The sequence below is a fragment of the Heptranchias perlo genome, chromosome 22 (genome assembly GCF_035084215.1).
Source record: "Heptranchias perlo isolate sHepPer1 chromosome 22, sHepPer1.hap1, whole genome shotgun sequence".
In the NCBI taxonomy this organism is placed as follows: Eukaryota; Metazoa; Chordata; class Chondrichthyes; order Hexanchiformes; family Hexanchidae; genus Heptranchias; species Heptranchias perlo.
This window is the reverse complement of record NC_090346.1, coordinates 34,836,010-34,937,308: the sequence shown is the minus strand read 5'-3', so window position 1 is coordinate 34,937,308 and position 101,299 is coordinate 34,836,010. Positions and strand designations below refer to the sequence as shown.

The 101,299-nt window shown below is 43.4% G+C and overlaps 1 protein-coding gene across 3 annotated transcripts; it reads left to right on the top strand.

Annotated features, from left to right (window-relative positions):
* Nucleotides 1-317: 317 nt before the first annotated feature.
* On the top strand, nucleotides 318-90,666 carry bmerb1 (bMERB domain containing 1). 3 transcript variants are annotated; one of them, XM_068003245.1, is made up of 7 exons: nucleotides 318-377; nucleotides 1,388-1,417; nucleotides 42,903-43,026; nucleotides 62,200-62,273; nucleotides 81,267-81,381; nucleotides 84,347-84,429; nucleotides 89,044-90,666. In XM_068003245.1, the coding sequence occupies exons 3-7, from the start codon at nucleotides 42,923-42,925 to the stop codon at nucleotides 89,160-89,162; spliced, it is 495 nt and encodes a 164-aa protein (XP_067859346.1). In that variant the 5' UTR covers nucleotides 318-377; nucleotides 1,388-1,417; nucleotides 42,903-42,922; the 3' UTR covers nucleotides 89,163-90,666. The 3 variants fall into 3 exon arrangements, with proteins under 3 accessions (XP_067859346.1, XP_067859345.1, XP_067859347.1); XM_068003244.1 differs by lacking the exons at nucleotides 318-377; nucleotides 1,388-1,417 and adding an exon at nucleotides 30,701-31,784; XM_068003246.1 differs by lacking the exons at nucleotides 318-377; nucleotides 1,388-1,417 and adding an exon at nucleotides 39,440-39,625.
* The last annotated feature ends 10,633 nt before the right edge of the window (nucleotides 90,667-101,299 follow it).

Sequence of the window (101,299 nt, the reverse complement as noted above, 5' to 3'; positions counted from 1 at the left end):
CTGAAATAGGTTCGTATTACTCAGCATTTTGTCACTACGAAAAAGCAATAGAAAGCTGAACTTGTCAATCATTTAATTGGCTGTTAATATTAATACTAGAGGTAGAGCAGTAGACACAAATACACTCGAACACAAAGTGTACCCAATGTTTATGATCGTGACTGAGGCAAGCCTCAAGGTTATGTAACTGGATGCACCAGAATAACACAAATCATAGTTGGGAATATTTCCAAAGTAATGTAGGAGGGTACTACGTTCTATCTATGGGGTGGCCCTTTATTCTTTTCCAACTACAATTTTGTTTAGGTATGAGTGCGATGGAAGGGAAACAAGATATCTTTGCAGTCTGGAAAGAAAAATTCTGGAACACATATAAGGTAAGAAAAAAAACTGAAGGTTACGCATGGTGTATTTGTCAGTTAAACTGAGCTCTATAAGTATCTTTCCCCTGCTATTCAAATGCTATTGTAATATATTTTGGATGGTAATTGAGGCAGCAAGGCCAACACTTAAATAAAATTAGAGTGTAAGGCCATTGTGGAATTATTTCAAAAAACTGATGTTACGTTTGGCCTAATTTGGATATCAAATAAATTTTTGATTCCATCATCTCTTTTATGACACTTTCCTACTTCCCATTTTACTAACTGACTTTACTTTTCTTCTTTCCTGAGGCCTCCCCACACCACATGTCATTGCCACCATCTGAGACAATAAAATAGGTAGGCAACCTGTTTCTAGGGGACTACCAATACCAACTGTAATTTTGCAACTATAACAGGAATGACTGGTCAATTCATGTTTCCCCCCCTCCCTGCAGGGAGCACCTTTCTGTGAAGTCACTGCTGAGATTTGGAACTCACTGTGTGGAGAATCAAAAATGGAATACATTTCAATTCATTCTGAAACATATTGTACTGCAGTATAATAACACTGTCAAATTCTGCAAGATTAGTTTCTGTCATTTTTTTAAAATGCCGTATTCTTCAGCCTCCACATTTCATCAGAAACAATCTCCTCTGACTTTTTCCCACTGTCTCACCCTTTTTTAAAGTGAGAAATGGTTCAACAAACACTATAGGGCCAATATTACCTACACGCTACGGGCAGAAAATCGAATCTGTTGGCTGCACAATCAGGAAATTGCGGGTGCATTGCCCATGATTTTCCCTCTTTTAATTTTAAAAACCGTCCATTCATAAAATCAGCCCTTCTGAGTTTAATCTGACTTGGAATTAAGGAATCAGAGGAGGCATAGTCATTTTCAAAAAGAACTGTCTATCAATTGCCACTAATTCAAGTCTACTGGTGAAATCTGAAAATGTGTTCACTACAGATGTAAACTGCCATTTATTAATTCGTATATCAACCTGTGTTTTGTTTTTAGGCTGCTTTGATATATTGGCCTATGGTTCAGGTATGTTTTTGTTTCAACCAAGTGTTTGATATTTATTTTCCATTTTCTGCTAATTTACATAGCTGTAATGAATTTATGTCTCCTTACAGATAATCAACTATAGCCTTGTACCTGTATTCTTCAAGATGGCCTATTTTAGCTTCTGGTGCTTTGTATGGATCATTTTCATTTCCCATTTACGGCAGAATGGAAATGGCATTGCAAGATCTAAATTTTAATTGTTCTTCAAATTATTTAGTATAAACAAGAAATCATAGTCTGAGAATATATGGGATAACTTTTTAATTCATTTTTTTTAAATAGTTGGGCTGATATTCTGCCTTGCACTAATTTAAATGCCAATTTGTTACCATGTGTAAAGTGACAGTTTAGGTGTAATAATGCATTTGGATGTTAGTTACACCGGTTCACAAGTTCCAACAAGTGTTTAACAGGGAATTAAGGGCTTTACACTGATGGACTAAAACAGCCATTAACCAATTATTTGAGTGCAGATCTAATTGGCTTTAGGCATGCTGGAGTTTCTGAATAGTTATGTAGCATATTCATTTAGTAATCAAAAGTCACACTTGGGCCAAGCTGGTGGAGTAAAAGATTCCTGACAAGAGAGCAAATATTTGCACTAATCACAGCAGCCATTCTTATTTCCAATGAGGAACCGGATGAAAGGCATACAAAGGGATAAAGGAAGATGACAGGAGGAATCCTTTGAGCAAAGATCTTTGGGTCCAAATATTTTACCTAGACTTAAGAGAAGAGCAATGTATTCAAAGGTTCAAGCTATCTGTGGAGCCTTTGATGGAGGTATGTGCAATGACAAAAAATGTTTATAGTGTTCATCGGTGATCCCAATTGCTTTGGCTGCAGTTATACAGATGTCATTAGCCGTTAACCTTCTGACTATAGGGTTATTTCAAATATTAGGAGGGGATTTCTGGGGATTAAACAGGGCATTACATCCACCTGTATTCAAAAGGTGACTGTTCCAGATGCACTATTCCATTTCTGCAAAAATTTGGAGGTATTTTATTCTGAAAGTATGGCCTGTGACTGCAGTACACAACTCAGTAACACCAGCAGGACATAGTCATAATCAAGTGCAGTCTGATCATTCGTAGCGCAGATGTTCAGTGTTTTCAACAGCAATTTTGATTACCTCAATCGCTGAAGGAGAACATTGCATTATAAGCCAGCCTATGTCTACATACATTTTATGGTGTGCTGCAATGCTGCACAACCTGGCCATTCATGCGGATATTCACTGATGAACGGACCCATGCCATGGCGCTGGAAGAACTCCAGCAGCATGTGCCAGCAGAGAAAGTAGCAGTTTTGGCACAAAAGAGTCCAGAAAATCTCATGTTCACAATTAAGAGTATCATCAGATTCCAAGTCAAGCTGTAGTAAAGATCCATCTGTGTAGAGATTGGAAAAACAGATGTATTGCACAGATTGAATGCCTTAATAAATTTCATACAGTGTTGCCTCACTAATGGTAAGGCAGAATACATGTATAGTATTCATGCCGAATTCCTAAAAGCTGCTCTGGGCAAGAGACTGTGAAACCGGTCTTGAAGACCAACATCAGGAATTTGCAACTCATCTTGGAGCTGTCCTTCTAAGGCTGGCAAATAAGATTCCAGTTGAGGCATGAATTGCCAATTTGTTCTAGAGCATGGTTGTGGTTTCTGACCCCAAGAAGATGGAATCCTAATCAACCTGAAAACTCATTAGGGAAGCCTGCTGTTATCAGTGGCTCTTAAGATGGTTCTTTGGGTTGTTGTTACATGCATATTGGATGCTTTGATGGCCCACAAAGTAATCAGAAAGGAACAGGTTGGATTTTGTTCTCCTGAAAAATCTGTAGGGCAAGTTGTGGCTTTATACAAGATCTTGGGCTATTGTATGAGTCAGGGAAACCCACTTACTTTCCTTTCATCGACTTTCATTATGCTGTCCATCTAGTGCCTCTCACGGTCCTCATGAAGAAGCTGAAAGCAATGGGAGTACATGGTTAAATCAATTACATCTGAAATAATGTATATAAAATGCTCATCTACAGCACTTTGTGCATAGTTACCTTGAGGACGAAAACAAGAAACATCAAGGGCTCGATTTTAGGGTTGGGTTTCCTGCGGGTTTCCAGCGGGGGGGCCCCGAAAATCCCGATATGAGGTCACGTGACCGGATCGCGCCGCGATCCCGACCACTTCCGGGTTCCCCGATGACGTGCGGGGCTGCGTGCGTGGCCCCCGCTGGTGGGAATCCCGCAGGCAATTAAAGCCAGCGGGGTTCCGCTTGAGAGTACTTACCTTGCTTGTTGAGGTCAGTTAATGAGCTGAATCAGCTGTCAAAAGAGGAAGTGTGGGATTTTACCTGCATCGCAGACTGTTTCACACACTGGGGGAAACAGTCTCTCTCCAACCAGGTGTGTTGCAGCCAGCAGCCTGTGGCAGCTGCCAAGGTGCACTCCACGGGGGAGAGCCCTCACCCACGCAGGAGGCCACCGCGTCACATAGGGCAACCCCTGCCCCCCACCACCCCCCGCCAAGCCAGAGGACAGACCGACACGAAACCGCAGCCCCAGTCCGAGGAACCACCCACCTACCCTGCACAACCCCTCAGACCAACACCTGCCAGATGGGTGGTGCGTGGACACCCTCGGAGGACGAACAGCATGACCAGCCCCAGCAGCCTCGCAGTCCACGCGGTCCGCCGCAGAGACGTGGAGCCCCCCAACACGGTGTTGTTTCACGCCCACCTGCACAGCAGGAGGGAGGGCTACCGCAGAGAGAGACGCATCGCAGAGGGCACTACCCTCGCCACATGGTCCACAGACCGAGGCGAAGCTCCCCGGACCTCTCCGAGCAGCAGTGCACACGGAGGCGCAGATTCGCTCGACATGTAGTCGTGGAGATCTGCAGGCTCTTTCATGCCGAGCTGCTCCTGGCTGGCCCCAGCACCAAGTGCTTACCTGTTGCTGCCAAAGTCACCACTGCCCTCCACAACTTCTCCTCCGCATCCTTCCAGGGTGCAGCCGGCTACACCGCCGATGTCTCTCAGTGGTCTGCGCGGAAGAGCCCTGCAAATACACCTGCACCTACTCTGCAGTAACACGATGGGTGGCATCAGTGGTGGGTCCTCATAGTGATACCCAGGAGCGGGCATTATTGGACACAACAGACAGGATTCGCGGAGACATGGCAGTGGTGGTGCCAATATAATGTGTGCTGTTTGTTGCTCTGAAATTCAATATAGGTAACACCCATGGCAAACCCTCCGACACCCTTGTGCACCCCCTTCATGCTCACGAAACATTTGCCTTACGCTGCCTACTGCACATATGTGATGCATGCCCTGTGGCTGCAGCACAGGTGGTGGCAGGTTGATTGAGGCTGGCCATGAGGGAGATGCACGAGAGGGTGAGTATGGGATAGAGCCATGAGATTGTATGAGGATTGGGTCACGTGTTAGTGGCAGGATGAGTACTGGCGAGGTGAGTAGGTGGAGGTAAGATGAGGATGGGGTTTGAGTGGGTATGAGGGGTGATGTGACAGAGTAGTGTTGGCGGTGCCGAAGGAGATGTGGGGTTGGGGCAGTGTTGTGGCAGATGGAGTGTAGGGGAAAGACTTCGTGTTCTCACTGTGGCTGACCTACTGAGGTCATTGCAGCGCCTCCTGCACTGTATGCAGCTGGGCGATATGTTGGTTGCGCAGGTGACCCCCTCTGCCACCTCGAGCCAGGCCTTCTTGGTGGCAGAGGCTGGCCGCTTCCTCCCGCCCGCCGGGTGGAAGATCTCTCTCTTCGCCCTCCTCCTCACCCCATCTGATGATACCTGGGGTGAGGCATCATTAAACTGGGAGCAGCCTTCCCCCTGGGCTGCTCCATGCTGTAATGTGTTCTATTGGTTGCAGCATCTGTCAGTGGAGGACTGCCCCTTTAACTAGAGAGCCTCCAGCTGACAGATCGTACTGCGCATGCGCAGCCCGCCTGACGCGCAGACCAGCAGCGCGGACCCCGGAGGAGCAGGTAATTGGCTCCAATTAGTGTGTTGCCTGCTACGATCGCGCGGGCAACCCACTAATTTCACCGAGCGTGTTGACCACGCTCCCGAAACCCAACCCGCCGGAAACCCGCAGACCTGGTAACATCGAGCCCCAACTGTTTTGTATTTTGAATCACTTTTTAAAAAAAATTGCTGTAATACTTGGAACTTTGCTTGTCGATTTTGTAGACACCACCTTTAAAAGAACCTTGAACTGACAAATTTCCACAGCATGAAAATGTTTGTAGGAGCATATCTGTAAAATAAAATCCTTGCTGTTTCAACCTCCAAGATCCCCATTTCAAGAAATACGAATTACATTGACATTCCTCCACATAAGCATTATGATGTTCTTTGGTAAAGTACATACGTTTCCTACATTACAACAGTGTCTACACTTCAAAAGTACTTCATTGGCTGAAAAGCACTTTGGGACGTCCTGAGGTCATGAAAGGCACTATATAAATGCATGTCTCTTTCTTTATCTTTCTTCCAGCAGGCCATGATTTATTATAGGTATATTAAAATAACAAAGTATCTGAACACCAATACTTATGCAGTTGCCTTTGTAAAGACTTGTCTTTAAAAATCATACAATAAACTTGTAAGCAAGACAGAACATGTTCAAAACCTAAGGAACTTTTTTGCTACAATGGCAAGTTGGAATTCAAGCTTGTGAGTATGGCATACAAGACAGAATACCAAAATCCCAGATTTTGTAATTTGTTCAAATGTATCAAAATGAGCGATGTCATGCCATTTGTACTTTACAATAATGTTGCTAACAGCAATATGTAAATACTACGTGTAGAAATGAACTTGTAATACAGTAGGTTAACATAACATTATTTGAACCTCTTTATGAAACTTTCATATTGAAATGCTACTTTGCCACAACCTACTTTTGGAAAAATACATTAATAAAACTTGTTTTATCTGCACTGAAATTTAATGTGGCCAAACTGAATTACATTTAATGTAAATAAAGTTGTATACATTTTTGACATGAAATCTTTTTAAAATTATTCTTACATGGTGCAGTGTTCATTTATCTACATGGAATGTACAGGAGCATAAATCTTTTATATTTATAAAGGATACATACTTATATACACTCAATGTCCTGAGAGCATTTGCCTTCTTGGGCTGGAACTTGCTGTCCTCTCCTCATTCTCTATACCCAGTGCCCCTGCAACATTTTTCTTGTCCTGCTGCTCTAGTATTTAGATTGAATGTTTCTGCCTCAGTGTAAGATTGAATGGGGCAGATTTTCAACTTGCTGCCTGGGCGTAAAACTGGCGTTGTGGATCGGCTGTCCATTATAGACGCTGCCCGAGTTTCATTTCAATTGAAATAAATCAAAATAAAAATTAGGTAGTTTCTATAACACGCGTTGATCCACAATGCCAGTTTTACACCCGAACGGCAAGTTAAAGCTTACAGCCAATATACAATAAACTAAAAAATAAAAGAGCAAACAGTTTAAACCAGCCCACAATAAATATCAGTGTTCATTCCTGTATTATCTATTCCACACCTGGCTTGATCCTGACCTATATCCAAATAAACTGGATGGCAGAGGTGGCTAATCACATTAATAATTTTGGTCTTTCTTAGCTATCTGATTTATGTAAATGTTTGAACTTTTGTTTGATGCACTAACACATTAGAGTCAATTTCCATCTGTTGCAAAGCAATAACAGTTCAAGATGTCCTAGCAGTTCTCCAATAACATTTGAACCTGAGTCTATGATTAAAAGCTTTATAAATGACATTTTCTTCATCGAGCCACTTTTAACCTTCAACTTTTATAATGGTACAACAAAATAGGAACTAAAGACACCAGCCTAGTTATATGTTCCCTTTTTCTTTGAAGTTCAAGCTGGTACAATGGAAGATAAAAAGATATTCACAATAAATCAAAATCCGCTTTGAATTACTTCTTACAATGACAAACCAGAGACAAAAGGAACTATTGATGTAACAACTTCAACAAACACAGCCTAGCTCTGATTCTTTCTTGCTGTAGCAAATTTGCACACATTGTCCGAGTAAACCAATCTTTTTGCCATGATGGGGAAACGGAGCAATCAATGTAAACAGCTGTGAGTCATTTCTCTGAAGCTAGCACCTAAACTCTAGACAAGGTTTGTGTATTTCTCACCTCTGCTACACACAAACAAATGCTGCTAACAGAAGATCAGTAAAAAAAAATTACACTACTTGGCCTACCTGCAATTTCATGTAAAAGATAACATTTTGAATTTCTTATGAATTGAAAACTGACAGTCCGAGGGTCTGTAACTCGTGGGTCACAGAATGTTTGTGGATCTAGTACAATGCACTTTTCTACAAACGGGCAATTAGAGAAATTATGTTGCTAAGTAATGCAATGTGTTTCAAAGAAAGGCTACACATTCTGTAGGCAGAGGATTTAATTTCCATGCAAGGCTCAGCAACTTGACAGCTGATCGTGCACCTTCTATAAGCAACTCTTTTATTGGCCATGAGCAATGTAACAATATATACAGGGTATAAGATATATTTTTAATGAAGAAGCACTGCTCCACTTCTAGGTGAAGGTTAATGTACCACTGAAAAAAGTGTAGATAAAATAACATTGGTGAGATTAGCTTTACCATATTAATGCTGGCTTACCAGCCCTTCCTCTTTGCATGGTAGCATAGTTTAGGAAAGAAATCCTGTGCTACAAAGAATGGAGTGATTAAAATCTAATGCTCTATTTTCAGGCTGTGATGTATAATTAGCCTGTGGCATTGTAGCACTAACTCCATTTTACAGCAGTACAATGGTGCTAAAATGTTGCCTATTAACACAGTAAGCCAACAGTAAATTGGAGCACCAACATGGCAAGTCACAGAACGGGAGGAGGGAGGGTGCAGGATCAATTTATTACTTTATTCAGTTCCTGATTTGAGTTGCATTTCAAACGGAGGAGGTAAAAATAAAAGAAAGAAAGACTTGCATTTATAGAGCACCTTTTGTTGGAAATATGTTATTATTTAATGCTGTCAAGGGTTGTTAATCCTTCTTAATAATAACTTCCATGGTGATTCGGGCACGAGTGTGCCTGAACAGGCAAGCTTTATTATAGACACAAGAACAACGTTCTAATGCAGTTATACCAAACAACAAATATTTATATAACAACATTCTAATACAGTTATATCAAATAAACAAGGATTTTACAACCTGCTTGTCCCTAGGAGATGTCAGGCTGATCAGACCTGGTTCTTAGGGTATATGGACCTCCGCCATCCCGAGAAGCTGCTTCTAACTTTTAGTGGGACAGTGCCCCAGTTCTTACATCTTTCTGAAGCATATTTGCTTCTATTAGCTTAACGACATTAGCCTCATGATGTCATCTGTCCCAGACATCTTCCCCCCAGGGTGCCCATTGCTCCAGACTTCTTTCAGATATCCATTCTATGGTGTTAACTGTTTGTTAGACATCTTTTCCACGGAGTTAACTGTTGTCAATTCTATCTAGATTATGGGGGAAAGACATGTCCTTATCTTTCTGTGTAGGCATGTCCACAATCTTAATTTGGATTGTTTGGTTGCAGACATTTAAGATGTTTCATCCTGTGCATGCCAATCACGAAGGTTACCTAATTATCTGAACAAAGCTCCTGCAATTAACACAACAGTATTAGTCTGTGTCGATATTCTGAGCCTTTGATTATGCCTTGGGACTTCTTGTTATCTGTTTCTGACAAATGGTCTTCAATGTTTCTGTTTCACACTTCTATTGTCTCTGCAATCTTCCCAATCACTTTGCCTGATGTCAAACTTATCATTTCCTGTGGAATGTTAGCTCCCTTTGTCTTACAGACACAGGGTGCATTGCTTTTTAGCCAAGTGCCTGAAGCTTTGCATAGCATGATTATGATTTGGTATAGAAATCGTATTTCTTACACCTTTCATGATCTCAGGACGTCCCAAAGCCCTTTTCAGCCAATGAAGTACTTTTGAAGTGTAGTCACTGTTGTAATGTAGAAAACATGGCAGCCAATTTGCGCACAGCAAGGTCCCACAAACAGCAATGAAATAATGACCAGATCATCAGTTTTTAGTAGTTGGTTGAGGAATAAATATTGGCCAGGGCACTGGGCAAAACTCCCCTCCTCTTCTTCAAAAATTGCCATGGGATCTTTTGCACCACCTGAGAGGGTGGAGGGGGCCTCGGATTAACATCTTATCCGAAAGACGGCACTGTCAACAGTGTAACACTCCCTCAGTACTGCACTGGAGTGACAGCCTAGATTTTGCATTCAAGTCCCTGGAGTGGGACTTGAACCCACAACCTTCTGACATCAAGGGCTCGATTTTGCGATCGCGTTTCCGGCGGGTTTCCAGCGGGTTGGCCCCGAAAATCCCAATATCCGGTCACGTGACCGGATCGCGACAAAATCCCGGCCACTTCCGGGTACCGCGCTGACGTGCGGGGCTGCGCGCGCAAGCCCCGCTGGTGGGAATCCCGCAGGCAATTAAAGCCAGCGGGGTTCCACTTGAGAGTACTTAACTTGCTCGTTGTGGTCAGTTAATGAGCTGAAGCAGCTGTCAAAAGAGGAAGTGTGGGATTTTAGGTTCAACGCAGTCAGTTTCCCACACTGGGGGAAACAGTACCTTTCAAACCAGGCGTGTTGCAGCCAGCAGCCTTTGGCAGGTGCCAAGGTGCGCTCCACGGGGGAGAGCCCTCACCCACGCAGGAGGCCACCGCGTCACATAGGGCAACCCCTGCCCTCCACCACCCCCCGCCAAGCCAGAGGACAGACCGACACGAAACCGCAGCCCCAGTCCGAGGACCCACCCACCTACCCTGCACAACCCCTCAGACCAACACCTGCCAGATGGGTGGTGCGTTGACATCGTCGGAGGACGAACAGGATGACCAGCCCCAGCAGCCTCGCAGTCCACGCCGTCCGCCTCGGAGAGGTGGGGCCCCCCAACACGGTGCTGCGGCACACCCACCTGCACAGCAGGAGGGAGGGCAACCGCAGAGAGAGATGCGTCGCAGGAGGCACTACCCTCCGCACAGGGTGTACAGAGCGAGGCTCAGCTTCATGGACCTCTCCGAGGAGCAGTGCATACGGAGGCTCAGAGTCAATCGCCAGGTAGTCGCCGACATCTGCAGCCTCCTTAACGACGAGCTGCTCCCTGATGGACCAAGCACCATCTTCTTACCTGTTGCCGTCAAAGTCACCACTGCCCTCAACTTCTTCGCATCCGGTTCCTTCCAGGGTGCCACCGGGGACATCACCGGGGTCTGTCAGTCCTCTGCACACAAGTGCATAAGGCAGGTCACCGATGGGTTGTTCCGCAGGGCCTCCCACTACATCAACTTCGCCATGGACGAGCGCAGCCAGATGGAGAGGGCGGTTGGATTCCATGCCATGGCCGGCTTCCCACGGGTGCAGGGTGTAATCGACTGCACCCACATCGCAATACGGGCACCTCCGCATGAGCCAGGGCTGTTCATCAACAGGAAGGGGTATCACTCCATGAACGCCCAGCTCATCTGTGACCACCGCCAGAGATTCCTACACGTGTGCGCCAGATACCCCGGCAGCTGCCACGATGCCTTCGTCCTCAGGGAGTCCGCCGTCCCGCCCATCCTGCAGGCACCAAACGCCGGCAACGGCTGGCTCCTCGGCGACAAGGGGTATCCCCTCCACACGTGGCTCATGACACCTCTGAGGAACCCCATCACTGAGCCAGAGCGTCGGTACAATGACAGCCACACTGCTACCAGGTCTACAATTGAGCAGACCATAGGGCTTCTCAAGATGCGCTTCAGGTGCCTTGATCGTTCTGGGGGAGCGCTGCAATACACACCATTCAGAGTGGGACGAATCATAGTTGTCTGCTGTGCCCTGCACAACATGGCCCAACAGAGAGGGGTGCCGCTGGAGGAGGCCCCATCCACACCCGCCACCCACATTGAGGAAGGTGAGGGCGAGGAGGAGGAGGAGGAGGAGGAGGCGGAGGAGGAGGAGGTGGAGGAGGAGGACGCGCCAGAGGATGTTGGACGACCCATGCGCCGAGCCGCGACTCACCGGGATGGTCGCCGGGCCAGGGAGGCACTCATACGTCAACGGTTCTCCTAGAGTCAGACACTGCGAGGCGCTCGCATCTCCTCACCTGCACATGCGAGCGGCCATACCAGCCCCCTCCACTGAAGAGTGCTGCCAGTAATCCTGCACCCACAGCAGTGTGCCCAATGGGTGGCAGCAGGTGTTCGCCGTCATGATGGCCTCCACGGAACGCAACTATTGCACAAGCCGCGGAAGAATGGACGAGAGGTGGCAGGAGTGGTGAGAATAGACTATTTAATATCTCGAATGTGACATTATATAAGAAAAAAAGTACAAAATAATAAACACCCTGGTGTATTCCCTTTGTGATTATAAGGCCTTTGCAATTCTTTTCCGGGAACCCCTACGTGGTGCTACCCCTGTGGCTCCAGCAGAGGTAGTGGCAGGTTGCTCGTCTTCTTGCCTTGACCGGGTAGATGCTTTTGGCGGACGGCCCCTGGGTTTCGGTGCCCGTGACGGGACCTCCACAGACTGCTCCTCCTGCACCGGGGCAGGGGCAGACTCGGCCACCTGGAGAGGAGGCACCATTGCGGGTACTGGTTGAGAGGTGGGCGACGGGTGGGACGTGGGGACGCCTTGAGAGGCGTCCCCGCTTCCATGTCCCCGGTCACCATCATCCCTCTCTTGGCCTCGGCCCACATCACCCCTTCCACCCTGCTGGACGGCAGTTTGGATGGCATGTGTGAGGCCTTGCAAGGCCACCCCTAGTGTATCCCTCAGCCTGTTGGTGGCGTCGGAATGTTGCTCACCCTGAATCCGTACAGACGTTGTCAGGGCCTGCATGGACTCGATCTGGAGCTGTGCGTGACGCTCGAGGGAGGCCAGCCTGTCCTCCACCGCAGACAGTCCCGCACCTACCTGCGACACTGTGTCGCCGGTACCCTCCTGTGCCTGCGCCACCAATGCCCTCATGCAGGAGGTGGACTCCTCCATCGCCTGCGCTATTATGGACAATGCGCGCGGCACCTCTGCCAGTACCTCAGCAATTAGCTGGTGGCCCTCGACGACTCTCCTTTTCACTGGTGGCCCCCTGGGTTCAGCATCTGGGTCCGGCTGAGCAGAGCCTGGAGATGAGTGCTCCCTCCGTCGCGGACCCTCCGCGGCTGCCCCTGCCACCAGGGTCTGCTCATGCTCACTCGTGCGCGGTGACTCACCAAGTGCTACCCCAACTAGTTGGCGAGGGGGACCCACCGAGGTGCGTGTCTCTGCGCTGGTGGATGGTTGGCTCTGATGTGACGATGCACCCTCAGAGACCGCCATGTCCTCTGAGGAATCGCCCTCCATGATCGCTTCACCCAAAGACGGACCTGCAAGAGAACAGAGGGCACTTTGAGGCATGTGGACCAACTTGACAGTGCGCCTGATGGCAGGTGATGAGACGGTAACTCGCGATCATGGGTGTTGAGTGTCAGCTTTCCCTTACCGGCCGTTTCGGCAGCGACACACCCGCCATCGGCCACCGACAGGCAATGTCGCGTGCGGGCGAGGTCGAGCGCCTCCACCTCTGCGTCGGTGAGCTCCACCACTTGCGGCGGCCCACCTCCGGTGCGTGCCCTTTCCCTATTGTTCTTGCTTCTCTTCTCCTGTGAAGGCAAAACACAGATGTGTGAGTGGGTGCGTCTTGCATCGTGAGACGCATCGAGCATCGGTGTGGTTGGGTTGAGCGTGGCGCGGAACGGATGGGAAGAAGCGTCGGCCACGTGCCCATCCCATTGCATGGGGATTGGGGTGTGTGGTAGTGTTCGGGTGGGGTCAGGGACGGTGGGTACTTGCGTGCACGGCGAGGATGGTGAATGAGTGGCTGTGAGGATTGCTGATGGAGCGCAGTGGTGGCTGTGCAGGAGGGGGTTGTGATCTGCTTGGCGTGATGGTGGGGACGGGATGTGGGAGGGTGCGTTGGTGTACTCACCTTGCCAGACCTAGTCAGGTCATTGAAGCGCTTGCGGCACTGCTCCCAAGTCCTTGGGGTGTTGCCCCTGCTGCTCACCTCCGCCGCCACCTCTGCCCATGCCTTCCTGGTTGCGGCGGCAGGGAACTTGCGTCCATCTTCTGGGAAGAGTGTTTCCCTCCTCCTCCTCACGCCCTCCAGCATCAGCTGCAGTGCCAGATCTGAAAAACGGGGCGCAGCCTTTCCCCTTTGCTGAGCCATCGTCTCAAACCGCTTGCTTGTAGCAGGAGGGGCTTTGGGAGACTGCCCCTTTAACTGGAGCTCCTACATCGCGTCGACGGTACTGCGCATGCGCAGCCGGCCGGCACGCAGCTGGGGAGCGCAGAACCCGGAAGCAGGGCTTAATCGGTCCAATTATCCCGCGATCGCGTGGGGGACGCACACGATTAGCCGTCCGCGTTTTCCACGCTCCCGGAGGACCACCCGCTGGGAACCCGCAGGCCTGCTAAATTCGAGCCCCAAGAGTTGAGACTGCTGCCCACTGAGCCACAGCTGTTACACACCTGCAATGACTTACTATGCCTTACAAAGGGAGTCATTTTAAAATATTTTTAAAAATAATTTCTAAATCATCAGAGGTCCAAACCATGATCCTGACTTGAACCTCCACGTGGTCCCCACATCTGCCCCTGTCACATGGTATGCCTAGTCTCACCAGTCATACCTGTGGCATCCATACGTTGGTTCCCAATGAAGTTTAAACTTCCCGTCCCTGGTTCCACCACCCCTTTTATCAGTGGCATGTATAGGCTGGATGGCTTTATTCTAAATTAGCTTTTTGCACGAGAATGGACTTGAATTTATATAGCATCTTTCACGTCCTCAGGTGAATCAAACTGTTTTGCAGCAAATACTTTTGAAGAGTAGTCACTGTTGTTATGTAGGCAAAGGTAGCAGACTATCTGCACAACATCAAGGCCCCACAAGCAGCAGTGAGATAAATGACCAGTTAATCTGTTTTTGGAAGTGTTACTTAAGGATGAATATTGGCTGGGACATCAGGAGAACTCCCAGCTCTTCTTCAGAGAGTGCTATGGGATCTTTTACATCTACAAGAACTTACATGGTTTAACGTCTTAGCTGAAAGATGCCACCTCTAACAATACAGCATGCCCTCAATACTGCACTGAAGTGTCAGCCTGGATTTTGTGCTTAAGTCCCTGGAGTGAGGCTTGTACCTGCAACTTTTGGCATTATTCGAAAAAGAGCAGGCGAGCTCTCCCGATGTTCTGGTCAACATTTATCCCTCAACCAACACCTTACAAATAAATGATCCAGTCATTTATTCATTGCTGTTTGTGGGGCCTTGCTGTGCGCAAATTGCCTCCTTTGTTTGCCTACATCACAACAGTGACTGCAGGTCAAAAGTACTTCATTAGTTGTAAAGCGCTATGGGATGTCCTGAGGTCGTGAAAGGCACTATATAAATGCAAGCTCTTTCTTCCTTCCCCCAAGGAAACTGGCGTGGAAGGCTGGGGCCCAGCATATCTGGATTCCAGCTTAATTCCCAGCCCCTTCTCTGCACTCTCACTGGACGTATGATGGGAGTGTCCTGGAAGAGGCATGGATTTTTGCTGCCGTGCCCTCTAGTTACCTTGCTGATCAATCAAAATAGCTTTTCCCAATTTACTTTATCAGAACCTCTCATAATTTTGAGCACCTGAATCAGATCTCCTCTTAACGCTTTGTTCCAATGAAAAGGGCCCCAATTTCTCTGGATTTTCTCAAATCTACAGTCTCTCAACCCTAGTATTACCTCAGTGATTGTTTTTGTACGCTCTTCATGACCTTGATATGCTTTCTAAAGTAAGACGCCCAAAACTGGACACAATATTCTAACTGCGGCCTAACCATTAATTATTCTCTGAATGGAAATAGGCTCAGTAGTGTGAAACAGCAAAGGGATTTGGGGGTACAGGTTGACAGCACATTAAAGGATGCACCTCGGGTTGATAAGGCCATTAAAAAGCTAATGGAATTCTAGGTTTTATCACAAGATCTTTGGAATATAAAAGCCAAGAGGTATTGATGAATAAGACCTGAGTTAGTATAGTATTGCGCTCCACACTATAGAAAGGATAATAGACTTTAATGAGAAGTCAAACAGATTCACTAGGATAATGCGTGATGTGAGGAAATACAATTATGAAGAAAGATTTGAATATTTGGGTCCTTTTCTGTTAGAACATCACAGATTACGGAGCGATATGATAGAACTTCTTTACACAGAGACTTGTGAGGCTGTGAAATTCATTTCCAGGATTAGTGATTGAGGAAGATTAGTGTAAGAGGAGATCTGATACAGGTGCTCAAAATTATGAGAGGCACTGATAAAGTAAATTGGGAAAAACTATTTTGATTGATCAGCAAGGTAACTAGAGGGCACGGCAGCAAAAATCCATGGCTCTTCCGGGACATTCCCACCATAAGTCCAGTGGGAGTGCAGAGGAGGGGCTGGGAATTAGGCTGGAATCCGGATATGCTGGGTCTCAGCCTTACACGCCAGAAATAAATGTTCTTCAATTTAGAAATTTCTGACTAAATTTTAAAAACCATGCAAAACATTACATAATAGATACTAATTATGTTTCAATATTTATGAATTATTTTTGGAAAATACATTCAGGAAATAACTGGTGTTTAAAGGATTTGTTAAAATATCAAACAATAAGAAGTAATGACTGTACTTCTTGATGGGCATGAAAGTATGGATAGAGGTTAATATTGTTCTGGTTTGGCATGACAAATAGACTTACAGAATATACTTAGCTGGCAGATAACTGGAGGTTTCAGTGTCTCTGCCTCAGTGGTGCCACTTGTTACACAGGGATGATAAGGTGACCAATCATCTGGAATAGAAAGGAAAACAGCACATAGAAAAAAAAAACTGGGTTTTCTGCTCAATTTAATGTACTGATGAAATCAATAAGTACATTAATACAGTATAAAGTCTCAGGAGGTTAAATTGATAATAAAAAAGTAGAAGTGTAAGTAAACAGTTCTTTGAATTGTTGAGCTTTGATGTGGTTTATTTGAACTTAACAGTATCAATTGAACATATACCTATTACTGTGCCACATCATAGAATCATAGAATGATACAGCACAGAAGGTGGCTATTCGGCCCTTCGTACCTGCGCCAGCTCTTTGAAAGAGCAATATAATTAGTCCCACTCCCCTGCTTTATCCCCATAGCCCTGCAAATTTTTCCCCTTCAAATATTTGTCAAATTCCCTTTTGAAAATAATTATTGAATCTGCTTCCACCACCCTTCAGGCAGTGCAGTCCAGATCACAACAAGCCCACGTGATCCAAGGAAGAGTGGCAAGTTGGATCCAAGATTAGCTCAGTGGCAGGAAGCAAAGGTCGCCGGGTGTTTTTATGACTGGAAGACTGTTTCCAGTGGGGTTCCACAGGGCTCAGTACTAGGTCCCTTGCTTTTTGTGATATATATTAATTATTTGGACTTAATTGCATGATTAAGAAGTTTGCAGATGATACAAAAATTGGCAATGTGGTTAATAGTGAGGAGGAAAGCTGTAGACTGCAGGAAGATATCAATGGACTGGTCAGGTGGGCAGAAAAGTGGCAGATGGAATTCAGTGGAGAAGTTTGAGGTAATGCATTTGGTGAGGGCAAACAAGGCAAGGGAGTACACAATAAATGAAAGGATACTGAAAGGTGTAGAGGAAGTGAGGGACCTTGGAGTGCATGTCCACAGATCCCTGAAGGTAGCAGGACAGGTAGATAAGGTGGTTAAGAAGGCATATGGAATACTTTCCTTTATTAGCTGAGGCATAGAATATAAGAGCAGGGAGGTTATGCTGGAACTGTATAAGACACTGGTTAGGCCACAGCTTGAGTACTGTGTACAGTTCTGGTCACCACATTACAGGAAGGATGTAATTGCACTAGAGAGGGTACAGAGGAGATTTACGAGGATGTTGCCAGGACTGGAGAATTTTAGCTATGAGAAAAGATTGGATAGGCTAGGGTTGTTCGCTTTGGAATAGAGGAGGCTGAGGGGTGATTTAATTGAGGTGTACAAAATTATGAGGCACCTAGATAGAGTGGATAGGAAGGACCTATTTCCCTTAGCAGAGAGGTCAATAACCAGGGGGCATAGACTTAAAGTGATTGGTAGAAGAATTAGAGCGGAGTTGAGGAAGGTTTTTTCACCCAGAGAGTGGTATGGGTCTGGAACTCACTGCCTGAAAGGGTGGTAGAGGCAGAAACCCTCAACTCATTTAAAAAGTACCTGGATGTGCATCTGAAGTGCCATGACCTACAAGGCTACGGACCAAGTGCTGGAAAGTGGGATTAGGCTGGGTGGCTCATTTTCGGCCGGCCTGGACACGATGGGCTGAATGGCCTCCTTCTGTGCCGTAAATTTGCTATGATTCTAACTCGCTGTGTAAAATTTTTTTCCTCATGTCGCCTCTGCTTCTTTTGCCAATTACTTTAAATCTGGGTTCCCTGGTTACTGACCCTTCTGCCACTGGAAACAGTTTTTCCTTATTTACTCTGTCAAAAACCTTCATGATTTTGAACACCTCTATCAAATCTCCCCTTAACCTTCTCTGCTCTAAGGAGAACAAATCCAGTTTCTCTAGTCTCTCCACGTAACTGAAGTCTTTCATCCCTGGTAACTTTCTAGTAAATCTCCTCTCACCTTCTCTAAGGCCTTGACATCCTTTCTAAAGTGAGGTGCCCAGAATTGGCCACAGTATTCTAGCTGGGGCCTAACCAGTGTTTTATAAAGGTTTAGCACAACTTCCTTGCTTTTGCCCTCTATGCGTCTATTTATAAAGCCAACGATCTTCTCAACTTGTCCTGCCACCTTCAAAGACTTGTGTACATATACCCCAAGGTCTCCCTGTTCCTGCACCCTTTTAAAATTGTACCATTCAGTTTATATTGCCTCTCCTCATTCTTCCTACCAAAGCAAATCACTTCACACTTCTCTGCGTTAAATTTCATCTGCCATATGTCTGCCCATTTCACCAGTCTGTCTAAGTACTCCTAGGGCTCAATTAAAGTCGGCGGGACGATATTTAAACAGCAAATGTACCTCGTACTTAAGGTACGTTATTTCTTACATATTAGCCACTTAAAACGATTTTAAACTTACCTGGGCGGCTTTCTCACAGCTTCCGATTCACGCCTGGTAAAACCAGGCATGAAGGGCTGGCTTTATAAAAAATAAAGTAAATAAAAAAAACACTTCACAATGTAAAAAAATAAATAAACCTACCTTTCAAATGATGTCACCTGCACCCCCATGCTCCAATGTCCGAATTCTCTCCGATGTCCCCCCTCCACAACGATGTCTCTCCGATGTTCCCCCCACCCCCAATCTTTTTCTCTCCCCCTCCCACTCTCTCTTGCAATGGCTGATGAGGGATCTATCTCTCTTTCTCCCCCCCCCACCCCGGAGTTGCAGCTCTTGTCGGCAGCCGCCTATAAATCAGGCTGGTCTGCCGGGTGCCCAACCCGGAAGAGACTTCATTTGGCCTCATTCGGGTTGTGATCCAACCCATCTACTTGCCTTCTGTGTTTGGCGTCCGCAAATCACCCCACCCCCACCACTGCCATCCCACCGTCCTTTGAAAATTGACCCCCTGACGTCTGTTACTATCCTCCCCACTGTTTGCTACTTTTCCGAGTTTCATGTCATCTGCAAACTTTGAAATTATGCCCTGTAGGCCTAAGTCCAGGTCATTAATATATATCAAAAGGTGTCCCCAGTGGCCACAACACAAAAACAACCATTCAGCACAACTCTCTGCTTTCTGTTCCTTCGCCAATTTCATATCTACCCAGCCACTGCCCCTTTAATCCCATGGGCTTCAATTTTGCTAACAAGTGGTACTTTATCAAACGTCGTTCGAAAGTCAATATACACAACATCAACTGCACTACCCTCATTAACCCTCACCATTACTTCACCAAAGAGCTCAATCTGTTAGTCAAATGAGATTTGCCTTTAACAAATCTGTGCTGGCTTTCATTTATTAACCCATATTTTTCCAAGTGCCAATTAATTTTGTCCCAGATTATTGTCTCTAAAAGATCTCCCACCACCCCCTTCAGGCTGACTGGCCTGTAGTTGCCGGATTTATCCCTTTCCCCTTCTTTGACTAGGGGTGTAACATTTGCAAGTGCTCTGGCACCGCCCCCATATCTAAGGAGGATTGGAAGATTGTGGCCAGAGCCTCCGTAATTCCACCCTTACTTCAATCAGCAACCTAGGATGCATCCCATTCAGACCAGGTGACTTTTCTACTTTGAGCGCTTCCAACTTTTTAAGCACCTCTTTTTTATCTATTTTTATCCTATACAATTTCTCTACAACCTCCTCCTTTACTGTGACATTGGCAGCATCCCCTTTAGAGAAGACAGATGCAAAGTATGCATTTAGTACCTCAGCAATGCCCTCTGCCTCCACAAGGGGATGTCCTTTTTGGTCCCTAATCGGCCCCACCCATTCATTTGACTAATCTTTTACTATTTATATGTTTATAAAAGACTTTTGGGTTCCTTTTTATGTTACCCACTCATACACTCATACACTTGCTTTGCCCCACTTATTTCCTTTTTCAATTCTCCTCTGTACTTTTTGTATTCAGCTTAGTTCTCTATGTCCACAATATCTTGATACCATAGAATTGACATTATAAAAAACACATTTGGATGTACATTGCTATTTCAATGTCTATTATTGACACTCCTGGTGTGTGATATTGAAATAACAAAGCATTTGAGAAAAGAGTAGCAAAATATTAAAAATTCCATAGTAAGAGGTGTCCTAGGCTCCTCTGATACCTTAGTATCACGAGTGTGGTACTGAGGTCTTTGGTCTGTGGTGAGTTTGCTGATATCGGCTAGGGTGGTAGGGAACTATAGTTGTCTCAATGCCAGGGTTGTTAGAAATTTACAAGCTTTCGGAGGCTTCCTCCTTCCTCAGGTAAATGTCAGGAACTCCTTGAAGCCTACGCATTTATAAATCACAGAACAATACATGGTGATTACAGATAGTCTTTGCAACTGCCCGTTGCCAAGGCAAATAACAGTGTTCAGACAGAGAGGTGTTACCTACAGAGCCCCCGAATATACAGTCAACAAAAAAAAACAAACAGAAAAAAAAAACAGAGAGAGAGAGGCAGAAACATCCGGAAGGTAGAGATGTTTCCGGATGTTTCTGCCTCTCTCTCTCTGTTTTTTTTTTCTGTTTGGTTTTTGTTGTTGGCTGTATATTCGGGGGCTCTGTAGGTAACACCTCTCTGTCTGAACACTGTGATTGCCTTGGCAACGGGCAGTTGCAAAGACTATCTGTAATCACCATGTATTGTTCTGTGATTTATAAATGCGTAGGCTTCGAGGAGTTCCTGACATTTACCTGAGGAAAGAGGAAGCCTCTGAAAGCTTGTAAATTTCAAATAAAATCATTGGACTATAACTTGTGACCATGCGAAAGAGAGAGCCCAGTCCCATTGCCCTGCTCTTTTTCCATACCCTCTTAAATTTTTCTTTTTCAAATATTTATCCATTTCTCTTTTAAAAGCAGTTATGGATTCTGCTTCCACCACTGTTTCTGGTAGGGCAATCCATATCCGAACAACCCTTTACATAATAAAAAAAATCTCCTAAGCTCTTTCTTTGTTATTTTGGTGATAATCTTAAATTTATGTCCTCTAGTTACCAACTCACTGACCAGTGGAAATAGTTTTTCCTGATTTTACCTTATCAAAACCCGTCATAGTTTTGAACACCTCTATCAGATCTCCTCCTAACCTTCTTTGTTCCAATGAAAAGAACCCCTGGTTCTCCAGTCTCTCGTCATAACTAAAGCTATCATCCTAGTGAATCTCTTTGCTCTCCCTCCATTAACTTGTGATCCTTCCTAAATTAACACGCTGAAAACTTAACACGTAGACCCCACCAACGATCATGGACCCCCCCCAAAGATCACGGATCAGCACGATGACCCCTGATCCTGACGCCCCCCACTTCCTCGGTGACTGACCCCCCCATGACTGACACCCGATCGCACCCCCCCTCCCGCATGACCCCCGATCCCCCCCCATGACTGACTCCCTTGTGACTGACCTCCGATGACTGACCTCCTTCCGATGACTGACTCCGCCCTCCCCCCGGTGCTCCCATGCCCATCGGTGCCCCCATGCCCATCAGTGTCCCCGTGCCCATTGGTGCCCCTGTGCCCATCCATGCCCCCTCATGCTCCCCCCTTCCATACAATCTAAGACTTACCTGAAGACTTTCCTTTTCACGTCCTCTTCCTTGCTCTGCTCCTGTCCGACAGAGGCCAGCCTGTCAATCTGGCCAGCCTGTCAGATGGCAAAGTGACAAAAAAAAGACGTCCTTATGTCAAAATTGTAAGGATGGACGGGAAACCCGGAAGACCACCCCCCACCCCCTTCCTGGCTCCAGGTCAAAGTCCTGGCCAATAATCCAGGACAAAATTAATTGATACTTGGAAAAATATGGGTTAATAAATGAAGGCCAGCAGGGATTTGTTAAAGACAAGTCTTGTTTGTCTAGCTTGATTGAGTTCTTTGACGAAGTAATGGGAAAGGGTTGATTAGGGTAGTGCGGTTGATGTTTTGTTTATGGACTTTCAAAATTCTAGAAAGGTTGTCAAGGCCTTAGAATGGGTGCAGAGGAGATTTACTAGAATGGTACTAGGGATGAAAGTATCACATAATAGACTTGTTGGCAAAATTGAAGCCCATGGGATTAAAGGCTGCGTGGATATGAAATTGGCTAAGGGACAGAAAGCAGAGAGTAGTGTAGAACGTTTGTTTTTCAGCCTTGAGGGAAGTGTGCAGTGGTGTCCCCCAGGGGTCGGTGTTGGGACCGCTGCGCTTTTTAATATATATTAATGACCTGGACTTGGATACACAGGGCATAACTTCAAAGTTTCCAGATGACATGAATCTCGGAAATGTAGTGAACAGTGAGGAGGATAGTAACAGACTTCAGGAGGACATAGACAGGCTGTTGAAATGGGCAGACACATGGGGGATGACATTTAACGCAGAGAAGTGTAAAGTGATTCATTTTGGTAGGAAGAACAAGTAGATGCAATACAAACTAAATGGTACAATTTTAAAGGGGATGCAGGAACAGAGAGATCTGTGGGTGTACGTACACAAGTTGAGAAGGCTGTCAAAGAGGCATATGGGATCCTGGGCTTTATAAATAGAATTGTAAACAATTTTACAACACCAAGTTATAGTCCAGCAATTTTATTTTAAATTCACAAGCTTTCGGAGATTTTCTCCTTCCTCAGGCAAATAACATTTGCCTGAGGAAGGAGAAAATCTCCGAAAGCTTGTGAATTTAAAATAAAATTGCTGGACTATAACTTGGTGTTGTAAAATTGTTTACAATTGTCAACCCCAGTCCATCACCGGCATCTCCACATCATTTATAAATAGAGGCATAGAGTACAAAAGCAAGGAAGTTATGCTAAACCTTTATAAAACACTGGTTAGGCCCCAGCTGGAGTATTGTGGCCAATTCTGGGCACCACCCTTTAGAAAGGTTGTCAAGGCCTTAGACTGGGTGCAGAGGAGATTTACTAGATTGGTACCAGGGATGAAGGACTTCAGGTACACGGAGAGACTAGAGAAACTAGGGTTGTTCTCCTTAGAGCAGAGAAGATTAAGAGGAGATTTAATAGAGGTGTTCAAAATCATGAAGGGTTTTGATAGAGTAAATAAGGAGAAACTGTCTCCAGTGGCAGAAGGGTCAGTAACCAGAGGACATAGATGTAAGGTAATTGACAAAAGAACGAGAAGTGACATAAGGAAAAAATATTTTACGCAGCAAGTTGTTATGATCTGGAATGCACTGCCTGAAAGGATGGTGGAAGCAGATTCAATCATAACTTTCAAAAGGGAATTGGATAAATACTTGAAGGGGAAAAGTTTGCAGGGCTATGGGGAAAGAGCAGGGGAGTGGGATTAATTGGATAGCTCTTTCAAAGAGCCAGCAGAGGCATGATGGGCCGAATGGCCTCCTTCTGTGCTATATCATTCTATGATTTTATGATTCTATGATAACTGGGTTTCCATCTTACTTGTGTCTTCAGTGCTGTGGAAATTCTAGAAGGTTGAAGTGTTCTGCGTTTTGATCACTTGTTTTTGTTAAGGAGATTGTTATTTATCTTTGTTTGTGATTTATTTTACTACTGCAGATTTTCTTTATAATATGTGGTTTTATTATGGATGCAGTATAATCGGTATTTTACTCTGTATGGCTTTATTTAATTGTAGTGGCAATTATTACTACTATATTGTACTTTCTTAAAATTTGACTTTTGTTTTCATTTTTTGCTTTATATATGACTAGGATGTTTTAGATATTTCAGCAACGATTTCTATTTCTATGGGATATTTCATACAGCTGGATACAGTTCAGTATTTGTTAGATACCATCACTCATTCAGTTATTTGTGTGTTTCTTTGTGAGGAAAGTGTGGAGTCTCATTTCTTCAGATTTTAATTGTTGTTGGACATTTTTAAAAAACTTCTATTTTTTTACTTTTTCTTTCTGTCTCTTTTATCTCTGTTTCTTAATTCAATATTTCTTACCCTTTCTTTATTTCGCTTTCTGTACCTGATATGACATTGAATTCACTATTCTAACTTACACTTCTTGGTTCTGACTCTTCCCTGCTCATCAGATGCTTTAATCTGATTGCTTAAGGGGATAGACAGTTGCTTGTCCTGTTCGTACAAGTCCCAGCTGCCCTGTAGAGGGCGCCGTTTTGGATGCAGCGCCTCATGAGAGGAACGTGCCGCGAAAGAAAATAAGAAAAGTCTAATGTGTGGCAGGCACCGTTTGTTTGCCGCTCAGAGGAAAATCCATGTCAATATATTTGCCATTAGTCTGGACATGGAATTTCATAAACAGTTATTGTTGTGTTTAAAAGGTGGCATATCTTTGAGTTTGCTGAGGGCAGTTCGTGGAACATTATTTTAATGGAAAATTTACATTAATGATTTGGACTCGGGAATCAGAAGTACAATTTCAAAATTTGCAGACAACGCCAAATTGGGAGGTGTAGTTAATACAAAGGAAGAATGCGACAAAATACCGGAAGACATTAATAAACTTGCAGAATGGGCGTGTAATTTGCAAATTAATTTCAATATAGATAAGTGTGAGGTTAATAAGGCCACAAAAAAAGCAAACAAAGCACTGGGGTTCATTTCCAGAGGGATAGAATTGAAAAGCAAAGAAGTTATGTTAAACTTGTATAGGACCTTGGTTAGACCGCACTTGGAGTACTGTGCACAGTTCTGGTTTCCATATTATAAGGATATAGAAGCATTGGAGAAGGTGCAAAAAAAATTCACAAGGGTGATACCAGGAAAGGCTGAACAGGCTGGGGCTCTTTTCTCTAGAAAAGAGAAGACTGAGGGGTGACCTGATAGAGGTCTTTAAGATAATGGAAGGGTTTTTTAGGGTAGATGTAGAGAAAATGCTTCCACTTGTGGAGGTGTTCAAAACTAAAGGTCATAAATATAAGATAGTCACTAATAAATCCAATAGCGAATTCAGGAGAAACTTCTTTACCCAAAGAGTGGTAAGAATGTGGAACGCGCTACCACAAGGAGTAGTTGAGGCAAATAACATAGATGTATTTAAGGGGAAGCTAGATAAGCACATGAGGGAGAAAGAAATAGAAGGATATGCTGATAGGATTAGATGAAGCAGGGTGGGAGGAGGCTCGTGTGGACCATAAATGCCGGCATAGACAAGTTGGGCTGAATGGCCTGTTTCTGTGCTGTAGATTCTATGTAACTCTGTGTAATTTCAAGATTCAGGTGCATTGCAAATTATTCTTGTCCTGCCATAGACATGTGAATTATTTTCATTTAATTTTAAATAGCACTGTGCAGCAAAATTCGATTATAAGGCTTCAATTGTAAGGACTGGTTGGATTTCCTTACATTATTGTCTGGAGAAAGAAATGACCATGGAACTATACCCTCATTCCCTTTTGATATTCTTGTTAGAATGAAAGAAAATAATAATGACCTTCATTGCAATGTGTTATGTCCTTCCTATTAGTACAGAATAATGATAATTCTTTGGTTTGTTGGAGTTTATGTGCAAATGGAAGCGGTCACTTCATCAATTGAGTTAGAGCTCTGCAGAATACCAAATAATGCAGGTGACTCATCTTCAAATCCAGCAATTCCAGAATTCGTGCCAGAATGAATGATTATTTCTATTAATCATTTCAAACATTTAGTCCTGAGGCCCAAATTAATGAAAAACTTTTGAACCCTTCATCATAATTTTGTTGCCTGGATAGGAACATAGGAACAGGAGTAGGCCATTCAGCCCCTCGAGCCTGTTCCACCATTCAATTAGATCATGGCTGATCTGTATCTCAACTCCATTTCCGCCTTGCTTCCATATCCCTTAATACCCTTACCTGACAAAAATCTATCAATCTCAGTTTTGAAATTTTCAATTGACCTAGCCTCAACAGCCTTTTGGGGGAGAGAGTTCCAAATTTCCACTACCCTTTGTGTGATGCTTCCTGACATCACCCCTGAATGGCCTAGCTCTAATTTTAAAGTTATGATCCTTTGTTCTGGACTCCCCCATCAGAGGAAATAGTTTATCTCTATCCTCCAATTCAAATCCTTCAGTCATCTTAAACACCTCAATTAGATCACTCCTTAATCTTCTATACTCAAGGGAATACAAGCCTAGCCTGTGCAACCTGTCCTCATGATTTAACCCTTTTAGCTCCAGTATCATTCTGCTGAATTTCGATGCACCTCCTCCAAGGCCAATATATTCATCCTGAGGTGCGGTGCCCAGAACTGAATGCAGTACTCCAGATGCGGTCTAACCAGAGCTTTATACAACTGTAGCATAACTTCCATCCCTTTGTATTCCAGCCCCCTTGAGATAAAGGCTAACATTCCATTAGCCTTTTAAGTTATTTTTTGTACCTGTCCACTAGCTTTTAGTGATTTCTGTACACGGACCCCTAAATCTCTCTGCTCCTCCACAGTTTCTAGCTTCTTACCATTTAGAAAATAGTCTGATCTATCTTTCTCAAATCCAAAGTGGATGATCTCACATTTCCCCACATTGAACTCTATCTGCCAGTTTTGCCCACTCACTTAATCGATCAATGTACTTTTGCAACTTTCTGCTCCCACCTGCACTAGTTACTGTGCGATAGAAACTCTCAAGCCTTGATTACTGGAGATTGTTTGCTGAAAAACAAATAAAAATGTGATGTTTGTGGGTGTAATATGAATCAATAGTTGTGATTTTCAATGGAATCAAAATGATTTATGTCCTTAGGTTTTATAGGAAAGAAAACAAAAACATATAGTCGTGATTGAGCAATGTACAGTGTAAGCCCTTTTCTGCTGTAATTGCTTTAATGCAATTTTTATTTTAACTTTAGTTTTATTTGTTCTCAGAGTGTGGGCCACACTGACAAGGCTGCATTTATTGCCCATCCCTAGTTGCCCTAGGAAGGTGGCGGTGACCTACTCTTTGAACCGCTGCAGTCCTTCTACTATTGGTGCTCCCATAATGGTGTTAGGTAGGAAAATTCAGGCTTTTGATCCAGCAATGATGAAGGAACAGCGATATATGTGCAGGTCAGGTGTGTGACTGGGAGGGGAACTTGCTGGAGCTCAAGCAGGGGGTGGGGTGGGGGCGGGGAGAGGGAGATGGGATTGGGGTGGACGTGGGGACCAGCATTTTCTGCAAAGCTGGAAGCAACGTGCTGAGTGGGCAGCGGCACTGGGAGAGGAGCAACCAGTAAAGGGGTGAGTGAAACCTGGGGATCTTACTGTGTGTAAATAGTGAAAGATTGCTTCCACTGATGGGCGAATGGGGAACAAGGGGACGGAGACTGAGGATTCGCACTGTGCTTAGGGAGCATCACAGGCCCCAATACACGGAGGAGTGAGATGCAGGAGGGTTGTGTACGGGCCAGCAGCGGCCTAAACTAGTGCTGTGGAGCTGCTCCTCCACGCTCCACAGCAGGGAAAGCAAAAAAAAAACTTTCCTTACCATTTCTATAGTGGCCCCCTTAAGGACCACTGTTTATGCCACTGTGGAACTGGAAACACCAGTCAGAGTTTGCACGGCGCATGCTTCACCAAGTTTTTCACTCATTTTGCAGAAGGGTTCCTGAAACAGGCGCAGGACCCTTCTTTGCATATTCAAATTGATCCAATGCTGAGTTCAGGCAGCCGGTTGGTATGCCTAAAAATAGTGAGGACCAATATAGCAGTGGCAGACCTTGCACCCAGAAATTGGTATATATTGAACTCGTTTTACATCCAAAAAACGGGTGAGACACATACTAATTTCTACCCTGGTATGTCCAAATAACTTTTGTTGAATGTGGCCCACGCCAAGTGCCAGGATGTCGGATCAGGCCCACCACATAAATTGAGTTTGACATCCCTGCTCTAGGTCATGTTAGAAATATTACCATCATACTCATTGTGACTGTCATAGTGTGTTCCTGTTAAGAACAATTGATGAGATTATTAAAAATTAGAGACGTTTTGCTAAAACATTTGGAACCAATCATATTTGCTTTTCATTCATAATTACCTAATAGTTAGATATAAAACCTTTCTGTCCTTATTCATTTAGTTTCTAACAGATTCATTTTTGGGGGTGGGCTTGCAAAGAAATGCAAATGTTAATAAACAGCAAAGATACTAGGTTATACTGATCCACTTTTTGTTCAATATTAATGTCCTAGATGCAGCAATAAGTAGCTGATTTCATTACAGAGAATGCCTGATACCAACTGCTCATGCATACAGCATTCCCTCTGGCAAAATACTATACCACAGGATATCACAGGCAAATCAAGAAACTACTTCTAATAAAAAACAGTTACAGAAGTATGGACTTTTAGCCTTCAAAAATCTTTTAGTGATGGAACCTTTGTAACAACATAAGTAAGCCGAACAGAACTCACTTCTATTTCAGATCTATATTTATAATAATCATCAGTTATATTCATGTGCCAATTTGAAGCAATAGAACATTTTATATGCAAAGGTGCACACTCTTTGTTCCTGATGGGTCAGTGGATGAATGTATTGCACAGTAAGGTACTGCACCTCACAGTCTAGGCGCAAATCTTTGTCTTCAGCATGTCACGACGGATAGGGTTGGGACCTGAGAACGTCTTTCTCAAGTACCTCCCAACTGACCGCTATCTCTGGCGAACCAGACTACAGTTCATGAGCCAGGGAGAGGGGATTCATGCGTTAGGCTTGGGTATGGTTAACCACACCAACAAATAAATTAGTTTAAAGAATTAATTGTTTATTTAGCATTAGATTTCTCCACATACATAAATCTCACATCAGCAAAAGGCAGGCATATAACAGAACAGATTATGTACACAACAGCAATATAGCCAAAAATTAGATAAGTTCACCCACAATCAATCTATTGTCTGCCAAGCAGGCAGCTACAGATCATCGGCAGCTAAGGTTCATCTTCTGCTAAGGTTTCATCTGCTGCTGAAGGTTCGTCTGCTGCTGAGGATTCATCTCCCCAGAGGTTTGGTTTATATTCCCTTCTAATTCGCAGCCAAGTCCTCTCATTCTGCAATGAAACCTCATTATTAAATTTGCCCTCTCTTTTTCTAAGTAAGCTGTCCCTTTTTTCCCACTTCCCTAGCACCTGGCTCCTTCTAAGTCGAGCACCCTTGTGCTTAGAACAGCCTGTTACCTTTCAAGAGGAAATAGCCAAATTTGGAAGGAAGGGGTCCCATTCTTTGGCAACAATGTTGCAACAGTAGGGACAGTATTCTGGAAGAAGTGACCTGAAGTGCCTTCATCAAGATACAAATCTATCTTGTGATTTTGAGTGGCATGTCCATGTTTATATATTTATACCTAGTGTAAGCAGCCATATATGGTATCCGTTAGTGGAAAAGTAACTCAAACGTTTATAGAGCAAGCTAACTCCCTATTAATTGAGTGTCCAGTGAAGTAGGACAGTTCCACTGTCAGATTCTGGTTGTTAGCTCTTAAACTGGCTGCTTAGATGGACAGTCAATAAAAAGCATTTGGAAAGAGGAAACTGGTACTGTATTCATCCACAGCAAGCACTACTGGCACAAAGCTTTGAACACGGGAGCGCATATTGGAAAATCAGGCATGCATTGGAGACTAAAATTTACCCCAGGAAACAATCTGGTCTGTGGTGAGTTAGTTTATCTCAGCCTTTGGGGCATCATAATTGGCCAGGGTATCCTCATGGTTGGGAGGAAAAAAACGGTACAGCACTTGGCAGTTTTTTGGATGCTCAAGAATTTCTCTGTGTGTTTTGCTCACAGGCCGGGTTGGAGTGAAAGTCTCCTCTCTCCACTGGATGTAAGAGAAGGTCCAGTATCTGGTGGTTTTGAGTTCAAAACACAAAACTGCTCATTTCAACTCTAAAGAGAGGTCATAAAAATAGCTGGAATGAGAAGTGGGATATTCACTGATGCAGTCAGGGTGCCTCTGTGAGATGAGGTCAGATGATAAATAGAATTATATAGAATTTACAGTGCAGAAACAGGCCATTCGGCCCAACTGGTCTATGCTGGTGTTTATGCTCCACACGAGCCTCCGCCCATCTAACCCTTTCAGTGGGTGGAAAAGTGGAAAAACGTTGCATTCCCCAGCACTGAAAAATCTCAGTTTGCTGAATACAAGACTGACCAGGAACACTGGATGCACCCGTGTTTCTGGCATCTTTATCAATAAGTAGTGATGGATGCTTGGCAGTCAGATAGATGTACTTCCCTTACAGCTATTATGAGAATTGGCTGACAAGAAGGTATTTGTTGCATTGATGGTTGGACCCAGTTCCACCGCAACGAGGCCTCCAGTGTTTGGGTTTATCATAAATTGCTCCGGGACCGCAAGCTTAAAAAAAAGGTTTGTGTGGTAAACATTAGTCCGTAATCCCCGCCCCCCCCGGTTCCGACTCGTTTCTTGTTCGCTCGTTGATGTGGGTACCGGGCCCGCCAGCTCTCCGCACATGCGCACTTGCTCACCGGACCCCCCCCCACCTCTCTAAGCGCTGACGTCATCGGGGAGGTGGAGCCTACTGGGCAGCAGCATGGAGTGAGAGAAGGAGAGAGAGAGATATAGGGAGAGGGAGAGAGAGAGAGAGATAGATAGAGAGGGAGAGAGAGAGAGATAGGGAGAGGGAGATAGATAGAGAGATAGATAGAGAGTGAGAGATAGAGAGAGAGAGGGAGAGAGATAGATAGAGAGAGAGAGAGGGAGAGAGAGAGATAGGGAGAGGGAGATAGATAGAGAGATAGATAGAGAGTGAGAGATAGAGAGAGAGGGAGAGAGATAGATAGAGAGAGAGAGAGGGAGAGAGAGAGATAGGGAGAGGGAGATAGATAGAGAGATAGATAGAGAGGGAGAGAGAGAGAGATATAGGGAGAGAGAGATAGATAGAGAGATAGGGAGAGAGAGATAGATAGAGAGAGAGGGAGAGAGATAGATAGAGAGAGAGGGAGAGATAGAGAGATAGGGAGAGGGAGATAGATAGAGAGATAGATAGAGAGGGAGAGAGAGAGAGATATAGGGAGAGAGAGATAGATAGAGAGATAGGGAGAGATAGAGAGATAGATAGGGAGGGAAAGATAGAGAGATAGATAGAGAGAGAGATAGAGAGAGAGGGAGAGATAGATAGAGAGATAGAGAGATAGATAGGGAGGGAAAGATAGAGAGATAGATAGAGAGAGAGATAGAGAGAGAGAGAGAGGGAGAGATAGATAGAGAGAGATAGATAGAGAGGGAGAGATAGATAGATAGGGAGAGAGAGATAGAGAGATAGAGAGAGAGATAGAGATAGATAGAGAGGGAGAGATAGATAGGGAGAGAGAGAGGCAGATAGGGAGAGAGATAGAGATAGATAGGGAGAGAGAGAGAGATAGATCGATAGAGAGAGTGTGTGAGTGAGGGAGGGAGGGAGTGAGGGAGGGAGAGAGAGATAGATAGAGGGAGGGAAGGAAGGAAGGAGAGAGAGAGAGGAGCACTGGGCAGAGGGAGAGCCGCACACCGCACCCGGCACCCCGCAGACAACGAGCAAACCATGGAGCTCAAGACATCGCCGTCAGCTTCTCTGGAGAGCAAGAGATCGCTGAAAAGCTACGGCGCAGTGGAGGAGACTGAGTGGAGCAGGCTGGCCGCGGAGAAAGGCAAGTTACTCGGAGCTTGAGCTGGGATCTGACCGGGCAAGGCTCCCTCCCCCGCTGTCACTTCAGGGCTGAGTGTTGCTTACAAGCCGCGCATTCATTGGAAGTGCATTGGTGTAGAAGGATTGCAGGGAATAAGATTTAACGCGAAGCACAGCGGCACGTTGGATGGGATGTGGCAGCAGGCTTGGGTGTGAAAAGGATGCATGTTTTTGAGTGCTCAGCAGCCTTTTATCGGTTAGCATTCTCGGTTCTGCATCGTGCAGAATCCACCAGCAGAGTTTGATGTCACCCGCCGCCCGGGACCTTGTTCCCAGGGATCAAGGGGTAGTTCCACTGGGGGAAAAAAATAATGTCAGGACTATCCATCCCTGTACATGAACAAAAGCGTGGGAATGGCTTCGGAAGAGCTTTTCTGAGTAGCAAAATGGGCCTTTAAGAAACAAACATAATCTTAGGTGTAAATTTGAAATAGTTTTATCGCAATGTAAAAATGCAGTTACAATGTATTTATTTTAATGGGTTATTTGTGCAACAATGAAGTCTTCTGAGTGCTTGCCTAGTGTTTGATTTGGCCAAAATATTTGAATTATTTGTGCCGCCTCTTTTTACACAAATATAGTCAAAATATAATGACAATAAAAAGAATTTGCTAAATTCTCTCCTGCATATTGCACAAGAAACTATAATTGGGTAAATACGTTTTAGGTCTAGAGGTCGGCTGATTACGAGTATATAAATCAGCGGGGTTACCCCGAGGTAGTTGTTTCAAAGCGGAATAGTGATACAATATTTATTGCATTTGAAATGAAGTAAAAATAAATGCTGGAAATACACAGCTGGTCCATCACCATTTGTAAAAAGAAAAGACAGATTACTGTTTCAGGTTTATTTATTTTTATATGGTCATGTAAGCATGGAAACTGAATTTATATACGAAAATTCTAATTATGGAAACATACAAATGACTTCCCAATATTTTATTCACATAATGTAATAGCAAATCGGCCAAAGCATTTAACTGGGTTGAATGAGTAGGCAGCATATCTGAGTCAACAAATATTAACCGTTTAAAATGTTGGAAAGCTTTATTGAACAATCCATCAGCACAGTAGAATCCCTGAAGGAATTGGTGTAACCTACTGCACAATGTACAACACATACATAAGACAAAATATGGAACAAGAAGCCATGTATTATTGTTCAGTGAAGATGTGCAGTTTTTATATACTGTGCATCTTCATAGAACAATGATAGTTTTACTTTAAGACAGTGCTGTTTTCTAATGGTTTGTATTTAGTAGAATAAATTGCGGTGCATGCAATCAAACATTGCATTTTTAAAATGGCCAGTTCTAATGATTCAATATCCTTTTGGAACACATGGACTGCAATAAGGAAATACTTGATAACTCGATAAGAGATAATTTCACAATCGCCCTGTGTGTTTATTTATGTTAAATGGAATATTGTGTAGGTTTTAATTTCCTCAGAAGCGGGTATGTTTTGCACTGCTTACACATGTTACTCTGTGATTATGAGGTGTCACCAGGCAACTGATTCCTTTTAACTTTCTCAATAACCCATCAGAATAAAATTAGTTTTATTTACATGACCCTATCTATAAAGTTCGATTACAATAAAATAATTGTAGCTTTTAAGAGCAAATGTTTTTCATTATTTAGTTCCCTTAAATTGTCTACGGTGTCAGACAATGCTGAATATTGTGACTGGCAGTAATCAATAGTTTTGTACACTCACTCTGGAACAAATTAAAAGTTCTAGCCAAGTATAATTTTGGAATATGATGTGAAAGAACTTGTAGGTATAATATAGTTTTATCTCGGATGAAAATTCCCTTTTCTTTTAATATTTTGATATAAAATGCAGATTTTGCCAACTGAATATTTGAACAGGAGACATTTTCAATACATAAATAAAATTGAATAATCTTTCACAAAACATTTTTAATATAAAGAAGTTGTACATTTAGATATAATTGACAACAAATATTCAGTAACAAAACCATGGATATTTATATAATCTATGTTTAAACATTATTACGTTCAATGCTGATAAAATTTCTTATACACCTCCAGCAAGGATAATACGTATACAAGCAAAACTGAATGTTATAAAGAGTGATCGTGTGATTTTTAATTTAGTGTTTTAAGCTGTGGCTATCTTCTGCAGAATTGTTTTCATTGTTTCTGATTTGGTCATTAACTTACATTAGCAACTTCTGATTTGTGCTACCCAGACAGAAGTCATAGTAGACCACAGTACAGAATCATGTGATGAGTCAGGCAAAGTACTGTTATTACTTCAAAAGGTGGCTGTATGGTCACTTCCAGTACAGCTGTTAAGAAAAGATGTTCCATTTTCTTGCCTAAATCTTGAACACGCAGCTTGCTGTGGAAAAAAGAAAAAAATAAAGATTTGCATTTATATAGCGCCTTCCACAACATCCCAAAGCGCTTTACAACCAAAGAAGTACTTTTATAGTGTAGTCACTGTCCCTGAGGTACACACTTCTTACTAAGTCAACTGACATGACATGAGAAATAAAACAAGTGCGTTGGAAGCACAAATTCAGCTTAAAGGGTACAATTTAGTAGCCATTATAGAAACCTGGCTGTAACCTGAGCTAATTATTCCAAGCTGTAGGATCTTTAGAAAGGACAGGGAAATTGGGAAAGGAGGGGGAGTAGCAATATTGATAGAAGACACAATTACCGCAGTAGAAAAAAGGGATTTCAGTAAGGTTGATTGGGCAGTGCAAACAATATGGATAGAGTTAAGGATCAGCAAAGGATGCAAGACTCTGGTAGGTATTGTCTACAGACCTCCTGATAATAGTGATGTAATGGGGGGATGTATAAATACAGAAATCAGGGAAGCATGTAGAAAAAACAAAGTTGTCGTAATGGGAGATTTTAATTTTCACATAGATTGGGAGAAGTAGACCAGTTCAAGTAGTAAAGGCAATGAATTTCTGGAATGTACTCAACAGTTTTCTAGAACAGTATGTTTTAGAACTGACAAGGGGACAGGCCATACTGTATTTAGTGATGAGTAACAAACCAGAATTAGTTAACAATTTGATGGTAAGGGAGCATCTTGCAAATAGTGACCATAATACGATTGAACTTGATATTAGGTTTGAGAGGGAGAAGGGAGAGGAACATAGGAACAGGAGTAGGCTATTCCGCCCCTCGAGCCTGTTCCACCATTCAATAAGGATTTACCCGCCTTGGCTCCATATCCCTTAATGCACTTGGTTAGCCAAAATTTAACAGTTTATTTAACAATCATTTAACAATGCCATTTTCATACTATCCATGATAGTCTCGCCTGCATCTGTCTTTAATGGGCCCACATTCACCTTTACCACTCTCTTTTTCTTAATATATTTATAAAAACTTTTACTGTTAACTATTGGCAGTCCATATAAACTACATCACAGTCTATTACTTTAGTTACTTCCTCAAAAAATTCAGTTAGGTTCCTTTGACATGACCCACCTGTTACAAATCCATGTTGGCTCTCTCTAATGGGCTCAAATTTCTCTTAAGTACTCAGTCAGGCTATCCTTAATTATTTTTTTAATGGAATGTGGGTGTCGCTGGCGAGGCCAGCATTTATTGCCCATTCCTAATTGCCCTTGAGAAGGAGGTGGTGAGCCACCTTCTTGAACCGTTGCAGTCCGTGTGGTGAAGGTTCTCCCACAGTGCTGTTAGGAAGGGAGTTCCAGGATGTTGACCCAGCGACGATGAAGGAACGGCGATATATTTCCAAGTCGGGATGGTGTGTGACTTGGAGGGGAATGTGCAGGTGATGTTGTTCCCATGTGCTTGCTGCCCTTGTCCTTCTAGGTGGTAGAGGTCGCGGGTTTGGGAGGCGCTGTTGAAGAAGCCTTGGCGTGTTGCTGCAGTGCATCCTGTGGATGGTACACACTGCAGCCACTGTGTGCCGGTGGTGAAGGGAGTGAATGTTTAGGGTGGTGAATGGGGTGCCAATCAAGCGGGCTGCTTTGTCCTGGATGGTGTCGAGCTTCTTGAGTGTTGTTGGAGCTGCACACATCCAGGCAAGTGGAGAGTATTCTATCACACTCCTGACTTGTGTCTTGTAGATGGTGGAAAGGCTTTGGGGAGTCAGGAGGTAAGTCACTTGCCGCAGAATACCCAGCCTCTGACCTGCCCTTGTAGCCACAGTATTTATATGGCTGGTCCAGTTAAGTTTTTGGTCAATGGTGACCCCCAGGATGTTGATGATGGGGGATTTGGCGATGGTAATGCCGTTGAATGTCAAGGAGAGGTGGTTAGATTCTCTCTTGCTGGAGATGGTCATTGCCTGGCATTTGTCTGGCATGAATGTTACTATAGTTTCCAATATCTTCCCCATGACAGATATTAGACTAACAGGTCTATAATTTCCTGGTTTCCCTCTTACACCTTTCTTAAATAATGGAGTTACATTTGCAATTTTCCAATCTCAAGGGACAATTCCTGAATTGAGAGAGCTTTGGAAGATTATGGCTAAAGCATCTGCAATTTCCTCACCTACTTCCTTTAAAACTCTGGGGTGGAAACCATCAGGTCCTGGCGATTTATCAGCCTATAGTGCCAGGTAACTACAGTCCTGTTAGTTTAACATCAATTTTGGGGAAGTTACTGGAATCCATCATCAGAAACAGAATGATTGAGCACTAGAATAAGTATGAGCTGATCAGAGAGAGTCACTCTGGATTTGTAAAGGGTAGAGCACGTCAGACTAGTCTAGTTGAATTTTTTGAGGTGGTCACTGGCATAATGGATAGGGAGTGTCTGTGGGTGTTGTCCATTTGGACTTCCAAAAGGCATCCAGGCTCTGCACAAGAGATTATTAGCAAAAATAATAGTGCATGGAATTCAAAAGTGAAAAAGTGATGCTTCAGTTGTACAGAGCCTTGATCAGACACCACCTGAAGTACAGTGTTCAGTTTGGGCACCAAATCTCAGGATAGATATATTGGCCATGGAAGGAGTTACAGCGCAGATTCATCAGAATGATAACATGGCTTAAAGTGTTAAAATATGAAGACAAGTTGCATAAATTTGGCTTGTATTCCCTTGAATTTAGATGGTTGAGGGGTGATCTAGTTGAGGTATTTAAAATGATTTAAGGGTTCGATAGGATAAGTACAGGGAAACTGTTCCCTCTGCTGGGAGAATCCAGTACAAGAGGGCATTAGAGCTGGACCATGTAGGAGTGAAATCAGGAAGCACTTTTTCACACACAGGGTAGTGGAAATCTGGAACTCGCTTCCCCAGAAGGCTATGGATGCTGAGTCAATTCAAATTTTTAAGCCTCTGATTGATAGTTTTGTTAGGTAGGGGTATCAAGGGATATAGAGCAAATGCGGGTAAATGCAGTTGAGGTACAGATCAACCATGATCTAATTGAATGGCAGAACAGGCTCGCGAGGCTAAATAGCCTTCTCGTGTTCCTATTTGAAAATCCTTATTGGGTTGATAACATCAGTGTGCTTTCAGATTGCCCACTTCAGTTACTTATTCTTAATTAATTTCCATGTTATTTCTTTTTGTTAGAATCTTTATAATTCAAATTATTTTGATGGCACTCTAATGTCTGGCATTGGCAGCTATTGTGAAGGTTGTGCTTTGTTGGGCCAGAATTTGCTGTAGCTGGTCAACGAATGGCGCCCGCTGTTAGTTAGACTTGCCTTTGCCCGTTTAATTTCCATAAGATCTTGCACTGGAAGTAGCGGGAAATGTGAGATGGAAATGGTGCGGTGCCCTCTACAGGGCATCTGGGATCTGTGTGAACAGGGAAAGCAATGGTGTATCTCCTTAACCAGCCAGATTGAAGGATTGTGAAATGAACAGTGCAGAGTCTGAACCAGGAACTGTAAGTGAGAATAATGAATTCAGTGTCAAATCAGGTACAGAAAGAGAAATAAAGAGAGGGAAAGATTGGATTAAGAAAGAAAGAGGGAAAAAAAGACAGAATGATAAAGTAAAAAAAAATAATTTAAATATTTTTTAAAATCTCCAACAACAATTAAAAGCTGAAAGAATGAGACTCCGCACTTGTAGTAGTTAATTTTCAGTGCCAAAGAGGTTGTTTGGCAGTATTTAAAACTTATCACGCTGTTAAAAAAGGTACTTAGACTTAAATGGACAAGCCCTAACTTTCTATGACGAGTTTAGTTCGTACCTACCATGCAAGTACAGGAACTTCACACCTTTCACTGCATTTCAATGGTGCGTCAGACAGCGAGATCCCGTTTTCACAAAGCTAACAACGGAGCGGCACATCTTGGACAGAATTCCAGATTTTGGCATTTAACCGCGTATCTGCCCTCACCTGAAGTTGCTGTGCGATTTGTGGAAAAAACTGGTGAGCGCCATTAGCCTCACTGTTATTTTGACAGCAAATTCTGGGCCATTATTTTGTTGTTAATATAAGCGCAATATAATCGGTAATGACTTATTGAATCATGGCTTTTTGTGCATTTACATTTTTGAGAGTGTAGATTGCTCTGGTAGTTTTGTACATCAACAGTAATCATCAGTACAAATATGGCTAACTCTTTTGGCATTAAAATAGCAAATATATAATTAGTTTTATAAATTCTCAATTTTTGTGTGCGTGACAAATTAAGATTTTTTCTGAGATTGCATATGTTTACATCATTTGAAATTATAGTACAGGGTATTTTAGGGATTATATTGCATTGGCATGTCTGTTTTAGGTAATTGTGTATTTGTTTGTATGATATACAACCTCTTTTATTGTTTGTACTAATCATGTTTGCAGATTGCACACTTAATCTTATCCTTTCCTTAGATAATCATTGTTGACTTACATGGCCTCCTGATAGTCCAAAAGAAGATAGAATTTTTGCAGCAAGATTTTAATTGGTGATTGGCATCCATGTCAATTATAGTGGCATCATTTACTATTAATCCCAGTGCTTCCATATTAGCATAAAAGGTACTCACACATGCATATAGTCTGCATGTTCTGTGATCATGAGAAATTAATATAAAGTAGTCCTGCACAGTATAGATGGAGCCCTCCTTTTCCTAATATGCCTACATCTTTCTGTAGCTTTGATCATGTGCCATTGATTTGAATATAAATCTCTTAAACTGATTTGTTTGTACCGCACAAAGAATGTTTAACTACATATTTATTGACACAAATTTAAAAAATATTTTTTGCCATTTATCAGCGTGGTATTTGCTACCCCATAGTCTTTGGGTTATTTCCATACAATCTTGAGCAGGAATTCCTTCTGTACACGCTACTCTATAGCAGCACAGCCAGAAAATGCATAGAAACAGCAAGCGACTGCGGTTTTGTTTCATCTCCCTGAAAATTGGCATTAAGTGGAACCAGTAATACCTCCAATTCCGTTTTTGGCTCATTTGTTCAATCAGGATGTTAAACCAAACCATACTAGTTGCATAGGCACCACTGAGACGTTCCAGTTCATTATCCCTGTTAAGGTGTGTTGTTTTCTCACACTAAGAATTATATATTATCTTTCAGTTGTGGAAATTGAATTTTTATGATTACTATTAAATGATGTGATTTTCTATATTTTGTGTTGATCATATTGGATTTATGAAATTCTATCTTGATGTTGCAGAGGCATTATCTTGATCTTACAAACTCCATGAAAATCCAACATGCTGTCAAGGATAATTTTATTTTTAGCTTTCCATTGTGCACCTTGGCAACCATGATTACATTTAGAAGATTGGATCTGTATTTTGTTATTAATACGTTACTTATTTTTTGAGTACAAAGCTGGATTGATATTCTGCTCCAAATGTAAGTCTTATATAAAACTATATATTTATATTTCAGAATCAATAATGAACTCAGAATTCAGTTGAAAAGTGAAAATGATTTTATATTACAAAAACAAGGTTAACAATTTCAAGGCTGACATCTTAAAATGTATTTTATAGCCAGAGAAAATCTTTACACAATAATGCCCATAATGTTAATGTAGATTTTGCTTTTAAATTTTGCAATTATTTAATTAGTATTGAAATGAAGAAGCACAAAATACCTCACTTAGCTTTTAATTGACAACATCCTTTATATGTGCCACTTTTGAGGTTCTCATTGTTATTTATACCCACTTTGTTTTTACACAAAGTATTTCTGGTTAGCATTTACAATATGAGGAGGCTGTTTCAACCACGCATATTCTCTGTACACCTTTATCATGAGAACTGTTTTTCTCTCTATCAATTACAAAGGCTGACTAGCTGAATAGAAAGAATCAGCAAACTAGCATTTGTATTATCTAACCATATCTTCAGGACTTCAATTCAGAAGGCTTCACTTCCAAAGAATTACTTTTGAAGTCTAGTCACTGTTGTTATGTAGGCAAATGCAGCAGCCAAATGTTGCGCACAACAAGATCCCACAAACAACAAATAATCAGTTAATCTTTTTGATTGTGTTGGTTGAGGGAGGAATGTTGGCAACTGCATCAGGACAACTTCCTGTTCCTCTTCAAATAGTTACAGGGGAACTTTTGGGCAAAACTTTCTGAAGTCCAACACCACCAGTGGGGTCACACAAGTGGCGATGGTTTATCAGAAAATAATGGGTACGTTGCCCACGATTTTCTGTCCATTTCATTAATGGATGCATGCTGCAAGTGAGGCCCTGCAAACGTTGGGGGCCCTGAGAGAATTCCACCTTTTATGTTAACCTGAACATAAAAGATGAAGCCTCTCTTTAACATCTAGCCCAAATAAACTACCTCCAACACCCCCTCGGTACTGTACTAAACTCTCGGCGTAGATTATGTGCGCAAGTCCTGGAGTGGGGCTTAAACCTTCTGTGCAGAGGCGAGTGCTAACAACTCAGGCAAACTGATGCTGAGGACTTGAGCACAGGACTGAAAATTCTGAAATCCCACAGTTTGTGTTGCGGTTTAGAGGAGTTTTAGAAATGTCCCAATATGTGAAAATAGTAGTTACCGGATGCTAAGTTTAAATTCCCTCCACCTAGGAGAAAAGTTGGCCCAGATTATCCTGCAAAGGCTAGATCGGTGACATACACTATAAATGTCTTTGATCTCGCTGTTCCTAACTTTTGATGGTTTTCTAGTTAGAATACGTTGTAGGGAGCAGAGTGGCGAATCGGGCTCACACCACCGACCTAAGAGCTGAAGTGACGGCACATTCACCACCCGGAGCTGCGGGAGGTGTTCAGTGAATGGACGTGTAACTTAAATAGATTTTAATCTACAATCGAGATTTGTATTAAACACTGAGGTCTTTCTAAAACACTCAAGTGCCCATGACAGAAAGATTAAGGAAAATTTGACTTGGCTAAATAAACAAAATAAATGATTTGAATAGACGAAAAACTGCCTGGGTTCCTTTGTATTTTATAGCAGATGAAACGTTCCCAGGATCGTTGCCGTCACAAAATTATAGCACCAAATTTATCCGAGTAAAGGATAAATAACACCGTGCACTAAAATTTAATTTTGCCTCTTCATTTTCCATTCTGATCTTGGAGCAATAAGTCACACCGCTGCCAGGCCACCAGTGCTGTTGGCCCAGAATTTGCTGTAGCTGGTCAACTAACGGCACCTTGCCCTTGCCCGTTTAATTTCCATGAGATCTTGCACTGGAAGTTGCTGGAAATGCGAGATGGAAACAGCGTGGCACCCTGTACAGGGCATCTGGGATCTGAGTGAACAGGGCAAGCAACTTTGTATCTCCGTAACTAATCAAATTGAAGGATTGTGATATGAACAGCGCAGTCAGAACCAGGCAGTGTAAGTTAGAGTGGGTGAATTCAATGTCAAATCAGGTATGGAAAGAGAAATAAAGAGAGTGAAAGAGTGGATTAAGAGAGAAAGAAAAAAGAGACAGAAAGAAAAAGTAAAAAAAAATTTTAATTAACATTTTAAAAAAAATCTCCAACAACAATTAAAAGCTGAAGGAATGAGATGCCACACTTGTAAGGGTTATATTTTTAGTGCCAGAGAGGTTGTTTGGCAGTAATTAACATTTAACACCCCATGAACGAATAAAAAAAAATTGAAAAGGGCACTTAGCATTAAATGGACAAGCCCTCACTTTCTATGACGAGTTTACTTCATATCTACCATGCAAGTAAAGGAACTTCACGCCGTTCAATACACTTTAATGGTGAGTCAGACAGCGAGATGCCGTTTTTGGGAAGCTAACGGTGGAGCAGCGCATCTCGGACAGCAGCTTCTGGATTTTCGCGTTTAACTGCGCATCTGCCTTCACTTGAAGTTGCTGTGCGATTTGCGCATAAATATCGGTGAGCGTCGTTAGCCTCAAAGGAAAATCTAGGCCATTACTTTTAAGTCTGAGTGGCTGAGTTCCTGTTCTGAGCTATACTGTGCACACGATAGTATCCTGGTGCGAAAACCTGCTTCTCCCTCGGAGGGATCCAGGACGCTGTCGAGCATCTCCTGGATAATCGGAAAAGAGTGGGATAGATGGTGGTCAGCATGCAAACCATCTGACCATCCTCTCTCTACAGCAGAAGAGCATGGCCTGGAAAGGAACTTTGTGATGACTGGAAAAAAATGCTCTTTGTTTAAGAATAGATATCCTCTAGAGAAAATAACTTCAAAACACTCGAGCACAAACCACTTTTGATGCATACAATGTGGTGCGGAGCTGGCTGACAGCTGTCTAAACCTAGTGCTGTTGTAGCACTGTAAAGCAGGCACCCGCTCTATAAAGGCAGCATTATAGACTTCAAGTGAATTTAAATTACATATGAATTATAGTATCTTAATCTGGAAGTATAGCCTTCATTTATAGGTAATTTGAGAACCTATTTTATAACGTAACAAAGCAAGAAACTGACTGCCTCGATTTACGTGATTTATATTACTCAAACTATTTGGCATTGATTAACAAACGAAAATGTACTGTTAGCACCTTAATATATGCTGATTGATGAAACTGTTTTGATTTGGTGTCAGTCAATGTTAGTGAACTGGTGGCTCATGTTTTGATTGACGAGAATGGCGAGAGCATGTAATTTTCCCAGTTTTATTTGCTGTGACTTCACCTTGTCTCCTCACTCGCAGATCAGCTTGACATCATCTCAATGGCTGACTTGACCATGACACCGGATGAAATTGAAACAGAAATGGCACGAATCCAGCAGCTTCGGGAGGTGTTGGTCAGGAGGGAATCGGAACTCCGATTTATGTAGGTATTTGGACATCTGAATCACTGTAAAACCGTGTGAGTAATATGTGTATTATTTCTCCAGGTAAAATACAATATTCAGTGCACAATATTGTAAAAGTTAGGTGCATTAACATTGTTATGCAGCGCTACCTTTCTTATTCATACCTTATATTTACTGTTTTCTATCCACAAAATAACATCTTAAATGTAAATATAAAAGGTGGTACAGTGCTTTGGGCATTGAGTTACTGCACCATGGCATGCTGGAACATGGGTTCACAACTGCAATATCTACATGCTGACATACTCAGTAATGAGTGGAGCCCAGGCATTTCCCTACAGGGAACTAAGGAAAATTAAATTAAGTGCTGAACATGATGAAATGTTCCATGTCTTCACCTAGATGAGCTCAAAAATTTACTTTTAAAAAAAAGATTTTAAATGCTCAAACAAATTTACTTTGCTTACTGATGCATGCTTACCTCATATCAAATAATTGAATTCTTCATTCTGGCTCAGCCTGCAGTAAATAAAGCAGCTAAATTTAACATCTGCATATTTGACCCCATGAATAATGAATACGTTCATATATAGTTGGAAATAAGCTTCTTATGTGGCTGTCTATTAACTGAGGCTTTGAAAATGCACAGAATTTTGTAACTTCAAGATTGAAAGAAAAGATAACAACAGCTGTGCAGCAGCAGATTTAAAGCGGAACAGATGCCTAATTGGACACGTAAGCCTGAAAATGACTGAGTGGTGTCATCATAAAACAAAAGGGTAAAGCTTCTGTTAAAATGGAGAGGAATTTGATAAGCATGCGTTAAACGTTCGTACGGTAACTTCACTCTCAGTAATTTCCAGACTATACTGTTAGTGTTTCCTGCATTTATGAATAATTTATTTATTTATTGAAAATGTTCATTGGTGGAAATGGCAGAGTTTTATAGGGCTTGAGAGCTCACACAAAAGCAGACGGTTCAGATACTAACCTTGAGTAAACAAGCTGAACCTGTAAAACTGTAATTTTTATACACAATATTTGCACATTTTTACAAGTTTTGGGCCTGCCTCCCTTGGACTGGTCATTCCCATAAGTGGTCTGATATCTTGCATTCAGAAGTGTGCCTGTACTGCACAATATCAAATTATACAATAGCGTAACCCGGGGGTGTAACAATAGGGCAGCTGTGTGATCTGAACTGGACATCTTGTCTTTCAGACATGCCCTCACACACGCTTCTCTAATCTTTTTTAAGATGGACGGAGAAGCACTTTGTAATATGAGGCCAGATACGAATCATTAAACTGCTTTATTACACAGACAGCAAGTGAACGTACTGAGTAACAGTCAAAGGATATTTCAGTTGCTTCACTCAATCTCACCTCTCTCCTGAAAAAAAATAGAGAAAAAAAATAATAAACCATGTGCCCTGTCCCTTTCATGGGCTCACTAACTTGTTTTTGGCATTACCTTTCTTTGTAGATGACTTCTAACTGCAAAAACTGACCACCTGCATTTTAGCTTACAGCTCTGGGCTCCAGGCCTACACCTTGCAGTCTCTTGTTTAGAACCTGATTGTCCTTGTATCTGTTTTTAATTTCCTGTGTGTTCCTGGCCAGGGGGAGGGCTGCGACACTGACTTTCTCCCCGTTCACCTCCTGCTGTTCTCAAAATGAACATTCTGGATAAGGGGCCTTGTTTAAAATAGGCTGTGAGCTGTGACATCCCACAAACTGGCTTTAATACAGATCTTCAATGCCAGCAGCCTGTGGCTTTTTAAAAAAAAACTGAATGAATTCACTTTGTTTTAAAACATAACACTTAAGCATAACTCAGTCCCAAAATCATTTTTATGAAGAAAAATTTGATCAAAATTCCTGAAATTTGGCACATGCTGTAAATTGTATTTTTAATTTATTTTCCCAAATGCAGTGGCATTACAGGTAGATTGAATTGGACAGCAAGCATGAGATCCAGTAATTGTATTAGAACCTTGGATAATCTAAGACTTTACTTAGCAGTTTAGACCTTCATTGATATTAACAGTATTACACATCTCGCAAGTGCATTGTTATGAGAAGAGTGTGATCAGATAACTTGAATTTTCCAGGTGATCTACTTTTCTGTCTGGTGTAAGAATAGTGGAGAAATAGAAGTTTAGGACTCAGATTTCCAAGTGCTTGTTCAATATATGAGAAACTTCTATGTTTTATATATAATTACATCATTGTTCTCAAAAGTTTAGTGCTGTGTATCTAGGTATTAACCATATGTTGAAAGTTAGCAACAACAGAAGGTTGCATTTGAGACATGTGATTAAATTGATAGACATTCATGGTCTTCTCTCCTCATTTACAATGAACAACGTTTAATGCTGTTCAGTTCAGGGGTCACCACGGAGAGCCGTGCATGACTTTTAACGTGATGATGTTTCCTGTTGTGATGTTGCAATGTTTCTTTCTGCCCCTTTTTTCCCCTCTCCCCTCTCCTCCTGAAAATATTGATTCCTTGTTAAGGTACAGGTACCACCACTCTCCGGTACCTCACCCAAGTGGACATTCTTCATGTGTAAGCCTAGACAGTGATTGTGGGCAGGCTATTCAACCAAGGAGACAGCACAGCCAGCCCTGTCACTGTCTTCACCCAGCATACACACACACACTTCCAGAAGAGGTTGCTGGATAGTCTAGAACAAGCTGGTTCTCCTCTAATTCAAGAGAGTTGAGACAAATTGTAATGCCCCTCTTATCACCCAGCTGAGATCGGGTAATTCAGCATTGAGCAGGATTGGACCTGGGACCTTACTCATCTGTATGAGCCTCTGGGGGGAGACCAGTGAGCTGTTTCATTGTGGTTTGGATTACTGCACTGTGGTTATTACCAAACGAACATATCTTTCCTTTTGCTAAGGACAGTGCTACTTTAATCACCTGAATTCCACCACTTTATTCTGGTTGTTCCTATTTTAGTTACACCATCTTCAATGGTTAGTTTTAAGAAATTCTGTATATTTTAATTGACTAGTGTTAAAGTATTTATTTAGGATGGCTGCCCATAACAATGGATTGACTTCAAGATTATTAAAATGCATGACCACACAAAATGCAGGAATAAATAATGGTTAATTTGCACAACAGGGATTAATGGATATCAACAGTAAGGCTGCCAATTAATGGAGCCAAGATTAAATTACTTGAATTTACTGTAATGAACTGCTGTATCTAAAAATATATATGTGGCCAAGAATGGGTTAAGCAATTGCAGTGCTTTATCTACACAGATAATGTGCTTCCTGATATGAATCACTGGGTACGGAACTATTAAAGGCTGATAGGAATTCCAATGTCCGAGAAGAAAACATGATATGTTCCTGAAATATAGGCCATGATTTTAGCTTGGCGGCAGGAACTCAGCAGGTGGGTAATTAGTCGTGTGGGAAACCTGGAAAAATTTTTAGCACGTCAGTTTGAGAGATCGCAACTGAATTGAAGGTACTTAATTTTACTTCCGGGTTTCATGTCTCCAAGCTGCGCTGCTGGCGTGCTGCACACCCGCATGACGTGCTGTGAACTGGAGTATTTAAAGGGCCAATGCAAAAATGGATTTTGAAAGAGAAAGGAGGAGCAACGAACATGGAGCAGCACAGAGCCAAGGCAGCACCCTGGTTCAGCAATGCTTCCCAGGAGATTCTACTGGCTGGTGTGAGAAGCAGGAGGGAAGTCCTCTACCCAGCTGATAGGAGGAAGTGACCTGCTTGTGCCACTAAGGAGGCGTGGCTGGAGGTGACAGAGGAGCTCAGGAGCACGGTGCCCAGGTCCTGGTTTCAATGCAGGAAGCGGTTTAATGACCTAACCAGGTCAGGAAAAGTGAGTGCATTTGCTGATTCACCCACATCCTGTGAAAAGAACCCCCCTCCCCCTCTCTCACTCTGTGTTGGCAAGGCTATTGCATCACATCACTCTTCACATCCACTTAGGTTTCATCATCGACTTACCTTCACTTTCTGTGTACTTCTTCATCTCCCCATTTGTGTACCCACCACTGCCACTCACCCCAATTCTTATGCAATGTGATGCATCTGTCTGACAGTCACTCTCTGATGCATCTGCTTCATTGTCGGCCTCACCCAAAGCAATGCATCCATTGGGTGACCACATCACCTTCACTCACTCACTCACATGTCTGCTCTTTCTCCCCTCGTAGGAGAAGAGAGTGCAAAATGGACGCGAGAGGATTAGGACTGGAGAGGGCCACCACGCATTGTGGCCCTGGCGAAGGAGGAGGCGTTAGATCTGAGCCACACGGTTGAATGCCTGGCCTCGTCAGAGATGGCGAGACTGGCAACCTGCAAACGGCTGGTGACAGAACTTTAACATCTTTCACACACATTATGAATTGATGTTATCAATGATTTGAGCTGTTGCACACCTCAGTATGCTTATCGCAACATCACTTCTGCGATGATTCTTGATATTGCGGTATGTTTTCTTCCAGGACCTTCAAGGAGTGCTGAAGAGGCCGACGATATAGATGAGGGTGATTCCTCAGAGGAGCTCCATGCCTCTGAGGGTGCGCCATCACATTCTAGTGAGCCATCCACCAGCGTAGATACTCACACCTCGGTGGGTCCTATTAGAGAGGTAGTTGGGTTGTCACCTGCTGAGTCACCACACACAAGTGAGCACGAGTAGGCATTGGTGGCAGGGGCTGCTGTGGAGAGTCCGCATCGGTGGGCGCACTCCTCTCCAAGCTCTGCTTGGCTGGACGCAGATGCTGAATCCCGGGGGCCAGCATCGAAAAGGAAAATGATCGAGGTACAGACACACCTTGGAACATACTGGAAGGCTTTCCACGCTCACGCTCCACAATAGTGGAGAGGGTGGAGGAGTCCACCTGCAGCATTAGTGGACTGGTGGGTCAGGTAATTGTGGGAATGTCTACGATGGAGAGAGTGGCAGCCTCCATTGTGCTTCAAGCACGGCTCACAAATGAGTCCATTCAGGGCCTGACAACGGCCGTGCGGACTCTGGATGCCAACATGTCTGCTGCCTTAAACAGGCAGACAGATACTTTAGCCCTGGCCTTAGAACGTGTCACAGATCTGCTCCAAGCTGTTGTCCAGCAGAGTGGTGAGAGTGATGTGGCTCTGGCCCAGGAGAGGGATGATGGCGAAAGGGGTACATGGAAGTGGGGGCTCCACTCAAAGCGCTACCACGTCTCATCCGTTGCCCCCCCCCTCCCCCCAACGATGCTGCCTCCTCTCCAGATGGCCGAGTCTGCCCCTGATGGAGCAGTCTTTGGTGGGGCCCTCAAGGGCTCCAAAACCCAGAGGATCTCAGCAGTCAGGGCAGGGACCTGAGCAACCTGCCACTACCTCTGCTGAAGCCACGAGGGATGCACCCTGTAGAAGTAGTAGGAAGAGGAAGGCAAAGGTTTTGTAATCATCAAGGGTATGCACAAAGGTGACTGACTAAATGTCATGTTTTTCATTTCTCTTTTTTTATATTCAAAATAAATGTCATACTTGTCACCACCAGTGCAATGTCTTGTCCATTCTGGAGCCCCTTTCGTGAAAGCGCCCTTGCATGTCCCTCACATGAATGGCAAGACTTGACATCATCCATTGGGTGCATTTATAATGCGTGTATGTGTGGTTGTTGGACTGTTTAGTGAAAACAGAGTGGGTAGGGCTGGTGGTGGTGATCGTGGTGCTCGTTCCAGGTGGTCTGAGTACTTGACTATCTTCACTTTGCAGATCTCCTTATGAGAATCTATCAAATATGAGTGATTCCCTGGCATCACAACCAGCCAAGTGTGCCGATGGGTTGTCCATCGTCCTCCTCCTCCTCCTCCTCTTCAATGAGGAGTCAAACCCGGAAGTCAGCGGGTTGGAGCCGGGATGTGGTCCCACTCCCAAAACCGACAATTCTCACTGTCCACCCACCCCCTCCCCCCCGCCAACACACCCGTTCTTGGGGGTTAAAATTTACCCCATAGAGACAGCTGATTAAAGAGTTTACAAGGCTGGATCCATAGTCAATGAGTAGAAAATCTAGGCCTAATTTAGTCTTTTCATACAGTTGTGAAACTAAGTATGTAGATCAACAAGCAGAAAACGTTTATACTGATGAATAGGAGGCTGTTGAAAGAAAATAATTAATCTTGTAATAGTAAAGGAACCAGATGGCTGGATTTATGAAACATTAAATTCATCTTCCAAAATGTACAGAAAAGTATTCAGAAGCAGCTGGGCAGAGTTCTAAAATGCTGACTTAGACTAAGGGCTCGATTTTACCGGCGAGTTTCCTGTGCGTTTCCAGCCGGGGGGCCCCGAAAATCCCGATATCCAGGCACGTGACCGGATCGCGCCACGATCCCGCCCACTTCCGGGTTCCCCGATGACGTGCGGGGGTGCGTGCGTAGCCCCCACTGGTGGGAATCCCGCAGGCAATTAAAGCCAGCGGGATGCCACTTGAGTGTATTTATTTTGCTTGTTCAGGTCATTAACTGACCTGATTAAGGGACTGTGTGTGATCTTGGAGAAACATGGGAGTGTTTCACACACTGGGGGAAACAGTCCTCGTTGAACTGGACGTGTTGCAGCCGTCAGCCTGTGGCAGCTGCAAAGGTCCATTTGACAGGTGGGGGGGGGGTGACCCTCACCCATTGCAGGAGGCCGCTCTGTCACTTGGGACGAAGTGTGGTCTCCACCACCCCCCCTCCTGACGGTCAAAGTCACCAACCTGCACACTCACCCCGGGGTCCGGAGACATGTACCGACCTTGCGGACCCTCTCAGATGTACATATTGCGGATGGGGGCCGTCGTAGCTGCAGTCATGACCCCCTCGGAGGGCGAACAGCATCACCAGCCTCGCCATCCACCTCTGACACGTGGAGCTCCACAACAGAGTGCTGTGACACATCCACCTGTACAGCAGGAGGGAGGGCTACCGCAGAGAGAGACACGTCGCAGAGGGCACTACCCTCGCCACAGGGTCCACAGACCGAGGCGCAGCTCCCCGGACCTGTCCGAGCAGCAGTGCACACAGAGGCGCTGATTCACTCGACATGTAGTCGTGGACATCTGCAGCCTCTTTCATGCCGAGCTGCTCCTGGCTGGCCCCAGCACCATCTGCTTACCTGTCGCTGCCAAAGTCACCACTGCCCTCCACAACTTCTCCACCGCATCCTTCCAGGGTGCAGCCGGGTACACCGCTGATGTCTCTCAGTCGTCTGCGTGGAAGAGCCCTGCAAATACACCTGCACCTACTCTGCAGTAGCATCAGTGGTGGGTCCTCATAGTGATACCCAGGAGCGGGCATTATTGCACAAAACAGACAGGATTCACGGAGACATGGCAGTGGTGGTGCCAATATAATGTGTGATGTGAGTTGTTCTGAAATTCAATATAGGTAACACCCATGACAAACCCTCAAACACCCTTGTGCATCCCCTTCATGCTCACGACACGTTTTCCTTACGCTGCCTACTGCACATATGTGATGCATGCCCTGTGGCTGCAGCACAGGTGGTGGCAGGTTGAGTGAGGCTGGCCGTGAGGGAGATGCACGAGAGGGTGAGTATGGGATAGAGCCATGAGATTAGATGAGGATTGGGTTGCGTGTTAGTGGCGGGGTGAGTACTCGCGAGGTGAGTAGGTGCAGGTAAGATGAGGATGGGGTTTGAGTGGGTATGAGGGGTGATGTGACAGAGTAGTGTTGGCGGTGCCGAAGGAGATGTGGGGTGGGGGCAGTGTTGTGGCAGACGGAGTGCAGGAGAAAGACTACGTGTTCTCACTGTGGCTGACCTACTGCGGTCATTGGAGCGCCTCCTGCACTGTATGCAGGTGGGCGATATGTTGGTGGTGCAGGTGACCTCCTCTGCCACCTCGAGCCAGGCCTTCTTGGTGGCAGAGGCAGGCCGCTTCCTCCCGCCCGCCGGGTGGAAGAGCTCTGTCCTCCCCCTCCTCCTCACCCCATCTGATGATACCTGGGGTGAGGCATCATTAAACTGGGAGCAGCCTTCCCCCTGGGCTGCTCCATGCTGTAATGTGTTCTATTGGTTGCAGCATCTGTCAGTGGAGGACTGCCCCTTTAACTAGAGAGCCTCCAGCTGACAGATCGTACTGCGCATGCGCAGCCCGCCCGACGCGCAGACCAGCAGCGCGGACCCCGGAGGAGCAGGTAATTGGCTCCAATTAGTGGATTGCCTGCGACGATCGCGCGGGCAACCCACCAATTTCACCGGGCGCGTTGACCACGCTCCCGAAACCCAACCCGCCGGAAACCCGCAGGCCTGGTAAAATCGACCCCTAACTTTCAGAAGAGTTTATCAGCTTATAGCAGAAAGCAGGTTCTTGCAGCCTCAGTTGTTCACAAGGAAAATTAAAATTTTCATACATAATTTATTGCTTTAGCCACTCTGTAAATACGGATACTTGGACTTAACAGCTCTCTTCACTAAACACTGTAATGAGAATGTTACTGCTGGTGATAAAGGTACAGGAACTTCAAGATCAAATCCTTGGACTGGTTTAGTGTGCTAATACAATAAAGCATGTGGACATTGGTAAGACTAGACTGCTACTGAGCAATGTAAAAATGGTCTTCGCAAAGGGGAAGGAAACTGTGGTGGGGGTGGCGGGGGATGAGTTAAACCAGGCTGGGAAGAATGTAAGTGGATGAATTTAGAAAGGGCTATTCAATTTATCAATCCTGTTCTTTCAAACTCGCACAGCTTGCTCTACCACAGCTTTGATCTGAGGTAATCAATTGTTAGCCTAACTAATAAGCTGCATTATTCAACTCTGTCCAGTTCCTCTCCACAAACTTTGTGCCATCAGTGCAGGGCCCAACATGCTTCAATGGAATATTTGATCAGCACTCAATAAAGCTAACCTTATAAATTTCAGTCTTGTTCTTAATTATGTGCTTATTCAGCTGCTTTTGCCGGGCGCCTGTTCTAGATATCTGCTCTGGGGGAAAGGGAAAGTTTCTTCTAATCTTTAGCCTCACTTGAGGCTTCTTAATTTTGTACTTGTGTTCACAGTTCAAGTTAAATAACCTACAAACATCTAAGTTATCGTCTCCTCTCAGTATTTTAAATCTTGTTTTTATCGAATGAGAGCAGTTCATTTCTTTGAGTTTCTCTTTATAATTTAGAGCCTAAGTCCTGGAATATTCCTCCTCTATTCTCTAACCTCTCTCCAGTGCATTAATATTCTTTTGAAGATGGGGTGCCCTAAACTGCATTCAGTGACCTTATTTATAAGTTATACAGAGTTAAAATACCTTGTTTCTTATAATGAAGTACACTTAATTACCTTTGTATTTCATTTTGACTGGATATGTTCAGATTATGGTCAACAATCAGATCCAAATCCTTTTTTTATCACCTTTTCTACCCTTACACATCTTGTATGAGATAGTTGCAGAACGAGTTGCCTACTTATTGCAAGACCTAAAAGAGAGGGAGAAAAAAAAATCACGTTTGTGTGTGTATATGTGTGTGTGTGTGAGCGAGAGAAAGTGGATATTGCTGCTTGGTATATTTAATTCATTCTAGTAGGTGTTCAAAGTCAAGAGCATTATTGCATACCATTTACTTTGAATACAAATATAAATTGCTTCAATTTAGTGACTGCCAAGAAAAAGTGCTGTAAAGTGTAGAACTCGGGTTCACAGTGGTTGTAGATAAAAGATTGCTTCTGAATAATGTATTTCCCCCCTGTTAGTAGGGGCACTAGTACAAAAGGTGAAGACAATGTTCCTGTGTGGGTGTTGACTAAGCTTGTTGGCTCAAATTTAGCATTTCTTAGCAGAGTCAAACTGCTTTCTGAGTAAGTTATTCTAGAGAGAGAATATGGAAGGGTGCTTATCAATGGATTTTTTTAAAAAAGGAAGTTATCTCTGTTCAAAGAATTTCGATCCACTTTAACATCCTTTTATTTTTCTGTCTTTTTGTTTTGGATATTTTTAATGCACTCGTGACGTTATTCATATAGCAAAAATGAAAGAAGGAACTTCTATTTATATAGCACCTCTCACCTCAGGACGTCCCATAGTGCTTTACAGCCAATTAAGTGCTTTTTGAAGTGTAGTCACTGTTGTAATGTAGGAAACGCAGAAGCCAATTTGCGCACAGCAAGGTCCTACAAACAGCAAATAGATAGTGACCAGATAATCTGTTTTAGTGATGTTGGTTGAGGGATAAATATTGGTCTGGACACCGGGGAGAACTCTCATGCTCTTCTTCGAATAGTACCACAGGATCTTTTACGTTCACCTGAGAGGGCAGACGGGGCCTTGGTTTAATGTCTCATCCGAAAGACTGCATTGCACTGAGGTGTCAGCCTAGATTATGTGCTCAAGCTTATGAAGTGGGACTTGAACCCACAACCTTCTGACTCAGATGAGAGTACTACCACTGAACCAAGGCCGACGCCTAAATGGACAAATGACTGAGCCAAACAGAGCGAGAGAGCTAAATTAATACACATGAATAAAGTTGAAACATCCTGAGTTAATGACATTGGCCAGAGTCATCTTACGTACGGTGAAGTTACTGCATTGTTGCATTTTACAGCTGACTGGTTGATTTGGTGTTAATGCTACTATTCGTATAATTACCACCGTAGGATTAAATCTAACTATAATGCAAAATGCATAGGATTAAATCTAACTATGATGCAAAATGCCCAATGGCTAAAACAAGAAGTTAGGTTAGTTGTTGAGGAAACTGGGGGAGACAAAACTGATTAAAGCAACTTAATCTGCAATTTTCTGCATCAAATTAACTCACTTCACATGTTGTTAAACCATAACTGAAGTAGGCTTTTAGTACTGTTAGGTCACACTGACCCAGCAATGTCTCATGTTAGTGGCGTGTTTGCTTTAGTCATTAATACTTTACAGCAGTGGAGAGAACAGAGGAAAGAGGAAAGATTATTCTTTCTGGAAAATGTACTGGCCAGTGCCTGACTACTTAATGTTTCATTTTCACCTTAGCAGAGATGTGTTCATGAATGTATATCATCTGCTAAATGTTAACCTAAAATTAGCTTAATAGTCACCTGCTTACCTGTAACTGTGAAGCTATGAATTTTTACATTGCAAACTGCTTCCAGGCATCACTGGCATCTCGCACTTCACCATATCACAAAGGAGGGAGGGGGTATTGTCAGTCTCCCATCTGACCTTCAGGACCCGGAGAAACTGTTGGGGTCCCAGAGGCAGCCCAAAGACTTCAGCAACAGTTACTTCTCAATTTTTGGGGGGATTACTCCAGTAGCAGCCAGCAGGTCCTGATGCCGCTCAGACCTGCAGCTGCATTCCTGTTTCCTGCCCTGCTATTTGGTGATAGGCCCCCTTTGAGAGCGGTCACCTATCGGAAAAGAGTTTGCAAGTGCATTGAGGGCTTCAGATTTCTAAACTTTATAAAGTTAGAAGAGCCACAGGTAGCCATACAGGTATGCATTTTATGTAATTCCAAGGTGTTCACAGGTTCTAGATGTCTGTAGAATTTCCTCTTTGGGCACCCAACAAGGGCAGCGCACTTGAGGTGATCTGCACCTGTAAGAGGAGAGCTGCCCTGGATTTTTTTTTAAACCCAGGTCAGTTGCATTACCGGTGCTGTTAGCTCACACTGACCCCAGCGATGTATCATGTTAGTGGGGTGTTTGCTTTAGTCATTAATACTCTACAGCAGTAGAGAGAACAGAGGGAAGAGGAAAGATTACTTTTTCTGGAAAATGTACTGGCCCCCAGTATCTGGATGCCTGATGCTGTGGCACCCAATAGTTGGACAAGAAGGAAGGTCAGATGGAAGGCTGAGAACGCCCCCTCCCGCCTCATTTGAATCCTTATGTTAGACCCTCCCCTATTCCAGGCATAGGCTCAGTACCAACCGTCTGAGGCTGCTGAGGAAATCTGGCTTATGAACATCCAAGGAGTAGATGTAATGTTCTCACTTCTAGTTGACCATAGTTTTGCATTAGATCCTGGCTGTGCCCTCTGGCTGTGGAGGAGGAAGAACTTCAGTCTTCTGCACGTGGTGGAGCTGCCCTGATAAAAATCGTAGCATTGATGAAGAGTTTGATTCCAGGGACGCGTTGCTTAGAAACGTGAAACCCAAAAAACTCAAAAGGCTTAAAATTGCCTAAAGTATAACGGAGGAAAACTGCCACAAATCAAAGGCTGCAAAAGCTTGCAGTCAACTAGCAAACTGCAAACGTCAATGGCAAAGAAAACTGGGTGGCTGTAAAACGAGCTGCCAGTTTGCTCCCGCCCATTTTGTGCTACTGCCAAAGATCAATTTCATCCCCACTATGTAATACAACCAAGATAACTATAGACAAACTGCCTTAAAGCTCGCCACGTTCTGTACACAAGTGTGGCTAGTGTATAGTAATAGTTTCGTCAAATACATACAGTGCAATAAAAACCTCACAATGTGTGGTTGACATCTTCTTGGTATTACCGAAGCTAGGTATGGAAAACATGACAGTCCATCGTTTAGCATTGGCTCCTGTCTCCTCCTTCCTCCCCTCCTTTGCTCTACTTAAAGCTTGAGTAACAAGGGCTGCTCCTCAGTCTGCTCTGCATGTTGAGTTAGCTGAGGTGGGTCTGCACTCCATACAGACATTTGGAATTTAATGCAGATCATTCTCCAGCGGGCAGATAACTGTAAACCAATCTCTACAAATCATGGTTTAGTAAGGATGAAAACAGCTTATCAAGTTGTCTGGTTAGCATGTGATGGTTGGAGCTCCACGTAGCACATCTTTGAAAAGCAACCATAGAGACCAGCCTGCCCCTCAGTGAGACATTAGAAAGGTTTGTGTGTTCCATAACACAGTAAATATCTTTGCAATTATCAGCTTCATTTCACAATTTCTGAACATGGGATTTTTTGAAACACAAGCTTAGGTGATTAATTGGGGTGGAAATTGGTTATGGACTCGGACTGACGGAGCGCGCGCCCAAGGCCAGCCCGAAATTAGGCCTCGGGCCTCGTTTCAATAATTTAGGTGAGCTGCTGGCACATGTCGCGCCTTCAGAGGCAGGTCACTCATTTGAAGAAGGTGAATTTTGGGCTGCTGGCCACCCCAGCAGTAGCCCACATGTAAGTTCTGGGGGGGAGGGGGGAGGACAACGAGAGGAGATCTGATCACGGGTCGGCATTGGCCCTCGGGAGTGTTAAGCCCCTCATTAACATATGCAAGGGGCCTAATGCCTGTTTGAGGTGGTCACCAGGGACTCCTGAAAAATCCCCAATTTGAGGTCGGACATATTTTAAGCACCCATAGGGCGTGAGAGACAGCACCATGAAATTGGTGCTTCTTGGCCCTGTGCTGAGCCCAAAAATGGACGCAATGGGGTCCAATTTCTACCCCATTGTGTTTAAATATAGCATTTTTGATGAAAATCTTTTTCTAAACTAATGAGGATTAATTTGGAATTTAATGTAAAAGAATAATGAAGCGAAAGATGGGCATTGATTTAAACAATAATGTTTAGCTGTGAGGAATATCTGATACAACAAATACTGTCCATGGTGATTAAATAGAACATACAAAAAGAGCTCTATGGCAAAAGAAAAAAAATTGCCAAAAACCACTGTCCGACATTTGAATCAAAATAATTTATTAAATCCGATGACAAATAAACATTTTCAGGATCTAAGGAGTAAGTACAAAACCCTGGACTTTAACAACAGTAAACACAAAAGTTAATTTACTGATACAAAACAATAATTAGTGTCTAAACCCCTCGCAGTGCTAACAAATGATTTTGTTTTCCATGAAGGCATTACACGAACTCCCAAAGTTTAATGAGATCACTTCAGTCACTTAAGTAAACGAAATGCATCGGTTTGATTACTGCATGCAGGTCGATCCCAGTAACAAATGAAGAACTGTTTTATTTGGAAGATTACTCAGACATATGTTGTGGCTAAAAGAAGATGAGTCCATACAATACTGTCAAGCTTTCATTTTCACTTTAACTTCTGAATTTACTATTTGTTGGAAGTCCAGGTTTGCTAACTCTCTTCCAATGTTCTGGGCCTACTGAAATAATTAGTAACTTATTCATATGGGATAACAAATCCTTGCCGCACAATCTGTGCTAACATCAGCAGAACATAGAGAAGAATTCTGAGGTAATATGGCAAGTCAGCAGGAAGTAATATAGGTGGGTGGTGAAACAGTAAAGCATTCATCTCTGCCCTCCACCAATGATTCATTGCTTGGTCCCACTGTATGGGAATAGTTCAAACTGCTGATGTGTATAATGGGTTTGCAAGCTGTCTACTTAGGACACTTACTAGTCTTAGTGACAATAAAAATAGCTTATATCTTTTTGCTTTTTGATAATTTACCCAGAGAAAAAGATAAATGTTAAGGCATATAGATCGGACTGTATGGGACATTAACTGTTTGATATTATTGTTACTGATATTGATATTGATATTACAACAAAGACCATCCTGGCACAAGTTTTATTTATCTCAAACAACGTTATATTTTATCCTTTTATACTTTTAAGTAGAATAATGATGCATGTTCATCAGTTTTGATTTTATTGTAAGGCTGAATCACTGATTGTTTCTTGTATAAGTAACCTGTAAAATGATCTTCCATTAAAAACAATTAACCGTAGGACATAATCCTTTTAATTTTTCAAAAATCTAGTTGTCAATTGCCAAACACACCCTCCTTACGTGAGTCACAATTTGCTTGTTTATACTATGATACTGTAATGAAAGGGTTAATTAGACTGTCCTGAAGTCTGCTAATGTTATACGACTATTGATTTCTATTTACATTGTAGTAATAGCAACCTTTAGCCCTTGCCTGTTAAGCAGGGAAGTTTAAGTTAATTTAAAGAATCACTGGGCTATTGAGCCAGCACTGACCTTAAAGCAACGGTCAGTTTAGTCACTACAGTAAACCTATTAAAAGACATGCCGGTGTATACTGATTCATATATTTCAGGGAGCTTTAACAAGTGCAGGAAAAACAGTTAGTTCTGTAGAGGAAAACATCTGAATATTCAAAAACAAAATACTGCAGATGTTGGAAATCTGAAATAAAAACAAAATGCTGGAGAAGCTCAGCAAGTCAGGCAGCATCTGTGGAGAAAGAAACAGAGTTAACATTTCAGGTCGAAGACCTTTAGTCAGTCGGAGTATTCGTCATCCTTTTTAATTGGTGTTTCTGTAGAAACAGGAGTTTGATATGGAATGTACTGAATCAAAGACAGACTTATAATTAAGTTTCATTTTGGTGGAATAGTAATTACATGTAACAAGAGTGAAACTATGGATAAGAAACCAAAGTTGGGGAGTCTACAGAAAAAGAACTTGTTAAAACCAAAGTTATTGATAATGGATAAGTCAATTAAATTCTCCTTATATGGAATTGTATTTTAACTTTTATATAATTATGTAATGCAGAATTGTGTGGGTTGTCAAGTGGAGGGAGTAAGAGAAATGTGTACAAATTGGCTGTTTGTAATGAGTATTCGGTTTCATAAAGGCCTAAGATACTGAGCTCAGAACTGTAACATGTTTGAAGCCCCAACCAACCATCATTAGGTCTGGTTGTAAGTGTGACCTTTTAAGTGCATGTTTAAGTACTAGTGCATATACTGTAGTCTTAATAAATCTGTGATACCTGATATTCAATGTGTAAAAACCATATTGATTTGAGGAGTAAATTATAAATAAGAACCCCATCTCTAACAACATGTGCTTGAGAATCACATTCAGGAGTGGCAAGGACATGTGGTAATTAGGGCAACTAATCATTGTGTGTCCCTGGCTACCAGGTCCTAATGGAAGTGATTGTGCAGCATGTTGCAAAATTCATCATATTAATTGGAATTTTTTACTGCTTGTTTAATGAAGCAATCAAATTCAGTAAGAATGGCAAACAGTTCTACATTGTTTTGAATTTATTAGCTCAATTAGTAAATGATCTTTGAACATCCAGAGTTATAATTGAGATGAAGTTGACTTTAAAAGTACTGCAAATTGCAATTAGAAAAAAAAAAGTTTTAGGTGTCTGGAATGCGTGGATCGATAGAAGGGGATTACTTGATCTGCCTTAATGAGGAGAGGGCAACTGGATACTGATACCATATACTGATCCTCCCGACAAGAAATGTGGTATTGAGCAAGTGATCTTACAATTGGGAATAGTGGGCAGAGCAGGTTACGCTAGCAATCATGCCAATAGGAAAGACAAGGGCAGTCTTGAAAAGTAGCTTGAAAAGATTGTTGCAGGGAATGCCAAGTAAGAGTGGCTTACTGTGACATGTAGGAATGTTAAATGCATATAGTTGGTACTTCTTGATATAGCTTAATCTATAAAAGTGTCACATGTGGAACAAAAAGCAAGGAGTTATATTGGATAACTTTTGCAAACTGCCAAGTAGCCAGTTACAGAGTGACATGAGCAGAGGCTCTCTTGCTTGTGCAGTGGTGCATGGCATTAGAGAGAAAATAACTAAAAACCGAGTAATAATATTGCCATGGTTGCCAATTTACACATCTACAAACCTTAGAGTACAGGACATGCAGCCAATGTTCATTTTAATCAAGGTACTTCAGAAGGAAGTCTGCTGTGTTTTTTTTTCCTCTGCTGACATTTTAATGTCTATGTGACTTACCACAGATAATCTAAATCAAATGTGAAATGCTTCTCGTGGAAAGTAATAGCCAACCTCAGTTTAGGAATTTTAGTAGTATTCCTCTCTATCTTTGAATTTATATTGCATTCATTTAGGGAATTAATAAATCCAAGTTCTTAATTCAGTACCAGTTCTTTACCAGAACAATTGCCAATGTGACACTTATTAACATCTGCTATATCAGGCGGGTGACAGTAGGGGTTCAACAATCTGCCTCAGTGCCCGAGTTAAGCAGCGTTCCTGCTACTGATTGCCATCCTCTGATGGGGGAATCAAGAACGAGGAGACACAATCTTAAAATTAGAGCTAGGCCATTTAGGAGGGAAATCAGGAAGCACTTTTACACACAAAGCGTAGTAGCAATCTGGAATTCTCTCCCCAAAAGCCTGTGGATGCTGGGACAATTGGCGCTTTCAAGACTGAGATCAATAGATTTTTGTTAGGTATGGGTATCAAGGGATATGGAGCTACAGTGGGTAAATAGAGTTGAGGTACAGATCAGCCATGATCTAATTGAATGGCAGAGCAGGATCGAGGGGCTGAATGGCCTTTGTTCCTATTCAGCAGCCCGTGGAAGTGTACATCTGGATGTTGAGAAAGGACAGGATCATGCTTGGATGTGATGCTCCCGTGGAGAATAGCCTGCTGATATTCCCTGACACACCCTTGACCTCTCTGTCCTTGCAAACTACTGCCTCATCTCCAACCTTCCTTTCCTCTCCAAAGTCAAGAAATTCAGATCCTGCTCAAGGGATAAGCAATTTATTCTTTTATAGGTACTCATGCCCGTCAGCTATATATTTGATTGTACATCCTTCTTCCAAGGAGAGTAATTGTAGTACCTCAATTGCTCCCTAGACTCGGATCAGCTAAAGCTCGATTGAATCTGGGACCTTTCAGCCTGTATTGCTCAGTATTACACTGTGCAGTGCCTTTACCAACTAAGCTATCAGGGGAGCTTATGATGTCTTTCTATATCCTTTTATGCATGAAATAAAATTGAATTCAATGCATAATAAACTTTTATTGAAATGACACATAAATAACAGATTAAAGAACTGGGACAATTGTATCATCACAGCTAATGAACTGGAGCTGGAGACTGCAGTAACTCAGAGCCATGGATACAACACCTCCTGACCAAAGTGCTGTGATGCATGTCTAGAGATACCTAACTTAATTAATGCAACAGGCTCACTGCTTGCCTGCATGATGACTGAGATAGAGACCCACGCTTGTCATGAACTTGAAACTAACTAGTTAGGCTGGGAATTTCTTCGGCGCTTACGGAGTTTCTGCTGCAGACCTGGCGATGGAACGGGAGCAGCTCCAAGGACACGATGGGCCGAAGGGCCTCTATCCGTGCTGTATAACTCTATGACATTCTCGCCTCTCTAGGTGGAGGGTAAAAGCCTGCTCTCTAAGTGTGGGACTGAAAAGATGTGAGCACACTCTTCGATCACTAAGCCAGAGAGAGAATGTTAATCACTCAGTTGAGAACAAAGCCTTGACGGGAACACCATTTCTCATGTGAAACAAAATGATTCCACTAAAATACAAGTTCCCATTGCTCTAGGAGGTGACAGGTGTGGAACTAATAAAGCTGCATTAACTGAGTACTAGAGGTTTAAGTAAAAGCAAAAGCAGGACGAGAATATGATTGAGGTTGCGTATAACCAGTTAACCAGTTAATTGTGCTGTTAAAGACATGTTTCTGTGTGTATTCACCAGAGACACAATTAGAAATCTAAAATAAATCTGTGATTTTAATATTTTCTGACATTTCATGCAGACTTTGTATTCTAGTTTGGGAAACAAAGAACTTGCATTTATATAGCACCTTTTACGACCTCGGGATATCCCCAAAGTGCTTTACAGCCAATGAAGTACTTTTTAAGTGTAGTCACTGTTGCAATGTAGGAAACACAGCAGCCAATATGCGCACATCAAGATCCCACAAAGAGCAATCTGATTAATGTTTTTTAGTGATGTTGGTTGAGGGATAAACATTGGCCAGGACATTGGGGAGAACTTCCCTGCTCTTCTTCGAAATAGTGCCATGGGGTCCTTTATGTCCACCTGAGAGGGCAGGTGGAGCCTCGGTTTATCGTCTCATCCGAAAGCCGGCAGCTCCGACATTGCAGCACTCCCTCAGTAATACACTGGAGTGTCAGCCTGGATTTTGTGTTCAGGTCTCTGGAGTGGGAGTTGAATGCACAACTTTCTAACTCAGAGGTGAGACCACTGAGCCACGGCTGGCAGAAAGGGTACCACCATTTCGTTTGGTTGCTCTTAGATTCCAGGATGTAAATGGTATAACAGGCTTTGTTAAACTGTTCACTCAGTAAAGGTTCCCTGAATGGAGATTAAAAAAAAAACCCTAAAAATAGAAATGGTGAAAAAATGTATTAAAATACTTTTCTTGACATGCTGAATTTCTCTTTGATTTACCTGTAAATGACTAATAACGCTTCTGTAATGTTTAATTGCAGGATGGATGACATTCAGTTGTGTAAAGACATAATGGATCTAAAGCAGGAGCTCCAGAAATTAGTGTCAATTCCAGGTAATTCCATCCTTTAAGCCTCCAATATTATGTCCTTCAGCACTCTGTTTTCCATTATGCCTGTTTTTAGTTTTCCTTTAACCACACTATAATCATAAAGAATTGATAGCTTGGGGATAGTGAGTCGAGTTCTGCCGTAACAAATTTCCCTGCAACTCCTGGGCTCCCATGTGTCTTCTGAGCTGTTGACAGGTAGATGTATTAGTCTGGTCACTTGTACTCAAGCTGCACTATATGATTATAAAATGTCGTAGTGTTTTCAGATCTAGTTGCAGTAGCATTTCACAGTAGCCTAAGGTAACACTTTTAACATCATTGGAGGAAAATTTCAGCCGAGGAAAGTTGTATGAATATTATCTGTCCCCCTGGAATACGACATCTGTGTCCAGTGAGATACAAAGTGAGGCAACGAATGAAGTGATAGGGCAGCGACATGTGAGGTGATAGCACCAATGTTGCAGCATACACCCAGAGGAATTAACTCCTGATGTTTTGAAGAAAGTGGAAGACGTTTAATTTTGTTTTTATTTTAAAGCGACGACTTACAAATGCTTATGTTTACATTTAACTAAATGCCTAATTTCACTTGCATATCTCACACTGTCGGTGCCAAAATGTATAAAAATGTCATAGTGCAGTTATATAATAGCATCAATAATTTACTCTGTCTCAGTCACTGCTGTTTACATTTTGAATTCTGGAATGTTTGAGTGGGATGGATTTATGGGCAAAATCTTTGTCTTTTCATGTGTTTGAAGGAGAAATTCAACCCTGTCCAAAGCAAAGCCCATTACGTACTGATGTACAAGTTGCACCATTGGATAAGTCATCCTTATTATTATGGTTGTTTTATTTTTTTAAAAGTACCAGCATTTATATTCATTTTATAGAATTGCTGCCTATTTCTTTTGTGGTCTTTGGGAATAAATCGTGTTTATTGCCCGCTCTGTAGTTTGTAGCAGTGTTTGTATAAGAACATAAGAAATAGGAGCAGGAGCAGGCCATACGGCCCCTTGAGCCTGCTCTGTCATTCAATAAGATCATGGCTGATCTTTGACTACAACTCCACTTTCTCGCCTGATCCCCATACCCCTTGATTCCCCTAGAGTCCAAATCTATCTCATCCTTGAATACGCTCAATGACTCGGCATCCACAGTCCTCTGGGGTAGAGAATTCCAAAGATTCACAAACCTTTGAGTGAAGAAATTCCTCCTCATCTTAGTCTTAAATGGCCGACCACTTATCCTGAGACTATGCCCCCTTGTTCTAGACTCTCCAGCCAGGGTGAACAACCTCTCAGCATCTACCCTGTCAAGCCCCCTTAGAATCTTATATGTTTCAATGAGATCACCTCTCATTCTTCTAAACTGCAGACAGTATAGGCCCATTCTACTCAATCTCTCATCGTAGGACAACCTTCTTATCTCAGGAATCAATCTAGTGAACCTCTGTTGCACCGCGTGTAAGGCAGGTATATTCTTCCTTAGATAAGGAGACCAAAACTGTGCACAGTACTCCAGGTGTGGTCTCACCAAAGCCCGGTACAGTTGTAGCAGGACTTCCTTACTCTTGTACTCCAACCCTTGTGCAATAAAGGCCAGCATACCATTTGCCTTCCTATTTGCGTGCTGTACCTGCATGCTAACTTTCTGTGTTTCATGGACAAGGACACCCTAATCTCTCTGAACACCAACATTTAATGGTTTCTCACCATTTAAAAAATATTATCCTTCCTACCAAAGTGAATATCCTCACATTTCCCCACATTATACCTCATCTGCCACCTTCTTGCCCACTCAGTTAACCTGTCTATATCCCTTTGCAGACTCTTGGGGCCCGATGTTACCAGGGCTGCGGGTTCTCGGCGGGGGGGCTATCGGGCGCGTGGGTAACGCACCCGGCGAAATCAGTCAGCCACCCGCGCGATCGTAGCCCAATTGGATCCACTTACCTGGTCCTCCGGGTTCCCCACTGCTGATCTGCGCGTCGGGCAGGCTGCGCATGCGCAGTAAGATCTGTCAGCTGGAGGAGCTCTATTTAAAGGGGCAGTCCTCCACTGACAGATGCTGCAACAAATAGAAAAAATTACAGCATGGAGTAGCCCAGGGGGAAGGCTGCTCCCAGTTTAATGATGCCTCACTCCAGGTATCAATACACGGGGTGAGGAGGAGGGGGAGGACAGAGATCTTCCCCCCGGCGGGCGGGAGGAAACGGCCTGTCTCTGCCACCAGGAAGGCCTGGCTCGAGGTGGCAGAGGAGGTCACCTGCACCACCAACATATCGCCCACCTGCATACAATGCAGGAGGCGCTCCAATGACCTCAGTAGGTCAGCCAAAGTGAGTACACTTACTCTTTCCCCTACACTCCGTCTGCCACATCACCGCCCCCACCCCACATCTCCTTCTGCACTGCCAACACTACTCTGTCACATCACCCCTCATACCCACTCAAACCTCATCCTCATCTTACCTGCACCTACTCACCTCGCCAGTACTCATCCTGCCACTACCACTCAACCCAATCCTCATACAATCTCATGGCTCTATCTCATACTCACCCTCTCGTGAATCTCTTTCACGGTCAGCCTCACTCAACCTGCCACTACCTGTGCTGCAGCCACAGGGCATGCATCACATATGTGCAGTAGGCAGCGTAAGGCAAACGTGTCGTGAGCATGAAGGGGATGCACAAGGGTGTTTGAGGGTTTGTCATGGTTGTTACTTGTATTGAATTTCTGACCAACTCACATTACATATTATATTGGCACCACTACTGCCACGTCTTTGCGAATCTTGTCTGGTTTGTGCAATAATGCCCTTTCCTGAGGATCACTATGAGGACCCACAACTGATGCCACCCATTGTGTCACTGCAGAGTGGGTGTAGGTGTATTTGCAGGGCTCTTTTGTGCAGACGGCTGAGAGACATCGGCGATGTCCCCGGTTGCACCCTGGAGGGATGTGGAGGAGAAGTTGTTGAGGGCAGTGGTGACTTTGACAGCGACAGGTAAGAAGATGGTGCTCGGGCCAGCCAGGAGCAGCTTGGCATGAAGGAGGCTGCAGATGTCCACGACTACATGTCGAGTGACTCTGAGCCTCCGTGTGCACTGCTGCTCAGAGAGGTCCAGGAAGCTGAGCCTCGGTCTGTGGACCCTGTGGCGAGGGTGGTGCCCTCTGCGACGCATCTCTCTCTGCGGTAGCCCTCCCTCCTGCTGTACAGGTGGATGTGTCACAGCACTCTGTTGTGGAGCTCCACGTGTCAGAGGTGGACGGCGTGGATGGCGAGGCTGGTGATGCTGTTCGCCCTCCAAGGAGGTCATGACTGCAGCTACGGCGGCCCCCATCCGCAAGATGTACATCTGAGGGGGTCCGCAAGGTAGGTACATGTGTCTGGACCCCGGGGTAAGTGTGCAAGTTGGTGACTTTGATTGTCAGGAGGAGGGTGGTGGAGGCCAAACTTTGTCCCAAGTGACAGAGTGTCCTCCTGCAATGAGTGAGGGTCAGTGGGGAACCCGGAGGTGGGCGGGTTGGAGTCGGGCTCCCGACCCACTCCGGGATTCTCCGATTTTCGGAGCCCCCCGCCAGGAACGCACCCGATAGCGGGTGCTAAAATCATGCCCCTGGTGTCCTCTTCACAGCTTACTTTCCCACCTAACTTTGTATCGTCAGCAAACTTGGAGACATTACACTCAGTCCTTTCATCTAATATAGATAATTAAAAAGATTGTAAATAGCTGCGGCCCAAGCACGATCCTTGCGGCACCCCACTAGTGACAGTCTGCCAACTTGAAAATGTCCCGATTAACCCTACTCTCTTTTCTGTCCGTTAACCAATCCTCTATTCATGCTAAAATATTACCCCCAACCCCCTGAGCCCTTATCTTGCGTGACAACCTTTTATGTGGCACTTATCGACTGCCTTTTGGAAATCCAAATATACTACATCCACTGGTTCCCCTTTATCTACCCTTCTAGTTACAACCTCAAAAAACTCTAATAAACTTGTCAAACACTATTTCATTTTCATAAAACCGTGTTGACTATGCCTAATCATATTATGGTTTTCTAAGTGCTTTGTTACCACTTTCTTAATAATGGATTCCAGCATTTTTCTGATGGCCGATGTCAGGCTAACTGGCCTGTAGTTCCCTGTTTTTTTTCTCTCACTCCTAGAATACATTTACTACCTTCAATTCCATTGGGACCGCTCTAGAATCTAGGGAATTTTGGAAGATCACAACCAATGCATCCACTATCCCTGCAGCCACCTCTTTTAGAACCCTAGGATGTAGGCCATCAGTTCCGGGGGATTTATCAGCTTTTAGTTCCATTAGTTTCTCTAGTACTTTTTCTGTACTGATATTAATTACTTTTAAGTTCCTCACTCTCATTAGCCCCATAGTTCCCCACTATTTTTGGTATGCTTTTTGTGCCTCTACTGTGAAGACAGATACAAAATATTTGTTTAATGACTCTGCCTTTTCCTTATTCCCCATTATAATTTCTCCTGACTCAGCCTCTAAAGGACCAACGTTTACTTTTGCTACTCTTCCTTTTTACATACTTGTAGAAGCTCTTACAATCTGTTTTTATATTTCTTGCTAGTTTACTTTCATATTCTATTTTCTCCTTTTTTATCAATTTTTTGGTCATCCTTTGCTGGTTTCTGTAACTCTCCCAATCCTCATGCTTACTACTATTCTTGGCAAGATTATAAGCCTCTTCTTTTAATCTAATACTATCCTTAACTTCTTTAGTTAGCCACGGATGGATCACTTTTTCCATGGAGTTTTTATTTCTCAATGGAATGTATATTCGTTGAGAATTTTGAAATATTTCTTTAAATGTTTGCCACTGCTTATCTACCGTCATACCTTTTTAATTTAATTTCCCAATCTACCTTAGCCAACTCACCCCCTCATACCTATGTAATTGGCTTTATTTAAGTTTGAGATTCTAGTTTCGGACTTAAGTATGTCACTCTCAAACTCAATGTGAAATTGTATCATATTATGATCACTCTTCCCCAGAGGATCCTTTACTATGAGATTTCTAATTAACCCTGTCGCATTACACAATACAAGATCTAAAATAGCCTGCTGTCTGGTTGGTTCCATGACAATTGTTTTGGAAACTGTCTCGAATGCATTCCATGAACTTGTCCTCCAGACTGCCTTTGCCAATTTGATTTGTTTAGTCCATATGAAGATTGAAGTCCCCTACGATTATTGCATTAGCTTTGTTACAAGCTCCTATTATTTCTTGATTAATACTCTGTCCAACGGTATAGCTACTATTAGGGGGCCTATAAACTACTCCCACCAGTGTTTTCTGTCCTTTGTTATTTCTTATCTCCACCCATACTGATTCTACTTCTTGATCTTCCGAGCCAAGATCCTTTCTCACTACTGTCTTTATGCCATCCTTGTTGTGAGCTATGTAGAAACAAAAGGCCTGATTTTAACTCGGGGCAGTAATCGGGGCTGCGGGGGCCGAAGCAGGCGGCGATCCGTCCAGCCCCACAGAATGTAAAACCCGGGAGATTTTAACTTCCGGGCCTGGGCGAGAGTCGAAAATCTTGGGGGGTGGTTAGGCCGTTGCTGTGGACTCATGGAAACGGGCCCTGGCAAGGTAAGTGAGGTGGGGGAGAATTGGTATGTTTCACAATCGTGGGGGGAAAGCCCGGGGCAGGGGAGGCTCTAGGTATTCTTGTGGGCCAGGAGGAGCACTCCTGATCCTCCTCACCTGCACGGAACCTATAAAAAGTAAAATAAAAGCCTCTTATGGCCAGGGTGCTGCTTGCTGCAAATTTTTGCTGGTGGGTGCGAGACTGTGCGGGCCTTAGTGGGGCCCGCAGTTAAAATGGCGTGCGCATCCTGATGACATCGTCGGGATTCGACTTCACCATTTAAATTAAGCCCCAGCTCCTTTAGGGTGGGCGGCCTTCCCATGTCTGGGTTCAGGCAAGTTAAGACCGGGAGGGGGGTGGGAACGCATCGTGAACCCTCCCTCCATCTTAACCCATTATCCATCCCATTCCTGCCAGGTTAGGGGGTGGGGATGTTAAAATCAGGCCTATAATTTCCAGTATTCCATTCTGTGCTACTGTGTGCTTAGTGTGAGTTGTGGCGTTTTTATTCAATGGGCAGCACCATTTATCTGATCAGATAATACCCATTTTCTGTACCCTTACCTTAGACTCCATCCACCTCCTCGACCACTGTCTCCTGCTAAACCAGGCTGTTCGCAACCGTAGCGTCCTATTCGACCCTTCCAACCCTTACAATATTTTACCTCTATTTTATATGTGTTCGCCAATTTTCTCAAATTCTGTAACATTTACTATCTTAATAAAATACACTGACACCTTGATTATCTGCCATAACTGAGGATACCCCAGGCAGATAATTGAAAGTTGTCAAATTATTGTACACTGCTGATTGCTCTGCCTCTTCCCAGCGTTCAGCTCTGTTACTCCTGCCAACAAGACTGACTGATGCTGCAGTCATCAGTCAGCTGATCTTCTGGTGCACAAGTTTCCCCACACACCCACCCACGACTCCAGCAGGCAGACCAGAGACAGCAACTGAAACTCTTTCCACAACATCCCCACCACAGTGATGATCTTAATGGAAATGCCGACTTTAATATCAATCCTCACCATCGCGGGAGCATATTTAAACAGGCAGTTCTGTATTGATTTGAAAGTCAACAGCCTTGCCGAGATCAGCAAGTTGAGATCATTGGAGGTGAGGGTGTTTTCCCTACGGCGTTCACTTCAGCTATAGGCTATGTTGGTACTGTAGTAGGTCCGACAGCTGGAGTGGCAGGGAACTGTACGCGGGGAAGCAGTTGATTAATAAGCTGTGTAGAATCAGTTGACCTTGCTGGCAGAAAGCCTGTGCACTAAAATAAAAAGTGATGGCCCCAACTCCCACCGGTCTTCCATTATCCATGAAAATTCTTCTGGATAATAAAGATTGCGGATAATGGGGCAAGGATAATTAAAGTCCCATTAGAAGTCAGTAAATGATTTCAGGCATGGCTTTGCTAACTGCATCTCAAACAGTGATTATAAAATAATTGACATTCAGATACCCAGAGAGACACACACGAACCAGAGACCAGGAACAGGCAGACACTGGGGAACGTGAGAGGAGGCAGATCTATAATAAGGTGTATATACTTGAACACTAGAACTAGAGGCTGTTGGAGCAGTAGGTAGTCATGATGTGGTGGGAATATCAGAAAACGGCTATATCCAGAGAATGGAAATTAATATAATGTTCAGGGAAAGAGAGAAATTAGAAAGGACAGTGCACGAAAAAAGTTGATCCTGTGGGAGGTGGAAAGTTACAACATTCACTACTTCGGCCAGTCATTCACTAAAGCTATAAAATCCAAGCTTGCACTCGGGCTATGCTATAGACCACCAGGTCAGCATGAAAAAATAAGACAATTTGCTCTATGAAGAGATCGGAAAGGTGTGTGAGAATAGGGAAGTTATTTTGATAGGAGTCTTCAACTTAATATAACCTGGGAAAACCCATGTTGGTTAGAATCAGCGTTGGTAGATGTAGCGTATGACTGTGCACTAATGTGTCCAGGAAGCCATGATCGGCATTGCTCATCTTGATCTGGAATTCATTAATGATCCAGAAAATGTGCAGGAAATGGAAATCATAGCAACCCTGGGGGACAGCAACCACGAAATGATAATCTTTAACTTGATCTGGGAGTCAAAATACTCAAGAACAGGAGCCAGGTACATCAACTTTAAAAAGGCTAAATTCAATGAAATGAGTGAACAACTAAAGCAAATAAACTGGGAGAGGTAGTTCAACAACACTTCAGTGAATAAGAATAAGAGCTAGGAGCAGGAGTAGGCCGTGCAGCCCCTCGAGCCTGCTCCGCCATTCAATAAGATCATGGCTCATCTTAGACCTCAACTCCACTTTCCTGCCCAATCCCCATATCCCTTGATTCCCCTAGAGTCCAAAAATCTATCGATCTCAGTCTTGAATGTGCTCAATGACTCAGCATCCGCAGCCCTCTGGGGTAGTGAATTCCAAAGATACACGACCCTCTGAGTGAAGAAATTCCTTTTCATCCCAAACTTAAATCACCCACCCCTTATCCTGAGACTATGCCCCCTAGTTCTAGACTCTCCAGCCAGGGGAAACAGCTTCTCTGCATCTATCCTGTCAAGCCCTCTAAGAATTTTATATGTTTCAATGAGATCTCCTCTCATTCTTCTAAACTCCAGAGACTATAGTACCATCCTACTCAATCTCTGCTCATAGGACAACCCTCTCATCCTAGGAATCAATCTCGTGAACCTTTATTCCACCGCCTCTAAGACAAGTATGGGTAAGGAGACCAAAACTGTACACAGTACTCCAGGTGTGGTCTCACCAAAGCCCTGTACAATTGTAGCAGGACTTCCTTACTATTATACTCCAACCCCATTGCAATAAAGGACAACATACCATTTGCCTTCCTAATTGCTTGCTGTACCTGCAAGTTAACTTTCTGTGTTTCGTGGACAAGGACACCCAAATCTCTCTGAACACCAACATTTAATAGTTTCTCAGCATTTAAAAAATATTCTGTTTTTCTATTCTTCCTACCAAATAACCTCACATTTCCCCACATTATACTCCACCTGCCACCTTCTTGCTCACTCACTTAACCTGTCGATATCCCTTTGCAGACTCTTTGTGTCCTCCTCACAACTTACTTTCCCACCTAGCTTTGTATCATCAGCAAACTTGGATACCTTACACTCGGACCCTTCATCTAAGTCATTAATATAGATTGTAAATAGCTGCGGCCCAAGCACGATTCTTGCGGCACCCCACTAGTTACAGCCTGCCAACCTGAAAATGACCCGTTTATTCCTACTCTCTGTTTTCTGTTGGTTAACCAATCCTCTATCTATGCTAATATATTACCCCCAACCCCATGAGCCCTTATCTTGTGGAAGGTGAATGGAATACCTTTAAAGTTAAAATGCTGAGCATGCAGGATAAATACATTCCCAAAACCAACAAACTCAAGCTAAGCATATATGACCCTAAATGGATTAACAAACAGCTTAAAAGTGAGATAAAGACAAAAAGTGGCCTGCACAAATCCTGCAGGGAGAAAGGGGGAAGAGGCTCACATTGAGTGATCAACACATGCAATAAACTTCCAAATACAGTAGTGGAGGCAGAAACCTTAGAATTATTTAAGAAACAATAGGATGTTACAGTGGACGGATGTAAGAATCTCTCTGGACGGATTAATTAAGATGGGCCAAATGGCCTTCCTTATCCGTAATTATATTGTGACCATGTGATCTAAGGACCAATCAGTGGTAATAAAAACAGAAAATGCTGCAAACGCTCAGAAGGTCAGGCATCATCTGTGGAGGGAGAAAAACAGTTAACGTTTCAGGTTGATGATCGTTCATCAGAATCAGTGGTGATGTGGTCTGTTTATGTGTTATATCAGCAGTAATATTAGGGGATTATAATAGGTTTTGACAGTAGAATTATGCTTTAAGTAGTTACCTTCAGGATGGCTGTCACTTTGGGACCTAGAAAAGGATAGGTAATTTCCAAATGTGATATTTGCTCTTGAGGAAAGGGGTCTTGTTGTATAAGAAACTCATTATGTATTTGTGGTGCTGCAATAATTCATAAAAAATGAATAAATTAGTGTACTGGAGAATGTAATTCGGGAAATCTATATATAACAAAATGGCCCTGCAGGTTTCCAGAGGTCTATTAAAAGTTTCCACTACAGGGATTCAAATACTGTAATCAGTGTTCAGTCATGGAAACATTGTGCTGTTTATATAAAGAATAACTTCATGTCTAAAAAAAGGAACAAAAATAAATTGGTAGCACATCAGTGATATCGCAGTAAAAGTAGCAGGCCTTTCAACAAGTTCAAATAAAAACATTTTAGGAGCCGTGTGCTTTATTTATTCAATTTTTGTTATTATTGTCAAATGAGATTATATTCTGTCTTTGTTCTCTAGTGAGTACTTAAAAAAATATGTTTGAAGTACATTTTTTAATAGCTGGTCTAGTGCACTATTAACCTAGTTATTCCCTTTCCATTCAGCTGAGTGGATATGACAGGTGTAATAATGAGCCATAAATGCCGACCTAGAAGTCTAGCAAAAACTAACTCACACGTTCCAAAAAAGCTAACGCAGCCCCCAAAAAGCTGACACTTCAAGAATAACCCTGATTATAAACCTATGATGTTAAAACAAATAGTTCCACGGGCTTCGTAACTTAAACTTAAACCCAATAGGGACGATTCCCTGATTAGGTGCTGTCAGTGAGGAGCAACACTCACAAGGAGCGCTGGTCTGGAAATTGCAGGATTGCAACCCTTGGTTTTCCACCCATTAATTTGAACGGACAGAAACGAGAGCCTGCAGGCACGGGGTTTTCTGCTCAGTGGTCCGTGTGAGTGCTGCTCCTCGCCAGGAGTGCCAGATTAGGGAATCACCCCTAATAATTCTTCACTTGTATTGGAGGGAAAAAAAACGTATGTGTGTGTGAAAGCCTGAAGGGGGACATCCAAATGTTGAAGGTACAAAGATCATGGTGCATTTTCAGGGGGTCCAGGACATGTTCCGCCAGAATACTTTGAATTTTTACATTAAAAGTGCTTCCTCCTGGTTAATGTTAAGCACTTTTAAACTTCACACTTGTTAGATTTATAATTTTTTTTCTTTTTAAAAAAAAAGGAAGAACAAGGTGACATTTGGATTTGCAACAGACCAACCAGACTATCCGTTCCCCAAAAGTTACAACAGTCACTTTCCCACATCCAATCCCTCACAACAGTTCACAGAGACACTATCCCATGTGACTGCCCACCGTTTCAGAGACTTTCTTCCTCCAAACCTCCCTAGTTCATACTAGCACATGGCATGTGTCACAGGAAATATGCTTGAAAGTCAGCTGTCTTTGGGACTTCAGCTTGTAATCTTGAAGAACACAGATCAAATGTTGAAACTCCTCTACTACCAGGTCACCTGTTTGCAAATAATGTATCAAGTTGCTCTATCTTTCTGCAACAATTATCCAATGGTATGTATTCGTAATTAAATGCTGGTTTTGTCTTTTATGTCCATCTTTCTGATAGTTCAGTGAGTTTATTCCTTTTCCTTTGTGGTCTAATGGTGTTTATATGTGTGATTCCTTGATGTGCTTTACTTTCCCGGATTACATTCTTCAGTACATTACTTTATTCATTTTTCATGAATTATTGCAGCACCACAAATACATAATGTGTTTCTTATACAACAAGACCCCTTTCCTCAACTTTCCTCTCATTGGGCTCAATTTTACAAGGGCGACGGGATGGCAGCGCGGAGGTCAATGGACGCGCGCCAAACCCAACTAATAAAAGCTTACCTTTCCCCAAGCGATCGCGACTTAATTGGTGGTCATTAACGTTGTTTCCGGGTTTGCCGTCGGAAAGCTGCGCAGTGGGCGGACTGCGCACCCAAACGACAGGCTATCAGCTGGAGCGTCTGGATTTAAAGGGCCATCGCTCCAATGGATTTTGCTGGAGCAAAGAGCAAGAAGACCCAATGGAGCAGCACACGGGGCAAGGCTGCTTCAAGATTCAGCGATGCCTCACTTCAGCTGCTATTGGCCGGGGTCAGGAGGAGGAGGGAACTATTTTACCCGGCCGGAGGTGCTTGCCTCTGCCACCAAGAAGGCCTGGTTCGAGGTGGCAGAGGAGGTTACCAGCAGCAGCAACATCTCCCGCACCTGGATGCAGTGCAGGAAGCGTTTCAATGACCTAACTAGGTCAGCAAAAGTGAGTACACTTACTGATTCTCCTGCATTCCGTGTTCCACATCACCGCTCCCCCCCGCCCCACCCCCAAACTCATTCTGCACTCCCAAGACTATTCCATCACATCACTCCTCACACCCGCTTAAGGCAAATCCTCAACTTACCTGCACTTCCTCACCTCCCCATTTGTGACCCCACTACTACCACTCACCCCAATCCTGATCCAGTGTGATGTCTCTGTCTCATACGTCATGTCTGATGCACCTCTTTCATGGTCAGTCTCACCCAAAGCAATGCATTCATTGGTTGGCTACATCGCCATTACTCACTCACACGTCTGTACTTTCTCCCCTTGTAGGAGAAGAGAGCGCAAAAAGCACGCGAGAGGATTGGAGGGGGGACCTCCACAAATAGTGGTCCTCACAGACACTGAGGAGGAGACCCCGAATATCAGCCGCACCATCGAGTGCCTGTCCGTCGGGGATGCCAAGACTGGCACCCCACAAACGTCTGGTGACACAACTTTAACATTCATCACACACAACATGATTTGATGTTAATAATGCTTGGCATGTTGAACACCTCGGTATGCTGATCGTAACATGACACATCTGTGATGATGCTTAATATTGCCTTCTGTTCTCCTACAGGCCCTTCAAGGACCTGCCAGCCTCTGAGGGCGCACCGTCACATCTTAGTGAGCCATCCGGCTGCGCAGAGACTCACACCTCGGTGGGTCCTAGTAGTCAGTTAGTTGGGTTGGCACCCGGTGGGTCACCACACACAAGTGAGCACGAGCAGACACTTGTAGCAGGGGAGTCTGGAGAGTCAGCGTAGGTGGACGCACTCCTCTCCAGGCTCTGCTCAGGCTGGACGCAGATGCTGAACCCCCGGGGCCCATTCTTTAAAAGGAGACTGATCGAGGGACAGCAGCACATTTGGGAGGTACTGGAACAGGTGCCACGCGCACTCTCCACAATAGCGCAGAGGATGGAGGAGTCCAACTCCTGCCTTAGTGGAATGGTGGCACAGGTACGGGAGGGAATCTCTTAGATAGTGTCACAGGGACGTGAGCAACTATCTGAGATAGTGTCGCAGGTAAGTGCTGGAATGTCTGTGATGGAGAGAAGGCTTTTTTTTATTTGTTCATGGGATATGGGCGTCGCTGGTGAGGCCAGCATTTATTGCCCCATCCCTAATTGCCCTTGAGAAGGTGGTGGTGAGCCGCTTTCTTGAACCGCTGCAGTCCGTGTGGTGAAGGTTCTCCCACAGTGCTGTTAGGTAGGGAGTTCCAGGATTTTGACCCAGCGACGATGAAGGAACGACAATATATTTCCAAGTTGGGATGGTGTGTGACTTGGAGGGGAACGTGCAGGTGGTGTTGTTCCCATGTGCCTGCTGCCCTTGTCCTTCTAGGTGGTAGAGGTCGTGGGCTTGGGAGGTGCTGTCGAAGAAGCTTTGGTGAGTTGCTGCAGTGCATCCTGTAGATGGTACACACTGCAGCCACGGTGCGCCGGTGGTGAAGGGAGTGAACGTTTAGGGTGGTGGATGGGGTGCCAATCAAGCGGGTTGCTTTGTCCTGGATGGTGTCGAACTTCTTGAGTGTTGTTGGAGCTGCACTCATCCAGGCAAGTGGAGAGTTTTCCATCACACTCCTGGCTTGTGCCTTGTAGATGGTGGAAAGACTTTGGGGAGTCAGGAGGTGAGTCGCTTGCCACCGAATACCCAGCCTCTGACCTGCTCTTGCCTCTATTGAGCTTCAAGCATGGTTCACAAATGAGTTCATTCAGGCCCTGACAATGGCCGTTCGGACACAGAATGAAGAACATTCTGCCGCCTTAAACAGGCAGACATAAACTTTACAACTGGGCTTTGAAGGCGTCATACGTGTCCTCCAAACTGTTCACTTCTACCACCTTGCTGGAGATGTGGGCCTGGTCCAGGAGAGGGATGATGGTGAAAGGGGACATGGAAGTGGGGATGCCACTCAATGCTTACCCGTTGCCCCCTTCTCAACCAGTAACTGCAATGCTGCCTCCTCTCCAGGTGGCTGAGTCTGCCCCTGCACAGGTGCAGGTGGAGCAGTCTTTGGAGGGGCCCTCATGGGCTTCAAAATCCAGAGGGCATAGGCCAAAAGCATCTAAGCAGTCCAGCCATGGACATCAGCAACCTGCCACTACCCCTGCTGCAGCCACAGGGGATGCACCACATAGAAGCGCCAGGAAGAGAAAGGCTAAGGATTTGTGATCATGAAGGGTATGCACAAGGGTGTCTGACAGACTGTCATGTTTTTCATTTTTATTTGGTTTATGTTAAAGTCACATTAAATGTTATTCTCACCACTACTGCCACGTCTCGCCCATTCTTGACTGGCTTTTGTGATAACACCCTTTCATGTGCTTCACCATGAACGGCGACACTTGATGCCACCAAATGGGTCACTTTACAGTGAGTGCATGTGTAGTTGCAGGACTGTTTTGTGCGGGGGGGACGTGGCGCTGGTGTTGGCGCCGGTCTTTCCAGGTGGTGTGAGGACTGGACGCTTCTCACTTTCTGATCTTACGAGAACCGTTCACATATGAGTGACTCCCTGGCCTCACGAGCAGCCAGGTGAGCCGCTGCTGTGTCGATGGGTCCGTCCTTCTCCTCCTCCTGCTCCTGCTCCTCCTCAATGTGGATGGTGGATGAGAGGACGTGGCCTCCTCAACCGGTACCCCTCTCTGTTACGCCATGTTGTGCAGGACACAACACACTACTGTAATGCGACCCACTCTCACTGGTGCGTATTGAAGTGCTCCCCCAGAACGATTGAGGCACTGAAATCGTATCTTGAGCAGCCCTATCACATGTTCAATTGTAGACCTGGTGGCGATGTGGCTGTTGTTGTATCGACGCTGTTGCTCGCTGATGGGGTTCCTCAGAGATATCATGAGCCACGTGTGTAGGGGGTATCCCTTGTCCCCGAGGAGCCAGCCCTTAAGGGTGTTCGGTGCGTGGAAGAAGCCCGGGATGTTGGATTCCTTCAGAATGAACGAATTGTGGCAGCTGACCGGGAATCTGGCGCACCCATGAAGAAATCTTTTGCAGTGTTCACAAAGGAGCTGAGCTGAGCGTTGATGGAGTGATACCCCTCGTGTGGAGGTGCTCAGATTGCTATATGCGTGTAATCGATTGCACCCTGTACATGTGGGAAGCCAGCCACGGAGTGGAATCCCACTGCCCTCTCCGTCTGGCTGAGGTCGTCCATGGGGAAGTTGACGTATTGTGAGGCTCTGCGAAACAAGCCATCGGTGACCTGCCTTATGCACTTGTGTGCAGACGACTGGGAGACCTGGGTGATGTCACCGTTGGCACCCTGGAATGATGCAGAGGCAAAGAAGTTGAGGGCAGTGATGATCTTATCTGTGACGGGTAGTGAGATGCCGTCAGGCCCAGCCGGGAGCAGCTTGGCATGAAGGAGGCTGCAGATGTCTGCGATCACCTGGCGACTCACTCTCAGCCTCCGTATGCACTGCTCCTCAGAGAGGTTCAGGAAGCTGAGCCTCTGCCTGTAGATCCTCTGACGAGGGTAGTGCCTCCTGTGACGTCGCTCCCTCTGTTGTTCCCCTCTGTGCTCTTGTGCAGGTCCCTGTGGCGCAGCACTGTGTTGTAGAGCTCCAAGTGGCAGAAGTGCACGTCATGCCTGGCGAGGATGGTGATGTTCCTCGTCCTCGGATGTAGTGGTGAATCCAGCCATCGCGCCCTCCATTCTGATGGTGTCAATTTGAGGGGGTCCGAAAAGTAGGTGAATACATGTAAAGATAACAATTCTGAGTGTGAACCAAGAATTTTCAGTCTAAACACAAAGATCTCCCAGCCAAAAGTTTGTCTGAGAGATCTGAGTTCCCTGCTGCAATAACTCACCTTTTATCCCCATCTGTCAAACAGGCATTTAAATGTCCAAATGGCTGCCGGCTGAAACACGACTCCTTCACCGTGGCGTGTTTCACATAACACGGGAAACACGTTGAGGCGGTGTTGAAATCGCTTGCCTTCAATCTAAATTACATTTATTCATTTTTAACGACTTGAACTAGTTGATTTAGTGGTTTAAATATCGTCCCGCCGGATTTAATTGCCGGTGGGACTTCCTGGTTCGGGAATGGCCTGCGTGTTCTTCAGCGTGTTGGAGCAGGGATTTCTGCCTGCTCCAAAAACCCGATTTTCTTTGCCCTCCAATGCATTCGGACTTTTCTTTTAAAATTGAGCCCATTGTAACTATATTTATTGTCACTAATGCTTTGGACATCGCCAGCTACAGGCTTCCTGTTCAACTGGAATTAGCCTCTGGAACAGTCAACAATACATAAATAAATACTAGCAATCACCTAAGGGTAACTTCTAGCAAATAGTTCTACATTTTAAACAGCAAGATAATGAAAGCAGAGAAAGTATAGGCATTTAGTAATAATTAGCTTGACATAAAACTGGACTGTATTAAGTTATATTGACATTGATGTTATTGAAATGCTGAGGTGCCAAGTTACATACAGCTCTAGGCATAATTCAGTCTACATCTATCACATATATCAAAGATGCCCTGGTTTTCAGCTTGCTGTTTGTTCAGTACATTTGTATTCATTACCTGATGTAGGAAGCCTGCCATCTGATCGTGTCAGACTCTGCTGTGAAGGTGGAAGATCGAAGCGGTTTGTGTTTATATGAGGCAAAGGAGCAAAATGGTTTTACTAAACCTTTTAGTTACTGGAATAAATCAAGTGTCATATATTTCATATGTGTTACAGAGGCTCAATTTTATGAAAAGCTGTTTGCTTAATTTTTTTTTTGAGGCAGGAGGAGGGAAATGAGTCAGAAGAGTTGTTCATTATTTGCATTGCAATGGCATATTGCACGACTTGCATAATGATGATGAGTTTTGATTCAGTTACATCAATGCGTCAAGTGCTTGTAAACAAATGAACCAAGGTTTGCCAAACACATTTCCATGAGGACGAAGGCCCTTTAAGCCTTACACTTTCCTCTCACTAAAGAAAATCTCAGACATCTTACAGTCTGGTACTTGTTCTGTGGACGTACTCTAGATGTTGATGGATTTGACTCCAGTTGGTAGGTGGCATTCTATCCAGCTCATAATTCAATGACAGGTTTCATCAACCATGTGAGCTGGCTTTTTTTTTTGGAGGCGTAAGAGGTGTTTATGGTAACTCTATGTGGGCTAAACCATTCCAAGCCCTACATTACAACAGTGACTTCAAAAGTACTTAATGGTTGTAAGCACTTTGGGACACCCTCAGGTGGTGAAAGGCACTATATAAATGCAAGTTAGTTCATTCGTTCTTTCTTTTTTTTTGTTTTTCCTTGTATTGCTGTCTGGGGCTCACACCTTCACACTGAGAAAAATCAGTGACTGCTTCCTAATGTCAGGCATCAGTGTTTCTCAGCATCTGCCTGGTTAGAGACATTTGCTATGATACTGTGGAGGTGAAATTGGTCTCAGCTGGTAGCGCAAAATGGGCGCTAGCGAATCGGCCGTCCATTTCTACACTCTGTCCGATTTTCTTTTCTGTCGAAGTCAATGTGAAAGAAAATCGGGCTGGATGTAAAATTGGTTCCCGATTTGCTATCGCTCATTTTGCGTTAAAGCTGATGCTGTAATTCACTTTCTTCTGTTTAGGTGGATAACTCAATTAGTGAGTCTGCAACTCATCATATGCAGTTTTCAATGAATACAGGAACAACACATATTGCCATTAACCCTTAAATGTGACCGGGGGTAATTTTAACCCTGCCCGCTGAGCAGAGGCTGGGCAGGTGGACACTTAAGGCCCAGGTTACTCACCCGCCGCAAAGCCTCCAGGATCCCACTGTTCAGGACTTTAACCTGCTCCACTAAGCAGACAGCAAGGATATCCATCCAAAGCCGGCAGGGCTCTTCTTTAAATTTGGGGGTCGCACAACTGCAATTTTAACTGAGGCCTGAGCAGGGAAACCGTCACTGCTTTCCCACCAGGTAAAAGCCAGTCAGGACCCGTCAGGGAGAGAAAGAGGCAGAAAAAGGTACGTTATTTTTCTTTTGAGGGGCCAGGAGGAGCAGGAGTGCTCTTCCGGGCCCCACGAGGAAAGCTTAGGCTTCCCCTGCCCCTTCCCCCCTCTCTCTCACTACCTCAACGTGAGACCGCCCTGGAAGCCGATCCCGCCACCTACCTTGTGTCGGCAGGTGGCCTCCACTTCCCGCCTTTTCCGAGTGGGAAGTCGGCCGACAGGATTTAAATGAGGCCTGGGAGTTTAAATAGCCCGGGTTTCTGGAGCGGCAGCTGAGTTTCCAACTCGCACTACTCAAAGCCCACCCGGAGTTAAAATCGGGGACTTTTGCCCCGATATCAGCGGGGAGGGGAGGGGATGGGGGGGAGCCTGGAAATGGATTGACAGGCTGCCAGGCAAGAAAGCCAGCGATAGAAGGCTGCAGCCAGGGACCGTTGGGGACGTTCCCAGGAATCCGGGAAACATCGCGGTTTGGTGGTGGTGGTGGTGGTGGGGGGGGGGGAAATCGGACCGTCAATCGGGGTGAGGGAGAAGGGAAACATCGCTGGTGGGGGGGGGGGGGGGGGTGCTGGTGGTGCCCGTCCGATCGCGGCGGAAGATTTGCTTGAGGGGCCAGGGTAAAGCACTCCTGCTCCTCCTGGCCCACAAGCAGTGCTCTAAAAAGCACGTACTTGGTGGATCCGGCTGCTCCCGCCTCCCTTTTAGCTGCCGCGTTTCCTGAGCTCCGAGAAACCCTGCCAGCCCGCAGTAAATTTAAATGGCTGAAAAAATATCAGGAATGGAGCCTCGTTTATATATTATAATGACGGACCCACCTCTCCAGAGCAGGTTACTCGGACGCCCCCAAACCCGTCGTGGTTAAAATGGATGCAGGCGTGTTCGCAGCTGGTTGGAGTCAGGTTTTGCATGTTTGCCGATTTAACCCCCCCCCAACCATCCTTTAAGTCTGTGACGTACCAGTTGTGTGGGCAGTAAAATTAGCAATCGTGGCCATAGAAGAAAGTGAATTACTGGATCAGCTTTAGAGCAGTCAATTTTAGATTCATATTCATTCCCTCGCAGTAAATTGAAGTCAGTGTTAAAGTACAGTGTTAAAATGGTCTTATCTTCACTTTGCAATCAATATTCTTTACAGAAAAGGAAAAATACAAAGACGACAAGCAAAAAGAGGATGTACTGATCCACAAAATCCAAAAATTAGTGGAGGAAAGGGACTTTCTGGTGGAAGATGCAGAGGTGGAGAGATTAAGGTAAAATGTTGGATGTTGATAGAGTCCCTCGTTTATTTGTTAATTTTTTTCTATCCGTTTGCTTTCATCTCCTCCTGTGGGGGACATCGATTCTAAACTAGTAAAGGAGAAAAATGAGGTTCCATTCTACTCAACAACGTTGTTGATAACTTCACTCATTTAACAGTTCAAGAGCATTGGGTAGTGGGGTCTGTGACTACCTTCAATCTCATGCCACTGGCCACTTTTTGTTGCTAAGTTTGGATGGAGTATCAGCACCAATTGATGTGAAAAGACAAGCACTTCATTACAATACGAAGCATGTTATTCATGTGTAGACAGTTCAAGCCTTTGCTGCACACCATGCTGTATCATAGAATCATAGAAAGGTTACAGCATGGAAGGAGGCCATTCGGCCCATTGAGTCCCCGCTGGCTCTATGCATATCACAATGGGAGTTTTATGTTTTTAATTTGTATTAATCAAATGTGTACGTTTTAGTAGACATTCCCCAGACCTCCATTTATTGATTGGACACCATGAAAACCATTTTCAATAGTGTTAATTCCTGTGGCTCTCCACTCTTTACTGAATACAATGCCAGTAGCTTGGGAGAATACTGGTCATATGGGTAATTGATGAGTTGTTACTTTGAATTGTTTTGAGTCACCTTTCTTTAAAATTGAGAAAACTAGTTGAACGGCTAAACTCCATGTTGTAGATTGTAACGTTTTTGGATTGTTACCCTAGATATGATACCTGGGCTCAGCGTCACAGACCGCTCCTGTAAGTGAGCCCTCACTCCCTGCGACCTGGAATGTGCTTAAACAATGTCTAGATAAATGTAGCAATCCCAGGGGTCAAACAGAGAACCCTTGTCACTGTACTCAGGCTGACTGGATATTTCATGTGACGCCACATGGTTTCCTCATCTTCAGTCGGCACAACAATTAACGCTATCAGATAATGGCTTGGGTTATAAACCACTAGACAGATTTATTGACTTTTTATTGAAAATGTAAATATAAACAGTAGATTTATAGATATGCTTGGAATATCAAAAATAACTAGGTGCTTTTCCTACACTAACCTTCACTGTAAACTTGATTTGAAGCACGGCCCCTGACTAAACTTACATGGTAGCTCATTGCTGTGGAATCTCTGGCCTGCCTTTGCCTACTGTGTGTTCAGAATGACTGCTGACTGGGAGGAAGTCAGTTCCAAATCTGTCCTTCAAAAAATGTACCTCTCAAACTCAGCCAGAGCAGCAAATCAAACGTAGCTTAAAACAACAATAACAACTTGCATTTATACAGCATCTTTAACGTAGTGAAACATCCAAAGGAACAAAATTTGATACAAAGAATGCATATGTTTGAACTGAGTGGCTTGACACATATCTAGGACCACATTAACCTACCCCAAAACACTTGGAATGACCTGTGAAGCAATGCAGCAATGCAGCAATCACATATTAAGGCTCTTCTGAACTACATCTTTGCCCTGTCCTGATGCACATTTATCAGCCAGACTGGGTTATTGCTGTAAGTGAATCTACTTTTAACCTTGCGTGTACTGTGACTGGAAAGAAAAAAGCCAGTAAAATATTACATCATAGACAGAAACAAAGGCCTAGAAATTTGTGAACTGCGCCTGAACGAGTAGGCCCAAAGCGCACCCGATATTGGGCCCCAGGCCTCAGCGCCCCAGGCAGCTTGCCAGCGAAATGGCTTTGAATTTCAGGCTGCGAGTAGATCGTTAAAGCATAAGCGATCGGGAGTGGGTGGGGGGGGGCAACCGGGAAAAGAAGGTGATCGAGAGGGGGGCAACCGAGAGAGCGTCAATCAGGTGATTGGAATGGGGGTGGGGAATCGGGATGGGTGGTGATCAGGGCATTGGGACAGGGGGTGGGGGGGTGGGCGATCGGGACATTGGGACGGGGGTGGGGGGATGGGCGATCGGGACATTGGGATGGGGATTGAAGTGGCGATCGGGAGAGGGTCAAGGCAGAAATCGGGAGCGGGGTCGAGCAGCAGCCAGTAGCGGCCTGCGGTTTTAATGGATCGGGAAGTGCACCTCTGGCTTATAATGAGCGCGCGCTTCTTGCCTGCCATATTGGCAGCTCAGATGCTTGTTTAGTGCCCGATAGACGGGCTTGGCACCATCGAATTTCTAGGCCATAGGATCTGATAAATCAAATATTGGTGGGTAAGCAAAGCATAGACGATAAAAGCCTCTTAGATAATGAAGAAGAACGGAAGACTGAGGAAAGCAAGGAGATCCATAGTTTTGCACTCCTCCAAGAAGGAATTATGATGTGAGAGGATGCAATGATTCTCGATATGAATATAGTTAAGATATAGGAGCAGGAAGAGTATCTAGGACAGTGTATTTGGAATTTATGAAGAATAAAACGAGAAAGTTCGGGAAAAGGGATATTGATAAAACTTAAAAAAGCAAATAATATACTTTGCTATGTATTAAAGGATAGGGGGGCAAGCTACTACTACTGTGGTGCTGAAATATGCAGAGTGCTGAACTCAGTGTCCATTATTATCGCAACGTGTGTGACATTTTAGAGGGCCGCAGCCTTCCAAAAATGAGTGGAGAACTGGGAGAATGTTTACTATTTCCAAGCAATGTACGACAACTGTTAAACTGAAGTATAAAATTTAAACAAGGCTGCTTATTTCTAAATTAATCTTTTAATTAAGATCTACCAGATTATAGAAATGGTATATGTGGTACTCTTCTAAGATCAGGGTTAAAACACATGTTTGGGTTGATGTTTTGTCCTGCATTGAAACCATGCAGTACCTGACTGAGAATGCTGATACAGGGTGCAAATAATAAAACTTGTTACATTTACTCGCACTGACATTCCACATTTTAATGAGCACAGAAATTCACCATAAAGGCAAACAAAAAAGCATATTCTTATAATGTATATTTTGTGAGAGTGGTAAAAATGACTTGCTTTTTGCAGGGAAAGAGAAGAGGACAAGGAAATGAATGAATTTCTCCAATCTAAGTTAAAACCACTAAAAAATGTAACTAAAGCACCCACAGGTAAGTCATGGCAAGTACTGTACTAGTTCTGAAAATAGATTAACATTTTGATTGTGAGAACTTTAGAAAACATGGAAGGAAAAGAACTCATTTAGCCTATCAGGCTTGCTCCTGATACAGACCGTCTTGGACCCCAACTGAACCATTTCATCTCCTGAGGGAAAGTTCTACAGAAATACTCCCTGATCCTCAAAAGTAATCAAGCAAAACTCTAGAATATTCATCCATCCTCAACATTTCAACCGTGGCCTGCTGACCTCCAAATACAACATCTTTCACCTCCTGGCCCAACAGCACAAGAACCACCATCTCCTATTAGACTATCTGAGCCTGTAACCTCTAACCCTATAACTTTCAATTCCATTGACAACCATATATTTATCTGACTCATTATTGAAGGAGTTGATCAGGGAGTTTTACAGGGAATCTGTTGCATGCACCTACCAATCTGTAGGGAGAAAAGTCTGGATACTGAACCTGGAATTGAAATAATCAAAATGTTAATAAGCAGAGTTTTGGAAGAATTTAAGTTGGCAGCTTGAAAATATCAGCATTCGATCTGTTTCAGTTTTTTTAAAGGTATTAGTCCTCCAGGTTACCAGCTAAAAAACTTATTTGCAATTGCAGAAATTTGGGAATCTTACAGACTTGATTTTTGTCACTCTACAAATTAGCAGCTTCACTGAAAATACCAAAATGTGAAAGAGATATATATATAAAAAATCACTGTTGCAGTAATGGGTGTTCTTTTGGGGTTGAGTGTAAGGAGTCTTCTTGGGGTTGAATAGATGGAGTTTTACTCTGCATTTGGTCTGTGATATACTGACGATGACCATGGAGTGTTTGAGGTGGTCATCAGTTGACTGAAGTATTCCATACTGCAGTACTGACATCCCTGAACTTCATGAAAAGAAAAATTCAACAAAAAATATAAATATAATGAATGTAACTGTCACTTGTAGTACTGTTTGTGTGTGTTGGGTAGTTTAATAAGATACGTAATAGTGGCTGTAAATCCTTGGTAAACAAGTGTTGATTATCACTTGCACGCACTTATCATACTTATTGCTCCTTCACGCGCCATTGTGCATTGATGATGTGGGGCACAACATTGTCATCTATCATAATGGCTACAGGCGACAAAAGGTCAGACCCAAAATTAAATAAAATGCCCTCTGAAGCTCACTGTATTATTAAAATAATGGATACCGTGGAGTTATTTCAAGGCTGTAATCTCATTGTGGGTTTCAGTTCAAGTTTATTGTGATTAATAAATCATCTGAAACCTGAGATGAGATAACTGCCTTCTAATCACTCCCAGCTATCCATTATTCTCTATAATAGATGTAAGATACAGAGTTATTCAAAATCAAAGTCTAAATAAAGGTTTGTAGTAGTATGAGTCAAAGACATCATATAATATGGTTGAGTTGTCATGAAACTGGGATGATCAATCCATTCCCATCTTTCTTGTTTGTACAGTTACCAATTCTTGGTGCTCCTCATCCCTATTTTAATGATAGACATTGAATAATTTTTACATAATGCAATGTACACCATCCAAATGCCCTGTTACACCCCACCTGATTTTTTCCATTGACATCAATGGCTGGGGTGTAAATCTAGTGGCGGATTTGCTATCACCTGTTTTTTGCCTGGCGATAAAAGTTAAAATGACCCCAAATTGTATGTTACATGTCAAAATGTGCTGGACAGTTATATAGTCATCACTGCAATATAATGTAAGATTGACAATCATAAATAATATTTATGTTTAAAGACAATATAAGGGGAAAAGCAGCATCATCTTAAAATCAGATCCAATTCAACTGAAGTGATTTATTCCAAATAGAAACTGATCTGATAAGGTAGGACTTGCCTTATGAGAAGTAGACTGACTGAGTACCATAAGAAGTGAGTGATACAATACGAGGAGTGATTCAATTCAAAATTCAGACTTCTGTAAGTAAATTACATACTGAATTGAGTAAGTTACACCAAACACATGAGAATATTATTTAGGGGTAGTTTGTTCTTATATTTTGCTTGCAAGAAACACTAGTACAGGAAGGTGTGTAAATTATGGCAGTTGTGGCTATGTTATTTCAGAAAGGAAACAGATGCGAGATGATTTTACCCAAGAGCATACTTTACAATTATGGACCCTGGCAATTGATTTTCCTTAAGCGGTTAGTCTCATGGCACTTATTCACTGTTGGAGTGAGTTTCAGTTTATATTAATAGGAGTCTTTCGCTATTCAAATGGAAGAAAATTAACTTGAAATTATCTAAGGTAGATCACATGAAGTTCTATGTACAGACATAAAAGTTGCAAGGGACATTATGGAACTCACATTCCACAGCCTTGCTATAGTGTGGGCAATGGCGCCCAGTATCTGACATGGATTTAAGGTGATGTCAACAGTTTCCCAAAAGTGTTACAAAAACAGCAATTAAGGTAATTATTGGGTGTGTAGATCCAAGTGAATGCCACTTGCTCACTCCTCTATCTCACACGAGCCCTTCTCTCTCCAGAAATACATCTTTCCTCTTGTAAATGTCTGTTCCATAGATTTACCACTCGCTCACTGAAATAATGTTTCCGCAGATTAGTTTTGAATTTACCCCACTTCACATGAAGGCTGTGTCCTCTGGCTCTATTGTTCTGAACAAGCTGAAACAGCTTATCATGGTCTACATTATCTAGCCCCCTTTAGAATGCTAAAAACAGCTGTCATAATCACCCCTCAATCGTCTCTTTTCCAGTGTGAACATGCCTAATTTATGTAATCGCTCCTCATCCAATGCCTCCATCCCCTCAATCATTCTGGTTGCCCTCTTATGTATCTTGTCAATAGCTGCAATATCCTTTTTGTACTGTGGTGACCAGAACTGTACACAGTATTCTAATTGCAATCACACCAATGATTTATTAAGTGGCAGGATTACCTCAATATTTCAGCTCAATAATGACCGTTTAATACATCCCAACATCTGATTTGTTTTACTCACTGCCACTGAGCATTATTACGATAGCTTCAATTTATTGTCAATCAGGAGCCCCAGATGTCTTTCATTTTCCATATACATTATTTTGTTTTTATTTAAGTAATAGTCCTTTCCTAGATTATTTGTCTCCATGTGAAGCCCTTTGCATTTCTCTACATTGAATTTCATCTGTCACCTGTCTGCCCAATCCCCAAGTATATTTAAATCTTCCTGTAGCTTATCCTGTTCAGCTTTGCAGTCTACCATCTTCATTAGCTTTGTATCACGTGCAAATTTAGCCAGTGTGCTTGTGACTCCTAGCTCCAGATCATTTATGTAGATATTAAACAAAGGAGGTCCAAAAAAAGACCACTGTGGGACCCCACTGGTAACATGCTCCCAGGCTGATGACAATCCATGTACTACCACACTCTGGGTTCAGTTGGTCAACCCAATTTGTATCCATTGTAAAATATTTCCCCTGATCCCAGCTTTTTAAATTTTCAGTACCAGCCTTGCCAGAGGAAGCTTGGAAGTCCCGTTCAACCAGGCAGGAGTGCCTTTAAGCTTCGTACCTTTGCTTTGCACGAGTACACACTAGCCCATTGCATTCAGAATCACCTCCTTGAAGGAACTCCATAGTTCCTCCTCTCCCCTTGCCATATTCAAACCTGCCAGGCCCATTCTGACAAGACTTCTCAAGTGCATAAAGTTGATCCTCTTAAATTTTGGCAATTTTGTTTGGGTTCTTATAACCTCTCCAATCCTTGTAATATCAAATATCATAACATTATAATCACGAGTAATTAAAACCTCACCCACTTGTGTGTTGGAGATTTGATCATCCCTACTATGCATAATCAAATCCAAGATGTTTTCTCCCCTTGTTGGCTCTTTTACAAACTGATACATAAAACAGTCTTCCATTCTAGAAATCCCTTTCCTGTTTTACCAGTAGAGACATTATTGCCCCATTTAATTTCTGGTAAGGTAAAATCTCCAACTACTATAGCTGGTCCCTTACTCTTCACCTTCTTTATCTCATCCCACAGTTCCAGATCAAGGCTGTCACCCTGGCTTGGGGATCTATAGCATGCCTCCAATAATAGTTTATCTCTGTTACCAACTATTAATTCTACCCAAAATGATTCTGTGTCTACCTGTCTTTTTTTTAATATCCTCTCTGTTTGTGATTGTTGGCAGGAAGCTGTTAGAAGAGTTTAGGGATCAGAAGGAATTCATCTGCTGGTTAGGGGCTGCAGTTCTATTTTACTAGCTGTTATAGGCCAACAGCCACTGATGCTACAGATCTAGGCTAGCACCAGGGGTATGCTACTGTCTGAGGCTGGAGATGTGGGAAATCCTGACATAAGGAGTCCCCGGCCACGTCGCCACTCCCTCCTGCATCATTGGCCTTATTTGGGGTCGGCCGAGGCTCCAGCCCACTAGACCAGACAGAAACTCCCAACATAATTTGTGGCCCTTCTGCAGCACTCCCATCAGAGTTATTGTGAAAATATGGCAGAAGGATCATGGATTTTGGCCCTCTGATTTTTATACACAATAAATGATTGTGTACTTGAAATAAAATCCCACTGATTTATTTTCATCATTTTAATGTTGCAGAGGCTCCAATAGAGAAGTCAACGGTTACTGAACCTCCTCCAAACAAACCATCAGTTACCAAAGCTGGAATGGCATTAATAAAGGATTGCTGTGGAATTACACAGTGCAGCATTATGTAGTTTTCACCATTCAAGTCTGACTCTTGCCTATAATGAATATTTGTGAAAGAGAACCGTACCCAAGATGGATGAGGAATATCTGAATGGCAACCATGCTCAAACAGACTATGACCTACCATATTCAGAGTCATGATAAAACACTTGGTTTTGAAGTGAGTCTGCCCTTTGTGCATGGATCACAAACTCCGCATGCTGAAAAGGAAAATGCATCACATATTTCTGCTGGTAGAATGAGAAGTTTTTATACCTGGCATGTGTGATAACAAAGTAGTTTTATGAAATTGTTCCAGAGGTAATGATAGAATACAACATACCACTTTTAAAATTTCCTACCTACATTGAGGATTTTACAGGGTTTTTCATGGAACAGCTCTCCCAGGGTTGTGTAATATGACACTCCAGACTCTGCAAGGCTTTTCAGCTAGGGGCTCACAGTTACAACTCTTCGCTACTGTACAAGAGCACATCCACCTACGCAAAGGCCAGTAACAAACTTTACAAATTTAAAAAACTCAGCGACTTTAACAGAAGGTGGAGTCAAGTTCTGTCCAGTAGAAAAAATGTGCAGAGACTTAGTAGAGATTAATGTATGATTGTTATGTATCATAGTTTAAAATATGTTCTAATTCGTGTTACAGTCAAGTGTTTCCTTATTGATGAATAGGATAAAGTTACTAATGTACCATAAAAGTAAATTAAAGTTTGTCAGTAATCATGTGGAGCAGGGTTGTTGGTAGAATCTGGGAAGTTAAGTTCAGAGACCAAAAAAGATATCTTAAAAAGCTCAATGGGGTGAAATCCAACTTTGGTGGGGCCTTAAAATGGGCAGTAGTGGATCAGTGCCCATTATACACCGTGCTAAAGTCGAATTTCACCCCTCCCCTCCTCCCCCCTCCCCTCCTCCCCCCTCCCCTCCCCCTCCCTCTCCCCTCCCCTCCCCCTCCCTCTCCCCTCCCCTCTCCCCTTCCCATGTCCCTTAAAGCATATAGAAATATTTTAAAGTGTTCATATTTCTTAACTTTGTTTCTCATTCTTTATATTGTTCCATTCCTTCTCTTGCCTGTCGCACACCACCTTCTACTCCCTCAGCACAGAAGCTGTCGGAAGTTACTTTCAGGGCAGCAAAACGTCAAGTGGCTCTAGCCCAGCTATACAGACTGTCGGAAGATGGTGTAAGGTGCTGGTGGTTTAATGAAAGATGATGAATGAAGGGCTATAGCTGGTGCTGAAATTAATCCCTGAAGGAGTTTAAAGCACAGTTGCATGCATCTATAGAACTTGAAAAGGAAAGTAAACTTTGTCTCTCTCCTGACTCATAGTAGCCTCATATTTAAGATCTTACTCACTAATCTAATATTTTCTCTTATTTAATGTTGAATCTTTTAACCATTTGGCAGTTCTATTTAATTAAATGTATAATTATTGAAATGTTGCTAATTAAATAGTTGTGTGATTAGGTCTTGAACACAATAAAATGATTTGCTTGGGAATAAGCGTTTCTTTACTGTAGAGTGGGAAGTGCAGCATTCACTTCAGTTATACAGTATGTGGCAGCATACACAGCTCTGCTTAGCAGTTTGGAGAAAGAAGAACCAACTTGACACTAAAAGACTTAGAAACTGAGTGCTTTTATTGAGTAACTACTGAGCAACCAGGAATGTTCCATTATTCAGTCACACAAATTTGTACATTCACGAAACTTAGTTGAGAGTTCTGATAAATCACCAAGATTGAGATATTCTGGAACTAAAGGAAATAATTAACTGGTTTTCTGGAACAGCTGTTAATATTCTCCATCCAGCTGCAACAAAACAAAACTGCTACAATTTAGTGGTCGATGGCTGCAATGTGTTGTGCTTGCCTTCCTCCTTCTGCTTACTCCAGTTTTTCCTCGTCAGATGATGACTCTTCCTGTTGTTCTGCCTCCTCCAACTGCAATCCACTCTGTATTGCCAGGTTGAGCAACATGCAATAACATGCACGACGCATAACATGCACACTACAGTGATGCAACAGACTTTGTGTGGGTCATATCGTAGTGAGGCTCAAGTCTTAACCAGGCACTTGAACCTTTGCTTCAATAGCCCAATTGTGTGCTCAATAATATTCCTGGCATAGCGGAGGGGAGTTATTAGCCATGTGTGCAGGCTTCACAACGAGCCATCCTCTTACTTTCCTGGAAGGGTTGAAGCCCCACCCAGTTAAAATTACGTCGGGGTCCTCATAACATAGCACCCTCGTTTGCATGTATCCAATGGGTTCCTCAGCCACCTAAATGTCGTCAGTAGTTTAAAAAATAGGGGCCAGCACGATTACAGCAGAAACAGAGCAGTGAGTCGAATTGATCAATTTTAATGGCCCCTGCACCTCATTACTGCCAGGTGGGTTAAATCGATCGCATACAGTTTGACCCAGTGTCCATTTTTTATTTGTAATTTCTTTTCTATTCCTCAGATTGTCCCCTGCACTTCACTCTTGATCCAGCTGCAGTGACTCACTATCTTATTTTACTGCCTCTCTCAGAAGTGTCTTTGCTCTACACCACCTCTGCTCAGAAGGAAAAATATGCATCTTATGTTCACATTTTTGTATTATTACGAGTTATCACTCAGGTGGAAAATCTCTTTTTACAATGAAAGTCTGTTGCAGTGGAACTGACAGTGCTGCATTGCACTATAGAGAGGAGCAAAGACATCAATAATGTAAATTTGCAATGTACTGTCAGGGCAATGCAAATAAATTTTAAAAAGAAAAACACCAACAATTATATTGTGATGAGGCGAATAGATGCTCTTTATCCCCCCCACTCAATTTTTTCCCTTTTTCTGGAGGCGTTGACTTGTGCGGGATACAGCTTCTTTGGCCAAATGACCTGTTTGGATGTGAAATAAAAGCAGAATACTGCAGATGCTGGATTTCAGGTCCATAACCTTTCATCAGTTCTGGTCTTTGACCTGAAACGTTAACTCTTGTTTCTCTCTCCACAGACGCTGCCTATTTCCAGCACTTTCTACTTTGATTTTCAGATGTGAGCTTAGATTGTAGATGACAGGCTAATTTAGCTAGGGGTGCCTGGGTAGTCATCTCACTTGATTTTTTCCCCTCTGTAGCACAGAAGCCTGGGGCTATCAATAGCACCCATACTGCTGCATTGGTCAGGAGAAACAAACTCAGCACTGAGCCTGGTCTGTATCACTCAGTATGTGCATTTACATGTTGAGCCATCAGGGTGCTCGGACACTTCAGTTTCAACTTAACAGTTTTAAACTTCAATGGGCCATGTACGTGACCCAGTGTATGCGAGAGTGGCACAGCTACAAGTGCAGATACAAGTCTAAAATTAAAAGGCTATTAGAATCAGTGTTTTTAAATTTGATAAGATTTTACTGTAACTGGAAAAATTAGTACAGTATAATGTGCCCATGAGCAAGTTATGACTTCTGAGATTTAGCATCAAAACAAGGAAAGTACATCATATCGTATTAATAATGCCAGGAATTCATCAGTGAATATCTCAAAGAAACCAACATTCTAAGCACCTTCATTGATGAAGTGTGGTCATTCTCAAAACAAAAATTGAGCTTTAATAAAATTATTTGCTTCCTGTCTTAATGCCCCCCCCCCCCCCCCCCCAACTCCATTTTATGCAATATTCTGTGGCCAAAGAGCAGACAGTGAGCCTGTTGATAGGCCTTTACCCCACTATAACTGGGCAATAGATGCTTGAGTGGTCCAGATTGATTCATCTGCTATTGCCTGCTTGCCTCTCTGCAAAGTGCCTATCCTTCAGTCATTGTCTCCCTGAGAATCTGATCAAAATCAGCAACTCAGTGACTAGGGAAACACAGAAACAAACCCACAACCTACTGCATATATCAACAGAGTACCACAGATTATGTGAATACATTATTTTTATAAGCTATAAGCCATCAATATATTATTAGCACTTTGACAAACTTGGATACCAGTTAAATATTTTAACTGATAAAAAGGGCTTTTGAGATTTTAATTTCAAAATCTTGTCAATCAAATGGAATAAATTCACCACAGTTGTGTTAAATGTTGTAGTTAATTATGGGTCAATGTCATAAAATTATACATTTTAAATTCTAGAGAAAAATTATATTCAGACCATCTGAAATGACAGCTCCATTACTGCTATTCACTGATCGTGGGATTTTTTGATTGAATTTTTTATTTTATGAATACACAGCACTAAATTGATATTAAAATTGTCCATTAGGACTACACTGTTGCAATATTACAGCATTTAACGTCAGCCTCGGCTCAGTGGTAGCACACTCAGCTCTGAGTCAGGTGGTCAGGGAGGTCAGATGGCCCACTCGAGACTTGAACACATAATCTAGGCTGGCACTTCTGTGCAGTATTGAGGGAGTGCTGCACTGTCAGAGGTGCCATCATTCAGATGAGACATTAAACTGGGATCCCACTTGAAAAGAGAGCAGGGGTGTTCTCCCAGTGTCCTGGCCAAAATTTATCCCTCAACCATCACAAAAAAACCCCAGAAGATTTGGACATTTATTTCATTGCTGTTCATGGGACCTTGCTGTGTGTAATTTGGCTGCTATATTTCCTACATTACAACAGCGACTACACTTCAAAAGTACTTCATTGGCCTTAAAGCACTTTGGGATGTCCTGATTGTGAAAGGTTCTATATAAATTCAGTTCTCGGATTACATTAGGATTGTCAATCGTGACAAAACATGAGAACTGATGATCTTATCTGCTGGTTCCTCACTATGCCCACATTTCTAGTTCTCACTTGAAAATATAATTGAGAGAAACATCTCAGAGACCATACTATGTTTTTTCTGCTTCATTGCACCTACAGGAAAAACAAAATGGCCATCGTAAAGCCAGCCCCCATCCAACCACATTTCCACTAAAGATTAAACTGTGCTGAATCCAATTAAAGATTCTATTGTCATTAACTTGAAAGCTAGCTGGTAAGTTACCCAATGAAGTGAATAACTGTAAAATCTCTCTAATTTTGTTGTAGGATATAATGTAAAGTATTGGTATTTATTCATCTTTGACTGACACAAATACAAATGTCTTGAAGTTATTGTTGTAAAATACAAAATTATTGCCCAATGCTAAAAACTATTAATATCTACACTAATTCAGCAACATAGGCAAGTCAATTCAGCTTCTTTCAGCTTCTCACTAGCACAAGTCCGATAGGAACAAATAGCCTCATAATTCACTCATTGAGGATACAATTTCTATTATTTCAAAAAGGATTAAAATGATTGTTGAGATTAATCAGGTGTGAATGAAAATAAGAATGTGATTTCAGTAATGGTAATGAAAAATGGCAATCATACATCTCTAGTAATGATCCTTTAATACTTCACAAGCAGCTAACAAACCACTTACAATAAATCAAAATGCTCGTCAATCCAGTTGTAGAGTAAGCAGAAACTCAACTGGATTAGCCACATGAAGGCCATGGCTACTAGAGCAGGTCAGAGGGTGGGTATTCTGTGGTGAATGACTCACCTCCTGACTCCCCAAAGCCTCTCCACCATGGTTGCAGTGTGTACTAGCTAAAGGATGCACTGCAGCAACTTGCCAAGGCTTCTTCGACAGCACCTCCACCACCTTGTAGGGCAGGGGTTAAAACACTTTGAATAAAACCTTAAGACATTTGGACCTTTGGAAGGAAAGGGTTAACTTTGGACAATATAAATTTAAAACGGCAAGCGTTCAACAAGCTTTGGTTTCCAACTGGTGAGAATGACTGCAGTATAGAAGGTTCGAACAAAACAATCAGTTCTCACAATATAAAGATTCTCAGAACAATTCAGTTCTCACGGCAATTAACTTAGAAAAACATTGCTGAGATAACAAGAAATCCTTGGGAAAGATAACAGCACCTGGATTCACATGGATAAGAAGATCTGAGATAAACAGCAAGTCTTTGAAAAATCATATAGGACATCGGAGGAGCTGGAAGCAGCTTCAACAGTCAACAGTTGGAGAGCTGCAATCGGGGGAGATGCAGACAGAAGCTTCGCCTGGAAGAAGAGACTTCAACAAGACGACAAAGAACCTCAAGACACAAGAAGCTGACCACTTCTGAACTGCCTTGATGCTGAAACCCTTGGTTCTTATGGTTGTATGTATTGCTTGCTTTGCTTCATGCGTATAATGTGCACATTTAAAAATAATTAAACAATCAATTTTGATTAACAAAACTACCGTGTAAAGGGTGACTTTCTTTGACTGCTATTATCCAGGCCAATGAACCACTGGGAAAGTAGCTATTTCTCTACAGCCTAGAAGGACAAGGGCGGCAGGTGCATGGGAACACCATAAGGTCCAGATTCCCCTCCAAGTCACACACCATCTCGACTTGGACATATATTGCCATCCCTTCATATGGGTCAAAATCCTGGAACTCCCTACCTAATAGCATTGCGAGAGTACCTTCACCACATGGACTGCAGCAGTTCAAGAGGAAGTCTCACCGCCACCTTCAAGGACAACTAGGGATAGGCAATAAATGGTGGTCTTGCCAGCGACACCCACATCCAGAGAATAATTTTTTAAAAAAATAGAAAATAGCATTTCACTAAATAGGCCTTGTAAGTTGTGATGATCTCAGTAATTAAACATTCCAAATACATTAATATAACCCAAACATTTGAAGATACATGAGAGAATGGTCATCTCTGCCAATTAGAAGGACCTGGCAGGAAGTGAGAAAGAAATTGCACAATTTAAAGACAAGCACTAAGCTGTATATTACTGTAAAGTAGATCAGGTCGTAAATGCAGATGATGAAAAGTAGCAGCTGTAAAAGACATTTATATATTAAAATTGATGAGCGAGTTGCAAGGTTCCATTACACTGTCAGGCGCTGTCTATGACAAAATCCATTTGAAAAGTGTTAACATTTGATTGTTAGTACCTGGGGTATGCTTTGGGATCTTACAACCATTTTTCCATAGAAAAGATTTGAAAAAAAATCTTAAATGTGTTACAAATGTTACTTCTGCAAATAATAGAAAAGGAGGTCCGAGACTTGTAGGAAAATCCGCATCGGAGCAATGGGAGTCTTTCAGAAGGGAGATTGAGACCATACAATGGCAACATGTTCCCGTAAAGGTCAAGGGTGGTTCCAAGAACTCCAGGGAACCTTGGATGTCAGGGGATATACGAGAATGGATTAGGAAAAAAAGGAGGGCTTTTGGCAGATACAAAAGGCTAAAGACGGAGGAAGCCCTAGAGGAGTACAAAAAGTGCAGGGGGATACTTAAAAAAGAAATTAGGAGATCAAGGAGGGGCCATGAAATAACACTGGCGAGCAAAATAAAGGAAAATCCTAAGATGTTTTATAAGTATATTAAGGGTAAGAGGATGACTAGGGAAAAAATAGGGCCCATTAGGGACAAAAATGGCAATGTGTGTGTGGAGCCGGCAGATGTAGGAGGGGTTCTAAATGAATTTTTTGCATCTGTTTTCACTATGGAGAAGGACGATGTAGACATAGAAATACGGCAGGGGGACTGTGATATACTCGAACATATTAACATCGAGCGGGAGGAGGTATTGGCGGTTTTAGCAGGCCTAAAAATGGATAAATCCCCAGGCCCGGACGAAATGTATCCCAGGCTACTGTGTGAGGCAAAGGAGGAGATTGCGGGGGCTCTGACACATATATTCAGAACCTCTCTGGCCACAGGGGATGTGCCAGAGGACTGGAGAACCGCTAATGTAATACCATTATTCAAGAAGGGGAGTCGGGAAAAACCGGGGAACTACAGGCCAGTGAGCCTAACATCAGTGGTAGGAAAATTATTGGAAAAAATTCTGAAGGACAAAATTAGTCTCCACTTGGAGAAGCAAGGATTAATCAGGGATAGTCAACATGGCTTTGTCAAGGGAAGATCATGTCTGACTAATTTGATTGAATTTTTTGAGGGGGTGACTAGGCGTGTGGATGAGGGTAATGCAGTGGATGTGGTATACATGGATTTCAGTAAGGCCTTCGATAAAGTCCCCCACAGGAGACTGGTCAAAAAGGTACGAGCCCATGGAATCCAGGGTGCCTTGGCACTTTGGATACAAAACTGGCTTAGTGGCAGAAGGCAGAGGGTGATGGTCGAAGGTTGTTTTTGTGACTGGAAGCCTGTGGCCAGTGGGGTACCACAGGGATCGGTGCTGGGTCCCTTGCTGTTTGTGGTCTACATTAATGACTTGGATATGAATGTAAAAGGTATGATCAGTAAGTTTGCTGATGATACAAAGATTGGTAGGGTGGTAAATAGTGAGGAGGATAGCCTCAGTCTGCAGGACGATATAGATGGGTTGGTCAGATGGGCGGAACAGTGGCAAATGGAATTTAACCCAGAAAAGTGCGAGGTGATGCACTTTGGAGGGACTAACAAGGCAAGGGAATACACAATGAATGGGAGGACCCTAGGCAAGACAGAGGGTCAGAGGGATCTTGGTGTGCAAGTTCACAGATCCCTGAAGGCGGCAGAACAGGTAGATAAGGTGGTAAAGAAGGCATATGGGATACTTGCCTTTATTAGCCGAGGCATAGAATATAAGAGCAAGGAGGTTATGATGGAGCTGTATAAAACACTGGTTAGGCCACAGCTGGAGTACTGTGTGCAGTTCTGGTCGCCACACTACAGGAAGGATGTGATCGCTTTGGAGAGGGTGCAGAGGAGATTCACCAGGATGTTACCAGGGCTGGAGCGCTTCAGCTATGAAGAGAGACTGGGAAGATTGGGTTTGTTTTCCTTGGAGCAGAGGAGGCTGAGGGGGGACATGATTGAGGTGTACAAAATTATGAGGGGCACAGATAGGATGGATACTAAGGAGCTTTTTCCCTTCGTTGAGGGTTCTATAACAAGGGGACATAGATTCAAGGTAAAAGGCGGGAGGTTTAGAGGGGATTTGAGAAAGAACTTTTTCACCCAGAGGGTGGTTGGAGTCTGGAACTCACTGCCTGAAAGGGTTGTGGAGGCAGGAACCCTCACAATATTCAAGAAGCATTTGGATGAGCACTTGAAATGCCATAGCATACAAGGCTACGGACCAAATGCTGGAATATGGGATTAGAGTAGACAAGGCTGATGGCCGGCGCGGACACGATGGGCCGAAGGGCCTCTATCCGTGCTGTACAACTCTATGACTCTATGACTGTAAGTAGTTAAGATGATAATGAAATAGTGTTGATGTTTCATTCTCATGACTGCCTTTTTAGTAACAGGATGTTGCTCAGGCAGTGACAGGCTGGGCGAAGGACGGAATACATCAGACGGGAGTTAGAAAGTTAGCTTTAAGTAGAGCAAGATGACCCACTGTACATCAGAAATAGGAGCAGGAGTAGGCCATACAGCCCCTCGAGCCTGCTCCACCATTCAATAAGATCATGGCTCATCTTCGACTCAAGTCCACTTTCCCACCCTATCCCCATATCCCTTGATCTCCTTAGCGTCCAATTGGGGTAGCATAGCATAGCATATTCATTATCATTTTTATTTTATGTGAAGACAAATTATACTTATGCAAATCTGAGCATAACAGTTGTTCTGCACATTCACCCACTGGAAAATAAAGCAGCTTAGTTATTCATATTAAGTCTCATCATACCAAAGTGTTCGCTCAGTCCACCTTCAGAGAGATTGAATAAATACACATGAAAGGCACAAATATCTATTCCAGATCACAAGGGAATACTATAGTTGTATGTCATCATACAAATAGATACAGCGCAGCATCAAACAACTTCCATAAAAGTTAGATGCTCAGACCGCTTAAGGGAATGACTGATGCTGTTGACCCCCGAGAATGCATTTACGGCAAACCTGAATTAGCAAGAACTGGTTACATCTGTAGGTGGTGCTGTGATTGAGGGTTCCAATGTAATTAAGTGTCCTGCTTTTGAGCTAATATTGTGTGACAAACTTGACCAACAGGCCAAGCTGCCCCATGACCTCTCAGGCCTGGGTGTCAGTTTGCAGTTCCTGTTCATCTTTTAAGCCAGACTTGGGTGGGGAAGCAGTAGATGGGAGGGGATTGAGAGGGGTTGAGGGGGGTATTAAAGGGAAGAAGCAGTGAGGGCGAGAAACGGGGGGGGGGGGGGGGGAAATACAGTGGACATTTTAGGGAGTGAGTGGAGGAGGAAAATGTTAGGGGGCCAAAGGTGTACATTGGGAGGTGATCAGAAGGGTATGTTGTTAGGGGGCATAGGCAGATGTTAGAGACGTGGGAGCAGAGGAAAATATTGGAGACAAAGGTCCATTCAAAAGATTTACTTAACAAAAGTTAATTCATATTCATCTTAAATATACAGATTTTGTTTTTGTGTTTCTCTATATTTTGCTTCATATTGTAACTGGCATAATTAACAAAAAACTGTTGCAAACAAATTTAATCCTGGATTCATGAAATAAATCTGTATTGTTAAACATACTGTTTAGAAAAATAACATTTTTATAATAGGTTAAGTCACTAAGAAGATGGTTTAAAACCAAGCATGGTCAATATCCCATTTCACATAAAGCTCCCAAGCATCTTAGCAAGAGGGCAGGTGTTAATAGGAGGGAAGTTGTATTGATTAGATTGCATTAAATGCAATCTAGCCCTAGTAAAATTGAAGTCAATGGGAATCAGGGGGAAAACTCTCCAGTGGCTGGAGTCATACCTAGCACAAAGGAAGATGGTCGTGGTTGTTGGAGGCCAATCATCTCAGCCCCTGGGCATTGCTGCAGGAGTTCCTCAGGGCAGTGTCCTAGGCCCAACCATCTTCAGCTGCTTCATCAATGACCTTCCGTCCATCATAAGGTCAGAAATGGGGATGTTCACTGATGATTGCACAGTGTTCAGTTCCATTCGCAACCCCTCAAATAATGAAGTAGTCCGAGCCCGCATGCAGCAAGACCTGGACAACATCCAGGCTTGGGCTCATAAGTGACAAGGAACATTCGTGCCAGATAAGTGCCAGACAATGACCATCTCCAACAAGAGAGAGTCTAACCACCTCCCCTTGACATTCAACGGCATTACCATCGCCGAATCCCCCATCAACATCCTGGGGGTCACCATTGACCAGAAACTTAACTGGACCAGCCATATAAATACTGTGGCTATGAGAGCAGGTCAGAGGCTGGGTATTCTGCGGCGAGTGACTCACCTCCCGACTCCCCAAAGCCTTTCCACCATCTACAAGGCACAAGTTAGGAGTGTGATGGAATACTCTCCACTTGCTTGGATGAGTGCAGCTCCAACAACACTCAAGAAGCTCGACACCATCCAAGATAAAGCAGCCCGCTTGATTGGCACACCATCCACCACCCTAAACATTCACTCCCTTCACCACCGGCACACAGTGGCTGCAGTGTGTACCATCCACAGGATGCACTGCAGCAACTCACCAAGACTTCTTTGACAGCACCTCCCAAACCCACGACCTCTACCACCTAGAAGGACAAGAGCAGCAGGCACGTGGGAACAACACCACCTGCATATTCCCCTCCAAGTCACACACCATTCCGACTTGGAAATATATTGCCGTTCCTTCATAGTCGCTGAGTCAAAATCCTGGAACTCCCTTCCTAACAGCACAGTGGGAGAACTGTCACCACACGGACTGCAGAGGTTCAAGAAGGCAGCTCACCACCACCTTCTCAAGGGCAATTAGGGATGGGTAATAAATGCCGGCCTCGCCAGCGACGCCCACATCCCATGAACAAATTTTTAAAAAATCTATGGACAGTTGTATTATAACTATAATACTGTTGAATGTAATGTTGAAGGCAGCTGTAGTGCAACTCTGTTGTAAGTCAATCTATTAAACTTGCTATTTTATAACTACTCAGGCTGGAATCAAGCGGAAATTATTGTTGAAGGATTAACAACCCATAGTTGCGACAGTAACAGGAAAATCCACTAATAGACATAGTCCTTTCAACTGGGGTTATATGGGATTTAATGCAGCTCCCACTGATGAAGTATCTGCCAGCTACAGCAGTCCTAATGTGACATTAGTTTGGGCAACTTTTCCTACTATGTGCAAGTGCACAGAACAAAACCAGCCCTAATGAATCTCTAATTGGGCCAGTGTGGAATCTTATTTACAGACCACAATGATGG

Excerpts from the sequence above, each read along its gene's own strand:
- bmerb1 (XM_068003244.1), top strand. The coding sequence starts at position 31,679 with ATGGAGCTCAAGACATCGCCGTCAGCTTCTCTGGAGAGCAAGAGATCG. Across the intron at positions 81,382-84,346 it reads GCAGAGGTGGAGAGATTAAG|GGAAAGAGAAGAGGACAAGG; the intron begins GTAAAATGTTGG and ends TGCTTTTTGCAG. Across the intron at positions 84,430-89,043 it reads TGTAACTAAAGCACCCACAG|AGGCTCCAATAGAGAAGTCA; the intron begins GTAAGTCATGGC and ends TTAATGTTGCAG.